The following is a 144,179-nucleotide window of genomic DNA, read 5'->3' on the forward strand; positions in this document are numbered from 1 at the left end:
AGATTGTAAGCCATTTGGCAAACTCAGTGTTATCTTAACAAGTACTAGCTTCGCCCACCCACCCTTTATTTTCTGAGAGGTATGTTATTTGGCAATATTAGTCTTATGTTGAATGAATGGTAAGAGATGTGTTCCAACTCTATGTTTTAACCCCAGAAGCAGTAGATATTACTGAGAAACAAAATTATCCATCAACTTTCAGGTTTCAGTTACTTTTAGTGGTAAATCGCTACGAAAATCATTTATGAGGAAGTTTTTAGAAAGTTGGAAATAGTAGATGGAAATAATTATGCGGAAATTGTTTATATTATAACTCGCTTTCAAACTAGAGAAATGTTTTGATAATCTGATGAAAATAGGTGAAAATCCAAGGAAAATCTTGAGCTATACAAGAAATCGATGTGCAGAATTTGGAATACGGTATCTCATTAAACATTTACTGAATAAAATATCTGTGGATTAAAAATTAATTTTGTTCTTTTTTTCTAAGTTAGTCACCAGTAATTGCTAAGATAAAACTGATTTTAGCAAATGACATAATCTCTAAGAAGAGAAAGGGTGGGTGGGCGGGGCTAGTAGCCGCTGAGATAAGACTGATTTTGGCAAATAAAATACCATGTAATAAAAGAGAGGGTGGGTGGGCGGGGCTAAAATAAGACTGATTTTGACAAATGACATTTTCCAGACATCCGGTATAGTAGAAGACGCTAGGCAGTAGTGCTTTCTAGGCGTGAAAGCCGTTTCATCATATTCATTTCCATATCATTTAGGTAATTCCGAAAAAATGGTAGGCACTTTCAAAGAAATGAAGCCAAATCACTTTTCTGGAGGTTAAAATGAACAAGACAATGTGATTGGCTAATTTTCGAAGGTGCTCAGGAAAATGCCGGAAATTTCATTGAAAAGATGAAAACATTGACAAAAATGTCAAACAATTTACAAAAAATTCTAAGATATAAATTTTGAAAAACCTAGTTGAAAAATATAGCGTGTTGATAGCCCTAGAGCAAGATTTTCGAGAGACTTGGTTTCAAATTTAAGTTTTTAAATGATCCCAAAAGTTTCCATATTTCATTTAGATAATTCCGAAAAAGCGGTAGGAGCTTTCAAAGAAATAAACCCGAAAAACTTCTGGAATTTAAAATCAACACGAAAATGTCTTTTGCCAAATTGCGAAGGTCCTTAGGAAAACCCGAAAACTTTGTTGAAGAACTTAACTTTTGACAAAAATGCCCAAAAATTCACAAAAAATTTTAACGCTGTATTTTTTTTAATTCAGCTCTGGAACTTTCGAGGAATTGAATCTGAAAAACATTTTTGGAGATTAAAATTAATAAGAGAATGTCTTTTGGTAAATTTTAAAGGTGCTCAGAAAAAGTTTGAAAATTTCATTCCAGAACTTGCATTTTTGAGAAAAATTCACAAAAAATTCTAAGATATAAATTTCGCCGGGCTAAACTGCAAAAATATAGCGTGTCCCGGACTTAGATTTTCCAAATACATATTAGGTTTCAAACTGAAATTATCAAATTATCACAAACATTTCCATATGTCTTTTATTTAGGTAATTCCACTTTTCTGGAGGCTAAAACGAAGAGACAATGTGTGGCTAATTTTCGAAAGTGCTCAGGAAAATGCCGGAAATTTCATTCGAAAGCTTAAACCATTGACGAAAATGTCAAAAATTTCTAAGATATAAATTTCGAAGAACCGAATTGAAAAATATAGAGTGTTGATAGCCCCACAGCAAGATTTTCGAAATATTTGGTTTCAAATTTAAGCTTTTAAATGATCCCAAAAATTTCCATCTTTCATTTAGGTAATTCCGAAAAAGCGATAGGAGCTTTCGAAGAAATGAAGCAAAAAAAACTTCTGGAGTTTAAAATCAAAAATCTCTTTTGCCAAATTTCAAAGGTGCTTAGGAAAACCCGAAAACTTTTTTAAAGGAGTTAACTTTTGACAAAAATGCCCAAAGATTCACAACAAAATTCTAAGATATAAATTTCGGAGAGCTGAATTAAAAAATAACGCTATATTTTATAATTCAGCTCTGGTAGGAACTTTTGAAGAACCGAATCTGATAAACATTTTTGGAGATTAAAATCAATAAGAGAATGTCTTTTGGTAAATTTCAAAGGTGCTTAGAAAAAGGCCGAAAATTTCATTCCAGAACCTGAATTTTTGAGAAAAATTCACAAAAAATTCGACGATATAAATTTCGGCGGGCCAAACTGAAAAATATAGCGTGTCCCGGACTTAGATTTTCCAAATACATATTAGGTTTTAAATTGAAATGATCAAATTATCCCAAAAATTTCCATGTCTTTCGTTTAAGTAATTCCGAGAAAATGGTAGGAACTTTCCAAGAAATAAAGCCGAAACACTTTTCTGGAGACTAAAACGAACGGACAATGTGTGGCTAATGAAGGTGCTCAGGAAAATGCCGGAAATTTCATTCGAAAGCTTAAACCATTGACAAAAATGTCAAAAATTTCTAAGATATAAATTTCGAAGAGCCGAATTGAAAAATATAGTGTGTTCATAGCCCCAAAGCAAGATTTTTGAAATATTTGGTTTCAAATTTAAGTTTTAAAATGATTCCAAAAAGGTCCATATTTCATTTAGGTAATTCCAAAAAAGCGGTAGGAGTTTTCGAAGAAATGAAGCAAATAAAATTTATGGAGTTTAAAATCAACAATCTCTTTTGCCAAATTTCGAAGGTGCTTAGGAAAACCCGAAAACTTTGTTGAAGAAGTTAACTTTTGACAAAAATGCCCAAAGATTCACAACAAAATTCTAAAATATAAATTTCGGAGAGCTGAATTAAAAAATAACGCTATATTTTTTAATTCAGCTCTGGTAGGAACTTTCGAAGAACTGAATCTGATTTTTGAAGATTAAAATCAATAAGAGAATGTCTTCTGGTAAATTTCAAAAGTGCTTAGAAAAAGGCCGAAAATTTCATTCCAGAAGTTGAATTTTTGAGAAAAATTCACAAAAAATTCTACGATATAAATTTCGGCGGGCTAAACTGAAAACTATGGCGTGTCCCGGACTTAGATTTTCTAAATACATATTAGATTTCAAATTGAAATTCTCAAATTATCCCAAAAATTTCCATGTGTCTTTTATTTAGGTAATTCCGAGAAAATGGTAGGAACTTTCGAAGAAATAAAGCCGAAACATTTTTCTGGAGGCTAAAACGAATAGACAATGTGTGACTAATTTTCGAAAGTGCTTAGGAAAATACCGGAAATTTCATTGGAAAGCTTAAACCATTGACAAAAATGTCAAAAATTTCGAAGATATAAATTTCGAAGAACCGAATTTGAAAAATATAGCGTGTTGATAGCCCCAGAGCAAGAGTTTCGAAATATTTGGTTTCAAATTTAAGTTTTTAAATGATCCCAAAAATTTCTATATTTCATTTAGGTAATTCCGAGAAAGCGGTCAGAGCTTTTGAAGAAATGAAGCCGAAAACCTTCTGGAGTTCAAAATCAACAATCTCTTTTACCAAATTTCAAATGTGCTTAGGAAAACCCGAAAACTTTGTTACAGAAGTTAACTTTTGACAAAAATGTCCAAAAATTCACAACAAAATTCTAAGATATAAATTTCGGAGAGCTGAATTAAAAAATGACGCTATATTTTTTAATTCAGCTCTGGTAGGAACTTTTAAAGAACTGAATCTGATAAACTTTTTTGGAGATTAAAATCAATAAGAGAAAGTCTTTTGGTAAATTTCAAAGGTGCTTAGAAAAAGGGCGAAAATTTCATTCCAGAACCTGAATTTTTGAAAAAAATTCACAAAAAATTCTACGATATAAATATCGACGGGCTAAACTAAAAAATATAGCGTGTCCCGGACTTAAATTTTCCAAATACATACATATTGGGTTTCAAATTGAAATTTTCAAATTATCCCAAAAATTTCCATATGTCTTTCATTTAGATAATTGCGAGAAAATGGTAGGAACTTTCGAAGAAATAAAGCCGAAACACTTTTCTGGAGGCTAAAACGCACAGACAATGTGTGGCTAATTTTCGAAGGTGCTCAGGAAAATGCCGGAAATTTCATTCGAAAGCTTAAACCATTGACAAAAATGTCAAAAATTTCTAAGATATAAATTTCGAAGAACCAAATTGAAAAATATAGCGTACTGATAGCCCTAGAACAAGATTTTCGAAATAATTGGTTTCAAATTTAAGGTTTTAAATGATCCCAAAAATTTCCATATTTCATTTAGGTAATTCCGAAAAAGCGGTAGGAGCTTTCGATGAAATGAAACCGAAAAAATTTCTGGAGTTTAAAATCAGCAATCTCTTTTGCCAAATTTCGAAGGTGCTTAGGAAAACCCGAAAACTTTGTTACAGAAGTTAACTTTTGACAAAAATGCCCAAAAATTCACAACAAAATTCTAAGATATAATTTTCGGAGCGCTGAATTAAAAAATGACGCTATATTTTTTAATTCAGCTCTGGGAGGAGCTTTTGAAGAACAGAATCTGATGAACATTTTTGGAGATTGAAATCAATAAGAGAATGTCTTTTGGTAAATTTCAAAGGTGTTTAGAGAAAGGCCGAAAATTTCATTCCAGAACCTGAATTTTTGAAAAAAATTCACAAAAATTTCTACGATATAAATTTCGGCAGGCTAAACTGAAAAATATAGCGTGTCCCGGACAAAGTATCCCAAAAATTTCCATATGTCTTTCATTTAGGTCATTCCGAGAAAAAATGGTAGGAACTTTCGAAGAAATGGAGCCGAAAAATATTTCTAGAGGTAAAAGAACTAAATTTTTTACAAAATTGCCTAAAAATTTACAAAAAATGGTAAGATTTAGATCTCGACGACCTGAATTGTAAAATATAGCGCGTTGATGGTTCCAGACCAAGATTTTCGAAATATTAGGTTTCAAATTCGGTCCAAAAGTTCCCATGTGATTCGAGAAAATGGTAGGAATTATGGAAGAAATCAAACTAAAAAACACTTCCGGAACTCAAAATCAACAAAAAAATGCTGCCAAAATTGTCAAGAATATAAAATTCAAGAATTTTTGACATTTCCATTGGTCCATTAAAAAATTGAATCATATCTTCGAGAGTCTAAAACGAGTGACGAGCAAAATATTCTTCATTATAATATTAGATAGCAAATTTTTGTTTCAATCTTTCACAAAATTCAAAAATTCCATTTTCGATATTTTTCATAATCTTTAAAAATTTTAACAGTGAAAATTACATAAAAAAAAAAATTTCGTGTAATATACCTGGGTAGAATTTTATATGCTTTATTTTCCAACGTAATGTATGTAAAGATGAACATGGTGGGAGCTTCCAAGACTCTTTTAAATTATCTTAAACATAGAACACACCAAAAGTCCCCAAATTTCATTGAAACTCTTTCAAAAACAAAACTCTCCAAGATTTTTTATAGTTCTTTCAAAAAACTACACTAGGAATCTCAAGTGTCGTAATTTTTTTTAGAAATGAATTATTATTTTTGTTTTTAAACTCTCAAAACGAAACACCGGAAATCGCCAAAATTCTTTTAATTTCTGTCAAAAACAAAACACCATAGGCTATCAAGATCTTTCAATTTTTTTCACAATGAAAACAAAAGATTTTCCATGACTCTTTCAAATTTTTTCAAGGATAAAATACCAAAGGCTTCAAATGTTATTTAATGTTTTTTAAAAACAAGACTTGTCCAGCAGGGGCCTCCAAGACTTTTTAAGTTCTTTCAAAAATGAAGCACCAGAGACATCCAGAGTTTTTTCAATCTGTTTCAAAAATAAAACACCAGAGATTCTCAAAATTTTTTAAATCTTTTTCACTATGAAAACAATAGGAGACTCTAAGATTCTAACACCCAAGGCCCCTAACACCCCATGAATCTTTTTCAAAACCAAAAGATGAAGTATTTCTAATATTTTGTCAAAAAAAACACTAGAGAGTTCTATTTTTTTCCTAATGAAAACTTCAAGGGTATACAAAAATTTTTCAAAATTTTTCAAAAATGAAACGATGGAGACGTAAAAAACACTTTCGAAAACAAAACACCAAATATTTTCAAGATTATTTCACTTTTTTCATAATAAAACGACAGAAGGTGCCAGACTCTCAAATTATTTCCGAAATCTCTTAACTTTTTTCGAAAACTGAGCAACAGAGACTTTCTTTTTGAATGAAAAAATCAGTGGCCTCAAACATGTTTTCAAAGTCTTTCAAAAACGAAAAAAATGTTGACGGTTACTTGCCAAAATAGATTTCATAGTTCAAAACCTGCGGATCTATTTCCACAATTTTTAACCTAACCTCGTCTGATCTGACCTGATCTGAAATTTTTTTATTAAGTATAAATTTCAATCTCTAGAAGTGATTTCGTTTTCACTTTTTCGAAAACCCTTACCACTTTGCTAAATTCACCAATGAGATAAAACGAGTCAGAAACAAAGAAACTCTATAGGGAAAAGATCACTTAAATTTAAAAATTCGAAATCTATAATTATTGTCCACCCCTCCAACGAATCTTTGACGTCACCTCGAAACCTTGTCGACTAAATCCACTCAATTATTAAAAGCGTCGATACATGAGTGACAGTGAGCCGACACCTGGAAAGGTAACCCATCCTGAGATAAGCCTGCCGGTGCTGTCTGAGGGTGCTTCGAAGGCCGAAAGTGTTAATTAAATAGATCTTGGGCCATCACTTTGGAAGCAGCAAGCTGCGATATGATGTAAATTTGGCATCTGACTAATTGCGCTTAATGATAAGTGATAGCAGCTAATTAACTCGTCACTAAGCGCTTTAATGAATTCATCAATCAGACATTAGGTAATCCCCGGGCCACCGATACTCACCGCTCGGCGTGCACAAGCTTCTCGGGTTTCAGACAAACCGGACCGGCAACAACCCGCTGCTGATGGGCCAATTTGGGTCATTAAGTATCCAGGCGAATCGACCAAGCCAGCAAGTGCAAGGCGTCGGAGCTTGAAAAAATCGCCAACGCCTTCGAAGTTTCGAAAAAATTATTAAAATTTCGGCGTAGTCCTCAAATCGGTTTTCGTTGTTAACACCACTAACGAACGGTTGTTTCCTCGCAAATTCCTCCGGGTCTGGAATGCGGCCCGGAGCCGTCGATCCCCCCGGACAGAAATTTGTTCGGGCGTGTGAACGGTCCGGCCGTTCGCCTAACGTTTCATCAAAATGCGCCCGGCATTGTTTAAATAATTCGTATTAATTGTGAAGTATGGCCGCTGTCAGAACCGGGGAACTACACGAGTTTTCTGGTTCGGGAATTATTCTAGTTATGCTACGAATGCCCACGGCTGAAAAATCCTGAATGGAATAGACGTGTTTGCGCGATTTATGGCGGCGAGAGAGAAGTTTCCTTAATTGTCCGCATTTTCAGGGGCTATTAATGACTTTTGTGCAAGCTTTAGTATTTTTAGGAATGCTGTAGTAGCGCTGGCTGCGGGGAATTTTTCATTCAGAGAAAAAATTCGGCGCTAAATGCTTAGTAGGTACTAGAGTGCATTGACGTATTATGGTGTTTTTAAGAGTGTGGGCACGAAATGGCAGTTGCAATAGAATGTATAGAAACGGTTAAGTATCTTGAGAACCATATTTGAATAGAGCTTTTTTTAATTCATTGATATAGCACAATCATAGAGAAATTTTCTTACCGTTTCCATTTTAAAATTCATTGAAAGAATTTAAAATAATCTGGAGACCCCTAAATCTGAACGAGTTCTGAAGGTCTCTGATAGTTTGTTATTGAAGTTGAGTTTGAAAAAAATTTGAAGGCTCCTGATCTTCCCATTTAAAAGAACACTAAAGATTCCTAGTGTCTTTTTTCAAAAGTCCTATGAAATTCTGTGTTTTGTTTCTGAAAGAGAATGAAAGAACCTCGGAGGTCTCTGGTGTTTCGTTTTTGAAAAAACTTGAAAAAATTTTGGAGATCCCTGATGCTTTTATTTATTTTATTTTTTTCAATTTTACAAAAATCTTGAAATCCCCTGTGTCTTTTTTTTAAGAATTAAAAAGAATTTTGGAGACGCCTGGTGTTTTGTTTTTAAAAAAATTTCAAAGATCTCGGGGGCTTTTGATGTTGTATAACTGAAAGAATTTGAAGGAGTTGTGAAATCTCTAAACGTTCCTAAAAGTTGTTTTTGAAAAAGTTTGAAAACATTTTGGAGACCACTGATTTTTTCATTAAAAAAAATTTAAACAGTACAGGGATTCCTACTGTCTTTTTAGGAAAGAATTTAATTGAATCTTGGAGAGCCTTGGTGTTTTATTTTTGAAAAAGATTTAATGAACCGTGGGGGTGTTTTATCTCTGAACAAATTTGAAAGAGTCTTGGAGTCCATCGTCGTTTTCGTGTCAAAAATGTTTTTTGGTGTTTTGTTTTAAAAGACATCGAGGGATCTGGTGTTTCATTTTTGAAACAGTTAGGAAACATTTTAAAGGTGCCTGATGTTTTCACTAAAAAAATTTAAAACATCAGATATTTATGGTGTTTTTTCTAAGAATATTGGAGTTCCTTGGTTGTTGCTTTTGAAAAGTATTTAACAAGAGTTGAGGGCGTGTTTTATTTCTGAAAGAATTTGAAACAGTTTTAGAGTTTCTTATTATTTTCACTGTGAAAATAATTGAAAGAATTTGGGGGTTTTGTTTTTGAAAGTGTTTGAAAAAATTTTAGGAGCTCCTGTTCTTTTGACTTGTGCAAAAATTACAACAGTCTCAAAGTTTCTAGTGCCTTTTTATGAAGGAATTTAAAAGAACCTTGAGGGCTCTGGTGTTTTAGTTTTCAAAAAAATTTAAAGAATCTTGGGAGTGTTTTATCTGTGAAAGGATTTGAAAAAGTCTTGTAGTCTACCATCGTTTTCGTTCCAAAAAAGTTCAAAGAATCTTAGAAGCCTTTGGTATTTTGTTTTTTAAAAGCTATTAAAAGACATTGAGAGCTCTGGTGTTCTGTTTTTGAAAAAGTTTGAAAAAATATTCGAAGCTCCTGCTCTTTGGACATGTAAAAAATTTCGACACTCTTGAAATTTCTAGTGTCTTTTTATAAAAGAATTTAAAAGAATCTTGGAGGGCTCTGGTGTTTCAGTTTTCAAAAAAATTTAAAGAATTTTAGGAGTGTTTTATCTGTAAAAGGATTTGAAAGAGTCTTGGAGTCTACCATCGTTTTCGTTCCAAAAAAGTTCAAAGGATCTTAGAGGCCTTTGGTGTTTTGTTTTTAAAAAGATATTAAAAGACAGTGAGGGCTCTGATGTTTCGTTTTTTAAACAGTGTGGAAACATTTTGGAGCTCTTTGATGTTTTCAAAAAAAAAAAATCAAACACCAGAAATTCATAGTGTTTTTTTTTTAAGAATCTTACAGATCCTCAGTTTTTGTTTTTGAAATGTATTTAACAAACGTTGACGGCGTGTTTAATTTCTGAAAGAACCATAACGAGTTTTAGAATTTCCTATCATTTTCACAGTGAAAATACTTGAAAGGATTTCGGAGCCTCTGGTGTTCTGTTTTTGAAAGAGTTTGAAAAAATATTAGGAGCTCTTGCTCTTTGGACTTGTAAAAAATTACGACATTCCTGAAATTTCTACTGTCTTTTTATGAAAGAATTTGAAAGAATCTTGGAGGGCTCTTGTGTTTTAGTTTAAAAAAAAATTAAAGAAACTTGGGAGTGTTTTATCTGTGAAAGGATTTGCAAGAGTCTTGAAGTCTACCATCGCTTTCGTTCCAAAAAAGTTCAAAGGATCTTAGAGGCCTTTGGTGTTTTGTTTTTAAAAAGATATTAAAAGACAGTGAGGGCTCTGATATTTCGTTTTTTAAACAGTTTGGAAACATTTTGGAACTCTCTGATGTTTTCATTTTTAAAAAATTTTAAACACCAGAAATTCATAGTGTTTTTTTTAAGAATCTTCGAGATCCTTAGTTTTTGTTTTTGAAATGTATTTAACAAACGTTGACGGCGTGTTTTATTTCTGAAAGAACCTTAACTAGTTTTAGAATTTCCTATCATTTTCACAGTGAAATTAATTGAAAGGATTTCGGAGCCTCTGGTGTTTTGTTTTTGAAAGAGTTTGAAAAAATATTAGGAGCTCCTGCTCTTTGGACATGTAAAAAACTACGACACTCTTAAAATTTCTAGTGTCTTTTTATGAAAGAATTTAAAAGAATCTTGGGGGCTCTGGTGTTGTAGTTTTCAAAAAAATTTAATGAATCTTAGGAGTGTTTTATCTGTAAAAGGATTTGAAAGAGTCTTGGAGTCTACCATCATTTTCGTTCCAAAAAAGTTCAAAGGATCTTAGAGACCTTTGGTGTTTTGTTTTTAAAAAGATATTAAAAGACAGTGAGGGCTCTGATATTTCGTTTTTTAAACAGTGTGGAAATATTTTGGAGCTCTTTGATGTTTTCAAAAAAAGAAAAATTAAACACCAGAAATTCATAGTGTTTTTTTTAAGAATCTTAGAGATCCTCAGTTTTTGTTTTTGAAATGTATTTAACAAACGTTGACGGCGTGTTTAATTTCTGAAAGAACCTTAACGAGTTTTAGAATTTCCTATCATTTTCACAATGAAAATAATTGAAAGGATTTCGGAGCCTCTGGTGTTCTGTTTTTGAAAGAGTTCGAAAAAATATTAGGAGCTCCTGCTCTTTGGACTCTTGCGATTTCTGTGGTGTTTTATATCTGAAAGAATTTGTAAGAGTCTTAGAGTCTCCATTGTTTCCACTGTGAAGAAAGTTGAAAGAATCTTGGAAACCTTTGGTATTTTGTTGTTGAAAGAGTTTCAGTGAATCTTGGACACCGCTGTGGTTTTGTTTTTGAAAGAGATTATGAGGGAGGGAGAGGTTGGTGTTCTATTTCTGAATTTCTGAAAGAATTTGAAAGAACCTTGGGATTTCTTATCCTTTTATTAAAAATTGAAAGATCTCTTTGGAGTTCTTGGTGTTTTGTTTTTAAAAGAAATTAAAAGATATTGAGGACTCTGGTGTTTCATTTTTGCAATAGTTTGAAAACATTTTGGAGGCTTCTGCTGTTTTCATTAAAATAAAATTAAAACACCACAAATTCATACTGTTTTTTTTTTTAATCTTAGAGTTCCTTGGTTTTTGTTTTGAAAAGTATTTAACAAGCTCTGAGAGCGTGTTTTATAACTTGAAAGAGTTTTCTTATCATTTTCACAGTAAAAATAATGGAAAGAATTTGGAAGGCTCTGGTGTTTTGTTTTGGAAAGAGTTTGAAAAAATATTAGAGGCTCCTGTTCTTTTCACTTCTAAAAAACTTATGACACTCGTGAGATTTCTAGTACCTTTTTTGGAAGAATTTAAAAAAAAATTGGAAAGCCCTGATGTTTTATTTTTCAAAAATTGTTTATGACCCTTGGGAGTCTTATCTGTGAAAGAATTTGAAAAAATCTTGGAGACTCTCATCGTTTTCGTTACAAAAACACTTCAAGAAAATCGTAGAAGTCTTTGGTGTTTTGTTTTTAAAAAGATATTAAAAGACATTGGGGGCTCTGATATTTCGTTTTTTAAACAGTTTGGAAACATTTTGCACGTCTCTGATGTTTTCATTTAAAAAAATTTTGAACACCATACATTCAATGGTTTTTTTTAAGAATCTTCGAAATCCTTAAAGATCCACAGTGAAAATAATTGAAATAATTTGGGAAACTCTGGTGCTTTGTTTTTGAAAGAACTTGAAAAAATATTAGGAGCTCCTGCTCTTTGGACTTGTAAAAAAAATTAGGGCACTCTTGAAATTTCTAGTATGTCTAGAATTTAAATAAATCTTGGAGAGCGTCGGTGTTTTATTTTTGAAAAATATTTAATGAATCCTGGGAGTGTTTTATCTCTGCAAGAATTTGAAAGATTCTTGGAGTCCCCAAGAAAGAATTTAAAAGATTCTTGGAGAGCTCTGGTGTTTTGTTTTAACAAAAGATTTAATGAATGTTGGGGCCCTGTGGTGTTTTATATTTGAAAAAATTTGTAAGAGTCTTGGAGTTTCCCATTGTTTCCACAGTGAAAAAAATTGAAAGAATCTTTGAAACCTTTGGTATTTTGTTGTTGAAAGAGTTTCAATGAATCTTGTAAACTGTCGTGATTCTGTTTTTGAAAGATATTATGACGGAAGGGAAGGTTGATGTTCTATTTCTGAATTTCTGAAAGAATTTGAAAGAGTCTTGGGGTCTCTTATCGTTTTATTAAAAAATGAAAGAATCCTGGAAGCTTTTGCTGTTTTGGTTTTAAAAGCAGTTAAAAGACATTTAGGATTCTGGTGTTTCATTTTTGAAATAGTTTTTAAACATATTGGAAGCTGCTGCTGTTTTCATTTTTAAAAAATTTAAAACACCAGAAATACGCAGCATTTTTTTTTAAGAATCTTGGAAATCTTGGGTTTTTGTTTTTGAAAAGTATTTAACAAATCTTGAAGGGTGTTTTATTTCTGAAAGAACTGAGAACAGTTTTCAGAGTCTCCTGTCATTTTAACAGTGAAAATAAGTGAAAGAATTTGGGGAACCTCTGGTGTTTTATTTTTGAAAGAGTTTGAAAAAATATTAGGAGCTCCTGCTCTTTTCACTTAAAAAAAAATACGACACTCTTGAGTGTCTCTAGTGTCTTTTTTTGAAAAACTTTAAAAGAATCTTGGAGGGTTATGGTGTTTTGTTTTTACAAAAGATTTCATGAACCTGGGGGCCCGTGATGTTTTATTTCTGAAAGAATTTGTAAGAGTCTTGGAGTCTCTCAATGTTTTCACTGTGAAAAGAATTGGAATAGAAACCTTTGGTATTTTGTTTTTGACGGAGTTTGAAAATTTTTGAAGGGCCTTGCTCTATTCATTTTCCAAAATCTTAACAAAAACTCGAAATGCTTTTCTGAAAGAATTTAAAAGAATCTTGCAGTCTCCCTTTTTTATTAAAAGTTGAAATAGTCTGGGGAGCCTGTGGTATTATATTTTTAAAAGAGGTTAAAAGAACTTTGAGGTCTCTGGTGTTTGGTTTTTGAAGATATATTATGAAAAAAACTTGGAAGCTCTTGATGTTTTCATTTAAAATACTTTAAAGTTTTTAGTGCCTTTTTTGAAAGAATTTTGAAGAAACTTTGTTTTTGTTTTTGAAAATGATTTAAGGAGTGTTGGGGGCCGTTGATGTTTTATTTCTGAAACCACTCGAAAGAGTCTACTATCTTTTTCATAGTGAACAAAATTTAAAGAAGAAGAAGACATTTTGGGGACACCTGCTATTTTTATTTTTTAAAAATTTGACAAACATTTTGAGATCCCTAGAGTTTTTTTTTATTTAAAAGAATCTTGGGGACCCCAGCTGTTTTCTCTTTAAAAAAGATTTAGGAACCATGGAGGCCTTTCGTGCTGAAAAAATTTTAGAGGTCCCTGATGTTTAAAAACATTAAAAGAATTTAAATTAAAATAAAAGAATCTTGACATCTCTGGTGTTTTCCTTTTGAAAGAACCTGCAAAAATTTTGAAAGTCCCTGCTGATTTTATTTTTTTTTAATTTTACAAAATTCGTGAAAGAATCTTAGAACCCTTGGTGTCTTTAGTTTCTAAGAAGATGAAAGAATCTTAAGTGCTCCTCTTGCTTTATATTTTAAAGGTTTTAAACGTATCTTAGAAAACCCAAGTATCGATTTTTTAAAAATGTGAAAGAAATTTCGGATTCCTAGTGTTTCCTAATGTTAGCAAAATTTTAAAATGACGTCACGAAATTTGCGGTTAGCATGAAAAAACCAATTCTGTGGTCGTTTTAGGGTCAGAGCGATAATTTTAAAGTACAACTTTAGCCATAAATTTCGCGCCGCAATTCATCATTCCCACAAAAGCCGTATTTCTGTAGGATTCTAAATGGATTTTTAAATTATGCTAATAAGTCAGCGCTCGTTTTGATAAAAGATCATGTAAACCACGAGCCTCTGCATTTAATGCATCCTTCCATTACGTTATCGCCACATACCGCACAAAACTCATCATTATTGCTCAAAGGCACTCTAATCAATCAAGCCCAGCACATTCGCTTTGAAGATAAATGCACATAAATTGTAAATCTGTTTTCTTTACTATTCAGACACGTTTAAATCTATTGCCTCCAAAGAACAAATTCCCATTCAGTCCATATCTCCTAGTCATAATTAATACCTACCTGGTAATGATTTAGTAGCCACACATTAAAATATTGACCACGAAGCCATATAAATCCCGTCCATTTTCAGTAAATCATCCGAGCTTTTGAATCTGTAACTTAATTCCTGTCGATACACTCGTTCTTTGAAAGGAACCTGTTGCTGAACATGCTTCTGAGTCCGACTAATTAATTTCATTGGCATGAGACCATCCTGGGAATTTAATAAATTTTAAATTGTACAAAACGACAGTGGAGCTGAGTTATGAATAATGGATGGGGCGACCCGAACCGACAATTAATTACGTAATTATTTATTAATAATTTTAGCGTAATTGAGACATTTACAAGTGCGCTTAATTATTAATTGGCAATTGCAAAAATACGGAGTGTCAATACATATTTACGATGCTAATGTATGCGCAGAGACAATAAATTAATGCGCAACGGACGAATAATGTGTATAAATTATAGTAACAAATACACTACGTGCTGATTTTTCCATATTTACCATACATTCGATAAATAAATATAAGATTACGAGAACTCGCGGGTCGTTCTTCTCGGAAATATCTTTTCCTTTCGGAGATAACTTTCGAGCGAGTTTTTTCGTTAAGCGTTATTTTGGAAATTTCTAATTGTTGCGTCGAACATTAAACAGAAAATTTTCTCACTCTCACGAGAACCCTGGAACCGAATTAGGTGCGAGTGCATGAGAACGCACAGATAGCCCGAGTATTTATTCTGTGAAATTATATTAGCCTTCTACAAAGGCGATAAAAGCGAGAACTCAACCATTAAATAATGGTTTAACACGATTCGTTATTGACGCATTCTTGTATTGTAAAGTGAAGAGCTTTCTTAGCGCGTGTTATGCAGGAACGATTCTGTAAACTAATTGACCGCATTCACGTCTAACGCTTTTTCAGGCTAGATTTCCAGCTCGAAAGCTCGCAGCTCTGATTTAATTACCGCCGATTTGTTTACCAACAAATTAGCCGAATTTACATGTAAAATGGTGCTTTCATCATCCGGTTAATTTATAACCCGGAAAATGCAGGAGAAGGAACCCGGCTAATTTACGAGTATAAATTTAAGCGGGAATGTCACTGCGAGAGCCATGACATTAAAAAATATCACTAATGAGCCAGCTCTGGCAACTGACTGCTCCATAAATTACAAATTACAATGACCCATATAACTTCTGAAGCTGGCTCAGCTATTTAACTAAAATCAATTACGCAGCTTTGTTTCACCTATCTAAATCATTTTATTTATGGGATGTGATTGCCGCTCTTGACGGTTATGTCTAACAAACTCTCGGATTTACAGCCGGACAGGATACGGCTTAAACAGAGGAAACAGTAATTTCTGAGCCTTACAAGTGCAAGCCGGAGTAATTAATGCTTTTTGCATTTTCAGCAGGAAAGCAGATTAAATTAACGCTCGGATTTATTGCGCAAAGTCTCAAAATCCGATGCCAATTAGCCGATGCAAAAAGACTTTGTATATAACAAAGTGCAGCACCTGGATTTCTCTATTTGGAACTAGCAGCTTTGATTTTGCCCATCTGATAATTGTACTAAGTGTGGCACAAACTTTGCAAAAAAATTGGTCAAACACTTGTGAGTAAGAACGAACCCAATCCACGACTTAAGCGAGAAAAACGGTCCTTGAATATCAAAATTTACAAAACATTCGAATAAAAAGTATGCTTTTGGACATAATAGCCTAAATTTATTAAAATTAGTTTTAAAACACTTTCAAACTCTTTTAAAAACGAAATACCAGAAACCTCTGAGGTTTTCAAAAACCAAACACCGAAATTCCAAGACTATCTCAAATTCTTTCAGAGATAAAACACTAAAGGCCTCCAAGGTTCCTTAACTCTTTTTTCAAGAGAAAACAATAGAGATCTCCAAGATTTTTTCAAGTTCTTTTAAAAATCAAGACCTCCAAGAAACATCAAAGGCCCCAACCCTCCTTAATTTTTTTTCAAAAACCAAAAATCAAATATAAATCTATAGTGTTCTAAGATTTTTTTAAATGAAAACACTAGGGCCCTTCAAAATTTTTTCAAACTCTTCCAATAACAAACACTAAAGGCTTCCAATATGGTTTCAATTTTTTTCACAATAAAAATGACTCTTTCAAATTCTCTTAGAGATAAAACACACCAAAGGCCTACAAGGTTCATTAAAGCTTTTTCAAAAACAAAACTCTTCAAGATTTCTTTTAATTCTTTTAAAAAATACACTAGGAATTTCAATTTTTTTAGAAACGAATGATTTTTTTTAACTTAAAAAAAAACACCAGAAACCTCCAAGATTCTTTTCATTTCTTTCAAAAGCAAAACACCGTAAGCTATCAACATTCTCTCAGTTTTTTTCAGACTGAAAACGAAAGATATTCCATGACTTTCAAATTTTTTCAGGAATAAAATACCAAAAGCATTCAAAGTTCTTTAGTCTTTTTTAAAAACAAAAGACCAGGACTGACCAAAATTCTTTTAATTTTTTTTTTTTATAAAAACAGCAGAGGCCTCCAAGATTTTTCACATTCTAAGAAAAACGTCACCAAGAACCCTGAAGAATCCTACAACTTCTTTAAAAAATAAAAAATCAAGAGACAATCAAGATATTTTCAAATTGTTTCAAAAACAAAACACAAGAGGCTTCCAAGACACTTTCTTTTAAAAAAATTATCCGGAGCCTCCAAATTTTTTTCAAAGCGTATTAAAACCAAAACGCTTTAGGTCCTTAAGATTCTTTCACATTCATTGAAAATAAAAACACCAAAACCTTAAGATTTTTACAAATTCTTAAAAAGAAGACACTAGGAATTTCTAAGACTCTTTCAAACACTTTTAGACACAAAATACTAGGATTTATCACGATCTTGAAAATACATATTTTCTAAAAGTGAACTTCAAGAGACTGCCAAGATTTTTTCACATTCTTAAAGAAACAACCAGATCCTCCAATATTCTTTTCAGCCTAAGAATTCCTATCAATCTTTCAAACCCTTTCAAAATCCAAACACCCGAAGGACCTAAAAAATATATAAAAACTAGAAATCTCTAAAACTCTTTCAAACTTTTTATAAATACAAAACACCCGAGGACTCCAAGATTTTTTCAATTTTTTTGAGTAGGGGAACCAGGGGCTTGTTGTAACAGGGGTAAGTTGTAACACTAAATTTTTACCCAGAATTTAAACTTTTTAACGTCAGGTTTTTTACTGAATTTAATTCTTCCACCATAAGACATCATGTCATCACAACCACTGTTCCTTCAGCCAACGCAATGAGTGGATGTGTGCACGTGTCTCGTTTTGGCCAAGTAATGTAAAATATTGCTTTAGTAAAATTTGATTTTTCGTATCAATTATTAATTAATTTAAAACGTTTAGTTTTGCATGTAGCTCAAAAATTACTCAGCTTTAATATTCCTTACACATTTTAACGCTAAGCCACATAATTTTGTCGAAATGTAATTAAATGTAGAAAATTGTACTACGGGGCATGTTGTAACAATACGCTTGGGGCAAGTTGTAACATGTTACAACTTATCCCAAATTCACTTCTACAAATCTCTTACCTAGCATACGAAAAGCGAGCCAAAATTTTGACCTATGCCATATATTGCTTTCCAGATATATTAAGAAAAAGGAAGACAAAACTCAAATCTTTAATGTTGACTCTTCTTCTAAAAGTTTAGTTAAGTTTTATTGAAAAAAAATTGTATATAATGAAGTGTTGTGTTGATTTTTGAAAAATAAAGTCTAAATATGTATCAACATCAGCTTTATTTTTACTGTTACTACTTGTCTTATGGCTGTTACAACTAGCCCCAACCACGGGGCAAGTTGTAACACTGCACTTTTTTTAAAAAAATGCCTGGTGTGAAGTGAAGATGAACAATTTTGACCTTTTGCCTGTTCAGTCCAATAGGGGAATAGTGAGACTACCGATAGATACTTTTATAATGGTCAAACAGCTAATAGATACCAAATTATATTCGTTTTCCTAAAAACTGTTACAACAAGCCCCTCGTTCCCCTACTGGGCGGCTAAGATTCATTAAATTTCTTAAAAAAAAGTTACTAGTGGTCACCAAAGGCCACCAAAATTCTTTCACATTCCTAAATAATAAAGACACCAAGGATTCCAAGGATTCCAAGATTCTTTCACATTCTTAAAAAAAGGCACTAGGGATCCATTCTAAAGATTCTGTCAAACTCTTAAAAATACAGAAACTAGAAGTCCTCAAGTTTTTATCAAATTTTTCAAAAATAAAACTTAAGGAGCCTTCAAGATTTTTGCACATTTTTAAAAAACAACCCTAAGAATTCTTATCAATCTTTCAAACTCTTTAAAAACAAAACACCAAATGCCCCCAGTCTTTTATTTTTTTTTTTCAGAAAGAACTATCAATACTCTTTCACATTCTATCAAAAAAGATACGAGGGGCTTTCAAGTTTCTTTCAAACTTTTTCAAAATCCAAACCCGAGGGACCTAAGATCTCCTCACTTCCTTCCTAAAAAATAAAGACCCTAGGAATCCCTTAAACTCTTTCAAACTCTTTAAAAATACAAACCACCAGAGGACCCCAAGATTTTTTCAAATTTTTTGAGTATTGGGCGCCTAAGATTTATTTAAATTCTTAAAAAAAGTTACTAGTGGTCCCCAAAATTTTTTCAAACTCTACTAAAATCAAAATATCAATAGCCACCAAAATTCTTTCACATTCCTGAATAATAAAGACACCAAGGATCCCAAGGATCGCAAGATTCTTTGTCATTCTTAAAAAAGGCACTAGGGATCCATTCCAAAGACTCTTTCAAACTCTTAAAAATACAGAAACTAGAAGCCCCCAAGCTTTTATCAAATTTTTCAAATATAAAACTCCAGGAGCCCTCAAGATTTTTGCACATTTTTTAAAAAACCACCCTAAGAATTCTTATCTATCTTTCAAACTCTTTAAAAAATAAAAGACTAAATGCATTTAATCTTTTATTTTTTGTTTCAGAAAGAAGTACCAATATTCTTTCACATTCTATAAAAAAAAGATACGAGAGGCTTTCAAATTTCTTTCAAAGTCTTTCAAAATCCAAATACCCGAGGGACGTAAGATTCTTTTACATTCCTAAAAAATAAAGACCCTAGGAATCTCTAAAACCCTTTCAAATTCTTTAAAAATACAAAACACCAGAGGACTCCAAGATCTTTTCAATTTTTTTGAGTATTGGGGGGCTAAGATTTATTCAAATTCTTAAAAAAAGTTACTAGTGGTCCCCAAGATTTTGTTCAAACTATACCAAAATCAAAATACCAAAGGCCACCAAAATTCTTTTACATTCCTATATAATAAAGACACCAAAGATGCCAAGGATTGCAAGATTCTTTCTATTCTTAAAAAAGGCACTAGGGATCCATTCCAAACACTCTTTCAAACTCTTAAAAATACAGAAACTAGAAGCAACCAAGCTTTTATCGAATTTTTCAAATATAAAACTCCAGGAGCCCTCAAGATTTTTGCACATTTTTACAAAACTACCCTAAGAATTCTTATCTATCTTTCAAACTCTTTAAAAAATAAAAGACTAAATGCCTTTAATCTTTTTTTTTTCAGAAAGAAGTACCAATATTCTTTCACACTCTATAAAAAAAAAATACGAGAGGCTTTCGAGTTTCTTTCAAAGTCTTTCAAAATCCAAATACCCGAGGGACGTAAGATTCTTTCACATTCCTAAAAAATAAAGCCCCTAGGAATCTCTAAAACCCTTTCAAACATTTCAAAAATACAAAACACCAGAGGACTCCAAGATCTTTTCAATTTTTTTTGAGTATTGAGCGGCTAAGATTCGTTCAATTTCTTAAAAAAAAGTTACTAGTGGTCTCCAAGATTTTTTTCAAACTCTACCAAAATCAAAATATCAAAGGCCACCAAAATTCTTTCACATTCCTATATAATAAAGACACTAAAGATCCCAAGGATCGCAAGATTCTTTCTATTCTTAAAAAAGGCACTAGGGATCCATTCCAAACACTCTTTCAAACTCTTAAAAATACAGAAACTAGAAGCAACCAAGCTTTTATCAAATTTTTCAAATATAAAACTCCAGGAGCCCTCAAGATTTTTGCACATTTTTACAAAACCACCCTAAGAATTCTTATCTATCTTTCAAACTCTTGAAAAAACAAAACACTAAATGCCTCCAATCTTTTACTTTTTTTTTCAGAAAGAACTATCAATATTCCTTCAGATTCTATAAAAAAAAGATACGAGGGGCTTTCAAGTTTCTTTCAAAAACACCCGAGGGACCTAAAATCCCGTCACTCCATTCCTAAAAAATAAAGACCCTAGGAATCCCTTAAACTCTTTCAAACTCTTTAAAAATACAAACCACCAGAGAACCCCAAGATTTTTTAAATTTTTTCAGAATTAGGTGGCTAAGATTCATTCAATTTCTTAAAAATAAGTTACCGGTGGCCTCCAAGATTCTTTCAAACTCTTCTTTCACATTCCTAAACTACAAAAACACCAAGGGTCTCAAGATTTTTTCACATTTTTAAAAAAATGAATGCACTAGCGATCCATCTCAAATCTAGAAGGCCTAAAGATTTTTCGAAATATTTTCAAAAATAAAACTCAAAGAGCCCTCAAGATTTTTCCACGTTTTTAAATTTAAAAAACGATATTAAAAATCCCTAAAACTCTTTCAAACTCTAAAAAAAATGCAACACCAGAAGCCCCAAAATTTTTCACATTCTTAGAGAAAAGTCACCAGGATCTCTAAATAACCCTACAACCTCTTTAAAAAACAAAGAGTCAAGACACAAGATATTTTCAAATTGTTTCAGAAACGAAACACAAGAAACTTTCAAGATCCTTTCACATTCTTTAAAAAAGTTCACCTGGAACCTTCAAGTTTTTTCAAATCGCATTAACTCTTTTAGACACAAAACACAAATATTTTTTAAAAATGAACTTCAAGAGGCTCCCAAGATTCTTTCACATACTTAAAAAAACAAACAGTTGCTTCCACATTTTTTAAAAATTAAAACCCCAAAGACCTCCAGGATTCTTTAATATTAAAAAAAAAAAAAACGATACCAGCAATTTCTTTAACTCTTTCAAACACTTCAAAAATATAACACCAGAAGTCCCCAAAATTTTTCACATTCATAATCAAGACACAATCTAGATCTTTTCAAATTGTTTCAGAAACAAAACACAAGAAATTTCCAAGATACTTTCACCAGGAGCCTCCAAGATTTTTTTAAATCATATTAAAACCAAGATGTTTTTTACATTCTTTTTAAATAAAAAACCAAGTACCTTAAGATTTCTTAAATTTCTCATTCTTAAAAAAACGCCAAGAGCCCCCAAGATCCTTCAAATTTTTTCCAAAAAATAAATAAAACACAAGAGATCCCCAAGATTTCTTAAAATTCTTAAAACAACGCCACTAAGAGCTCCTAAGACACTTCCTATCAAATTTTAGAAAACAAAACTTCAGAGGCTTTAAATATCTTTCAAAATTATTCCAAAAACAAAATACAGGTGTTCTCAAGATTCTTTGACATCCTTACAAAATGAAGACACCAAGAGCCGTAACATTCTTTCACATTTAAAAATCTTTACAAAACAGTTAAAAAAAGCACAACAAACCTCTTGGACCCTTTCAAACTCTTTAAAAAGAACACCAAGAGTCACCAAGTGTTTTCACATTCTTAGAAAACCACTAGGAACCCTTAGGACTTCTACAAATTGCTAAAACTATATCAAGACCCGCTCAAGATCTTTTCAAATAGTTTGAAAACAAAAGGCCTTCAAGATTCTTTCACATTCTTTAAAAAGACACCAGAACCTCCGAGATTCTTTCAAATTCACATTCTTTGAAAATAAAGACACCAAGGCTCCTAAGATTCCTTGACGTTTTCAAAAATTACTCATCTAATTTTTCTGAAATTCTGGAATCATAGTACTTGAATTTTTAGTCTTACATTGAATGCAGCAGTGTTTTATTTTATTTTTTATCATTGCAAAATCCTAGACAATTATTGAAAAATCTACCGTAGGTCGATTGTAAATCGTAAAAATCGGCTATCTGGGTTCGATACCACCACAGCATTCAATTATTCCCTAGTTTAATGGCTACGGGCTCGTTTTCACCTCACCCTGTTAAAAAACCTCTTTTATGCCCATTATGCACCCAATATCGCACTCGCAGCCGCATTATCGAGCCCACGATTTTTTCGTCTGGACACTGGGCAAGCCCATGCGGGCAGCGAGTTCCCATGGCGTTGGCGAGCGTCAGCCCCATTACCATTAATGAATATTTCGGTCGTATTTTATTGAAATGCGCGTATGCAGGCTCAGAAATGATGGACCTGTTTTGCTCCATAAGGCCAGCCGTACATATCAAGCTCGAGCTGTCAATCAAATCCGCGTTCCCGTAATACGTCCTCGTTTGACTGCCCAACCGGTAAAATTAAAACGGCAAAAACTGCACGTATTTGTTTTACTAATTTCGGCCGTTTTTATTGTTTCAATTAAAATATAATTTCATTTTTGCGGTCGTTCGTGACGGCTGCGATTTGCATTTTTTAAACTTTAATCGGGTTTTTAGAGGCGCGAGAGGGTGTGGTGGAGGATATGGGAAAATCCGGGCGAGCGGATGGATGGGGATCGCGCCGCGGAATTTAATAATGTCGATCAGTGTGTGGTCACCCCATCCGGCTACATCTGCGCATAACTTATCATATTGATGCTTTGTGCTGGAATAACTGGGGTATTATGAAGTTTTCGGAGCCGTTGGCGGCTCTTAGAACTCCCCCGAGTTATATTGGAGGCAGAGAGCGTGAGTAATTGATGCTCATTCATACGCGTTCATTAAATCAACACTGAGCTGGACGGAATTAATAAAACTTGACGGATGGTGTTACATTTTAAAGTATAGCAGGATTTACCCAGCAAAATTTTGAAATGACGGCACGAAATTCTTAGTGGGGATCAATAAACAAGTTTGGTTAACGTTCCACCATCTGAATTTTGGTCTTAAAGCACCCTCAAAATTGCACCGCAGTTGCTCCAGTAGTTTCGGAAATTTCGTGGCTAATAAAATTGCAAAAGACACAGACGACACAGACAGTCCGACGGAAAGTCAAATCAACCATTCGTCAAAATGGTCCCACATTTCTAAAAAACAGGCTTCACTAAGAGTTTTACAAACTTTTTAAAAACACAAAACACAAGGAACCCCCAAGATCTTTTCAATTTTTTTGAGAATTGGACTCCTGAGATTCTTTCACATCCTTAAAAAAAAGAAAGATATCAGGAGTCTTCAAGATTATTTCACACCATTAAATCAAAATACCAAAGGGACCTAAAATTCTTTCATATAAATGAAAAATAGGTAAAGTGACCACGGATGCCAAGATTCTTTCACACTCTTAAAAAAAACACAAAAATTCAACCTGAAAGCTCATTCATACTCTTTAAAAATTCAAAACACTAGAAACCTCCAAGATTTTTAAATTTTTTTCAAAAATAAAACTCCAGGAGCCCTCAAGATTCTGTCACATTTTTAAAAACGACGCTAGGGATTCCCATCAATCTCTCAAACTCTTTAAAAAACAAAACACCAAATGCCCCAATCTTCCAATTTTTTTCAGAAAGAACTACAAGATTCTTTTGCAATCTTAAAAAAAGAAAGATGTTTTGAAATTCTTCCAAACATTCTTTCAAAATAGACACTAGAGGTTCTTAAGATTCCCTCAAACTCTTTTTTAAGACGAAATATCAGGTTTTTCTAAAGCAAAATATCAGAATTCACGATCTTTCCAAACTCTTTCAAAAACAAAACATCAAGGACTACCGAGATTATTTCAAGTTCTTTCAAAAATAAAACCATCAAGAACATTGACGGGTCTTTGACGTAAAAAAATACCATGTGATCGTTTCACATTCTTAAAAGAAGACTCTTTCGATAACAAAACACCTGATGTCCTAAAAAAACATTAAGAAACTTCTCTCTTCCAAAAGAATTAAATATCAAGAGCTCACGAAACTTTCAAATTCTTGCAAAAATAGAACACTCGCAATCCACAAGATTCTTTTACATTCTAGAAAAAAAAATGAAGCAAAAGGAGCCTCCAAAATCTTTTCAAATTTTTTTCAAAAACAAAACATAAGGATCTCGAAGATTGTTCGATTTAAAAAAAAACACCCGTTGCCAAAATCAGTTGTACTTTAGGAACTACTAACCCCGCCCACCCACCCTGTATTTTCTTAAAAAGTATATGATTTGCGAAAATCAGTCTTATCTTAACAAGTACTTGTGATTTATCATTGCATTAATATTTTTTAGATTTTCTTATACAGTTGGCTCAAAAAAAATTAATGAATGGGTCAATTTACTTCATTGATTAAATCAGGAACGGCTCACTTCATTTTCCCAGAAGATTTTGGGAATACAATACTGTTATTTTTAGTATTACACTGCACCAATCCAAGTTTTTTTTAAAACGCTTTCAAAATCTGAGAAACCTAAGATTCCTTGACATTTCTAAAAATTAAAGATCCTAGGAATCTCTTTTAAACTCTTTAAAAATACAAAACACGAGAGGACTCCATGATATTTTCAATTTTTTCCAAAATCAATATACCAAAAGCCACCAAAATTCTTTCACATTCCTAAACCATGAAGACACCAAGGATCCCATGATTCTTCCACATTCTTGAAAAAGGCACTAGGGATTCATCCCAAAGACCCTTTCAAACCCTTAAAACTACAAAAACTAGAAGCCCCTAAACTTTTTTCAAGTTTTTTCTTTCACATTTTTAAAAACCATCCTAAGAATTCCTGTAAATCTTTCCAACTCTTTAAAAAACAAAACACTAAAAATGTCTCCAATCTTTTAATTTTTTTCATAAAGAACTATCAATATACTTTCACATTCTATAATCCATCTCAAATACAAAAACTAGAAGGCCTAAAGATTTTTTGAAATATTTTCAAAAATAAAACTCAAGGAGCCCTCAAGATTTTTTCACGTTTTTAAATTTAAGAAACAACACTAAAAATCCCTAAAACTCTTTCAAACTCTAAAAAAAATTAAACACCAGAAGCCGCCAAAATTCTTTCACATTCTTAAAAAAACACCAAAGACCTCCAAAAATTCTTCCACATTCTTAAAAATAACACTAGGAATCCATCTCAAATTCTCTCACAAACTCTTAAAAATACAACATACTAGAAGGCCCAAAGATTTTTTCAAATTTTTTCAAAAATAAAACTCAAAGAATCCTCAAGATTCTTTAAAAAAAAACTACACTAAGAATCTCTAAAACTCTTTCAGACTCTTTAAAAATGAAACACCAGGAACTGTCAAAATTGACATTCTTAAAAAAATGCACCACAGACCTCCAACATTCTTTCAAATTCTTAAAAAACGACACTAGGAATCCTTTACTCTTTCAAACTCTTTAAAAAAAAACACCAAAAGCCCCCAAAGTTCTTCCACATTCTAAAAATATAGGTATATGTACTAGGAACCCCTAAGATTCCTACAAGCTGTTTAAAAAATACTAAGAGACCCCAAGATCTGTTCAAGTTTTTTCAGAAAGACTTTTCAATTCTTTATAAAAATAGAGAAGATACTTTCATTTTTTTTAAAAACCACATTATTAATCCCTATGACTCTTTCGAACTCTTTAAACAACAAAACATCAAAGGTTACCAAATTTTTTTTTTCAGAATTGGGCTCCTAAGATTCTTTCACATTTTTAAAAAAAGGAAGATATCAGGACTCTTCAAGATTATTTCAAACCACTAAATCAAAGTGCCAAGAGCCCACATTCCTGAAAAATAAGAAGACAAAGGACCCCAAGATTCTTTCATATTCTTAAAAAACGACACTAAAAATTAATCTCTTTCAAACTCTTTGAAAATACAAAACCCCAGAAGTCCCTAAGATTTTTAAAATTTGTTCAAAAATAAAACTCCAGGAGCCCTCAAGTTTTTGCACATTTTTAAAAAACGACAGTAAGAATTCCTAAGACTTTTTCCAACTGTATAAAAAATAAAACACCAAATGCCCCCAGGATCCATTCACTTTTTTTTTTTCAGAAAGGACTTGCAAGATTTTTTCAGATTCTTAAAAAAAGAAAGATACCAGGAGCCTTCAAGTTTTTTTTCTCTTTAAAAATACAAATCACCGGAAGACTTCAAGATCCTTTCAGCTTCTAAAAATATATACTAAAAACTTCTAAGACTTCGACAAGCTCTTTAAAAAACAAAACATCAAGAAAACCCCAAGATCTTTTTAAACATTTTCAGAAAGGTTTTTCACATTCTTTCTAAAAACAAGACCAGAGGCCTCCAAAATTCTTTCGAACTTTTTAAAAAACGAAACACCAAATGCCCTCAAGCTTTTTCATTTTTTTCAGAATTGGTCTATTGGTCTATCAAGGGCCTCCAAGATTATTTCAAACCACTAAATTAAAGAACCAACAATTCCCAAATTTCTTCCACATTCCTGAAAAATAAGGAGACCAAGAATCCCAAGATTCCTCCACATTCTTAAAAAAAAGGACACTAGAAATCCATCCCTTTCAAACTTTTTAAAAATACAAGACCCTAGAAACCCTCCAGGATTTTTTCAAATTTGTCAAAAATAAAACTCCAGGAACTCTCAAGATACTTTCATGTTTCTAAAAAACGATAGTAAGAATCCTTAAGACTCTTTCCAATTCTTCAAAGAAATAAAACACCAGGAGTTTCCAAAATTCTTTCACATTCTTTAAAACGACGCTAAAAATTCCTGTTTCAAACACAAAACACCAAATTCCCCCAAGATTTTTTTTTTTTTTTTTCAAAAAGGACCCTCAAGATTCTTTCACATTCTTAAAAAATGAAAGATACCAAGTTTTGAAGTTTCTCTCAAAATCTAAATGGGGCTCAAAATTTCTTCACATTCCTAAAAAATGAAGACCCTAGGAATCCTTAAAACTCAAAACAAAGTCAAAAACTTCATGAAGGATGGGTACCGAAAAATTGAGTTTTTGGATAAGTAGCCTAAAAATCCACAAAGAAAAATATTGAAATAAAATAATTCGACGAACTGATTTAAAAAAAATTAGGATTTACGAATACTTATGGTCGCACATCAAAATTTTCGAAATTTTGGGTTTAAAAGTAAAATTTTTTGAAAATGAAATCGAAATCCAGAAAAGAAATCTCGTTGGACAATTTTCAAAATATTCAAAAAAAGTCAAAAATTTTAATTGAAAATTTGAGTTTTTGGCAAAGTGGCCTAAAAATCCACAAGAAAAATATTGATATAGATCTCGATGAGTTGATTTGAAAAAAATTAGGTGTTTCTGGTCACGGATCAGGATTTTCAAAATATTCGCTTTGATACTCAAATTTTTTGTACATTTTAAAAACTGCTACAATTCATTTTGGCGATTCTGGGGAAAAACTAAATTTTCAAAGAAATGAATACGAAAATAACTTCATGAGGCCGAAAAAATGCAAAAAAATCTAAATGTGTAATTTTTGAGAATCTTCGATAGATGTCAGAAATTTAACTGAAAAACTGAATTTTTGAAAACAATGGTCTAAAAATCCACAAGAAAAGTACTGATCTGGATTTCGATGAGCTTAGTAGAAAAAAAATAGGTGTTTATGGTTTCAGATCAAGATTTTCAAAATATTCGGTTTGATACCCAAATTTTTTGTAAATTTAAAAAATCTCCACAATTCATTTTGGCGATTCTGGGAAAAAACTGAATTTTCAAAGAAATGAATCCGAAAATAACTTCATGAGCCCGAAAAAATGCAAAAAAATTCTCTGGGTAATTTTCGAGTATGTTCGAAAGATGTCAAAAATTTAACTGAAAAATTGAATTTTTGAAAACAGTACCTAAAAATCCACAAGAAAAATACTGGTTTAGATCTCGATGAGCTGACTTGAAAAAAATCGGTGTTTATGGTCTCGGATCAACATTTTCAAAATATTCGGTTTGATACTCAAATTTTTTGAAAATTTTAAAAACTTCCACAATTTCTTTTTGGTGATTCTGGGGAAAAACTAATTTTTAAGGAAATGAATCCAAAAATAGCTTCATGAGGCCGAAAAAATGCAAAAAAATCTCTTTGGGTAATTTTCGAGAATATTCGAAAGATGTCAAAAATTTAACTGAAAAATTGAATTTTTGAAAACTTGACCTAAAAATCCGAAAAGTACTGGTCTGGATCTCGATGAGCTGACTTGAAAAAAATCGGTGTTTATGGTCTCGGATCAACATTTTCAAAATATTCGGTTTGATACTCAAATTTTTTGAAAATTTTAAAAACTTCCACAATTTCTTTTTGGCGATTCTGGGGAAAAACTAATTTTTAAGGAAATGAATCCAAAAATAGCTTCATGAGGCCGAAAAAATTCAAAAAAAATCTCTTTGGGTAATTTTCGAGAATGTTCGAAAGATGTCAAAAATTTTACTGAAAAATTGAATTTTTGATAACAATGGCCTAAAAATCCACAAGAAAAGTACTGATCTGGATTTCGATGAGCTGAGTTGAAAAAAAAATAGGTGTTTATGGTTTCGGCTCAAGATTTTCAAAATATTCGGTTTGATACTCAAATTTTTTGAAAATTTTAAAAATGTTCACAATTCATTTTGGCGATTCTGGGAAAAAACTGAATTTTCAAAGAAATGAATCCGAAAATAACTTCATGAGGCCGAAAGAATGAAAAAAAAATCTCTTTGGGTAATTTTCGAAAATGTTCGAAAGATGTCAAATTGAATTTTTGAAAACATGACCTAAAAGTCCACAAGAAAAATACTGGTCTGGATCTCGATGTGCTGACTTGAAAAAATCGGCGTTTATGGTCACGGATCAAAATTTTCGAAATATTCATTCGGTTTGTAATTCAAGTGATTTTTTGAAAATTCTAAAAATTGCCACATTTTATTTTGGCGATTCTGGGAAAAATCAAGAATTTTCAACGAAATGAATTCGACAATAAATTCAAAAGTCAAAAACTTTATTCAAAAATTGAGTTTTTGGAAAAGTAGCCTAAAAATACATAAAAATCACGGACATAGATAAGGAAAAGAGTTAATGTGAAAAAAATTAGTTGTTCTTTATGGTAGCGAATTAAAATTTTCTGAATATTCGATTGAAAGTCAATTTCTTGAAAATTCTAAAAAATAGCTTCATTAGGTCGAAATAAGAAAAATCAAAACACCAAAAGCCCCCAAGATTCTTTCACATTATTAAAAAACGACGCTAGGAATCCCTGGAATTTCTACGAACTCTTTAGGTCAGTTAGGTTGTTATCTTCTCGGACTAACCTACAGTTACACCAGACGATCTAACGAAAAAGTCGTCTAGTAACCTCTGATATTTAATGTTAATAAAAATAGGTTGGCAAGACATGTTCCTTGTCCAGTTGACAGTTACGGTCAAAGAATTGTCCAATAGCCGTAATGCCAACATCATTATTTTAAAAATAAATTTCATGGCCTACTAGACAACTTTTTTCAATTATACAGCCTACCAAAAAAATATGAAAATCACGGAAAATTTATTTTTTTTTTTTTTTGACAAAAAACAAATAATGATCAAGAACTTATTTTAAAAAATGGGAAAATTGTGTTTATGTGAATTTTGAAATTTCTTGATTTTTTTGCAAACACAATATTACTTTACTCTACCAAAAATGTGTTTTTAAGCAAAAAAATTACTTTTCTCATTTTTTCATTCTCATTGGTATGGTAATTTTATTAGGGAATTATTCTAATCTTGGTTTTTTTTGTAGTTTTATTTTTTTTTTCGTTCATTTTTGACGTATAAGTTCAAAAATATTAAAGTTTTTTTGTTGTATGGGTTACGGTTTTTTTCTTTCATACACTGGACACATATTTACCACGAAAAAAAAATCCAAATTCTCCTTCTTTAGCACAAAATGCATAATTTAGTTTTTTAGTGCAGTTAGAAATAAAACTTTTTTTGTAGTCGATTAATTAATTTCTCCGGTAATGACAGGTTAATAAAACGGCCGCCAATTATATAATTATTTATTAATAATTTTACAGTAACTGGGACATTTACAAGTACGTTTAATTATAAATAGGTAATTGTAAAAATACGATAGTATCTACATAAGCTACATGAATATTTACAAATGCTAATGTACACTTAGAGTCAATAAATTAATGCGCAACATAGAAAAGATCTGTATAAATTATAGGTACATATACACGATTTGAGATACACTACATGCTGATTTTTCCATATTTACAATCGATAAATAAATATAAAATAACGACCCTCGCTGGTCCCCCAGCAGCATCCAATCCACTCCTCTCCAACTTCAAAAGTATAAGTTAGTATATGTACAAAAATGACTCAAAAATTCCGATCAGTCTTACATTTCCGTCACAATCTCTAATACTGATAATAAGCGTCGACCACCCCCGCCCTACACGCACGTATGGATGGTCTTTTTCGTTCTGCAAACGTCACACTTCACCTCGCAGCACCAGTGGAACGTACAGTTACACCGCTCGAAAACCACCACTTCCTGGGTGCGGTAGCCCCGACCGCAGCACATGATGTCGCAGCCGTCCACCCCCATGGAGGTGTCGTTGCACAGCCGCCCGTGCGTGCCCTGGATGCCCAGCTTGGGGTTCTTCTCGCAGAAGCCCGGACTCATCTCGTAGTACACCAGGTCCTTGGCCCCGGGCGGCTTGTGCTCGGGGTTGAACGGCTTCAGCTGGAAGCCGTACTTGTGCTTGCGCCGGTTGTCGCGCTTGCTGTGGATGCTGTTGCCGTTGAGGTTGTTGGACTTGGGGCTCTTCGGCGGCCGGTTGCGGTGCGCGTTGTTGCTGTTGCGGTGGTGGCCCGAGCTGGCGGCGGTGATGTGCGAGGCGCCGTCGAAGCGGTCCTTGAGCAGGTCGCCGATCACGCGGAAGGGAGGCAGCCGCATCCAGCAGGTCTTCACGGTGCAGGAGCCGGACATGCCGTGGCACTTGCACTCCTGGCGCATCTGGGCCTGCACGTGCTGGAAAAAAAAAAGTTTTTGAGAAAAGCTGGCTAACTCATGTTTTTAAAAAATAGACCAGAGAAGGCTTTACATTTTCAAAAAAACAGTTGGGAAATCAGAGAAGGTTTAACATTAAAACAAAAGACAATTAGAGACCCCGAGAAGGTTTAACATTTTCAAAAAAGACAGTTGGGACGCCCGAGAAGGTTTCGCATTAAAACAAAAGACATTTAGAGCTCCGGAGAAGGTTTTACGTTTTCAAAAAAAAAAAAACACTTGGGAGCCCCGAGAAGGTTTCATATATAAATAAAAGACATTTAGAGCCTTCCAGAAGGTTTTACATTTTCAAAACAAAAACATCTGGGAGCCCCGAGAAGGTTTCATAATAAAGCAAAAGACCTTTAGAGCCCCCGAGAAGGTTTTACATTTTCAAAAAAAAAAACAGTTTGGAGCCCCGAGAAGGTTTCACATTAAAACATAAGACCTTTGGAGCCCCCGAGAACGTTTTTCATTTTCAAAAAAAAAACCAGTTGGGAGCCCCGGGAAGGTTTTTCATTTTCAAAAAAAAAAAAAAAAACAGTCGGGGGCCCCGAAAAGGTTTCACACTAAAACAAAAGACTTTTGGAGCTCCCGAGAAGTTTTTACATTTTCAAAAAAAAAAAAAACAGTTTGGAGCCCCGAGAAGGTATCACATTAAAACAAAAGACATTTGGAGCCTCCCAGAAAGTTTTACATTTTCCAGAAAAAAACCAGTTGGGAGCCCCGAAAAGGTTTTTCATTTTCAAAAAAAAAACACTTGGGAGCCCCGAGAAGGTTTCACATTAAAACATAAAACCTTTGGAGCCCCCAAGAAGGTTTTACATTTTCAAAAAAAAAACACTTGGGAGCCCTGAAAAGGTTTCACATTAAAACAAAAGACATTTGGAGCCTCCCAGAAGGTTTTACATTTTCAAAAAAAAAACAGTCGGGGGCCCCGAAAAGGTTTCACACCAAAACAAAAGACTTTTGGAACTCCCGACAAGGTTTTACATTTTCAAAAAAAAAAAAAAAAAACCGCAGTTGGGAGCCCCGATAAGGTTTCACATTCAAACAAAAGGCATTTGGACCTCAGGAGAAGGATTTATAATTTCATAAAAGACGGTTGGGATCCCCGAGAAGGTTTCACATTAAAGCCAAGGACATTTGAAGCCCCCGAAAAGGTTTTACATTTTCAAAAAAAAACACATGGGAGCCCGAGAAGGTTTCACATTAAATCAAAAGACATTTGGAGCCTCCCAGAAGGTTTTATATTTTCAAAAAAAAAAAAACAGTTGCGAGCCCCGAGAAGGTTTTCCATTTTCAAAAAAAAAACACGTGGGGGGCCCGAAAAGATTTCACACTAAAACAAAAGACCTTTGGAGCCCCCGAGAAGGTTTTACATTACCAAAAAAAAAAAAAACAGTTTGGAGCCCCGAGAAGGTATCACATTAAAACAAAAGACATTTGGAGCCTCCCAGAAGGTTTTACATTTTCCAGAAAAAAACCAGTTGGGAGCCCTGAGAAGGTTTTTCATTTTCAAAAAAAAAAAACACTTGGGAGCCCCGAGAAGGTTTCACATTAAAACAAAAGACATTTGGAGCCTCCAAGAAGGTTTTACATTTTCAAAAAAAACACTTGGGTGCCCTGAGAAGGTTTCACATTAAAACAAAAGACATTTGGAGCCTCCCAGAAGGTTTTACATTTTCAAAAAAAAAACAGTTGGGAGCCCCGAGAAGGTTTTACATTAAAACATAAGACCTTTGGAGCCATCGAGAAGGTTTTTCATTTAAAAAAGAAAAAACAGTTTAGAGCCCCGAGAAGGTATCACATTAAAACAAAAGACATTTGGAGCCTCCCAGAAGGTTTTACATTTTCCAGAAAAAAACCAGTTGGGAGCCCCGAGAAGGTTTTTCATTTTCAAAAAAAAAAACACTTGGGAGCCCCGAGAAGGTTTTACATTAAAAGATAAGACCTTTGGAGCCATCGAGAAGGTTTTTCATTTAAAAAAAAAAAAACAGTTGGGAGCCCCGAGAAGGTTTTCATTTTCAAAAAAAAAAAAAAGTCGGGGGCCCCGAAAAGGTTTCACACGAAAACAAAAGACTTTTGGAGCTCCCGAGAAGGTTTTACATTTTCAAAAAAAAAACACTTGGGAGCCCTGAGAAGGTTTCACATTAAAACAAAAGACATTTGGAGCCTCCCTGAAGGTTTTACATTTTCCAGAAAAAAACCAGTTGGGAGCCCCGCGAAGGTTTTTCATTTTCAAAAAAAAAAACACTTGGGAGCCCCGAGAAGGTTTCACATTAAAACATAAAACCTTTGGAGCCCCCAAGAAGGTTTTACATTTAAAAAAAAAAACACTTTGGAGCCCTGAGAAGGTTTCACATTAAAACAAGAGATACTTGGAGCCTCCCAGAAGGTTTTACATTTTCAAAAAAAAAACAGTTGGGAGCCCCGAGAAGGTTTTACATTCAAACAGAAGGCATTTGGACCCCAGGAGAAGGATTTATAATTTCATAAAAGACGGTTGGGATCCTCGAGAAGGTTTCACATCAAAACCAATTACATTTGGAGCCCCCGAGAAGGTTTTACATTTTCAAAAAAAGACACATGGGAGCGCGAGAAGGTTTCACATTAAAACAAAAGACATTTGGAGCCTCCCAGAAGGTTTTATTATAAAACCTTCTCGGAGGCTCCAAAGGCCTTATGTTTTAATGTGATACCTCGTCGGGGTTCCAAACTGTTTTTTTTTTTTTGAAAATGTAAAACATTCTCGGGGGCTCCAAAGGTCTTTTGTTTTAGTGTGAAACCTTTTCGGGGCCCCCAACTGTTTTTTTTTTGTTTAATGAAAAACCTTCTCGGGGCTCGCAACTGGTTTTTTTTTTTTGAAAATATAAAAGTTTTATATTTTCAAAAAAAAAAACAGTTGGGGGGCCCGAAAAGGTTTCCCACTGAAACAAAAGACCTTTGGAGCCCCCGAGAAGGTTTTACGTTTTCAAAAAAAAAAAAACAGTTTGGAGCCCCGACGAGGTATCACATTAAAACATAAGACCTTTGGAGCCTCCGAGAAGGTTTTAAATCTTCAAAAAAACAGTTGAGATGCCCGAGAAGGTTTCACATTAAAACAAAAGACATTTGGAGCCTCCGAGAAGGTTTTACATTTTCAACAAAGACTATTGGGACTCCCGAGAAGGTTTTACATTAAATCAAAAGACATTTGGACCCGCCGAGAAGGTTTTACGTTTTCAAAAAAGACAATTAGGGCTCCGAAGAAGGTTTCACATTAAAACATTCAAACAAAGGACATTTAGAGTCCCTGAGAAGGTTTTACATTTTCAAAAAAGACAGTTGGGACTCCCGAGAAGGTTTCACACTAAAACAAAAGACATTTGGAGCCTCCGAGAAGGTTTAACGTTTTCAAAAAAAACAATTAGGACTCCAAAGAAGGATTCACATAAAAACATTCAAACAAAGGACATTTGGAGTCCCTGAGAAGGTTTTACATTTTCGAAAAACACAGTTGGGACCCCCGAGAAAGTTTCACATTAAAACAAAAGACATTTGGGGCCCCCGAGAAGATTATACACTTTCAAAAAGACAGTTGGGATCCCCGAGAAGGTTTCACATTAAATCAAAGGAAATTTGGAGCCCCCGAGACGGTTTTACGTTTTCAAAAAAGTCAATTAGGACTCCCGAAAGGTTTTACATCTTCAAAAAAGACAATTGGGACTCCCGAGAAGGTTTCACATTAAAACTAAGGACAATTGGAGCTCCCGAGAACGTTTTACATCTTCACAAAAGACAGTTGGGACTCCGGAGAAGCTTTTACATTAAAACAAAAAATATTTGGAGCCCCCGAGAAGGCGTTACATTTTCAAAAAAGACATTTGGGACCAACGAGAAGATTGATTTCACATTAAAACGAAGGACTATTGGAGCCCCCGAGAAGGTTTTACATCTTCAAAAAAGACAGTTGGGACTCCCGAGAAGGTTTCACATTAAAACAAAGGACAATTGGTGCCCCCGAGAAGGTTTTAAGTCTTTAAAAAAGACAGTAGGGATCCCGGAAAAGGTATCATGTTCTAAAAAAGTTGTTAACTCAACGATCTCGTGCAAAACAGTCTTTAAACAATTTGCCATTCTCACTTTATCCTGTCTTTATATGCATAAACTGATTATTTATGTAAAACAACATCTCTCACATTTTACAAGAAGGTGTAACATTCGTAATTAAATGAGCAGAAGTGCTAACGATATCCATCTTCCATTCTCCAGACTGTCTGTAACTAGCGTCACCAACCGTCCTTTATTTCAAAGGACTGTCCTCTTTTTGCAAAAGTTGTACTTTGAACTTTGACCTATTATCAAAAGACGCCATATGTCCTTTATTTCATTTTTCTAAAAATTGTTATATATACCTATTTCATTCGATAGCATTTTTAAAATTGTTTTTTTTTTATCTAAGCATAAGTGGCGCAAGGGAAAGAAACAGATGTTCTGTAGACTTAATAAAAAATGAACTCCTAATCTTTTTTAACATTGAGAGAACTCGTCAGCAATTTTATGAAATAATAAAACAAAAAAATTCCAAAAATGAGAAAAAATATAGTTTCAAGGTTTAAAATTCATTAAACGAAACCTGAGTTGTGATTTACAATGTTACTTATGGATTGTTTATAAATTTATCTATGTTTATTGTTTACAGAAATTACTTTATTTATTTTGAGTTTATTTACAGCTGATTTAAAAAAAAAAAAAACGGGACAAGATGAGCAAATCACGTTCTCATTGATCAATGAAAAACAATGGGATAATGACGTTCATGTCACTGTCATTTGTCCTTTTTTTTTTGAAACCAGCTGTACATTTATTAATATTTAAGAATTTGTTTTTCTTTGTGTTCTTTGTTGTCGAAGTCTCTATTAATTTTTTTACTTAATATACCTTAATAAGTTTTTAAAATGACATTTGTTAGGTAGTTTTAATGCTATTTTGGCAGTTTGGGCTTTGGGAGGAGTCTAATCCAAACCAATGCAGTTCTTTATTTGTGTGAAAAAAAGTTGGCAACCCTATCTGTAACTCAAACACATCCAAAATTTAAAGGTATAGCCCTATTCAATAAAGTGAACAGTGACTTAGTTTATTTAAATCCTGGCTTCGTCAATTTCTGCCAGATGTATGTTTCTACAAACTTACCATTTTAAATATGTTTTAAGTTTTATGTTGTGAAAAGAAGTCTACATATAATAAAACAAAAAGATAAAACGTAAGCCCGCCCACCCGCCCTGTCTCAATTGTGATGATATTCTTTATTTGCCGTGAACCAAGGAGGCGGAGCTTAACTCCAGGAAACTTATTTCTTTACAAGAAATTAAAAACATTGAGTATCGTGTTGTTCAAACAATACTATGTATCTTAAGAAAAAAGCCAGAACATAAACCCCGCCCGCCCACCCTGTCTCAATTGTGATTATTGTTTTATTCTTAAAAACTTAAAACACGTTTAAAATGGTAAATTTTTGTAAGGAAATACGAATTTTGCAATTAGGCTTCGCTCGTAGATCTGCCATCGAATGAAATGTTCATTACTATTTACATCAGGGCAGGTATGGATGGAGTTTAATATTTGGGTTTGATTTTGTCTTAATACACACAGTATTCTTAGAATAACACTATATTCAGAAACATGTCTTACATGGTAATTTTTTGTAGAGAAATAATGACGATTTTGCAATTAAATTTCTCTGTTTTGGCTCTCGACGATTATAGAAAAAATCATTACAATTGAGATAGGGCGGGTGGGCGGGGCTTATATTTTGCTTTTTTTCTTAATATGTTATAATCTGTTGTGTCTAAGACGACATTAAGGGCATTTTCATCATTTGTAGCAGTTTTGGCCTGCCAGGTTTTGGACGTGCTTTAACACTTCCACTTTCATTAAATCTTCGTAGGGTTTTTGAAACCGATAATAATTCTATGCGCTCAGTTTCACATAGATATACCATTTTTGCAAGAAACACCTTATATATCAAATTCAAATTATTTTCAAAAGTAACTATGTCATCTTCGATTTATTGTTATTTAAAACAAATGGATTAAGAATTAGAGTTACCACTGGTAGAAGTAGATATCGGAAACGAAGACCTGACAAATCAAACTTTATCCCTCACCCAAAACCACCCCCGACCCCCTCACACAACTTCCCTCGCCCGGTCTCTCCGTCCACAGCCTCCGTCGCCGACCGCCGAGCGCATGCATTCCATCAAAGCGCAGAGTAGCCGCTTCGGCTTAATTGGTCATTTACTACGTGCTTAAGAGTACTTGCCGAGCGTAATGTGGGTAATTTTCTCCATAGTCCACCGTTTCCGAGAACTAATTGCATAACGTCCTTCCTCAATTAGGCGACACCGCGGCCCTTCGTCGCGTCGGGACCACAACCCGCGCCCGGGGGCGGCCGCGCTCCGTCTCCGCCGGCGCCCCGCCGGCCTTTTTGCGCGCAGAAGGCAATTAACGCGGGGCGCGGTGCCGATCCCTGGAAAGCTGAAAAACTGGCTCGGCTTAGCCGGGCCGCAATTTTCTTAGATCCGCGTACCGACAGCAGCTAGAACACATGTTCGGCGGCGGCATTGCCGTGTAACACGGTGTTCGCGGCGGGACGTCCCTTGCACATCTATGGGACATCTGCGCCCGGCGGGGCGCCGCATTACACGGTATCGCACGCTTTGTGGGGCCGGCGAGAGGAAGGGGCCGAAGCGAGGCCGATGAAGGAAGCTGGCGGGTTTTTAATAACAATAATAAATTATCAATGTGTATCAGACGAAATATTTTTATTTGAACCCTACTTGTTTTTGTCTATTTGCCAATTTTTGATCATGAGTGGAGTTTTTTCCGCCTATTTTACTTATTGCTGTGTATTTTGTTCTAAAGTTCTGAAGAGCTTTGATGTGTTAAATACAGCAAGCCCTCCTACAACTTTCTTTTCGAGTTCTCTTCCTGTAACAATTAGTTCGTCTTGGGTTTTCGTAAAGTGAAGTTCAAAAGTGCAAATGTCAAAGACAAATCGTCTTTAAAAGAAGAAGTTAATGGAATGGACGAAAACAAAGATGTTTTTTAAATAGAAAACGGCGAATTGTTCTGTAAAGCCTGTGGGAAAATTGTAAGTATAATTTATTATTAATGTTGCACAATTCAAATGGAAAAACTAGTTGTGAAATTAATTCCATAAATTTGCATAGTAATACATCAATTTTTGAATCATAAATAAATAAAAAACATGTGTTGTTGTAGATTTCATGCCAAAAGAAATGTCATGTTCTTCAACCTGAAAATACTAAAGTAGGGAAAGAATATTCTTATCCTCTCAAAACTAAAACAAGATATCCAAAAAAAAAAAAACTATACGAAAATATTTCTGTAAATTTGCAGCGTAAATCGGTAGATCTGGCAACTCTGATAACGCAGCTGGATATAATTCTAACCTTAAATTCGGATTATTTTTCGAAAAAGTAAAATTTGCAATTATGTTCCGCCCCTGGTCTCACAGCGAATAAAAACTTTATTGCAATTAAAATCGGGGCGGGTGGGTGGGGCATATATTTATGCTTCTTTTTCTAATTATATATAGTTTTCTTTCGACAACACGATACTTAAAACATGTTTCACGTAATTTCTTATAGAGAAATATAAACTTTTGAATTAAGCTCCGCCTCCCGTCAGACGACGAATAAAAAAATTAGTCACAATTGAGATGAGGGTGGGTGGGTGGTTGGGGCTTAACCTTTAATTTTCTTAGTACATATACATAGCCTTCTTTCGACAATAAAATACTTAAAAGACAATAATTAAGCCCCACCCACCCACCCTTGTCTCAGTTGTGATCAATTTTTGCTTCGTTGTCAGATAGAAGGGGCGGAGTCTAATTGCAAAGTTGATATTGCTGTACAAGAAATTACCAAGGCAAACATGTGTGTGGTATTATGGTATTTTTTAAAACTTTTCCATAAAAGTGGCGAAAGAATATCTTATTCCCTCAACAGTGAAATTTGCAATTAAGTTCCGCCCCCAGGTCTCACATCGAATAAAAAATTTATTGCAATTGAAATCAGGGCAGGTGGGTGGGGCGTATTCTTCGGCTTCTTTTTCTAACTATATATATTTTTTTTCAACAACACGATACTTAAAACATGCTTCAATTGGTCATTTTTTATAGAGAAATATATATTTTGAATTAAGCTCCGCCTCTCGTCAGACGACGAATAAAAAAATTAGTCACAATTGAGCTGGGGTGAGTGGGTGGGGTCTAACCTTTGATTTTATTAGTAAGTATAGGTATATACATAGTCTTCTTTCGAGAATAAGATATTTAAAATATCAAATGGTAAATCTGAGGTAAGAATCATGTTTTAAATGTCGTGTGGTTGAAAATAGGTATACTTTAAAGACAAAGAAGCCAATAATTAAGCCCCACCCACCCACCCTTGTCTCAGTTGTGATCAATTTTTTATTCGTTGTCAGATAGAAGGGCGGAGTTTAATTGCAAAGTTGACATTACTGAACAAGAAATTAGCAAGAGAAACATGTTTGTGGAATAATGGTATTGTGCAAAACGGACTATTTACCGAAAAACTAGCGGAAGAATATTCTTATTACCTCAAAAGTAAAATATGCAATTAAGTTCCGCCCTCTGGCCTCACAACTAATAAAAAAATTAGTCACAATTGAGATGGGGTGGGTGGGTGGGGCTTAACGTTTTATTTTCTTAGTACATATGCATAGCCTTTTTTCAACAATCAGATACTTAAAATATCAAATAGTAAATTGGAGGTAAGAATTATGTTTAAAATGTCGTGTGGTTGAATATAGATATACCTACTTTAAGACATAGAAGCCAATAATTAAGCCCCGCCCACTCACCCTTGTCTCAGTTGTGATCAATTTTTTATTCGTTGTCAGACTAGAGGGCGGAGCTTAACTGCAAAGTTTATATTGATGTACAAAAAATTACCAAGAGAAACATGTGTGTGGTATTATGGTATTTTTGAAAACGTACTATTTTCCGAAAAAGTAGCGAAAAAATATTCTTATTCTCTCAAAAGTAAAATTTGCTATTAAGTTCCGCCCTCTGGCCTCACAACGAATAAAAAAATTAGTTACAATTGAGATGGGGTGGGTGGGTGGGGCTTATGCTTTGGTTTTCTTAGTACATATACATAGCCTTCTTTTAAAACTAAAATACTTAAAATATCGAATGGTAAATTTGAGGTAAGAATTATGTTGTAAATGTCTTGTGGTTGAAAATAGGTATACTTTAAGACAATGGAACCAATAATTAGGCCCCACCCACCCACCCTTGTCTCAGTTGTGTTCAATGTTTTATTCGTTGTCAGATAGAAGGGCGGAGTTTAATTCCAAAGTTGATATTGCTGTACAAGAAATTACCAAGAGAAACATGTTTGTGGAATTATGGTATTGTGCAAAAAGACTATTTTCCGAAAAACTAGCGGAAGAATATTCTTAATCCCTCAAAAGTAAATTTTGCAATTAAGTTCCGCCCTCTGGCCTCACAACGAATAAAAAAATTAGCCACAATTGAGATCGGGTGGGCGGGTGGGGCTTAACCTTTGGTTTTCTTAGTACACATACATAGCCTTCTTTCAAAACTAAGATATTTAAAATATCAAATGGTAAATTTGAAGTAAGAATTATGTTTTAAATGTCGTGTGGTTAAAAATAGGGATACCTACTTTGAGACATTGAAGCCAATAATTAAGCCCCGCCCACCCACCCTTCTCTGTTGTGATCAATTTTTTATTCGTTGTCAGACTAGAGGGCGGAGCCTAACTGCAAAGTTTATATTGATGTACAAGAAATCACCAAGAGGCACATGTTTGTGGAATTATAGTATTGTGCAAAACGTTCTATTTTCCAAAAAACTAGAGGAAGAATATTCTTATTTCCTCAAAAGTAAAATTTGCAAGTAAGTTCTGCCCTCTGGCCTCACGACGAATAAAAAAATTAGCCACAATTGAGATTGGGTGGGTGGGTGGGGCTTATCCTTTGGTTTTCTTAGTGCACATACATAGCCTTCTTTCAAAACTAAGATACTTAAAATATCAAATGGTAAATTTGAAGTAAGAATTATGTTTTAAATGTCGTGTGGTTGAAAATAGGTATATTTTAAGACAAAGGAGCCCATAATTAATCCCCATCCACCCACCCTTGTCTCAGTTGTGATAAATGTTTTATTCGTTGTCAGTTAGAGGGGCGGAGTTTAATTGCAAAGTTGATATAGCGTTACAAGAAATTACCAAGACAAGAAAATATGTGTGGTATTATGGTATTTTTGAAAACGTACTATTTTCGGAAAAAGTAGCGAAAGAATATTCTTATTTCCTCAAAAGTGAAATTTGCAATTAAGTTCCGCCCTCTGGTCTCACAACGAATACAAAATTGATTGCAATTGGAATCGGGGTGGATGGGTGGGAGTAGTAAGGTAGGGGCCCTACCTTACTACTGGTGGGGCATATTCTCCATTTTCTTTGTCTAAATTTATATAGGTTTTGTTAACAACACGATACTTAAAACATGTTTCATGTGGTAATTTCTTTTAAAATATAAACTTTTGAATTAAGCTTCGCCTCTCGTCAGACGACGAATAAAAACATTAGTCACAATTGAGATGAGGGTGGGTGGGTGGGGCTTAACCTTTGATTTTCTTAGTACATATGCATAGTCTTCTTTCAACAATCAGATACTTAAAATATCAGATGGTAAATTTGAGGTAAGAAATATGTTTTAAATGTCTAATGGTTTTAAGTAGGTATAATTTAAGACAAAGGAGACGATAATTAAGCCCCACCCACCCACCTTTGTCTCAGTTGTGATCAATTTTTTATTCGTTGTCAGATAGAAGGGCGGAGTTTAACTGCAAAATTTATATTGCTGTACAAGAAATTACCAAGAGAAACATGTTTGTAGTATTGTTGAAACCGGACTATTTTCCGAAAAAGTAGAGGAAGAATATTCTTATTCTCTCAAAAGTAAAATTTGCAAATAAGTTCCGCCCTCTGGCCTCACAACGAATAAAAAAATTAGTCACGATTGAGATGGGGTGGGTGGGTGGGGCTTAATCTTTGGTTTTCTTAGTACATATACATAGCCTTCTTTCAAGACTAAGATACTTAAAATATCAAATAGTAAATTTGACGTAAGAATTATGTTTTAAACGTCTTGTGGTTGAAAATAGGTATAATTTAAGACAAAGAGCCATAATTAAGCCCCACCCATCCACCCTTGTCTCAGTTGTGATCAATTTTTTATTCGTTGTCAGCTAGAAGGGCAGAGTTTAACTGTAAAGTTGATATTGCTGTACAAGAAATTACCAAGAGAAACATGTTTGTGGAATTATGGTATTGTGCAAAATGGACTATTTTCCGAAAAACTAGCGGAAGAAAATTCTTATTTCCTCAAAAGTAAAATTTGCAGTTAAGTTTCGCCCTATAGTCTCACAACGAATAAAAAATATATTGCAATTGGAATTGGGGCGGGTGGGTGGGGCTTAGTCGTCAGCTTCTTTTTCGAGATATATGTAGTTTTCTTTCAATAACACGATACATATATAAAACATGTTTCACGTGATAATTTCTTACAGAGAAATATAAACTTTTGAATTAAGCTCCGCCTCTCGTCAGACAACGAATAAAAAAATGTATTGCAACTGGAATCAGGGTGGGTGGGTGGGGCATATTATTCGGCTTCTTTTTCTAAATATATTTAGTTTTTTTTTTCAACAACACGATACTTAAAACATGTTTCACGTGGTAATTTCTTATAAAATATAAATTTTTGAATTAAGCTCCGCCTTTCGTCAGACGACGAATAACAAAATTAATCACAATTGAGATGAGGGTGGGTGGGTGGGGCTTATCCATTGGCTTTCTTTTCGTAAGATGCATATTTCTCTTTTAACAACAAAATAGCTAAAATGATATAAAAAAGGTACATTTAATGCTATTCATAATTTTGATGTATAATTTTAAATTAAATGAAACAATTTAGGTTACTATGAAATTTCATTCCAGTGTCGAAATGCATCGCCGATTGTCAATACTTTTTCCAACCAAAGCATCTCAAACATAATTTGACTTATATAAAAACCCATTTTACCATCTTAAAAACAAGAATAACTAGATTAGAGACCAGTGGGCTGACCTTAAGTCGGTTTGTGGATATAGTAGATCATCCTCCTCTAGGTATAAAAATGTCCTAACCCACAAAAGAAAAAATTTTCTGCCGAAAAATATCTAATTTGTTATTTTAATAGTAATTCTGAAATGTTCCATTTGATACTACCTCTGGCAACAGGACAAATTTCCGCGTCTCGTCCTCGCCGAGGACCGTCGTCCTGACAAATCGCGCGCCGCCGTCATTTCTCAACGTGACAGCTGCAGGATCACGTTCCTCTGTTTATGTTGGTGATTGCACGAATTCTGGCCGAGATACTGCTTTGAAGTCGATAGCACTAATGAGAGGCGATATTGCCGCCGGTTATCGTCTTCAATTAATTTCAACGATAGGGAAAGTACCAGAGGTGACTTACGAGCGACTAATTTTACTTTATTAACATGTGCGAGCTATGTCGTGATAAATGGGGCTATTCTAAGTGCCGTCCAGACGTGTCGTGTACGCTCGCCGCAAGCGAGGGATTATTAATTAGGGGGAGAGTTATTATCGGCGTTTGGGACAAATTGAGATGTCTGCAAAGAAGAAACTCAGAAACTCTGACACCAGAGGAATATATCTTTTGAGTATATGTAAGTACACTCGAAAGTTGCGGGTTTTTGCAGGCATCGGCCTTGATCTCCGGTTGACATCTCCGGGAGTGTTTCGGCTGAGTCCGACCCTCGTCTCGCAATCAGCTCGCCTTTAATTAGTCACTTTTTGGAGGAATCGTAGAAGAGTCAGAACGGGTTGTCGTTGAATATAAATAATATTTATGCGCGATTAAAACGTTCTAATGATGACTGGTGTGAGAAAAAGGTTTGATTTATGCAGAAAGTGGTCATTACTACCGGGTGGTCGTATCGAGTTTTATTAAAATGCATATTAACTTGTTACTGGCCGCGAAGACCGCCCATTACTAATAAAGTGACATTCGCTCAAGGCGCTCCGATGGGCTTTATTAAGTCGCTCGACAGTACATGCAACCAACATGGTGTTGCGACACCTGTACGCCCCACCACTTTATGGAAAGAACAGTTTCCGGCAATTAAGCGTATTTTGGGATAGACTTTCCCAAAGACATGAGATGGGCCGCGAGCCAATCGCAAATTGGCGCTATTACTTAGCGGAAGGCACTTAAGTCGAGATATACGAGAGTGGAAAGAGATTTACGGCGAGGATCTGGAAAGTGGAGCAAATGAGGCTCATAATGCACTTCGTGTTAAAAAAATGGGGCTATATTTTATTTAAGAAAGTCTCAAAACGCTCGATAATTAATACACGGTGTCTCGTGGTACGCGCAATGCTAATGGCAAGTCATTACAAAAAAATATTACATCGACAGCCTCTCCCACGTATTTTCGTTTCATTAATTACGACAGCCGAAGTTCAAGGATTTAATAGACACCCACTCCACGATTCTTTATTAGTTGTTATTAGTGATCATCAACAGATAATTTACTGTGGAAATTATATAGCACGGAGGATTGAATACGTAAGCGATCGCTCTAAAAATAACTCCAATTTTTCAGGTAAACCCCTCGACAACAAAATTCAAATTTTGCACCTCACTGACCTGTCTGCACCATAATTGCACAGATTCTTTTATTTATTTATTTTTTTTTTTTAATTTTACAAAATTGTACATTCGTCAAATAATTATTATAATTAAGTCCCCTAACATCAAGACAATAACACGTTATTCAGTTTGCACTTAAATCTATACTTGTCATTATCAAATAAGTAAATTTAGATTTAAAATTTATTTGGTACTGTTTCCAACAATTCAGTGGCGATTTTAAAATATGGTGAACAATATGTGAGCTGACAGCGCACCAAGAAGATAAACAGAATTTTGAGAGTCCCAACAGAAAAACTTTGACAGTGTCTAGAGATTAGACCTAACACTCTATTAATTTTTTTTAAAATACGGTCATAATGGGTTTTAAAAGTCAGTTTTGAATCTAAAATAACACCCAAATCCTTAATTTCACTAACAGAATTATTAATGTTTAAAGGTAATAGATTTCTGAAGGTCGATTCGAATAAAATGTTCAGATCATGATCAAAATGGGTCCACAATCCGACCCTTGAGGAACTTCAGATAATACAAATAAGGAGATGATAAGTGAGAACCAATTCATACTTGTGGTCTATCTTCTAAGGATGCTTTGAATAATAAGAACAAATGCTATTTCAAAAGAATGTTTGGAACACCATCAGACCCTACATAATTTGACGGTTTCAGATGAAAAATAGATTCAAAGATATCAGAAACACTAACTTTTAAACCTGAATCATTAACCATACATTTTGCCTTCTTTTCTTAACATGTCATCTTTTCACAATAAGAAACTTTAAACATGTCTAAAATGGTAAATTTGTATAGGGAAATATCGATTTTGCAATTATGCCCTGCCCCTTGGTCTGACAACGAATGAAAAATTCATCACGACTGAGATCGAGGCGGATGGGTGGGGATTTTCTTTTGGTTTTCTTTTTTAATTAACACATTTAGTTTTCTTTGAATAACACGATTACTTAAGAACATAATTCACACTAACGACGAATATAAAAAATGATCAGAATTAAGATAGGGCGGGTGGGCGCGGCTTATATTTTGCTTTTTTCTTTAATATACATGGCCATCTTTTCACAAGAAACTTAAAACATGACTAAAATGGTACATTTTTGCAAGGAAATATGGATTTTGCAATTATGAGGCGGAGCCTATTTGTGCAATCGATATTTCCTTATACAAATTTGCCATTTCAAACATGTTTTAAGTTTTATGTTGTGAAAAGAAGTCTACGTATATTAAAATAAATAGACAAAATGTAAACCCGCCCACCCACCCTCTCTCAATTGTGACAATTTTTTGCTTCACCGTGAACCAAGGAGGCGCAGTTTAACTGCATATTTTTGAGTATCGTGTTGTTCAAAGAATACTATGTATAAATATTTTTAAAAAAAGAGAAAATATAAACCCCGCCCACCCACCCCATCGCAATTGTAATCATTTTTTTCATTCTTAGAAATTTAAAACATGTTTAAAATGGTGAATTTTTATAGGAAAATATAAATCTTGCAATTAGACGCCGCCCCTCGGTCTAGCAACGAATGAAAACTCCATTACTATTTAGATCAGGGCAGGTATGCGTATAGCATAGTATTCTTTGAATAACAAGGTACTCAAAAAATGTTACAAGAAACTTAAGACATGTTTATATTGGTAACTTTTTTAGACAAATATGGATTTTGCAGTTAAGCTCTGCCCCTCGGGTTACAACGAATAAAAAAAAATAGTCAGAATTGAGATAGGGTGGGTGGGCGGGGCTTATACTTTGCCTTTTTTTCTTAATATACATGGCCATCTTTTCACGACAAGAAACTTAAAACATGGTTAAAATGGTACATTTTTACAAGGAAATATTGATTTTGCAATTATAGGGCGGCTCTTAATTGCAAAAGAGATATTTCCTTATACAAATTTTCCATTTTAAACATGTTTTAAGTTTCATATTGTGAAAAGAAGTGTAAACATAATAAATCAAACAGGCAAAGTGTAAGCCCGCCCACCCGCCCTGTCTCTATTGTGATGATATATTTTTATTCGCTGTGAACCAAGGAGGCGGAGCTTAACTGCAAGATACTTATTTCTTTACAAAAAATTAAAAACATGTTTTTGAGAATCGTGTTGTTCAAAGAATACTATGTGCAAGTATTAAGAAAAAAAGGGAAAGTATAAACCCCACCCACCCACCCCATCTCAATTGTGATATTTTTTTTTATTCTTAGAAACTTAAAACATGTTTAAAGTGGTAAATTTTTTAGACAATTCTGGATTTTGCAGTTAAGCTCTGCCCCTCGGGTTACGACGAATAAAAAAAAATAATCAGAATTGAGATAGGGTGGGTGGGCGGGGTTTATATTTTGCCTTTTTTCTATAACATACATGACTATCTTTTCACAACAAGAAACTTAAAACATGGTTAAAATGGTATATTTTTGTAAGAAAATATAGATTTCGTAATTATGGGGCGGAGCCTTATTGCAAAATCGATATTTCCTTATACAATTTACCATTTTAAACATACTTTAAATTTCATGTTGTGAAAAGAAGTCTACATATAATAAAACAAAAAGACAAAATGTAAGCCCCCCCCACCCGCCCTCTCTCTATTGTGATGATTATTTTTATTCGCTGTGAATCAAGAAGGTGGAGCTTAACTGCAATATATTTATTTCTTTATAAAAAATTAAAAACATGTTTTTGGGTGTCGTGTTGTTCAAAGAATAGTACGTATATTAAGAAAAAAAGGGCAAATATAAACCCCGCCCACCCACCCCATCTCAATTGTGATGATTTTTTTATTCTTAGAAACTTAAAACATGATTAAAATGGTAAATTTTTTAGAAAATTATGGATTTTGCAGTTAAGCTCCGCCCCTCGGGTTACGACGAAAAAAAAATCCTCACAATTTAGATAGGGTGGGTGGGCGGGGCTTATATTTTGCATTTTTTCCTTAATACACATGGCCATCTTTTCACGACAAGAAACTTAAAACATGGTTAAAATGGTACATTTTTACAAGGAATATAGATTTTGCAATTATAGAGCGGCTCTTAATTGCAAAATAGATATTTCCTTATACAAATTTACCATTTTAAACATGTTTTAAATTTCATATTGTGAAAAGAAGTGTAAACATAATAAAACAAACAGGCAAAGTGTAAGCCCGCCCACCCGCCCTGTCTCTTTTGTGATGATTTATTTTTATTCGCCGTGAACCAAGGAGGCGGAGCTTAACTGCAAGATATTTATTTCTTTACAAAAAATTAAAAACACGTTTTTGGTGTCGTGTTGTTCAAAGAATAATATGTATATTTGGAAAAAAAAGAGAAAATATTCTTTGAAAAACAGGATACTCAAAAACATCTTACAAGAAATTTAAGACATGTTTAAAATGGTAAATTTTTTAGACAATTATGGATTTTGCAGTTAAGCTCTGCCGCTCGGGTTACGACGAATAAAAAAAAAATCATCCGAATTGAGATAGGGTGGGTGGGCGGGGCTTATATTTTGCCTTTTTTTCTTTAATATATATGGCCATCTTTTCACAACAAGAAACTAAAAACATGGTTAAAATGGTACATTTTTGTAAGGAAATATGGATTTTGTAATTATGGGGCGGAGCCTAATTGCAAAATCGATATTTACTTATACAACTTACCATTTTAAACATACTTTAAATTTCATGTTGTGAAATGAAGTCTTCACATATTAAAAGAAAAAGGCAAAATATAACCCCGCCCACCCACCCTTTCTCAGTTGTGATGATTTTTTTATTCGCCGTGAATCAAGGAGGTGGAGTTTAATTTGAAGTCACTTATTTCTTTACAAAAAATTAAAAGCGTGTTTTTGAGAATCGTGTTGTTTTTAAGAATACCTACTATGTATAGGTATTAAAAAAAAGGGAAAATATAAATGCCGCCCACCCACCCCATCTCAATTGTGATGACTTCTGTTATTCTTAGAATCTAAAAATATGTTTAAAATAGTAAATTTTTTATAGAAAAATATGGATTTTGCAGTTAGGTGATGCCCCTTGATCTGGAAACGAACGAAAACTTCATTACTATTTAGATCAAAGCAGTCGTCATAAAAAAGTTAAAACTAAAAGTTACAGGTATGGATATAGCATAATATTCTTTGAATAACAGGAAACTCATAAACATGTCTTACAAGAAACTTAAAACATGTTTAAAATGATATTTTTTTTAGATAAATATGGATTTTGCAATTAAGCTCCGCCTCCTGGCTTACGACGAATAAAAAAAAATCATCAGAATTGAGACAGGGCGGGTGGGCGGGGCTTATATTTCGCCTTGTTTTCTTAAAATACATGGCCATCTTTTCACAACAAGAAACTTAAAACATGATTAGAATGGTACATTTTTGCAAGGAAATGTAGATTCTGCAATTATGGGGCGGAGCCTTTGTAAAAAGAAGTTCACACATTTTGCCCTTTTTGCGGGTGCCCTCTCTCACTGGTGATGATTTTTTTTATTTGCCATGAACCAAGGAGGAAGACCTTAACTGCAAGATATTTATTTCTTTACAAAAAGTGAAAAACATGTTTGTCGTGTTGTTCAAAGGATAATATGTACCTATATTAAGAAAACTAGGGAAAATATAAATATAATTGTAACGATTTTTTTTCCTAGAAACTTAAAACGCGTTTAAAATGGTGAATTTTTGTAAGAAAATATGGATTTTGCATTAGGCGCCGCCCCTCGGCCTGGCAATCAATGAAAACTTCATTATTACTTAGATCAGGGCAGATATAGGTATAGCGTAGTATTCTTTGAAAAACACGATACTCAAAAACACATCTTACAAGAAACTTTTCTTTTATTATTAATTTATTTCCAGAAATATTTCGGATTATCTAATAAACCATTATTAACATTATTAATATGTGAATTATAAAGTTTAGTACTGGCATATTTGCACTGAGATCTTAAATCTTTAAAAGATAGGTAGTCCTTAAAATTACTTGATTTTTCGAAACGAGAATGGTAAGCTTTTTTCATTTTGGACAATTTAATTAAATCCTTATTAAACCAATGAGGGTATATTTTCATTCAAGTCAAGATCAGACAACTCAATATCTCAATTAATCGACCCAAGATAATTATTATTCAGCATATAGTAATTACCATTATCAAAATCTACTACTTCACCCTCTGATGTACCTGTCTCTGATATAGAAAAACAAGTAGAGGGCCATAAATAGGGAATGTGATGAAAACTGCCGTCAAAAATCATTATTGACTTGCTTCAGATTTAAAAATGAGTACCTAAGTATCATTAATAGCTTGATACTGTTCTTGAGGATAACCCATTGACAAGAATTTTACCTTGTTATTCCAAGATAAGTGTGAAATTAAAATCTCCAGCAATTAAATAATCAAAATCAGGAAACAAATGAAAAATATTTTCTAAATCAGAACAATGATTTTGATAGGTAATAATATCTGTTAGTAGATATTAAGATTACGATTATATCAGCGTTTTGATAATAACAATGGTAACGTTTTTTGTCTTCGGGGTTTCGGAGTTCTGCAGGGCTCCATTGGCACCGCTGTGTTATTTTCCGTGAACTGACCTACATATCAAAATCTTTTCGACCGACAGCAACCACTATCTACTAAAAACTGGCGAACGCCAAACCGCGCCAAACCAACCCGTTCCAGGTCCAAATCAACCGCCAACTCTGTGTTTGGGCGGTTTGCGGAATGCCCGTTTTTCGATTTGTGAATTCCCTTTTTGAGGGGATTCGTTGCGGTCGTAATAGTTCCTACTCACCCATCTGCCGGCCTCATTGTTGTGCAAATTCATCTTCTCCCTTATCGTCTTCCCCCTTTCTCCCGTGTCGACGAATTCGCGGCTGACGGCAAATCCGAAGCCGATGTTGTCGGAGCAACCGCCCCATTCGAAATCCCGAACTCCTGCCACCGCTGCATTCCCCGTAACCTGCGGCCGCCCCTTGTAGTGGGTCTCGCAGTTGCACGTGTCGATGGAGCCCTCGCTGCAGGCCCTCGCGATGGCGTGGGTGACGGCGGCGCTGGTTATGGCGTAGATGAAGGCGGTTTCTCGACAGCCTGAAAAAGAAAAATTTTTTATTTGGGTTTGATGAATAGTGGTTGGGTTGTGGGGATGTGGAATTGAGTGGGAGTGGAACAGGGGTCTGCACTTGGGCGTGGAGTTTTAATTTTTTCTGTAAGCTATGTACCTAGGTACATTTATGCAAAAAATTTGAGGTTATTTTTTTTTCTAAAGAGGTTTAAAGGATTGACAACAGTGTTTTTGTACTAAGAGGATAAATTAAATTTTAAATTTTGATAATGAAATAACTACGGTTTATCACGACAAAATCGATGACGTCATTTAAAAAAATATATTAAATTAATTTTTAGTGAAAACTTGCTTTGGACCTAACTGAGGTGTTTGGAATACACCACAGGAAAAGAAAGTTCCGTGCCAACAATTTGAAATCGGCCGAATTTACCGAAAAAATTTGAAAATTTTAGAAAAAAAAGTGAGTTTTCGGAGAAAATATATAATATAAAATTTGCCTTTATTTCATGTTTGAAATAAAAAAAGAGACAAAAAAGCGCTAAAAACCTGATAACAAAAGAATGATAAAAAAAAACGTGACAAAAAAATCACAGAAAATATGACAAAAAAAATGAGACGAAAAGAGACATAAAAATCCGAAAAAAAAACTGACAACAGAAAAAGTGACTGAAAAAGGACTACAAAAAAAAAAGTGCAACATGAAATACCAAAAAAAAGGCGACAAAAAAGTTTTCAAATGCACGAAAAAAAAGGTTCAAAAATGGGAATCAAAAAACGCTAAAAAGATGAAAAAACAAGACGACAAAAATGTTACTCAGAAAAAAACGAGAAAAAAACGACAAAAAAATCACAAAAATCTAACAAAAAGAACAAAAAAAAGGAATAAAAAAGCTGACCAAAAACAGGACAAAAAGGGCCACAACAATCCCAAAAAAAACTGATAACACAAAAAGTGGCAAAAAAATGCCGACAAAAACACGCTAAAAGAACTACCAAAAGGGCTCAAAAATGTGACAAATTACCAAAACAGCCACAAAAAAAAACAGTAAAAAAAATTAATAAGGAAAAACCGAAGAAAAGCGACAAAAAAGGGACAAAAAAGTTGTGCAAAACGGGTTAAAAAGAACCATAAAAATCCGAAAAAAACTTGTAACATAAAAGCTAGAGAAAAATGTCGCCAAAGAAAACGAGCCAAAAAAGCTCTAAAATAAAGAGCTACAAAAAAAAACAAAAAAAAAAGGGCGACACAAAAGTCTCGAAAATGCGCCACAACAAACGGTTAAAAAATAGGAGTCTAAGAAAAGCTAAAAAGAAGACTGAGAAAAAACGACAAAAAAACTTAAGCAAAAAAAAAACGAGAAAAAAACAACAAAAATCTCAAAAATCTTAAAAAAAGAACAAAAGGGGCTATAAAAATCCAAAAAAACACTAATAACACAAAAAGCGGCAGAAAAAAGCCGACGAAAAAAGCGCAACGAAAGAAGTACCAAAAAGGGCTCTAAAAAATGTGGCAAAAAGACCAAAAAAAGCCAACAAAAAATTCCGCAAAATAGTCACACAAAAAAGGTTAAAAAAACGTTAATAAGAAAAAAATCGGCAAACACGTCAAAAAAACGGACAAAAATCGCGTCAAAAAGGGTCATAAAAATCCGAAAAAAAAACTTCTAACATAAAAGCGGCACAAAAATGATATTTTTATTTTTTGAGTTTTTCGATTTTTTATTTTTGTATTTTTCAGTTTCTGATTTTTTGTTTTTTCGATTTTTGGTTTCTTCAAATTCTCGATATTTCAACATTTGAATATTTCAATTTTCCGATTTTTTCATTATTTGCTTATTTAATTTTAAAATTTTGTCATTTTCGAAATACAAAAAATTCAAAAATTTAAAATTCGAGAAACTGAAAAATACGAAAATTCAAAAAACGAAAAATTGTAGATTCAAAAAATTGCAATAGCAAAAAGAGAAGTGGAAAAATTAAAAATTAATAAATAGAAAAATTAAATGTTGGATAAAAGGAAAAATAAACATATCTAAATACTGAAAAATTCCAAACTCAAAAATTCAAAATTTTAGAACTGTTAATTAATGAAAAAATGATAATATTTTTTTAATAACTGTTTACAGTGTACTCCGATTTTTTACTTTTTTAAGAGACACACGACTGATCTCTTGAACAAACTGAAATATCGATATTTGAAAAATGTAACGTTTGAGAACACTCTGTATATTAAAATTTTATTTAATTGGTACCACAGCAAGCCTACTTTTATTCATCTTTCCACCCACAAAATATTGGAATACAAATTTTAATAACCTTATTGTGATTTTTTTTGTGAATTCTGTCATTACCAAAAAATTTCAAATTGAAGAAAATTAGAATAACGTGGCAACGTTGCATGGTCGTTTCAAAAATAAACTTTGGGTACGTAAAAATATATAGGTGGCGCCAAAAAAACGAGGTAAGAAAAAACTCCTCAAAAATGTGTCGAAAAAAACGGTTAAAAATGGTACTCAAAAAACACCAAAAAATGATGAACGACTATAAAAAGGTATACTAAAAAAAACGTCAAGAAAATGTTACAAACAAAAGAGTTGCCAAAAAATTGAGGAAAAAAAGAGGGGACCAAAAAAGACCTTTTATCTTTTGTTTTGATAAAAACGGTAACAACACAATAAAAAACGGCACAAAAGCTCCACAAAAATTAAAAAAAAAAGAACCAAAAAAGTCAAAGACAAAGGTGACTTAAACGCTTTAAAAAAACAACAAACAAAGCGACAAAGCAAAAATTCAAAAAATGCGACAAAAAGTTCATCAAAAATCCGACAAAACAGAAAAAGGCAAGACAAAACGGGAACAAAAAAGGACGGCAATAAAAACAAAAAAAAGTTACAAAAATTCAGGTAAAAAAATGGTTGTCAAAAAATTGCTAAAAAGATGGAAACAATACACAAAATAAGGCGACTAAAAAGGCAATGTTTATTTCTTACTTACATCGGTTGCATGAAATACAAAAAATTACACTTTTCCATGTGAACCAAATTTTACAGAAAATCAGTTCGAAAATAGTTAATTATTCACAGTGTCAGGAATGATCTTCTTTACTCACGAGAATAAATATTGCCACATGAATCCAACCGAGTGCCGCAAATCAATCGAACCAAAACATTTAAGTAGTAGCAAATTATTTTGATATTTAAAGTAAAATTTGAAACTAATGTGATGTTAAAAAAACAGTGTTCAAACAGCCACAAGCCATGTAAAACTTGTCGCATTATTCCAACTAGTCCCTTACGTTCAAATTCAAATTAGCCCATCACATCCGCATCGCCCAGAGGGCGAAGGTAATACCGTGCCCCGCGATTTGCATGACAAAACGGGGTTAAGAGACGCAACATCCATTGACAATACCTCCGGCTCTCCTCGTTTCCAGTTTATTTAGGGCCCGACACATGTTTGCTTATCAGCAGATGGGTTACGGTCGAGTAAAAGCTCATTGTCAATATTGGTCGTTGTCAACTAAAATAATGCCGGCCTCTCCTCGATCTCGTCCAAATTTCTCAATTCAATTAAGGCCGGATGGTCCGGTGTATCGCACTTGCGTGTAAATCATAAAGTTATGCTTTTTATGGGCTCGGAACGGGTTTGGGGGCCTTTTAATTAATTTAGGCAGGAGGAAGGAGGCGACTAATAAAAATAGTTGTGTCAGTTATTAAATAACGTAGATTATTACGAAAATCCGACGCGAGGCGACCGGGAAACCGATGAGCATTGATTGAATACTCAAATTACCGATCAATTGGGACTAATAGAGCGAGTTTATCGGTTTAAATAACAAATAGCGGGTCGGGTTCGGTGTAGATCGAACGATAAAGGACTACCCGAAATACCACTTTATTTTTTTCGGTCGCCACCGGCTCGTACCTGGGTTTGTATCTAAATTGGACCAATTTTGTGCTGTCTTTCGAATTATTTTAATTAAATGCCTGACAAATTGCTGCCTTCGGGAGGGGATTAATAGGGCATTAGCCAAATTAGGATAAGCGGCGGCGGACTCGGCCGACTCCGACATTCCCATATTTTGATTTTTAATAAATATATTTTTTTATAGATCGCCATCACAAGACCGCGAAGGGAACAAATGTCTGAAAATTTTCGTAAAAATACATTGTTTCAAAAAAATATTTGGTGTTCATCAAGCCCAAAAGAATTAGGAAATTTTGAAAAATATCACAGAATTTTTTAAACTTGAATCATTAACCATACATTTTGCCTTGTTTTTTCTTAATATGTGTAGTCTTCTTTTCTCAACAAGAAACTTAAAAAAAATATGCCTAAAATGGTAAATTTGTGTAGACAAACAAGGATTTTACGATTAATCTCCGCCCCCGGCTTACGACGAATAAAAAATATCATCACAATTGAGATAGGGCGACTGGGCCGGGCTTATATTTTGCCTTTTTTTTTTTAATATGCATAGTCACAAGAAACTTAAAACATGTTTAAAATGGTAAATTTGTATAGGGAAACATCGATTTTACAATTAAGCCCCGCCTCTGGGTTTACGACGAATAAAAACAAATCATCAGAATTGAGATAGGGCGGGTGGGCGGGGCTTATATTTTGCCTTCTTTCTTTAATATACATAGCCATCTTTTCACCACAACAAATTTAAAACATAGTTAAAATGGTACATTTTTGTAAGGAAATATGGATTTTGTAATTATGGGGCGGAGCCTAATTGCAAAATCGATATTTCTTTACACAAATTTACCATTTTAAACATGTTTCAAGTTTCATGTTATGAAAAGATGACTACATGTATTAAAACAAAAAGGCAAAACGTAAGCCCGCCCACCCGCCCTGTCTCAATTGTGGTGATTTTTTTTATTCGCCGTGAGCTAAAGGGGCGGAGCGTAACTGCAAGATACTTATTTTTTTTACAAAAAATTAAAAACATTTTTTTTATTATCGGGTTGTACAAAGAATACTATGGATGTTAGGATAAAATAAAAAATATTAACCCCGCCCACCCACCCCAACTCAATTGTGATGATTTTTTTTATACCACGTGAACCAAGGAGGCGGAGTTTAACTGCAAGATACTTAATTTTTTACAAAAAAATAAAAACATGTTTTTGAGTATCGTACTGTTCAAAGAATACTATTGATAATAAGAGAAAAAGGGAAAATATTTACCCCACCCGCCCACCCTATCTCAATTGTGATGATTTTGTTTATTCTTAGACACTTGCATATTTAAAATGGTAAACTTATACAGGGAAGTATCGATTTTGCAATTACGCTCCGCCCCTCGGTCTGACGACGAATGAAAAGTTCATCACAACGAATGAGTAGGGCTTTTCTTTTAGTTTTTACCAGTAAAGAACATATTTCACATGGTAATTTCTCGCATAAAAATAATAATTTTACAATTAAGCTCCGCCCTCCGGCTAAAAACACATTTTAGGGCGGAGCCTAATTGCAAAATCGATATTTCCTTATGCAAATTTACCGTTTTAAACATGTTTTAAATTTTATGTTGTGAAAAGAACTCTACACATATTAAAACAAAAAGGCAAAATGTCACCCTAAGGAGGCGGAGCTTAATTGCAACATAATTATTCTTTTACAAATATCAATCTTAACTCCTACTGCTTGTCAAATCAGAATTTAATACTTATTTTTCAATAAATAAAATCAAATCAGAATTTAATACTTATTTTTCAATAAATAAAATCAGTCACTCAAATTCAGAAAGAAAGTGGGCGCAGCTAAGTTTATCTTTTTTCTACAAAGTCTTATAAGCAAGTAATAGCCCCGCCCACCCGCCCCAGTCTTCATTCTAGTGACTACTCTTAATAGTAGTAATATGTACTAGTTTTGACTTTTCCAGTAATTGACATAAGTCAATGGAATTAAAAAAGGACATGGTTGGAACCACGTATAGGTTTCATTTACAGTCTTATAAGCAAACAAGCTCCTCCTACTCACTCAAGCTCCACTTTAATAAATCGTTTCATTGGTTCGGAGAAAAAGGCGGTGTTTGAAATTGTACTACATTGTGTCTACTTTATATGATTTTTTTATATTTATATGTAAACGTTGACGGCAAGATCGTTTTTCGAATGTGTTGAATTTTATTAAAAAAAAAAAATAGTTCTACATAGATTCTATTATTTGTCAATTTAAATTTAACTTTCATCTCAGAATCAATAAAAAGTTTCACCAAAAAGGAATAAGGGTGGGTGGGTGGGGCTACAATTTTATAAGGAAACAACAGCCCCGCCCACCCGCCCACTTCCTGATTCTAGTGACTAATCTTAATACTGTTAATTAAAGGAAAATTATGATCTTATTAGAATCTTGAGCAAATATGTTATACCGTTGGCACAAAACAATCATAAATCATAACCAAAGTACCTAGAAAGTATTAAGCTAGTATTAGATAAAAATACCAAATGTGAGAATTACAATTAAAAAGCTTTATTGATGCTCCTCCCACTCACTCAAGCTCCACCTTAAAATATCGTTTCATTGGCGAGGAGACAAGGGCGGCGCTAAATTGTACTAAATTGTGTCTACTTCATAAGACTTTTTTAATATTCCTCTGTAAATGTTGACGGCAAGGTCGTTTTTCGAATGTGTTAAAATTTTATTAAAAAAAAATAGTTCTATGTAGCTTCTATTAATTGTCAATTTAAATCCAACTTTCATTTCAGAGCCAATAAAAAGGGTCACCAAAACGAAATAAGGGTGGGTGGGTGGGGCTACAGTTTTATAAGCAAGTAATAGCCCCGCCCACTCGCCCACCTCTTGATTCCAGTGACTAATCTTAATACTGTTAATTAATGGAAACATTATTATTTTATGAGGATAAAAAAATATGTTATACTGTTCACCAAAAAAAATTGATAAATCGTAAACAAGATATCTAGAAAGTATTAAGCTGGTATTAAACAAAAATATCAAATTTGAGAATTACATTTAAAAAGCAATATTACTGATGTTCCTCCCACTCACTAAAGCTCCACCTTAAAATATCGTTTCATTGGTGCGGAGACAAGATTGGTGCTAAATTGCCCAATATTGTGTCTACTTTATGATTTTTTTTAATATTTCTATGTAAACGTTAACGTCAAAGTGGTTTTTCGAATATGTGTTAAATTTTATTTAAACAAATAGTTCTATGTAGATTCTGTTATTTGTCAATTTAAATCCAACTTTCATTTCAGAGCCAATAAAAAGGGTCACCAAAACGGAATGAGGGTGGGTGGGTGGGGCTACAGTTTTATAAGCAGATAATAGCCCCGTCCACTCGCCCACCTCTTGATTCTAGTGACTAATCTTAATACTGTTAATTAATGGAAACATTATTATCTTATGAGGATGGAAAATATGTTATACTGTTGACCAAAAAAAAATGATAAATCGTAAACAAGATATCTAGAAAGTATTAAGCTGGTATTAAACAAAAATATCAAATCTGAGAATTACATTTAAAAAGCAATATTACTGATGTTCCTCCCACTCACTAAAGCTCCACCTTAAAATGTCATTTCATTGGTGCGGAGACAAGGGCGGTGCTAGTTTGTACTACATTGTGTCTACTTTATGATTTTTTTTTAATATTTCTATGTAAACGTTGGTGGCAAAGTCGTTTTTCGTATGTGTTAAAATGCTATTAAAAAAAAATTGTAATGGATTCTATTATTTGTCAATTTAAATCCAACTTTCATCTCAGAGCCAATAAAAAGGGTCATGAAAATGGAATAAGGGTGGGTGGGTGGGGATAGAGTTTTATAAGCAAGCAATAACCCCTATTACACTCTTTCCTCGGGACATATTCGTAAATGTATAAATAAGTATTTATTAAAAATAAAAATTTCAATATTATTGTATATTATTATTTTCCTCCAAAAATAAAATTTCTTTCTGATTGAAATTACAAAATAAAATATGAAAAGATGCTCCATTTACTTCCTGGCAGTAAAAAAGACGGTGAATAAAATTTTGTATTGAGTTAGTAAGAATTTATGGACGACGGTGATCTCGCAGGCCACTTCCAGTTTTATTAAATCTTCGTAGGGCTTTTGAAACCTTTGAAACCGTCGACTTAGAAATGGGTTCTTGCTCAGGATGAATTTCATTGAAAAGTGTTACTACTTGAGCAAAACTCCGTCTTTTGTCACCGTAATAACCGATAATCACTAATGATTCTATGCGCTCAGTTTCATTTAGATGCACCATTTTTGCAAAAACACCTTACATATTAAAACTAACAAAAATTTAACAAATCGTAGGAGACTCAATACTCTAGAACCTCGATTTTGCGTTGTTATTGACAACAAGCGCAACTTCGGTCTTCGTTTAATTCGAGCATTCCTTAAAAATACCACTTTTTATCCGACAATCAAATCGAGCTCGTCCGGGCGCCCGAAACCCCACAACCCATAAACCTCTCGGTCCTGATTAGGCGATAAACCTCGTCCTCCCAGAATACCAAACCTGGTAACTTTAATGCTCATGTTTTGTGGTTTTGGTCGGCTGACAAATGCCGTTTAATAGTTTCGGTGATGGCTTTATGGTCCATTAAAGATTTTATCATTTTATTTTTGACACATATAATTTTATGTGTAGCCCTGTTTGTCGAAATTTTTAAAACATGTTAATTAACTGTTTTATGAACAGCATTTGAATCACACACCGCTTCCTTTGTGTTTTTGTTGGAAACCACAAATAAGCGTCCCGTCGAAAGATCCCCGCCCATTGCTAAGGAAAAAGTGCAGATGGTGAATTTCGATACCGGAAAGAGTCGTCGTAGGTAGCAATTTATCCCCAGGGAGTCATCCTTCACCTATTCCGACCGGCTCGAATAAGACAATCCCCATGATTAAAGCCCTCGTCGATCTACATGTTTTGATCTTTTTGATGTAGTACCCTCAACATTCATTAGCTTGTTCGGACGACATTTTACGGCGTATTAAAATTTGTCAAAGGGTTGCATACAAAGAGAGCATGTCCAGATGTTTGCTTCCAGCCCTCGCTTTTGTTCGCCCTGTGGAGAGGTGGACATCAAAAAAATCGAGTGCACCAATTATGGCGAGGAGAGCTTATTTATCGTGATTGATTGATGACGTCATCGAATTTTTCGAAAGACTGGATTAGAGTGAGATTATTTAACGACGAACATTTCGTTTTACGCAAGCTAATAAACCTGCAGCCTTCTGCAAGATCGTTTTGGAAAGTGCCTTCATAACCGCAGGAAGAGTCCGGTCGATTGAATTAATGCCATAAAAAGGTTGTTTATTGACAATATGTCGTGTATCGGCCGAGCTTGCGATAATAAACCCGGCGATTACCGAGAGAAGCTAATTAGTATAATAAATAAATCCGGTGTGTTTATTTATGGAGGATTTAATGATCTAAATCTGACTAATACTCGATCGAGATCTTGTAGTGATAAACAACAGTGTTTGTAACAATACCTGAGCATGTAGTCCGGGTACTTATATATCATGGCTCGCAGCGTGCAGTCTCGATGATGACGTAATTACCCGGTCTTCCCCCAGGGGGGCACAGATTAACGAAACAACGATAATTCATAACTTCCAGGCCGGACCTACAGGAAGCAAGTGCGGATTGGGGTTTTAACACGAGGAGATGGAAACAAAGGGTGATGATCACGTTTGAACCACTTTTAATGACTTAATTTCGGTATTATGAATATTATTATGTTTTTTTCTTACCTGTATTTTTAATACCTTGGTGGTCAAATTTGAAATGTGCTTTTTGACTATGGATTTAAGAAGAATTTCGTCTAAAATAATAAAAATATTCACCAACTGACGCCGGAAATGGCTCAGCGATGCAAAATTAGTTTAGAAACTGAATGTTTCTTTTGACGGATTTTTTTGAACCCACCTATATTGCCAAATACATAAAAAGTATCACTTCAACGAAACTCGATTTGTGTAAAAATTGCTACATCTACTATTTCGAGCCTTCTGAACAAGGCTTTGGCATCAAAAGGTCTCTAGACACCCTCATGATTTTGTTTTAATTTTTTAACATCGACACTCTCGAAAAGTGGCACCGTCCTATATTTTTGTCCGTAGATGCCAAACGGAAGTAGATTGCGCCTTAAAATTCAACCACCGCAACTAGAAAACTCCAAGAAATCGAATGGTGAAAACCGGAATTTGAAGTGTAATACCGTTCCGGAGTTATCGTCCATCAAATTCTAAATTTGATTTTTGACTATAGACTTAAGAAGGATTTCGTCTAACACAATGAAAATATTCAACAACTAATACGAGAAACGCAGTCAGCGGTGCAAAATTAGTCCAGAAACTGAATTTCAGTCAAATTGGAATATGTTTTTTTTGACCCATTTTTTTGAAACCATTCTATAGCCAAATATTTTGGATTTACATAACTCGCTTAAACGGACCCCGATTTGTATGAAAATCACCACTTTTACTAATTTGGCACCCCTGAATAAGAATTTGGCTTCAGAAGCAGTCTCCGTTGCACTCCGATTTTTTTTTAATTTTCTAACCATCGACATTTCTAAAAAATGATAACGCCCTACATTTTTGTCCGTCGATTCCAAACGGACGTAGTTTTTGTCCTCAAAATTAACCAACACTAGTAGAAAACTTCAAGAAGTCGACCGGTGAAAACCGGAAGTCGAAGTTTAATGCCGTTTCGGAATTATCGTCCATCAAATTCGAAATTTGATTTTTGACTATAGACTTAAGAAGGATTTCGTCAAACACAATGAAAATATTCAACAACTAGTACGAGAAACGCAGTCAGCGGTGCAAAATTAGTCTAGAAACTGAATTTCAGTCAGATGGGAATATGTTTCTTTTTACCCATTTTTTGAAACCATCCTATAGCCAGATATTTTGGATTTAAATAATATCAAGATAACTCGCTTAAACGGCCCCGATTTGTATGAAAATCACCATTTTTACTAATTTGGCACCCCTGAATAAGAATTTGGCTTCAGAAGCAGTCCCCGTTGCACTCCGATTTTTTTTTAATTTTCTAACCATCGACATTTCTAAAAAATGATAACGCCCTAGATTTTTGTCCGTCGATTCCAAACGGACGTAGTTTTTGTCCTCAAAATTAACCAACACGAGTAGAAAACTTCAAGAAGTCGACTGGTGAAAACCGGAGCTCCAAGTTTAATGCCGTTCCGGAGTTATCGTCCGTCAAATTCGAAATTTGCTTTTGGACTATAGATTTAAGACTAATTTCGTCTAAAATAAATGGGAAAAAGTTTACGATTAAGTTGCCCCCCCCCCCCTTTCTATTATCCCAATTGAGATAGGGTGGGTGGGCGGGGCTTATATTTTGCCTTTGTTTCTTAAAATGTGTAGTCATCTTTTCATAATAAGAAATTTAAAACATGTCTAAAATGGTAAATTTGTATAGCGAAATATCGATTTTGCGATTACGCTCCGCCTCCCCGGCTGACAACGAATGAAAAATTCATCACGACTGAGATCTAGACGGATGGGTGGGGCTTTTCTTTTGGTTTTCTTTTTAAATTAATACATTTCGTTTCCTTTGAATAACACGATTACTTAAAAACATATTTCACATGGTAATCTCTCACAGAAAAATAAGGATTTTACGATTAAGCTTACGACGAATAAAAAAAATCATCAGAATAGAGATAGGGCGGGTGGGCGGGGCATATACTTTGTCTTTTTTCATTTATATATACGGCCGTCTTTTCACAACAATAAACTGGTCAAAATGGTACAGTTTTGCAAGGAAATATGCATTTTGTAATTAGGGGCGGAGCCTAATTGCAAAATCGATATTTCCCTATACCAATTTACCATTTTAAACATGTTTTAAGTTTCATGTTGTGAAGAGAAATCTACACATATTAAAAGAAAAAACCGAAATGTAAGCCCGCCCACCCGCCCTGTCTCAATTGTGATGATTTTTTTTATTCGCCGTTAACTAAGGAGGCGGAGCTTAACTGCAAGATACTTTTTCTTTACAAAAAAAAAATAAAAACATGTTTTTGAGTATCGTGTTGTTCAAAGAATACTATGTTTGTTAAGTAAAAAAAGAAAAATATTTACCCGCCCACCCACCCAGTCTCAATTGTAGTGATTTTTTGTATTCTTAGAAACCTAAAATACGTTTAAAATGGTAAACTTTTGTAGGAAAATATGGATTTTACAATGAAACCCCGCCCCTCGATCTGACAACGAATGAAAAATTTATCAAAATTGAGATCGGGGCAAGTATGGGTGGGGTTTAATATTTGGCTTTATTTTTTCCTTAATATACATATTCTTTGAACAACACTCAAAAACATGATTTTAATTTCTTCCAGGGAAATGAGGATAATTAAACTCCGCCCTTCAGCTTACGACGAATAAAAAAATATATTCACAATTGCGATAGGGCGGGTGGGCGGGGCTTATCTTTTGCCTTTTTTTTCTTTATATGTGTAGTCGTCTTTTCACAATAAGAAACTTAAAACATTTTTAAAACGGTAAATTTGTATAGGGAAATATCTATTTTGCAATTACGCTCCGCCCCTCCGTCTGATGGCGGAGATTGAGACGGATGGGTAGGGCTTTTCTTTTGGTTTTTTTTTTAATTAATTCATTTAGTTTTCTTTGAATCTTACTATAACTTAAGAACATATTTCACATAGTAATTTCTTGTAGAAAAATAAGCATTTTGCAATTAAGCTCCACCTCCCGGGTGACGACGAATAAAAAAAATCATCAGAATTGAGACAGGGTGGGTGGGCGGGGCTTTTATTTTGCCTTCTTTCTTTAATGTATATGGCCATGTTTTCACGACAAAAAACTTAAAACATGGTCAAAATGGTACATGGACAAGGAAATATGGATTTTGCAATAAGGGGCGGAGCCTAATGGCAAAATCGATATTTCCTTATGAAAATTTACCATTTTAAATATGTTTTAAGTTTCATGTTGTGGAAAGAAGTCTACACATATTAAAACAAAACGGCAAAATATAAACCCGCCCACCCACCCTGTCTCGATTGTGATGATTTTTTTATTCGCCGTGAACTAAAGAGGCGGAGCTTAACTGCAAGATACTTATTCTTCACAAAAAATTAAAAACCCCGCCCACCCACCCCGTCTCAATTGTGATTATTTTTTTATACTTAGTAACTTAAAACATGTTTAAAATGGTAAATTTTTGTGTAGGGAAATATGGATTTTCAATTAGGCTCCGAAAACCGGAACTCGATATTTAATGCTGTTCTGGAGTTATCGTCAGTCTAATTCGAAATTTGCTTTTTGACTGACGTCTGAAATGGACTCACTGGAGCATAATTTGTCCAAAAACTAAATTTGAGTCTGTTCGGAAAACTTTTTTTTTTTAAACCAAATATTTTGGATTTATATAATATCAAGGTAACTCGGTTAAACGACCCCAATTTGTGTGAAACTCACCATCTTTACTAATTTGAGACTCCCGAATAAGAATCCGACTTCAAAAGTAGTCTCCAGAGCACTCCCGATTTTTTTTTTTAATTTTCTAACCATCGACATTCCTGAAAAGTTACAACGTCCTACATTTTTAGCCGTCGATTCTGAACGGACGCAGATTTCGTCCTCAAAATTAACCAACGCGACTAAAAAGCTTCAATAAATCAAATGGTGAAAACGGGAACTCGAAGTCTAATGCCGTTCCGAAGTTATCGTCCGTCAAATTCGAAATTTGCTTTTTGACTATGGATTTAACAAGAATTTCGTCTAAAAAAGTGGAAATATTCAACAACTGACGCCAGAAACGGACTCAGTGATGCAGAATTAGTCCAGAAACTAAATTTGAGTCCGATTGGAAAATATTTTTTGGCCCATTTTTTCAAATGATGGCCAAATATTTTGGATTTACATAATATAACTTTTTCAAAAATACAACAGAGGAACCCCCGAAATCCTTTCAAATTCTTTAAAAAATAAAACAAACGAAGCCCCCGAGATTCTTTCAAACTCTACTCTTTAAAAAATAAAACAGGAGATTGTTTCAAATTCTTAAAAATACTAGCAGCCCCCAGGATTCTTTTAAACTCTTAAAAATAAAACAAATCTGTAGCCCCCGAGATTCTTTCAAACTCTTTAAACAATAAAATAGGAGCCCCCGAGATTCTTTCACATTCCAAAAAAAAAACTAGCAGCCCCCGGGATTCTTTTAAACTCTTAAAAATAAAACAAATCTGCAGCCCCCGAGATTCTTTCAAACTCCTTAAAAAATAAAATAGGAGCCCCCGAGATTCTTTCCAATTTTTTAAAAAATAAAACAGGAGCCACCGATATTTTTTTAAACTCTTTAAAAATAAGACAACAGGCGCCCTTGAGATTCTTTCAAACTCTTTTAAAAATACAACAACAGGAACCCCCGAGATTCTTTCAAATTCTTTAAAAAAAAGTACTAGCAGCCCCCGGGATTCTTTCAAACTCTTAAAAATAAAACAAATCTGCAACCCACGAGATCTTTCAAATTCTTTTAAAAATGAAATGACAGGAACCCCCGAGATTCTTTCAAACTCCTTAAAAATAAAATAGGAGGCCCCGAGATTCTTTCAAATTCTTTAAAAAATAAAACAAGGGCCACCGTGATTTTTTTAAACTCTTTAAAAATAAAACCACAGGATCCCCCCGATTCTTTCAAACGTTTTTAAAAATAAGACAACAGGTGCCCTTGAGATTCTTTCAAACTCTTTTAAAAATACAACAACAGGAACCCCCCGAGATTCTTGTAATCCTTTAAAAAATAAAATAGGAATCCCCGAGATTCTTTCAAATTCTTTAAAAAAATACTAGCAGCCACCAGGATTCTTTTAAACTCTTAAAAATAAAATAAATCTGCAACCCACGAGGTTCTATCAAATTCCTTTAAAAATGAAATGACAGGAACCCTGACCTGACCTGACCTGACCTAACCTGACCTGACTTATTTTGTTGGTCGGAAAAACCTTCAAAGGCTCCCCAAACCTAACCTGACTTGACCTGATCTTACTTGACCTGACCGTGTAATTTTAATTGGGTGGGGAGGACCTGACCTGACTTGACTTGACCTGACCTAACCTTTTTTTGTTGTAAAATTCTTCCTGGACGTGACCTGACCTTGAATAATATGGACAGCGGTTTATTAAAAACAGATGTACATTATCCAAGAAGAAATTTTTTACGTTTAGAAATGCCCGTGACAGGGATGAACAGCCTCTGGTAAAGGTGTGCATAATTTCACGGAAATCGAATTGGTGGCTCGAGTGAAACTGTAAACACGTTAGAGATTCCAATCGGTGAATGACAACACACCTAACTCCAATTTTTTGCCCTCCTTTTACGACCTGTCATCAAATTTACGACTTTTCATTGATTTCTAAAGCCAAATGGCCTCCGTTTGCTCCCTGTCAGTTCCAATAAGCAGTAATCGATAGCCATTCCAAACGATAAATCATCATTTGTCCACCCGAAGATTCTGTAAAGCTGTTGTGGCTTAGAAAGCACGAATTGCGCTATGGTTTAATTTAAGGTGATGTTTTTATTGGCAAGCAGTGAAAAACGCACCCACTCATCCATCATTATGGATTTATGGACAGTAGCAGCATCGGAATTGAAACGAATGTTACAGGTACTTCATGGTACTTAAACACTCTTTCAAAATCGTCATTGTACTCGCACTCAAAAAAAAAAAAAAATCTTCACACAGAGTTGACTTTTTGAAAAAATTTTTACTGAAATATTCAAGCTTGTCTCGATATAAAACGCGCTCAGACGCAGTAAATCTCGGCCGGTATGAGAAATGAAGATGTATTTTGTACGAGAACATCTACCTGCCACCCGGCTAGAGCACAATGCCGGACACCTGTAGCGTTTGGCCCACGCGATCTTTATACGTAGTGTCAGTCGTGGTTGTGGATGCTCCATTATCGAGCGATTCCGAGCAAAAATTAAACAATAGCACCGACATTGAAATAAAGACGCGCCGGACATCGCCTTGAGTCACGCAATGTCGAATATGACAACCTACTTGTTTATGGCCGTGTTGAAGAAAGGAATCCGTTGTCACGCGTCGTGAAATGCCAGCTATTGATCGTACATCGATTTTTTACACGGACACTTATCGAACCGGATAAATCATAATCGATGACTTAAGCACAGGACGATACAGAGGGGAGAACTGGAAAATCGTGGTGGAAAGGAACTTAGTAATAGAGCCTTTTACATAATTTGGTGGTATTATTATTTTTCTATATGCTCAAAATCGTCAAAATTGAGATAAATAGGAATTAATTAATTTTGGTAAAATTTAATATGTAACGTCAGGTCAGGTCAGAATACTTCGACTTTCAGTTTTCACCAATTAACAATAATCCAGTCAAGTCAGGTACATTGAGTTCCCAAAAACTTGGATAACAACTTCCGGGGTTCTTCAAGGATAACTTAGGTTCATTACTTTTCATACATTTTATTAATCAAAGATTTTTAAATTCAAATGAAACCATTTTTATTTTTATTATTTTTTTTTTTGGAAACATTTTGAAGTTGAATTTCCTATGTGTATCCGTTATTTGAGAGATATTACAAAAGTGTCTTTGGAATCTTAATCTAGAAAAAATTGTTTTTTTATTAAAATAGAGTTTCAATTTCCTCATTTGAAGAGGATTCTCGTATAAGCTAGTCTTCGTTTGAAAATTATTTTTACGTTTTTTGGAATGTCTTGGAATTTTTTCGATTTTTTTGGAATTGTTTGGAAATTTTTGGAATTTATTGGTATTTTTTGGATTGTTTTACTTTTTTTTCTAATTTTTTGCAAACTATTTTTATTTAACTAAATAATTAATCACTATTAATTGAACCATTAAGTCTGGCTACGTTTCTTCTACTAACTAGAGATTTTTCATTCAGAATATTTAGGAAAAATTTTTGATTATTATTATTATTCGGGATTATTTGAAAAGTACAAATCTATGCAAAATCCGACCAATTTTGAACGAAATTTTCTAAATTTCACTAAATACATTTTTTCGGGCCGCTGAAGTCGCTACCGCTATCATTTCTTCGATAACTCCAATGGTTTTTCTAGAATCGTCTTTTGAAACATTAAAAAATATACAAAATACCCCAATTTTCGACCAATTTTTAATAAAATTTTTGAAATAATACTAAGAATATTTTATTGTGGATTTCGGGCCGCAGAAGTCATATCCGCTTTCAATGGTTCTTCAGAATCGTCCTTTGAAATATCTAAAAATTTACAAAATCCGCCCAATTTTCGACCAATGTTCAACAAAATTTTCGAAATTTCACTAAGTATATTTTCTTGTAGATTTCGGGCCGCAGAAGTCATATCCGCTTTCATTTCTTCGATAACTGCAATGGTTTTTCCAGATTCGTCCTTTGAAATATATAAAAATATGCAAAATACCCCAATTTTCGACCAATTTTCAACAAAATTTTCGAAATTTCACTAAATATATTTTCTTGTAGATTTCGGGTCGCAGAAGCCATTTCCCCTTTCATTTTTTCGATAACTCCTATGGTTTTTCCAGAATCGTCCTTTGAAACATTCAAAAATATGCAAAATTTTCGGCCAATTTTCAACAAAATTTTCGAAATTTCACTAAATACAATTTCTTGTAGATTTCGGGCCGCAGAAGTCATATCCGCTTTCATTTCTTCGATAACTCCGATGGTTTTTCCAGAAACGTACTTTGAAACTTTCAAAAATATGCAAAATCCGCCAAATTTTCTACCAATTTTTAACAAAATTTTCGAAATTTCACTAAATACATTTTCTTGTAGATTTGGGGTCGCAGAAGTCATTTCCGCTTTCATTTCTTCGATAACTCCAATAGTTTTTCCAGACTCGTACTTAGAAACTTTCAAAAATATGCAAAATACCCCAATTTTCCACCAATTTTCAACACAATTTTCGAAATTTCACGAAGTACATTTTCTTGTAGATTTAAGGCCGCAGAAGTCATATCCGCTTTCTTTTCTTCGATAACTCTAATAGTTTTTCCAGAATCGTCCTTTGAAACGTTCAAAAATATGCAAAATACCACAATTTTCCACCAATTTTCAACAAAATTTTCGAAATTTCACTAAATACATTTTCTAGTAGATTTCGGGTCGCAGAAGCCATATCCGCTTTCATTTCTTCGATAACTCCAATGGTTTTTCCGGAATCGTCCTTTGAAACATTAAAAAATATGCAGAATACCCCAATTTTCGACCAATTTTCAACAAAATTTTCGAAATTTTACTAAATACATTTTCTTGTGGATTCCGGTCCGCAGAAGTCATATCCGCTTTCATTTCTTCGATAACTCCTATAGTTTTTCCAGAATCGTCCTTTGAAACTTTCAAAAATATGCAAAATACCCCAATTTTCGACCAATATTCAACAAAATTTTCAAAATTTTACTAAATACATTTTCTTGTAGATTTCGGGCCACAGAAGTCATATCCATTTTCATTTCTTCGACAACTCCAATAGTTTTTCCAGAATCGTCCCTTGAAACTTTCAAAAATATGCAAAATACCCCAATTTTCGACCAATATTCAACAAAATTTTCAAAATTTTACTAAATATATTTTCTTGTAGACTTCGGGCCGCAGAAGTCATATCCGCTTTCATTTCTTCGGTAAATCCAATGGTTTTTCCAGAATCGTACTTTGAAACATTCAAAAATATGCAAAATACCACAATTTTCCACCAATTTTCAACAAAATTTTCGAAATTTCACTAAATACATTTTCCAGTAGATTTCGGGTCGCAGAAGCCATATCCGCTTTCACTTCTTCGATAACTGCAATGGTTTTTCCAGATTCGTCCTTTGAAATATCTAAAAATTTGCAAAATCCGCCCAATTTTCTACCAATTTTCAACAAAATTTTCGAAATTTTACTAAATACATTTTCTTGTAGATTTCGGGCCGCAGAAGTCATATCCATTTTCATTTCTTCGATAACTCCAATGGTTTTTCCAGAATCGTCCTTTGAAATATGTAAAAATATGCAAAATCCGCCCAATTTTCGGCCAATTTTCAACAGAATTTTCGAAATTTCACTAAATACATTTTCTTGTAGATTTCGGGCCGCCGAAGTCATATCCGCTTTCATTTCTTCAATAACTCCAATGGTTCTTCCAGAAATCTTTCTTTGAAATATCTAAATATTTGCAAAATCCGCCCAATTTTCGACCAATTTTCAACAAAATTTTCGAAATTTCACTAAGTACATTTTCTTGTAGATTTCTGGCCGCAGAATCTAACATTGCAAATCGAAAAATTGAAAAATGAAACATCGAAAAATTGCAAATCAAAAAATTAAAGAAACGGAAAATCTAAAAATTGAAAAATTTAAGATTCGAAATTCAAAAAATAGCCGATGGGAAAATGCTAAAATCTAAAATTGCCAATCGAAAAACTGAAAAATCAAAAAATTAAGAATTGAGATACTTTAAAATTGAAAGACTGAGATAATTAAAAATGGAAACATCTAACAGATAAAAAATTGAAAAATTGTAGAATTGAAAAAATGAATTAAAATCGAGAAACTGAAAAATCGAAAAATCGTAAATCAAAAAATTATAGAAACGGAAAATCGAAAAATTGCAAATTTAAGACTACAAGGTCAAAAAATAGCATATGGGAAAATAGTAAAGTCTCAAAATTCAAATCGAAAAATGAAAAAATCAAAAAATAAAAAATTGAAAAACTGAAAAATCGAAAATCAACAAAATTAAAAATGAAAATATCTAAAGGATGAAAAATCGCAAGATTGAAAATTTTAAGACTGAAAACTCAAAAAACAGCAGATGGAAAATTGGTAAAATCTAAAAATTGAAAAATTAAAAATTAAGAATTGGAAATAATTTCGGAGGCTTCCATGGTAGGAATCAATAAAAATATAAAATTGAAAAGTTGAAATAAAAAAATTAATTTTACCTATTTCGAAATATTTGTTTTGAAATTCACATTTTTTTTTCAAAACTTCTACATTTCGTATTGGCAATTCTGGAAAAATGCAAGAGATTTTCAAAGAAATGAAACTTTGGCAAACTTCTAAAATTTGCATTTTTATATTAGGTTGTTCTTTCTTAAAATATATTCTAACCCGAAATATAGAAAACATTTTTTAAATTTTTTATTTAATATTATGACAATTTGGTGATCAAGTTTAAGCAATAAATTTTAGTACTACTTTCCTAAACATTCGATTTGCGCTAATAGTTGTTTTCAGTGGATACTAAATTTTGAATCTTGGTAATTTTTTCATTAATCGTTTCTTCAGGATTGATAATTTTAAGTGGAGCTTTATCTTTAATTTGTAGACGAAATCTTCTTGATCAAAGTGTACCTTAAAATATAATTTTAAAAATACATAAGAATCGACTTTACAGAAGTAAATAAAAGTTATATCCGCTTTCATTTCTTCGATAACTTCCAATAGTTTTTCCAGAATCGTCCTTTGAAATATATAAAAATATGCAAAATGCGCCCAATTTTCGACCAATTTTCAACAAAATTTTCGAAATTTCACCAAATACATTTTCTTGTAGATTTCGGGTCGCAGAAGTCATATCCGCTTTCATTTCTTCGATAACTACAATGGTTTTTCCAGAATCGTCATTTGAAACTTTCAAAAATATGTAAAATACCCCAGTTTTCAACCAATTTTCAACAAAATTTTCAAAATTTCACTAAATACATTTTCTTGTGGATTTCGGGACGCGGAAGTCGTATTCGCTTTCATTTCTTCGATAACTCCAATGGTTCTTTCACAATCGTCCTTTGAAATATCTAAAAATTTGCAAAATTCGCCCAATTTTCGACCAATTTTCAACAAAATTTTCGAAATTTCGCTAAATATATTTTCTTGTAGATTTCGGGCCGCAGAAGTCAAATCCGCTTTGATCTCTTCGATAACTTCAATGGTTTTTCCAGAATCGTCCTTTGAAACATTCAAAAATAGGCAAAATACCCCAATTTTCGACCAATTTTCAACAAAATTTTCGAAATTTCTCTAAATATATTTTCTTGTAGGTTTCGGGCCACAGAAGTCATATCCCCTTTCATTTCTTCGATAGCTCCAATAATCTTTCCAGAATCGTCCTTTAAAACTTTAAAAAAATGCAAAATACCCCAATTTTCGACCAATTTTCAACAAAATTTTCGAAATTTCGCTAAATATATTTTCTGGTAGATTTCGGGCCGCAGAAGTCAAATCCGCTTTCATTTCTTCGATAACTCCAATGGTTTTTCCAGAATCGTCCTTTGAAACATTCAAAAATATGCAATATACCCCAATTTTCGACCAATTTTCAGCAAAATTTTCGAAATTTCACTAAATCCATTTTCTTGTAGATTTCAGGCCGCAGAAGTCATATCCGCTTTAATTTTTTCGATAACTCTAATGGTTCTTCCAGACTCGTGCTTTGAGATTTTCAAAAATATGCAAAATACCCCAATTTTCGACTAATTTTCAACAAAATTTTCAAAATTTCTCTAAATATATTTTCTTGTAGATTTCGGGCCGCAGAACTCATATCCCCTTTCATTTCTTCGATAGCTCCAATAATCTTTCCAGAATCGTCCTTTAAAACTTTAAAAAAATGCAAAATACCCCAATTTTCGACCAATTTTCAACAAAATTTTCGAAATTTCACTTAGTACATTTTCTTGTAGATTTCGGGTCGCAGAAGCCATATAAGCTTTCTTTCTTCGACAACTAAAATGGTTTTTCCAGATTCGTCCTTTGAAATATTTAAAAATATGCAAAATCCGCCCAATTTTCGACCAATTTTCAACAAAATTTTCGATATTTCACTAAATACATTTTCTTGTAGATTTCGGGCCTCAGAAGTCATATCCGCTTTCATTTCTTCGATAACTCCAATGGTTTTTTCAGGATCGTCCATTGAAACATTCAAAAATATGCAAAATACTCCAATTTTCGATCAATTTTCAACAAAATTTTCAAAATTTTACTAAATCCGTCTTCTTGTAGATTTAGGGCCGCAGAAGTCATATCCGCTTTCATTTCTTCGATAACTCCAATGGTTTTTCCAAAATCGTCCTTTGAAACTTTCAAAAATATGCAAAATACCCCAATTTTTGACCAATTTTTAACGAAATTTTGGAAATTTCACTAAATACATTTTCTTGTAGATTTCGGGCCACAGAAGTCATATCCGCTTTCATTTCTTCGATAACTCCAATGGTTCTTCCAGAATCGTCCTTCGAAAGATCTAAAAATTTGCAAAATCCGCCCAATTTTCAACTAATTTTCAACAAAATTTTCTAAATTTCACTAAGTACATTTTCTTGTAGATTTCGGGTCGCAGAAGTCATATCCGCTTTCATTTCTTCGATAACTCCAATAGTTTTTCCAGAATCGTCCTTCGAAACTTTCAAAAATATGCAAAATACCCCAATTTTCGACCAATTTTCAACAAAATTTTCGAAATTTTACTAAATACGTTTTCTTATGGATTTCAGGTCTCAGAAGTCATATCCGCTTTCATTTCTTCGAAAACTCCAATGGTTTTTCCAAAATCGTCCTTTGAAACATTCAAAAATATGCAAAATACCCCAATTTTCGACCTATTTTCAACATAATTTTCAAAATTTCACTAATCGAACAGACAAATCATAATCGATGACTTAAGCACAGGACGATACAGAGGGGAGAACTGGGAAATCTTGGTGGAAAGGAACTTGGTAATGGAGGGTTTTGCATTATTTGGTGGTATTATTTTTCTCTATGGTCAAAATCGTCAAAAAATGAGATAAGTAGAAGTTAATAAAATTTAGTAAAATTTAATGTCAGGTCCGATCAGCTCAAGTCAGGTCAGGTCGGAATCCTTCGACTTTCAGTTTTCACCAATTAACAATAATCAACTCAAGTCAGGTAGATTGAGTTCCAAAAAACTTTGATAACAACTTTCGGGGTTCTTCAAGGATAATTTAGGTTCTTTACTTTTCGTACTTTTTTTTAATGATATCGTGACTGTAATATCAACAAATTAATTTATGTAGATGATCTTAAAATTTTCTGTGAAATATGCTCACTTCATACTCGTATGTTTGCGCTTTCAAAACTGGCCCTTTTCCTCGACTCCGCCCCCTTACGCAATCCCTTTCCCCTTAATTACACAAAAACGCCAAACAAAACGGACCTAAAACCGAGCGGAGTGAAAGCCGCAACGCATAAATCTCGAAGAAAGTAGGTTAAGACGTTTTATCAATCAAAGATCTGCGTACGCTGTAAGCTGTCAATCCGCGCCGCAATAAACCACTTAAACGTGATCGTGCCGTAAAAGTCCCCACACACTTTCAAAATTATGTACCAACCTTTGTCGACGATTTTTCCGAACAAGTTCTTTCCTCGCAGGAAATTTCTCGTGGAGCAGTTCCAGCGCTGGTTGCGAAACTGGTGCTGGCACTCGTGGATGGCGGCGTTGGCGCCCTTGGCCAGGGCCACCAGGAGCCCGGGGTTGTCCCTGGCCAGGCGCCGCTGCTTCCGCCTGAGGGTGCCGTGGACCGAGGAGTCCATGTAGAGCACCCCGGGGGATATGGGGGAGAGGTTGTTGGGCTCGCCGGCCTTGGCGATCCCCCTGGAAGAAAAATTTCGCTATTGTAAATTTAATAACTCAGGCGCACTTTTTGGTTTTAATGTGGTCAGTACTCAAGGCCTTTATGCTGTCGCTGTAATTAATACGGTCTGTGTGCCATATTTCATGGTATAAACTTAGTTCGTACTTAAACGGTTATTAAGTTTAATGCGATCGTAAATTACAACTAGCGTACTAACACTATACTTGTTGCACTACTCGAAACAATTTGTATTAAAGGGCACAATTTATGTGGATTAGGTTGGGAGAGGAATTGTGTAAATATGTATGGATACGGGCGAATAAACAATAAAAATTTAAATGGGCGCTTTACGGCCTCGTAAATTTAATGGGGCTTTTTTATACGAGGAGCTAAAATATGCAACCAGTAAATGCGAATTTATTAATTGAATCATTTGTCTTTGGAGATTAAATAATAAAATTAAGTGTAAATTAAAAGGTAGGTGGTCGCGTTTACGAGTTGGGACCTTGGAGGTGAATAAAGTGTGTTTGTGTTGCATTGGCCATTTCATAGCATGAAACGATAAACAGATTCGACGTTTTGTCTACAACAAATTTAACACTCGGTATATTATCCGGAACTTAACAAAAGATGGGTTCCTGTAAGTCGACGTGAATTGGTCTATTGATATAAACGCGATTTTTCAAATTATGACTTTTATATATTTAAAATAAAAAGTAGAAATATCTATAATAAAAAAAAAAATTAGAAAATCCAAAGTCTGAAAATTGAAAACCGCAAAGTTGTAAATTGAAAAAAAATTGCAACATCGCACAGTCAAAAAATCAACCAGAAAGTCGAAAGGCCGAAAAATCGAAAAATTGAAAAGTCGCAACATCGAAGATTTCGAAAAATCGAAGTCGAAATCTCGATCAGAAAGTCAAAAAATCGGAAACTTAGTTGGATCGAAAAGTCGGAAAATCAGGAAATGAAAAAGTCGAAAAGGCGAAAAATCGAAAAGCGCAAAATTGAGAAAGTCGTAAAATCGAAACGTCGGAAAGTAAAATTGAAAAATTAAATATTTAATTAAAATTTCATGTTAAAAAAAAAAATAAAATCACAACATTAACAAACCGAAAAATTGAAAAAATAAAAAAAAATAAATTGCGAAATGAAAAATCGCAAAATCTACAAATTAAAACAAATTAAATTTTCAGTTTTTCGAGTTTCCTACTGGTTTTTCGACTTTTCGATGTTTCCATTTTACGATTTCTTCGACTTTCCGATTCATTTTTCTATTTTTCAATGTTTCCATTTTTCGATTTTTCAGTCTCTCAATTTTTAATTTTTCAGTTTTTCGTTTCCTCAATTTTTCAAGTTCGTAATTTTTATTTTTCATTTTCTCGATTTTGTAAGTTTCATTTTCTCGACTTTAAGAGTTTTTTGTTTTTCATATCCTTTATTTTTTCAATGTATCTTTGTATTTAGTAATTTTTCCTTTACTCAGTTTTTAAAATTTTCAAACTTTCGATTTTTCAATTTTTCATTTCTCCAATTTTTCAATTTTTTAACAAATTATGATTTTTATATATTTAAAATAAAAAGTAGAAAAACCTAAAATAAAAAAAAAACAAAAATTAGAAAATCCAAAGTTGATAAAACGGAAAATTGAAAACCGAAAAGTTGTAAATTGAAAAACTGCAAAATTTCGCATTGAATAAAAAAATTATAAAATTGGAACCTCGAAAAAAAACGAATGCCCGAAACAAAAAATTGCACAATCTAAAAATTGAAACATGGCATAGTCAAAAAATTAACCGGAAAGTCGGAAAGCCGAAAAATTGAAAAATTGAAAAGTCGCAAAATCGAAGAATCGAAATCTCGATCAGAAAGTCAAAAAATCGGAAACTTGGTTGAATCGAGAAGTCCGAAAATCAGGAAATGAAAAAGTCGAAAAGACGAAAAATCGAAAAGCGCAAAATTGAGAAAGTAGTAAAATCGAAACGTCGGAAAGTAAAATTGAAAAATTCAATATGTAATTAAAAAATTTTATGTTAAAAAAAATATATAAAATCACAACATTGACAAACCAAAAAATTGAAAAAATAAAAAAATTAAATTCCGAAATGAAACATCGCAAAATCTACAAACTAAAACAAATAAAATTTTCAATTTTCAGAGTTTCCCACTGATTTTTCGACTTTTCGATTTGTCGATTTTTTGATTTCTTGGATTTTTCTTTTGATTTCTTGACTTTTCGACTTGGTCCAAATGGAATTTTCGACTTTTTGGCTGCGATTTTTCACCTTTCCGTTTGATTTTTCGACTTTGCAATATTTCGATTTTACGATTGTTTCAACTTTCCGATTTCTCGGCTTTTTATTTCTCGATCTTTCGACTTTTTCATTGAACTAAATTTACGATTTTTCGACTTTCCCACTGATTTTTCCACTTCGACGTTTCGATTTGACGATTTCTTCGACTTTCCGATTGATTTTTCAATTTTTCGTTTCCTCAATTTTTCAAGTTCTGAATTTTTTTTTTTTCATTTTCTCGATCTTGTAATTTTCATTTTCTCGACTTTAAGAGTTTTTTGTTTTTCATATCCTTTATTTTTTAAATGTATTTTTGTATTTAATAATTTTTTATTTACTCAGTTTTTAAAATTTTCAATCCTTCTATTTTTCTATTTTTCAGTTCTCCAATTTTTAAATTTTTTTAACAAATTATGGTTTTTATATATTTAAAATAAAAAGTAGAAAAACCTAAACTAAAAAAAAAACAAAAATTAGAAAATCCAAAGTTGATAAATCGGAAAATTGAAAACCGAAAAGTTGTAAATTGAAAAACTGCAAAATTTCACATTGAATAAAAAAAAATATATAAAATTGGAACCTCGAAAAAAAAACGAATGCCCGAAACAAAAATTTGCAGAATCTAAAAACTGAAACATCGCACAGTCAAAAAATCAAACGGAAAGTCGAAAAGCCGAAAATCGAAGTAGAAATCTCGATCAGAAAGTCAAAAAATCGGAAACTTGGTTGGACCAAAAAGTCGGAAAATCAGGAAATGAAAATGTCGGAAAGGAGAAAAAATTGAAGAAGTCCTAAAATCGAAACGTCGGAAAGTAAAGAAATGTATTTGATCGAAAACTCGAAAAATCTAAAATTGAAAAATTAAATATGTACTTAAAATTTCATGTTAAAAAAAAAATATAAAATCACAACATTGACAAACCGAAAAGTTGAAAAAATAAAAAAAATAAATTCCGAAATGAAAAATCGCAAAATCTATGAATTATAACAAATTAAATTTTCAATTTTTCGAATTTCCCACTGATTTTTTGACTTTTCTATGGTTCGGTTTGTCGATTTTTTGATTTCTTGGATTTTTCTTTTGATTTCTTGATTTTTCGACTTGGACCAAATGAAATTTTCGACTTTTACGATTTTTTTCGACTTTCCGTTTTCTCGGCTTTTTGATTTCTCGATCTTTCGACTTTTTGATTAAACTAAATCTACGATTTTTCGACTTTCCCACTGATTTTTCCACTTCGACGTTTCGATTTTACGATTCCTTCGACTTTCTGATTGATTTTTCTATTTTTCAATGTTTCCATTTTTCGATTTTTCAGTTGCTCAATTTTTAATTTTTCAATTTTTCGTTTCCTCAATTTTTCAATTTCTTAATTTTTATTTTTCATTTCTTTACAAGAACTATCTCCGCCCACCCTCCCTTTATTTTTCTAGTGAGTAAGTCATCTGCCAAAGTCAGTCTTATTTTGGCAAGTACTAGCCCCCCCCCCATCCGCCCTATATTTTTTTAGAAGGTGTGTCATTTGGCAAAATCAGTCCTATCTTAACAAATACTAGCCCCACCCATCCGCCCTTTATTTTCTTAGAGAGTAAGTCATCTACCAAAATCAGTCTTATTTTGGCAAGTACTAGCCCCGCCCACCCGCCCTTTATTTTTTTAAAGAGTAGGTCATCTGCCAAAATCAGTCTTATTTTGGCAAGCGGTAGCCCGGCCCACCCGCCCTTTATTTTCTTACCGGGTACCCTACACTGATTTTGGCAAATGACCTACTCTCCAACAAAATAACGGGCGGGTGGGCGGGGCTAGTTCTTACTAAGATAAAACTGATATAGCCAAATGGCATATCTTCGAAGAATATAACGGGTGGGTGGGCGGGGCCAATACCTGTTAAGATAAGACTAATTTTGCCAAATGATATACCCTCTACTCTTTATTTTCTGAGAAGGTATGTTATTTGGCCTTATCTTGACAACTATTGGCCACGCCCACCCGCCCTTTATTTTCCTAGGGAGTAAGTCATCTGCCAAAATCAGTCTTATTTTGGCAAGTACCTAGCCCCGCCCACCCGCCCTTTATTTTTTCAAAGAGTAGGTCATCTGCCAAAATCAGTCTTATCTTGTCAAATACTAGCCCCGCCCACCCGCCCTTTATTTTCCTAGTGACTAAGTCATCTGCCAAAATCAGTCTTATTTTGGCAAGTACTAGCCCCGCCCACCCGCCCTTTATTTTTTTAAAGAGTAGGTCATCTGCTAAAATCAGTCTTATCAAGTCTTGGCAAGTACTAATTCGGCCCACCCGCCCTTTATTTTCTTAGAGGGTATGCCATTTGACGTACCCTAGACTGATTTTGGCAAATGGTCTATTCTCTAACAAACTAATGGGCGGGTGGGCGGGGCTAGTTCTTACTAAGATAAAACTGGTATTGCCAATGCCATATCTTCGAATAAAATAACGGGGGGGTGGGTGGGGCCAATACCTGTCAAGATAAGACTAATTTTGCTAAATGATATACCCTCTACTCTTTGTTTTCTGAGAAGGTATGTTATTTGGTAATATCGGCCTTATTCTGACGACTATTGATCCCGCCCACCCACCCTTCTTTTCTTTGAGAGTAGGTCATTTGCTAAAATCAATCTTATTTTGACAAGTACTAGCCCGCCCACCCACCCTTTATTTTCTTATAACTAGGTCATTTGCTAAAATCACTCTTATTTTGACAAGTACTAGCCTTCTAGGAAAATAAAGGGCGGGCTAGTACTTCCCAAAATAAAACTGATTTTGGCAAATGGCCTACTTTCTAAGAAAATGAAAGGCGGGTGGGCGGGGCTAATACTAAGGTAAAACTGTAATTGCCAAATGGCATATCTTCGAAGGAAATAAAGGGTGGGTGGGCGGGGGCCAATACTTGTCAAGATAAGACTGATTTTCCCCAAAGATATACCCTCTACCCTTCATTTTCTTAGAGAGTAGGTCATTTGAGAAAATCAGTCATCATAAGTGAAAAATTGCTAAGCCATTCCTATTAATATACTTAATAAATCTCCTGAAACAGGTGATACCTGATGTCATCTTTGTACAATGAAGTTTTTGACGATGTTGACATATTTCATCTAGTAGGTATACTAGTTATTTAAAAAATATATCTTGAATATTTTCAACTGTTTTATTATTAATTTTTGGCTGATGATGATAATAATAATAATTGGATTTTTTTCCTGTGTCCGCCACTCCCGCTATTTACCGACAATTCTCGCCCATTTGCCCAAATATTTGTCCACACGGACGTTACGTTTCCGAGCTGGTCGGACATAAAACCGTGGAATGTCCCAATAAATCTGCCCGTGCTCGTCCTAATGTAAAAGCGATGCCTCTTCATTAGGAATTTGAGAAATATTCGTGGCCGATTCCGATTCCTCGCACGGTTCCACGGCAGCCTCGACATAACCAGAGGAATCTTTATATTAGTCCAGTGGCGTGTTTTTTGTCGGTCTTGGTGACATACCTTTGGCGGAGGAATCTGGAGATAAGGGGTTAACGTATGGCCGAGACAGCAGCTCTAGATAACAGTGGATGATCGCCGTTCTCACGCTCCGCTCTTATTCCTCCTGGTTCGTCATTTTTAGAATTGTGCGTTTTGCAATTAAGATTCAGATAGTGTTAAATCTTCACATTCCGAACCATAAAAGTTCATATCGCGGTGAAGAAATTTACAAGCGCATAAAAGCGGGAAGAGGCAATTAAGCTTTTTTCAGGAGGCGCACAAAGTCCGGGGAGCATACGCTGATTGTGGATCTTTGAAACAAAGTCTTTTATTGCTGTCGCTCCAACTCGATATTTCAGGCGCTTTTAAATTGTTGAATACGGCCACGTTTGACAAACGGCTACTTCGATCTGTGAAATTAAAAAATCAAACGATGAAAGAGACACTTTTTCAAAAGTAGGTTGTTAATCAGCTTATTCCTGTTTTGCCCAACTTGCAACGAAAATGTGTGGTGGTAATGGACAATGCACCATACCGTTCGGTGCACTGGACAAACCACTCACATTTTCTAGCAGAAAAAGTCAAACAGAATATAAAGAAGTCTTAAGGAATGTTCTGAATTTATTTAGCTCTTGAAGTAGAACCAATGTCGCCTATTTTTGAACAAATACTTATTTACAAAATTTTCTGCAACAATGTGGACCTATTTATTCTAAAATTTTCCCAAAATTGAAGTCATCAATTTGTTGTAGTGGACAGGCAGACAAATTTTATTAGTATGTTACCATCTACATGATAATCTTTAATTAGGTATACTTGAAATTATCAGTCTAATAAAATCGCTAAGGGACAAACAAACGGAAATCGCCAAAGGACAGGCTGATAGAAGGCGGACAGATATACGGACACAGGACATTGATATTTTCTTATTCTGTACAATGGCTTTATTTGTTTCAAATTAGCCGAGAGTTATGAGGATCCTGTAACATGGAATTTCTTTACGGACCACTACAAATTTGACGTTAAAAAAATAGTTTCGATAGAAATTTTTCGAATATATTATAAACACAATAATTAAAATCAATTTCAAAGTAATGAAGTTTATAGAACTTGTAAAAAGAAGTAGTTTCTAAAGAACAAAAAACAATGAGCTGCGATGACTTAAAAGTTCCTATATTTAGAAATTTGTGACGGAATTTTAAAAATTTTCTAAATTTACTGAAACCTGACATTAAGTAATTAGGTAATATGATCTATTTAGTAATTTTTCTATCACAATGTTCGTTTTCAAAAATTTCAGGAAAAATTAATTAATTAGAAAAGTGTAAAATAAAAAAAAAGTCATTGTACATTAAGACTAACTCAGCAAAATTTTGAAATGATGTCATCAAAATCTTCTAGTGGACAGGCAGACAAATTTTTATATTATTTTACCACCCACACGATCTTTTTTAAGTATACCTGAAATTATTAGTCTAATACAATCGCTAACAGACAAACAGACGGAAATCGCTAACGGACAGACGGGTAGAAGACAGACATACGGACACCGTACATCGCCATTTTCGTATTCTGTAGATTTATTACTTAAAAAAAACCTTCCCAATGCGGGCGTAAGAGTAGTCACTGGAAGGAAGAAGGGGTGGGTGGGCGGTTTAACTGCTTGCTCAAAAACTAGAAAAAAGCTAAACTTAATTCGTCGGCCGACGCACCACTTTTACGTTTTTTCTACCTTTCATGACCCCTAGGGTTTGAAGAAATAGGTCTCCTGTTTCTGTCTGTCTGTCTGCCGTCTGTCCGAATTTTTATTAGACAGATAATAACCTCCGAAACTGCTGAACCGATTGTTGTCAAATTTTATATGTGTATTAGGAGAATCATGTAGATGGTGAAACGTTAACCAAAATTTGGATAATCATCTCCAGCAACAATTTGATGACCTCCGTTCATAATATTACACAATTAACATTACCGAATTTTAATATTCACAAAGATTTTCAATATTCACTTTTTTACACATCAAACAATTCTCTGAATATTATCTATTATTTCTAATTAAGCTTTCCAGGGACACCGACGAATAATTTTGAACAACACCTAACTGTGCTCGCTGCACTCGCATTCTGAATGTTATTTGCTTAATTAATTTAGTGTCACAGAGGGGACCCTGAGATTCTTTTAGCTTCTCGCAAAAATAACACAGAAAGGGTCCCCGAGATTCTTTTGGCTTTTTGCAAAAAACAACTCAAAAATGGCCCCCGAAATTCTTTTAGCTTCTTGCAAAAAACAACACAGAAATGACTCCCGAGATTTTTCTAGCTTCTCGTAAAAACAACATAGAAATGGCTACCAAGATTTTTAGCTTCTCACGAAAACAACACAGAAAGAGCCCCCGAGATTCTTTTAGCTTCTCACAAACACAACACAGAAATGGGTACACATGATTTTTTTAGCTTCTCACGAAAACAACAGAGCGCGCAAAATTCTTTTAGCTTGTCACTTAAACAACACAGAAAGGGCTCTCAAGATACTTTTAGCTTCTCACGAAAATAACATAGAAACAGCTCCCGAGATTCTTTTAGCTTCTTGCAAAAAACAACACAGAAATGGCTACACACGATTTTTTTAGCTTCTCACCAAAACAATACAGAAATAGCCCCCGAAATTCTTTTAGCTTATTGAAAAAATAACATAGAAAATGTCGCAGAAATTCTTTTAGCTTCTCACAAAAACAACACAGAAATGGCTACCAAGATTTTTTAGCTTCTCACAAAAACAACACAGAAACAGCCCCCGAGATGCTTTTACTTTCTCACAAAAACAATAATAATTTTGGTTTCTCGCAAAAACAACACAAAAAATGCCCCTGAGATTCTTTTAGCTTCTTGTAAAAAACAACACAGAAAGGACTCCAGAGATACTTTTAGCTTCTCGTAAAACAACACAGAAATGGAGACCAAGATTTTTTAGCTTCTCACGAAAACAACACAGAAAGAGCCCCCGAGATTCTTTTAAATCCTCACAAAAACAACACAGAAATGGGTACCAAGAATTTTTTAGCTTCTGACGAAAACAACAGAGTCCCCGAGATTCTTTTAGCTTGTCACTAAAACAACACAGAAAAGGCTCCCGAGATAAGTACTTTTAACTTCTCACGAAAACAACACAGAAAGAGCCCCCGAGATTCTTTTAGCTTGTCACTTAAACAACACAGAAAAAGCTCCCGAGATAAGTACTTTTAGCTTCTCACGAAAATAACATAGAAAAGCCCCCGAGATTCTTTTAGCTTCTTGCAAAAATAACACAGAAATAATCTTTTTAGCTTCTCACGAAAACAACACAGAAAGAGCCCCCGAGATTCTTTTCTCTTCTTACGAAAACGATATAGAAAGGTTGCAGAGATTCTTTTAGCTTCTCACAAAAACAACACAGAAATGGATACCAAAATTTGTTTAGCTTCTCACGGAAACAACAGAGCCGCGAGATTCTTTTAGCTTGTCACTTAAACAACACAGAAAGGGCTTTCAAGATATTTTTAGCTTCTCACGAAAATAACATAGAAACAGCCCCCGAGAATCCTTTAGCTTCTTGCAAAAATCAACACAGAAATGGCTACACATGATTTTTTTAGCTTCTCGCAGAAACAACACAGAAAGGGCCCCTGAGGTTCTTTTAACATTTTGCAAAAAAAACATTGAAAGGGTCCCAAAGGTTCTTTTAGCTTCTTGCAAAAACAACACATGAAGGGCCTCCGAGATTCTTTTAGCTTCTCACAAAAATAACACAGAAATGGCTACCAAGATTTTTTAGCTTCTCACAAAAACAACATAGAAACAGTCCCCGAGATGTTTTTACCTTCTCACAAAAACAACACAGGAAGGGCCCCCGAGATTCTTTTAGCTTCTCGCAAATACCACACAGAAATGGCTACCAAGATTTTTTTAGCTTCTCACGAAAACAACACAGAAAGAGCCCCCGAGATGTTTAACCTTCTCACAAAAACAACCACGAAAGGGCCCCCGAGATTCTTTTAGCTTCTCGCAGAAACAACACAGAAAGGGCCCCTGAGGTTCTTTTAACATTTTGCAAAAAAAAACATTGACAGGATCCCCCAGATTCTTTTAGCTTCTTGCAAAAACAACACATGAAGGGCCTCCGAGATTCTTTTAGCTTCTCGCAAAAACAACACAGAAATGGCTACCAAGATTTTTTTAGCTTCTCACGAAAACAACACAGAAACAGCGCCGAGATATTTTAGCTTCTCACAAAAACAACACAGGAAGGGCCCCCAGATACTTTTAGCTTCTCACAAAACCAACAACGAAAGGGCCCCCGAGATTCTTTTAGCTTGTCGCAGAAACAACACAGAAAGGGCTCCTGAAGTGCTTTTAACATCTTGCAAAAATAAAACATTGAAAGGGTCGCCGAGATTGTTTTAACTTCTTGCAAAAACAACACATGAAGGGCCCCCGAGATTGTTTTAGGGTCTGGCAAAAACAACACAGAAATGGCCACTAAGATTTTTTAGCTTCTCACAAAAACAACACAGAAAGGCCCCCGAGATTCTTTTAGCGTCTCACCACAACAACACAGAAAGATCCCCCGAGATTCTTTTAGCTTCTCACAAAAACAACACATGAAGGGCCCCCAGATACTTTTAGCTTCTCACAAAAACAACAACCAAAGGGCCCCCGAGATTGTTTTAGCTTCTCGCAGAAACAACGCAAAAAGGGTTCCTGAGGTTCTTTTAACTTCTTGCAAGAACAACACAAAAAAGACTCCCGAGGTTATTTTAGCTTCTTGCAAAAACAACACAGAAAGGGCCCTTGAGATTCTTTTAGCTTCTTGCGAAAACAACACAGAAAGGGCCCCCGAGGTTGTTTTAGCTTCTCACAAAAACAACACAGAAAGGGCTCCTAAAGTTCTTTTAACATCTTGCAAAAATAAAACATTGAAAGGGTCGCCGAGATTGTTTTAGCTTCTTGCAAAAACAACACATGAAGGGCCTCCGAGATTGTTTTAGCGTCTAGCAAAAACAACACAGAAATGGCTACCAAGATTTTTTAGCTTCTCACAAAAACAACACAGAAAGGGCCTCCGAGATACTTTTAGCGTCTCGCCATAAGAACACAGAAAGATCCCTCGAGATTCTTTTAGCTTCTTGCGAAAACAACACATGAAGGGCCTCCGAGATTCTTTTAGCTTCTCACAAAAACAACACAGAAAGGGCTCCTGAAGTTCTTTTAACATCTTGCAAAAATAAAACATTGAAAGGGTCGCCGAAATTGTTTTAGCTTCTTGGAAAAACAACACATGAAGGGCCTCCGAGATTATTTTAGCGTCTAGCAAAAACAACACAGAAATGGCTACGAAGATTTTTTAGCTTCTCACAAAAACAACACAGAAAGATCCCAGGATATTCTTTTAGCTTCTCACAAAAACAACACAGAAAGGGCTCCTGAAGTTCTTTTAACATCTTACGAAACTAAAACATTAAAAGGGTCGCCAAGATTGTTTTAGGTTCTTGCAAAAACAACACATGAAGGGCCTCCGAGATCCTTTTAACTTCTTCCAAAAACAACACAAAAAGGACCCCCGAGGGTATTTTAGCTTCTCGCAAAAACAACACAAAAAGAGTCCCCGAGAATTTTTTAGCTTTTCACAAAAACAACACAGAAACGGCCCCCGAGATTATTTTAGCTTCTCGTGAAAACAACACAGAAAGGGCCCCCGAGATTCTTTTAATTTCTCGCAAAAACAACACAGAAATGGCTACGAAGATTTTTTTAGCTTCTCACAAAAACAACACAAAAAAGGTCCCCGAGACTCTTTAAACTCACTTTTTACTTGATAATTTAGCTTCTCAGGTATACCAGGGAATATTTTTTTAAATTACACCTGAACGTGCTCGCTGCGCTCGCATTTTAAACATTTTTTTTTCGATTTTATTCGCAGAGAAATATGCAGAAAAGAGTTATAGCAAACTTGCTTTGGTTCGACTTAAAAAAACGCCCTTAAGGGTGGCGTCTGGTTCGGTTTCGCCCAATACTAAATACATTGAAAACATCGTCGTAGTTTCCGGAATTGCATTTTTAAAATACTGAAATCTCCAACCAAGTCAGAATCTAAGTAAACCTGCATTCTGCTACCGCATCACAGCTCGTTTAATGCCGATTTCTCGTTTCAATAGATTTTGATTTTCGCGAGTTATTTACCTCAGTCGTGGATTTTTTAATATTATAAATGGTATCAAAAGAAAGCTGACACTTTTCCCCAGGGGACCTCCTATCTCAGAATGCAAAAAACTTCAGCACTTCGTCAAAAAATGCATCAATGTGCCGGTTAAAATGTGATGTAAAAGTTGTTCAAATTTATAATTTTTTTTTGTAAAAACTGCATACTAGATATGAATATAAATATGGAGGTCCCCTGTACTGAAGTTTGTTAATTCGAAATATAATTTTTTTAAAGCGATATATCTCATATTTTTAAAATGCAACTCCGGAAACCGCGACGATGTTTTCAATGTATTTAGTATAGGGCTAAACCGAACCAGACGCCAGCCTTAAAATACGAGCGCAGCGAGCACGTTTTGATTATTAGATTCTCCGCAACTTTGGCAGATCATCACAAACATTTTTAGGATTCACTTTTTAGACAATAAAAAATTCTCTTATTTCATAATTTACCTTCCTAGGACACAGAAGAGTAATTTTTAATAGCACCTAAACGTGCTCGCTGCGCTCGCATTGTAATACTTGTTTTTCACAGTAGCACGGTCTCATAAGAACGTTTATCTGCTTTTTAATTGTCTTATACATAGAATTTTTTTACAACATAAAAAAATAATAATAATGAATCAGTCAACTTTATATTTTTATAAAAATAAGAAAAAGGTTATTTCCACGGGACTTCCCTCGCCCTTTAAGTATCTACAGTTCAACAAATCCCGTTTGTTTGAAAAAGCAAAAAAAGCTAAATGATGTCCTATAAATGTATTTTGACCATCGATATTTTTTTTTAATTGCGGGAACCTACCAAGATAAGAATAAAAATAATTTCTCAGATATTTTTAAAAAATTGATATATTTGAAAAAACGAAGGAAGCCCTGATCAAATGTCACGACGAATTAAAAGTTTTGGGCCCAGATTCAAGCAACGGACAAATTCATGAAAAATAAAATTGTATGGATTAGGTTATGGGTGCAACAATTTTATCAATTTTAATATGGCGCCAGTCAACAGCTGACTTCTATAACCCGAGGAAGCCGTAAAATATTAAATTTTTTTGAGGATTACTATTTTCACGAGGTGCTAAAGCATAAATTGTCCTCTAACTCAGTTTTTAAACGAATCAAAACCCATCAGTCAACCAAACCTCACTAATCAAACCGCAATCTCACCCGACTTTATCAAACCGCAGATCGCCACCAATTCCGCCATCCGAATTCACACTCCATAAACCCCGTCCTAACATTTCTCAAAACGCCAATCAAACCGTCCTCTCCGCTCCATAAATCATTCCCCGGCCAAAACTAATGTTCCTGTCATTCCCGAATCTCGATCAACCCTTTTCCGTGCTGTATCGACTGCACCGACAGCTGAAAAATTACAGCTCCCCTTTAGACAAATGATGTGACTGGAAACGCATTTATCCGGCGTGTTCCGATAGCGCGGCTAATTTCTCCTTGTTGCTAGTTTGCTCGAAATGACGACATTTCCATCACAATGCTGTTGATTCGAATATAAACAACAGCACTATGGTTAAAATGTCAGCAATTCAAACACTGATCCGCGCCGCGCCGGAGACTTCGACGCGAGCGCAAGCACGCAACCGTCGCTCGCGACGGATTTTTTAATAAACCGCTGGGTACAAGTTCTAGAACCACGGACAGCGTTTATTGTGTATAAATCGCGCTAGATACAATCTGGCGATCTAGCGTTGCGTTAAGCGTGAATAATTATCCATAATTTATGTATGTGTTCGAATGGACGTGTTTTAGCGAGGAGACAGTTGTGCGTATATCTACATTGTAACTATATGCAAAGCAGTTGTAAATGGCTTGGTAAATACCTCTGGCTTTGTAAGGACTCGGCCACAACAGAGAGCTCCTCACCACTTGCACGCTGCCTCGGAGAAATTAATAGATTCCCGAGAAACGCATTTGTGTGATTAATTATGCGTATTACTGGGGGAATTTAAATGTTAGCTTCGGACGGCGTCTCGACAATTCGTCCAATAAGAGTAACAAGATCTGGAAATCGCGGGGAATATTTTAGCGTGAAGGATGAGGGACGACGCGGAGGTTTAACAAGTTGCTGAAATTCTTGCGGAAGGTAAACGATGCTGAAACCGGGGAGATTTTTCACGATAAGTGGGACGTGGGGTCGGTTAAATCTTATCAAATCTGATTTACTGGTTGCATAGATTCGGAGTTATCACGGGCCAAACAAAATGTTACATACTAATATCGCTTTCGTATTAGGTATTCACTATTAATAATTATAAAAATTCTTCTTATATTCAATTCCTTATAGAATTTGTTCGTTTCGCAGCGCTGCATCGACAAACTAGTTTGTAAATTTCCATCAATCGTTCTTACTGACTCATTACTGTCTAAGCTAGAATTATTTCTGATAAATCACTCCCATGTCGCAATAAACGAGCACATTTTGTCGTGAAACGCTAATAAGAGCTTTGATTGGGCTTCAAGGATCAAAGATTGGACCCTCACATTTTTATTTAGTCATGAACGACGTTAAAATTAAAAAAATGGATGTTAGCATCATTTATAAAAATCCTGTATATGAAATTGTAAAAAAATATTGAAACATCCCTTGTAACGTAAATTATTTAAACCATTTTGATCTAATGATGGATGTTGGATTAATTTTATTTACAATATACAGGGTGATTACAATGGTGCTCTAATTCAACGAAACATTGTTAACTTCACAAATACAAGTTCAAGAAAAATCATTAAAAAATTGCTTGCAAAAATAAAATATCGATTTAGATCGATGGATTAAAAAAGGTGAAAAATAAGCCAATGTTGTGAGATTCATTCAGAACAATTTTTAAGTTTTATAATTATTATCAAACGAAGAAAATTACTTTGAATAATGAAAGTCAAATATTCAACAGAAAAATTAAACTTTGAAGGCCTATATGTCTTTTATATTTGGGTCCAAGGATTTTTAAAATTATTTTTTCTTTGCACAATAAACAGTCCTTAATAATGTGGCACAGAGTTGGTGCGTCATTTTTTAATCACCCTGTAAATAATGTTATCAATGGAACTTGCAAAATGTTAGATTTCGGGGAACGTTTATTATGCTACTGATTTTAAAACAAAAATTGCTACATTTTTTAAATCTGATGAACTTTTAAGCATTAAATTTTACAAAAAAAAGCTTTGACAGTTTTACATAGGAAATATCTTTTGAAAATAGGCACCCTAAAATTGCGAAAAATGTTTTTCTTATTATTATTTTGTCATAATACAAAATACAACTGAAAATAATGACACCTTGTAATTGAAAATATGTTTTTTTTTTCATTAAAAAAAATGTTACAAATATCTCTTTGGAAAGATGCAGAACAATTTTTTTTTAAATAATTATTAATTTAGTTGTTTTCTTATTTTGGATTTCTTGGTTTTATTACTGAAAATTCTACACGAAATTTGGTAGTTTTTTTGTTCTGTCTCAAAATATAAATATTGGGGTTGCTATTAAAAAAAATCGTTGACGTCATAACTTTGAGATGGCTGGTTATTGGCCCCCAAAAAACTTCTTTCTCTAGAATTAAATTCATCCAAATCAGCAAAAAGTTGTACCTGAAAAAATATTTTGGCTTTCGTTCCATTAAAAAAAAAGTTGAAAAAGTCTGAAGATGCAGAGCGAAACTTCTCGAAATATTTATTACTTTAGCGTTTTTCTGCTTTGGATTCTTGGTTTCGCTGGCAATACTGAATGTTGCACACGATATTTCGTGGTTTTCTTATTCTATATCAAAATATAAATATTAGGATTGCTATTAAAAAAAATATCGATGACGTCATAACTTCGATATCACTGCTTATTAGCCCCAAAAAACTTCTTTTTTCTCGAATTAAATTCCTGAGTATTTCATCCAAAACAGCAAAAAGCACGCAATATTTTTGAAACAAAACTTTGAAGACAGAGATGTTTTGTTTTGCAAAAAAATGTCGTGTTTTGATAAAATTTTCAGAGGATTACGTGACATTTTTTTAATTATTATTTTAAAATAATACATACTACCAAAAATCATGTCACGTTGTCCCTGAAAAAATATTTTGGCTTTCGTTCCATTAAAAAAAAAGTTGAAAAAGTCTGAAGATGCAGAGCGAAACTTCTCGAAATATTTATTATTTTAGCGTTTTTCTGCTTTGGATTCTTGGTTTCGCTGGTAATACTGAATGTTGTACACGATATTTAGTGGTTTTCTTATTGTATCTCAAAATATAAATATTAGGATTGCTATTAAAAAAAAATTGATGACGTCATAACTTTGAAACGGTCAGTTGTTAGCGCCAAAAAGGTATTTTTTCTCGAATTAATTTCCTGAGTATTTTATCTAAAATATGGCACAGAGTATTTTTTGAATAAAACTTTGAAAGCAACGATGTTTTAATAAAATTTCCAGAGAATTACATTATTTATTTAAAATTATAAATCAATAGAAGGTTACGAAAAAAATTAAAAAAATTTGCTGACAAAAATTTTGGAAATTTAGTCAATAATATTTATTTAGAAACCGCAATGTAATTAGCAGGTAATTAAAACAAATTATCGATTTCTTCCTAGATACCACAATTACTTATTACTTCACCAATTTTCTTCTCAATAATAAAATTTCCTAGATTGCGGATTTGCTGACCAAGAACTCGCAAAATTATTTTTACTTCTGTGTTTAGCAATGACCCTGCTTTTAATAAATGTACCTCCGGGATTCAAATAATTCTTTAGTAGAAATAATTATACCTATTATAAGTAAAATAGAAACATAAGTGGTAAAAGTTGAAAAAATTAACAAAATCTGCAACCAAAAGTTGCGCTTTTTTACATCAAAAACAAACATTTTCACAAGAAAAATCACTAAAAAATATAACAAGGGCTCAAAATAATTTTTCCCATATTTTCTTGGCTATTTTCTAAGAACTTTTTTAATATGTAGAAACATTAAAAATTGCTTAAATAACAATAAAATGATGTTAAGAATGGTAAAAAATTGGAAAAAATTTTACAATGTTTAACAAACGTCAGCGAAAAAAAGGAACCCAAGAAATCGTACTTATACAGGGTGATAAATTTTATTTTTCGTTAGCAGGGAATTTCGGTTGTGAAAAACGGTGTTAATTTAGAAATCAACAAAAAGTCGCTTTATTGTAATACAGTTTACAAATTTTTTATAACTATATATTCTTCTTAAATTGATGAAGATTTGAAAACAAATTTTTGTATGAATTGAATTTAAAAATGAAAGTATATTTTCACTGCTTTTTTATTAATTTATGTATGGTTCTGGAAACTGTTTCTAGAAAAAAGAACGAAGAAAATAAAAAGAAAATTTGTTTGTTTTTGACAATGTGTTTATTTTTTCAGCATTTCTAAAGTTGTTAGTTCTTCTACTTTTGCTATTCCTAGTAAAATTTGTGAATTAATTTTCAGATTTATGATAGTAACAATAATAATAATAAATTTAGTCCAGAAACAGGTAATACAAATAGTTACAAGTAAATAGTCAAAAATAAGGAAAAAATGTTATATAAATAATTTATGTATCAATTTGAGATGCATTAAAAACATATAGATGCCTTTGAAATAATATATAAACGAAACTTTCCTCACTTATAATAACAATGGGTATCAAGGTCTACTCGAGATGAAGATTTCTCTAATGACATAATATAATAATGGAATAAGATCATCGGGGATAAATTAATTGATAAATTGACAGATAGAATAATTCTGTTCATAGAACCATTTTAAGACAAATTTCACATAAATCCAAAACAAAAAGAAAAATAATTTAATTGGAACCCAAATAATACAGACTGTCAGGGCATTTTTTCAATAAAGACTAATTCAAATTAAATTTAAATTAACGCGATCAATAAATAAACGTGTTCACATTTTATACTAAAATCCATATTAAACTTAAACTTAAAAAATAGGAAAAAAAAGATGAATGAAAGGAAGATACATATAAATTTGTACCAAAAATTTTGAAAAAAAAAAGGATACTACAAATGGTATGTAAGTATAGGTATACAACGAAAAATAAAATTTCCATTAAATTATAGAAACAAAGTTGAAAGTTCCTCAGTAACTAAGTAGATATATAAAAATCACCAACAAACACCACCCTGTATAGCACAAAAACAACTTTATTTTGGAACAGTAAAGCATCGATTTTGATTTAAAATTTAAAAATAAAACTTTAAGACAAATTCTTCTCGTTCGTTGTAACTTTTCCTTAAGGAACTTTGACACTTTTTTTTCTAAATACGACAATTAATTAACGTTATTAATTAAGCTAATAAAATTATTTAAATGTTTTAAGTTACTTAATTAACACTTTATTTTCTAATTTACTTTAGATAGGTACATGTGAACAATTTATTCTTATTGTTATGAAAATCTCACTATTAATTAAAAATAATTAATTACCCTCCTGACACGTCAATTCTGTCATGTGAATATTAATTAATTAATCTCAATTTCAACAAGTCATTAACGAATTAATTTTTGCGACTTCAAAACAACAATAAATCGAAAATTTTGACAATCCTGTTCTTGTTCTTGACCCTCTACCTAATCTAAAACCCGGACTTTTTTCCTCCAAGTCGTCTCAAACCCCAGCCAAATCTCTCAAGCCTCATTAAAACCCAGCTCACATCCCATCTCCTGCCATCCAAGATTTACGCAACCCACTCTCCGTGCACATAAACCATGTCCATCAACCCATCCACCGCGCTCCTCGCGACCGCCACCCTCCGCTACCTACCACCACATCGATCCCTTGCCCCTGTTCTTGTTCCTGGCGGCGACCTCCCCCAGGGCGGTGAGCACAAAGAGGTTCATCACGAAAATCACTGTCACCTTCATCGCGTCCACCCGCGCACACAACCACAAACGCAAAAAATAAACAATATCACCTGGACCTCACTATTTACTCAGCTCGGGGGTAGAGTAGGGGTGGTTCCAGCTCGAACATGACCGAGCGAGTACGACGGGTCGCGCAGGAGGAGCCAACCTGTGTCCCGACCACCCACAGCAGAGTCCTTTGTGGCACTGAGCTTGCGGCCACCTGCACGTGTGGTCCTGGACACGTGGCCGCCGGCCCCGCCCGCTTTGGCGGCCAGGGCCAATGGGACGGCGCCGACACGCCCGAGGACGGCCCCGGAGACGCGCTCACCGCCATTGCGCCTGGGAAAAATGCGGGAGCGGGCTCCGGAGACGGAGATGCCGGGGATGGGCCGGCTGGAGGAGGACGGGAACTGGGGCGGGGTGGAATGGGTACCGGGACTTTCCGGAATGCAAGCAGGAAATTTAATAATAAAGAGAAAAACGGAAAAATAACGGTTTTATTACTATAAGTAGATATACGTTGATAGTAATATTCGTTAATGGAACTGTACCTACACGCCAAATTTGTTGTTTTACTAGAGTTTCAATAAAATGATTCTTCGTTATTTTGGTTCTATGAAGACAATTATTCTATGTATCAATTTGTCAATTATTTATCAATTTATTTATCCCCACCAAAATACCGATGATGTCATTCCATTATTATCATTATGTTATTAAACAAATCTTCATCTCGAGTGGACCTTGACACACATTGTTTTAATAAGTGAGGAAAGTTTCGTTTAAATAGTTTGATGACTTTATTATTTCACATTTTTTTTATATATATTTTACTTATATGTAGTTCTAAAAGTGTCTGGAAACTGAGAGACATTAAATATTTTTCCAAAAACTGTTTAAAATTTTAAAATATTAGATGTGTTACAAAATTTGAAAATTAATTTTTAAAGTTCTTAATGAAAATTTAAAAATGAATAAAAAGAAAAAGACATCGTTGAAAATTTAAAAATGAACAAAAAGAAAAAGACATTGTTGAAAACACTAAAAAAGAAATATTTACATTTCCCTGTAACTACTTAGGTATATTTCCTCTTGGTAATAGATTTATACTTATTATTATTATTATTATCATAAATCTGAAAATTAATTCACAATCTTTAATAGAAATATCAAAACTAGAAAAACGAATAATTTAGAGATGTTGAAAAAATAAACTAAATGTTTGAATTAATAGGAAGAAAAAAATAAAAGGAAGAAAAATTGAAAACAAATATAATTATTCCCTGTATCATCGTGTTAAGTCCTAACTTTATTTAGCACTAAAACAACTTTTAAAATTACAAGGAAAGACAAAAAGAATACAAATTTGACAGAATTTCAAAAACCAAATTTTCTGTTTCCACATCAATAATCTTAAAATTTTATATGTAATTTTGAATATTTCATATATGTAATAATATTCAGAAGTACATAAATTAATACTGAAGGTAATTAAAATATATTTTCATTTTTAAATTTAATTAATAGAAAAATGTATTTTCAAAGCCTCACAAACTGAAAAAATATATATCTAGAAAATTTGTATAAACTGTATTACAATAATGCATGCGACATTTTGTTAATTTCAGGATTAAAACCGTCGTTCAGAACCGAAATTCCCTACTAACGAAAAATAAAATTTACCACCCTGTATAACAATGATAAAATAATAAAAACGAGAGGTATGAACATGTTTATTTATTTATTTTTTTCTTTTTTAGATTAGAAAAACTATTTGGATGTAAGATTTCTATAAATTTAATACCAAAGTTAGCAAGCAACACTATAAAAATAAACCTTTATTTTCAAATACAAACCTATATACGTTTAAAACAAAAAACACCCTTTAAAAAAGTAAGTTTTATCTAGGTATATAGGTAATTACAATAAAATATTTAATGTTTTATCAAGTATACAGGGTGAATCACTAAACGTGCGTTCCTCGATATCCGCTTTTGAAGCGCAACATTCAACTTAGTATTTTTAAGTAGAACACGCTATATATTTTTACATATTTTGTTTGGCCGACAACTAATAGGTATATTTTCGAATTTTTGAAATTACCATGCGACGTTGCCATGTTATTATTAATTATTCTTGAAACTTTTAAGAAATAATAAAGGTACCGTGTTGTCATATAAAGAATTAAATCTTCCTATACAGAGTGTTTATAAACATTTTTTTAATTTATAAATTTTCGAAGACGATATTTCAGTTTTTTTCCATAACAGAACACCCTGTATTTTATTAGTGCATTTTATTAAATTTTTTGATCGATTTCTTGTTTGGTAAGTATTTTCCATGTTTGTTGTTGATTGTTACTGCGATTTTTTAATTTTTTAAGAAACAAATATATACAGGGTGTTTCTTTTATTTGATACAACCCCTGTAACTTTTTTATTCTTAAAGATAAACCTGTAATTCTTGAAGCAAATTTCATCATTTTAAAAGATCCATGTGACGGCAACTTCACATTTTTATTATGACTTCCGGTAGAACCTGAAATGCCTTCAACTTTATTTTTTTTTATGGAACACTAGGTATATTTTGTCATAAATGGAAAGATTGATTTTTTTCTAAAAAATCAAAAGCAACCAATATTCTAAAGTCAATACTTAAAAAGCTATTCAATAAAATAGACGAAAATTAAATTTATTGATGATAATCTAGTAGCTTGAAAAATTGACACTCATGTCTTTCATTCACATGAGTCATCTTTTAAAATGATATAAAATTGCTCAAAGAACTATGTTTATTTTTAAAAATAAAAAAATTACAGGGGTTGTATCAAATAAAAGAAATTACTGGTATATACTGGAAGAAAAAAAAACATAATAAAACTATATTTGAAAACATTAAAATATCGATATTTGAAAATTGTGAAGTTTTAGCATTTTCTTATAAGCACCCTGTATATTAAAATTTGATTTAATTGGTACCACAACAAAACGCGTTTCTTCCACAAAATATTGTAACAGAGATTTTAAAAATAACCCTATTGCGATTTTTTGTGAACTCTTCCGTTGTCAAAAAATTTTAAGAACATTTTAACAACTTGGCAACGTCGTGTCGGAATTTTCAAAATCAACTGTGGTTATAAAGTTTAGGACGAGGATAATGAGTATAAGTATGTAAAATTATATATAGGGTATTTCATCAAAGAAACTAAATTGTGTATTACGCCTTAAAAACGGAACACTCTGTATATTTAAAAATAGTTTTAGAGTATTGTCCTTAAAAAAAATACAATTTTGGTTCCTGACTTTTCTCTGTTTCTAATAATTAATGAAATGGGGACCATATACAGGGTGAATCACTAAACGGGCTGTTCTCGATAATTAATAAAATGGAATTATCTTAAACTACACAGGAGCTTTTACTTTTGAGACACAACTTAGTTTTTTTAAGTACAATTTTGAAATTTTTATTTTTTTTAGAAATATCTCTGTTACAATATTTTATGGAAAGATAAACAAAAATACGCACTTTGTTTTGGTATCAATTAAATCAAATTTTAATATGCAGAATGTTTATAAAAAATTATAAATGATTATTATTTTTAAATATCGACATTTTAAAAATTGTAGATATAATTTAAAAAAAATACAAACACTCTGTATATTAAACTCAATTTTAATTATACCACAACAAAGTGCGTACCAATAAAATCAAACAAAATATTGTAACACAGATTTTAAAAATAGCCCTATAACGATTTTTTGTGAAAAAATTCAGGAAAATTGTGATAACGCGGCAACGTTGCATCTGGATTTCAAAAATAAACTGTAACGATAAAGCAAGAGAAAAATGTTCCATTTGAACAAACAAGTTACTCACCCTGTATATGAAAACGACGGTAAATAAATAAAACAAACAAAATCATAAATACAAAAATTATGTTAGCTTGTGTTAACCTAAATTTAAAAGATTCTTTAAAAATAGTACGTCAAAAAAATTCCAGATATGAAAAATACAGGGTGTTTCATCTCAAGTGGTTTACCAGAAAGCATCAAACACGTGAACATATATTTATATAAACAAGACGGGAATAAAATTTGTAAGAAAGATTAAGTCGGAACATGGCCACAGTATGTATGTACTTCTAGTTTCGCCGGAAATAAAAGCAACTTCTTTTGAAAATAACACTTTTTAATATTTTTGGGAAAGTTTGATTCTTTAATTGCTTTAAAAAAAATCTTACATGAATTAAGTATTTTTTTTAGAATTTCTCCAGAATTTTGGAAGTTAGAATCACTTGCTTGTGTAATTTACACAAGCTTGCGGAACAACGCAACGAACCACCCTGTAATTTACATAAATTGTAATTCACGCAATTAATCACCACAAGTAAATTATCTGTTATATGTAACAAAAAAGCTGACACGCCTAGAGTTTAAAACCAACATTATAACATCATGTTGTATAATGTAGCGTGTAATTAATAATTGCTTACCATTTTCTATGAAACAGAAATTTCCTAAAGCTGCGGGAACGCCAATTTACGTAAAAGTTAAAAATAAATCAATACAAACACTAGACATTTTATTTCGCAAGTGTAATAAAAACTAAGTTTAATGATAAGTTGCGTACACGTAGATATAAAAATCGTACTTGAAATAATCTCAGAGTTAATGAACTGTCTAGGTCCAAAATTTCACCTTGGTAGTACCAATAGTCATCCAGTGAGTGTTCTCGTTACAAGAGAAACACTTCGTCAGGCGTCCTCGTTCAGGTAATTGGTAGTAATTGCCAGCGTACAACATCAGGTTAGAGATTGTCACCCGAGGTACTAATGGTACTGAATGAGCTGAAGGCTCCATTGAAGAAGAATCCCGTGTAGTAAATAACACGGCCTTCTTGGTCGCGTTAATTGTTAAAAATGAAGAAAGACCTTCTACAGTGATGGGTAATGTGAAAGTAATTATTTTATAAATAACTACCGAAGTAGGTACTTACATAGCTCGAGCATTAATGTCCGTATAAATTACACCACACTATAATTTTCTCTAATGGGTCAAGTTAATACTGAAATTAATGCAGGAATAGCACTAGCAGGTATTTGCAGCCTTTGCAGAATAACTTATTATTTCCTTATTCCGCTAATGCGCTCCCAGGTACAAACATCCTGCGTACGATTAATAATGGAAAAGGCCAGAATCCGATCTGGGTTATTGGCTAAGTACCGTGAGAATTGTCAATCACGTCGGGCGCTATTAAAATTTAACGCCTAATGCACCAATCGGGTCCTTCCATCAGGATAAAAACGCACCAATTACAGTTCCCAGCAGATCCTGCGATAGCCAACAACAAAGCCAGCTATCATTACTGAATTAACACCGTCACTAATAGACAACTTAAATACGGTTGCTATCAATTACGCGCCGATAAGATCGGGGGCTAAGTGACTCGACGAAGAGGCTATTAAGAGCGGCTAGATGGCGCTGCGCTCGATTCGCACGCTTTACGTCAAACGTGGAAGCGCAATTTCGTCCACTTAGAGGAAACGAGCCGCTCACACATGATCAAAGTGCCGGACTTAGTACCACTGGCGACAATCAGATCTCATTACATGCTTTATTGTGTGCGAAATCTGCAACGTCTTGATCGTCGCGTGGTTTGACGAGCTGAGATTGAGAGAAATAATCTGAATTGAGTATTAATTGTTTCCATTTTCTTACGACTCTTCGTCGGCAGCGCAGTCAATGAGGAGGAATTGCTGAAACGGTGGAAAGTGTGACACTTGAATGGAGCTGGGACAGATGAAGAGGTGACGTCTTGGAGGAGATAGCAGCGATCAATCATACTGTCCTCTCAACGCGTGATCTCCATGACGTTCGGATGTGGAAATAGAAACGTCGTGTTGGGGAGCTTCAGGGGCATTTGTCAACTGGGTAAATGCGATTCGTATCGCTCACATGTGGGAAGAGATGTTTGATGGTGGTGTCAGCGAGGAGATGGCTTAATCGGACGAAAATATGTAAATAGAGATTGTGTGGCATACAAACTTTTTTTTTTTTTGCAATATACGTTAAAGTCCGTTTTAAAATAATTAACCAAGCCCTCCTACAACTTTCTTTTCGAGTTTTCTTCCTGTATCAATTAATTAAGTAGTTCGTGTTGGGTTTCGTAACTTCAATTAAGCTCCGCCTCTCGTCAGACAACGAATAAAAAAATTAATCACAATTGAGACGAGGGTGGGTGGGTGGGGCTTAACCTTTGATTTTCTTAGTACATATACATCATTTTCTTTCAACAATAAGATACTTAAAATATCAAATGGCAAATTTGAGGTGAAGCTAATAATTAAGCCCCACCCACCCACCCTTGTCTCAGTTGTAATTAATTTTTTATTCGTTGTCAGATAGAAGGGCGGAGTTTAATTGCAAAGTTAATATTGCTGTACAAGAAATTACAAAAAAAAAAACATGTTTGTGGTATTATGGCATTGTTGAAAACACTAATTTCCGAAAAAGTAGCGAAAGAATACTCTTATTCTCTCAAAAGTAAAATTTGCAATATTAAGTTCCGCCCCCTAGTCTCACAACGAATAAAAAATTTATTGCAATAGGAACCCGGGTGGGTGGGTGGGGCATATTCTTCGGCTTCTTTTTCTAAATATGTGTAGTTTTCTTTCAACAACACGATACTTAAAACATGCTTCACTTATTTCTTATAGAGAAATATATATTTTGAATTAGAGCTCCGCCTCTCGTCAGACGACCAATAAAAAAATTAGTCACAATTGAGATGAGGTGGGTGGGTGGGCTTTATCCAATGACTTTCTTTTCGTAAGATGCATACACCTCTTTTAACAATAAAATACTTAAAATGTCAAATGAGATTAAACTTGTCAGCAAAGTATTACAAGGCGAAAATGTAGAAAAAGATTTAAAAATGAAACCCATAGTGAAATTTCTAATTTTAAACATTCTCTTTTAACATCGTGTGATGTTGAGAGATCCTTCTCGAGGTACAAAAGAAGAAATTTTTCTGCCGAAAATTTAGAAAAATATCTAAATTGTTATGCAAATTTCAACGAAGATTAGGATCGCTAATTATGTAAAATAATAAAATAATTGTAGATCTTAAAGAACCAGAAGTTGCGTAAAATTTATTTGCCTCAAGCGCCTATTTTGCTGTTTTTCGGGCCAAAGTCTCTCGTTTTTACTTCATAGAATCGAGTCCATTGGATGAATAGCCACTTTTCTATTTTCTCGACGTTTCAAGACCCCTAGAGTACGAAAAAAGTAGTCTCCCGTTTCCGTCTGCGTGTCTGTCTAGTGTCTGTCTAGTATGAGTGTGGTGAACGAATTCCTTAATCGTCCAAATTTTTGCCTAGTAATTACAAGTCATGAATGCGGACCTGACATTGCGCGTTTGATTTCGTACTTAGCTTTTCTTCTTTTTCCTTTTTTTTTTCTCTTTTTCTCTAGCATTATGTATTATCTATGTTGATGACGTCATTACAAATTTTTATTGATGAAATTAGGGTAAATGTGTACAAGAGTACGCACTTAGTGTAAAACTTTCAACAACTTTTTAATTTTTTTGGATAGACAAATTTTATGATATGGGTTCGTTATATACATGTTTAGAGATCAGATATATTTAATTGTACGTCCCAAGACCACTATATTTTAAGAGTAATTTCAATTTTTGTCAAGATATGTAAATGCGCACTCTTAGACAGTTCATTGCACAAGAGTGCGCATTTGAACGCTTATGAGTACGCATTACATTTTATGAAAAAATATTTGTTTCTAAGGTGAAAATAAATGGGAATAAGTGACTACAGACTACACATAAAACGGGAGACCTATTTCTTCGTACTTTAGGGGTCTTGAAAAGACGAGAAAACGTAAAAATAGAGAGTCGGTCGACGGCCTCGATTACAACACGCTCAGGAAGTAAAAATAAAAAAAAAATCACCATAACCACCACCACACAACTTGAGAAGCAGCACAAAGTAGTAGAGTTAAATAATTCATTATCGTATGATATGTATCTCCAAGACTATTAGACTACGTATTGCAAGCAATGCTCACTCTTATACAATACCTCGCTGCGCACTCTTGTACATTTGTACATAACCTAATGTTTTCAAAGTTAAAAGCTTTTGATGGACAGAAAGTGTAAAACTGTTAGTGTATAACGACACGTTAAAAGTTACAACTAATGAAAATTATTACTGTAAAATAAAAGAACTGGTACGTACCTTACAAAAAACTAAAACTATGAGCGGTAAAAATTACATCCGCACAACGTGTGAACATAAAATCGTCAGTACGACCAAACTATAAACTATATTCAGGTCACTTTTGCACCTTTATCTCAGGTTTAGCATTAAATTCTGAATGGTATAACTACATCTCACCCAGATGGCACTAATAACCAGAAATCATCAGTGCGTACTCTTATACATATGCGCACTCTTGTACACATTTACCCTACCCCATTTTCTCGAAAAGGTGAGAATACGCTCCTCTTTATTTGAAAATGTAAAACCTTCTCAGGGGCGCCAAATGTCTTTTTTTTAATTTGAAACTTTCTCGAATGTCCCAAATGTTTTTAATGTAAAATCTTTTCGAGGCCCCAAATGTATTGTTTTAAAAATGTCAAATCTTCTCGGGGGCGCCAAGTGTCTTTCTTTTTAATGTGAAACCTTCTCGAGGGTCCCAACTAGTTTTCTTTTTATGTATTTTTTTAAGCGAAACCTTCTCGGAGGTCCCAATTGACTTTTTAAAAAGGTAAAACCTTCTCGGGGGCAACAAATGTATTTTTTTAAGAATGTGACACCTTCTCGGGGGTCCCAACTGCCCTTTTTTATAGAAGGCAAACCTTCTCAAGGGCACCAAATGTCTTTTTTTAATGTGAAACCTTTTCCGAAGTCCCAACTGTTTTTTTTATAATGTAAAACTTTCTCGGGAGCCCCAAATATATTTTTTTAAGAATGTGAAACCTTCTCGGAGGTCCCAACTGCCCTTTTTTAAAGAAAGCAAACCTTCTCAAAGGCGCCAAATGTCATTTTTTTAATGTGAAACCTTCTCGGAGGTCTCAAATGTTTGTTTAATGTAAAACCTTCTCGGGGGTCCCAGCTGTCCTTTTAACTGTTTTTTTTAATTTGAAACCTTCTCGGGAACCCAAATGTATTTTTTTAAGAATATGAAACCTTCTCGAGGGTCCCAACTGTCCCTTTTTAAAGAAGACAAAACCTTCTCAGGGGCGCCAAATGTTTTTTTTTTAATTGAAACCTTCTCGAGGATCCCAACTGTATTTTTTTTAAAGGAAGCAAAACTTTCTCAGGGGCACCAAATGTATTTTTTCAAGAATGTGAGACCTTCTCGGGGTCCCAACTGTCTTTTTTTAAAGAAGGCAAAACCTTCTCAGGGGAGCCAAATGTATTTTTTCAAGAATGTGAAACCTTCTCGGGGCTCCCAAATGTCTTTTTTTAAAGAAGGCAAAACCTTCTCAGGGGCGCCAAATGTATTTTTTCAAGAATGTGAAACCTTCTCGCAGACCCCAAATGTTTTTTTTTAATTGAAACCTTCTCGAGGATTCCAACTGTCGTTTTTTAAAGGAAGCAAAACGTTCTCAGGGGTGCCAAATATTTTTTTTTCAAGAATGTGAAACCTTCTCGGGTTCCCAACTGTCTTTTTTTAAACAAGGCAAAACCTTCTCAGGGGAGCCAAATGTATTTTTTCAAGAATGTGAAACCTTCTCGGGGGTCCCAACTGTCTTTTTTTAAAGAAGGCAAACCTTCTCAAAGGTCCCAACTGCTTTTTTTTTTAATTTAAAACCTTCTCGGGAACCCCAAATGTATTTTTTTAAGAATGTGAAACCTACTCGAGGGTCCCAAATGTCCCTTTTCCAAGAAGACAAAACCTTCTCAGGGGCGCCAAATGTATTTTTTCAAGAATATGAAACCTTCTCGTGGGCCCAATTGTCTTTTTTTAAAGGAGGCAAAACCTTCTCAGGGGCGCCAAATGTATTTTTTCAAGAATATGAAACCTTCTCGGGGGTCCCAACTGTCTTTTTTTTAAAAGAAGCAAAACCTTCTCAGAAGCGCCAAATGTATTTTTTCAAGAATGTGAAACCTTCTCGGGGGTCCCAACTGTCTCTTTTTAAAGGAGGCAAAACCTTCTCAGAGGCACCAAATGTATTTTTTCAAGAATGTGAAACCTTCTCGGGGGTCCCAACTGTCTTTTTTTAAAGGAGGCAAAACCTTCTCAGGGGCGCCAAATGTATTTTTTCAAGAATATGAAACCTTCCCGGGGGTCCCAACTGTCTTTTTTTAAAGGAGGCAAAACCTTCTCAGGGGCGTCAAATGTATTTTTTCAAAAATGTGAGACCTTCTCGGGGTCCCAACTGTCTTTTTTTAAAGAAGGCAAAACCTTCTCAGGGGAGCCAAATGTATTTTTTCAAGAATGTGAAACCTTCTCGGGGCTCCCAACTGTCTTTTTTTAAAGAAGGCAAAACCTTCTCAGGGCCGCTAAATGTATTTTTTGAAGAATGTGAAACCTTCTCGCGGACCCCAAATGTTTTTTTTCTCGAGGATTCCAACTGTCTTTTTTTAAATAAAGCACAACCTTCTCAGGGGCGCCAAATGTTTTTTTTTCAAGAATGTGAAACCTTCTCGGGGTCCCAACTGTCTTTTTTTAAAGGAGGCAAAACCTTCTCAGGGGTCCCAAATGTATTTTTTCAAGAATATGAAACCTTCTCGGGGGTCCAAACTGTCTTTTTTTAAAACAGGCAAAACGTTCTCAGGGGCGCCAAATGTTTTTTTTCAAGAATGTGAAACCTTCTCGGGTTCCCAACTATCTTTTTTTAAACAAGGCAAAACCTTCTCAGGGGAGCCAAATGTATTTTTTCAAGAATGTGAAACCTTCTCGGGGGTCCCAACTGTCTTTTTTTAAATAAAGCAAAACCTTCTCAGGGGCGCCAAATGTTTTTTTTTTCAAGAATGTAAAACCTTCTCGGGGTCCCAACTGTCTTTTTTTAAAGGAGGCAAAACCTTCTCAGGGGTCCCAAATGTATTTTTTCAAGAATATGAAACCTTCTCGGGGGTCCAAACTGTCTTTTTTTAAAAGAGGCAAAACGTTCTCAGGGGCGCCAAATGTTTTTTTTCAAGAATGTGAAACCTTCTCGGGTTCCCAACTGTCTTTTTTTAAACAAGGCAAAACCTTCTCAGGGGAGCCAAATGTATTTTTTCAAGAATGTGAAACCTTCTCGGGGGTCCCAACTGTCTTTTTTTAAAGAAGGCAAACCTTCTCAAAGGTCCCAACTGCTTTTTTTTTTTAATTTAAAACCTTCTCGGGAGCCCCAAATGTATTTTTTTAAGAATGTGAAACCTACTCGAGGGTCTCAAATGTCCCTTTTCCAAGAAGACAAAACCTTCTCAGGGGCGCCAAATGTATTTTTTCAAGAATATGAAACCTTCTCGGGGGCCCAATTGTCTTTTTTTAAAGGAGGCAAAACCTTCTCAGGGGCGCCAAATGTATTTTTTCAAGAATATGAAACCTTCTCGGGGGTCCCAACTGTCTTTTTTTAAAAGAAGCAAAACCTTCTCAGAAGCGCAAAATGTATTTTTTCAAGAATGTGAAACCTTCTCGGGGGTCCCAACTGTCTCTTTTTAAAGGAGGCAAAACCTTCTCAGAGGCACCAAATGTATTTTTTCAAGAATGTGAAACCTTCTCGGGGGTCCCAACTGTCTTTTTTTAGAGGAGGCAAAACCTTCTCAGGGGCGCCAAATGTATTTTTTCAAGAATATGAAACCTTCCCGGGGGTCCCAACTGTGTTTTTTTAAAGGAGGCAAAACCTTCTCAGGGGCGTCAAATGTATTTTTTCAAAAATGTGAGGCCTTCTCGGGGTCCCAACTCTCTTTTTTTAAAGAAGGCAAAACCTTCTCATGGGAGCCAAATGTATTTTTTCAAGAATGTGAAACCTTCTCGGGGCTCCCAACTGTCTTTTTTTAAATAAAGCAAAACCTTCTCAGGGGCGCCAAATGTTTTTTTTTCAAGGATGTGAAACCTTCTCGGGGTCCCAACTGTCTTTTTTTAAAGGAGGCAAAACCTTCTCAGGGGTCCCAAATGTATTTTTTCAAGAATATGAAACCTTCTCGGGGGTCCAAACTGTCTTTTTTTAAAAGAGGCAAAACCTTCTCAGGGGCGGCAAATGTATTTTTTCAAGAATGTGAAACCTTGTCGGGGGTCCCAACTCTCTTTTTTTAAAGAAGGCAAAACCTTCTCAGGGGCGCCAAATGTCTTTTTTTTAATGTGAAACCTTCTCGGAGGTCCTAACTATTTTTTTTTTAAGAATATGAAACCTTCTCGCGGACTCCAAATGTATTTTTTCAAGAATGTGAAACTTTCTCAGGGGTCCCAACTGTCCTTTTTTAAAGGAGGCAAAACCTTTTCAGGGGCGCCGAATGCATTATTTCAAGAATGTTAAACCTTCTCGAGGGTCCCAACTGTCTTTTATTAAAGGAGCCAAAACCTTCTCATGGGCGCCAAATGTCTTCTTTTTTAATGTGAAACTTTCTCAGAGGTCCTAACTATTTTTTTTAAGAATGTGAAACCTTCTCGCGGACCCCAAATGTATTTTTTCAAGAATGTGAAACCTTCTCAGGGGTCCCAACTATCTTTTTTTAAAGAAGGCAAAACCTTTTCAGGGACGCCAAATGTATTTTTTCAAGAATGTGAAACCTTCTCGGGGGTCCCAACTGTCTTTTATTAAAGGAAGCAAAACCTGCTCAGGGGCGCCAAATGTATTTTTTCAAGAATGTTAAACCTTCTCGGGGGTCCCAACTGTCTTTTTTTAAAGGAGGCAAAATCTTCTCATGGGCGCCAAATGTCTTCTTTTTTAATGTGAAACACTCTCAGAGGTTCAAACTGTTTTTTTTTTCTTAATTTAAAACCTTCTCGAGGGTCCCAACTGTCCTTTTTTAAAGAAGACAAAACCTTCTCAGGGGCGCCAAATGTCTTTTTTTTAATGTGAAACCTTCTCGTGGACCCCAAATGTATTTTTTCAAGAGTGTGAAACCTTCTCAGAGGTCCCAACTGTCCTTTTTTAAAGGAGGCAAAACTTTCTCAGGAGCGTCAAATGTATTTTTTCAAGAATGTGAAACCCTCTTTTTTTTAGTGTGAAACCTTCTCGAAGGTCCCAAATGTTTTTTTAACGTAAAACCTCCTCGGGGGCCCCAACTGTCTTTTTTAAAAATGTAAAACATTCTCGGAGCGCCAAATGTCTTTTTTTAATGTAAACCTTCTCGGAGGTCCCAACTGTCCTTTTTTAAAGCAGGCGAAACCTTCTCGGGGGCCCCAACTGTCTTTTTTTTAAAGGTGATATTTTATTTTTTTTCTAGTACACTGTGACTAGTACCTTATATATTGTTTTTACTCCATAGAGGTTATCACGAAAAAGTAAAATTCCGAACAATCCATTTTTTTTTATTTTTCAGAGAAGCAATATTTGTTGGACTATACTTCAGCAACGAGGGAAGTTCTGCCAAAATAACTTATGATCAATTTTTATCGCTTATTTTAGGGTCTATTTTGGCTTTTCTTTTAACCTAAAATCTTCTCTTTAGTAATAACCCTTATAACCTTTGCAAATTTTAGATCATCGTGCATAAATAAGTAAATGTCTAGGAGTTCAAATGTTTCACAGCGTTATTGTAAAATATATTGAACAGCAGTGGACCAAGGTTTGACCCTTGTTCCACACCACTATAACACTACCTATTTAATGTAAATCCACCACAAATTACAAATTGTTGCCTGTTTTCTAATAAAGATTTAATGACAAATATTTTCTGATCATACACAGGGTGATTTCTAAATATATATGCTTTGGAACCTCTAGTGACTATTTTATGATAATTTAATTTAATTTGTTAGAGGATACGTCATTTACTAAAATCAGTCTTATCTTAGCAAGTACTAGCCCCGCCCACCCACCCTCTCCTTTTTAGAAAGTATCTCATTAGCCAAAATCAGTCTTATCTTAGCAGCTACTAATAGCAATATATCCAAAAACTGTAGCCACGATATCACGTACCGTAGCAATGTGGAAATATAGAAAAAACAATTTAAAAGTCAAATGGGGTAAAACCCCCATAAAACACCACACCAGTAGGTACATGGTATTTTGTCGGATGCGAACAGATGCTGGAGAACTTCACAATAAGTATATAGCTTTGGTGTTGACTTTACTGCCAGAGAAATGGTGGTTCGGAGTTCATTGTCAGTACGGCATAAGAAAATTTCTTGTATGTTGGAAGGGTCCCTAGATCTGTGCACACCAAATTTGACAATTGTTTTTGCAACTTTTCAATAAGCGGGAAAAGTACAGGAAATTAAAGCCAGTTTCGTCTGTGTGAAAAAATCCCGTTTTGCTCAGTGGCCGGTCGATTCGTTCTTCGTCTTGGTCACAAAAAATAAAAAGCGCCGTAATCGCAAACCGAAGAATTTAGTTGTATTAATTCAATTGATGATTAATGTTCACAAAATCCTGCCGAGTAGCCCGAGTTTGACAAAGGAGCAAAGCTCATGAGTCACGTCGCACAATTTCCCATCGAATTCATTCATTATCTGTGGTAATGGTAAAAAGCGCGGCCACCGGTGATTTTACTAATATAATAAACTCTGGATGGGTAGTTAAGTTTCCATATAATTTTACCACATTTGTTTCGTCGAATTCCGTTCAGTAAGTGAAGTAAGAGTTTCGAACGAGTCACCGCATGACGCGCAACTTTATAATTGTAAAACTGTTGATGATATATTAATGTTTCTTTCAGCTCTCGCTAGGAGTGCATATTGTTAATAAATCCATTTATAATTGCCTGTGAGAAGCTGCTCCAGCATTAAATGATTGAATAGAAGCAGACATCTCGATTAGCTCTTGCCCCATTCAACGAATTTCGGAGCGAAAAAATGGTGAAGCGTTAATGGGAATTTTCTCACTGCTTGTCACACACGAGTAATGACCAAAACAAACGCGAGAATGGTACAGATGTGCCTCCTTACCGTTTCGGCTACTCTTTAAGTAGAGATACGTGTAAACGATTCAAACTCTCAGCGGTTAAGTGCATCCGATGGCCCAAATAAACACTTCGAGATGGGCGCTGACGAAACCGAAAACAAACTACAGTTCGATAGCTCCAAATTGAACCAAGTTCATTCATACTTTCTCTTCCACCATGGGTTTTCACAACGAAAATTCGTTCAAGACAAGACATTTTTTTTTGTTTTTTTGGACTGTCGTAGTCCCACTTGGAGTAAGTAAAATTTTCGAGCTTTTTTTGGCTGGTACGAGTTCTGGTCCCATTGAGCGGCATTGGTCACGGCGCGAGCGCCACCCAAGCAGCACCCAAGACACCTTCCATCATGAGCGTGAATGGGTCTTTTTCGGCGCCAGAGATATTAGCCGTGCGGCGGCTTTGATCCCTGTTCGCACCCTGCACGCCAGCACAGGTAGGAATATGGGGTGAATGGGGGCAATCGGAAGGTTGGATTGGGGCAATTAACCTGATTACCATTGTGTTTGGCAAATACTTCGCAAATAGGTGCCCATAAACCGGTAGTCCGGAAAGAACAAATACCATAAAGTTGCTGGATTACAGGAATTCCCACCTAGATGGGCTAGGTGGGAGGTGCCGCCCGCTTTGATGAATGCGAGGCGGACTTGGCCGGACCCGTTCGGGTTATGTAATTCCGACAAGTTTCATTCAAGGTTTTTGGAAGATTTCGGGCATTAAAAAAACAAATTAATGACATAAAATGAGGAATTTTTACAAAATATCCAAGACACACTCACATTGTGACGTCATGAAGATGAGCCGCCGATTCGGGATGTAAAACGCATATTTGGTTAAAAAATCGTGATTGATTGATTATAGTTCGCTGGATCCATAAAAAATCGGAAACAATTTTTTTTTTTATTTTTAGTCTCAGAGATATTTCTGATTTTTACGTACAAAACAAAATTGGTCTAAAAAATTTATGTGGTACTTCTCTCACACTCAGAGCGAATCAGGTCAGATTTGGTGATGTCAGATTTCTTTGGTGATAATTTTTATCAAAAATAAATCAACAAAGTTAACTGATTCAGTATTTTTTAACTTATATAAAAAATTCTACGTGTAAAATAATTTAAAAAAGCACCACCTTATACCTACCTAAGTAGCCTCACTGCCGCTTCATGCGTTAACATTCTTATGAGATCGTGCTATTCTAAAAAAGAATATTTAGAATGCGAGCGCAGAGAGCACGTTTAGGTTTTATTAAAGATTGCTCGTCAGTGACCCTGAGAAGCTAAATTATTAAGGAAAGAATTTTTTATTTGTGTGTTTTCTGAGACTCTTTCCTGGACACAATGAGGATAAGGCAGAAAAAAGAACGTTAAAATGCGAGCGCAGCGAGCACGTTCAGGTGAAATTTAAAAAAATGTTCACTGGTATCCCCGACAAGCTAAACTAACAAGAAAAATTTTGTTATTTAAAAATGTGTGTTCAAAGATTGTTTGTGATCGCTGAAACATCCTGAACGTGCTCGCTGCGCTCGCATTTTAGAGGTTATTTTTTTAGAGTAATTTACCTTCACAGAGAGATCTGGAGAATTATTAAGTATAATAAAAACTATGTAGCCTTGTTCATTCTTAAATGTTTCTAGGACATTAAATTGGTAAAAATAGAACAGTGAAAATGCGAGTGCAACGAGCAGATTTAGGTGTTGTTCAAAATTATTCGTCCGTGTCCCTTAAAACTTAATTGTTATTATTAATGACAGGATTTTTTTAGATTAAAAAAAGTGAATCCTGATAATGTTTGTGAATGCTAAAATCGGAAAGACCCCAGCAACCTGAACGTGCTCGGTGCACTCGCATTCTAAAAGAAACTAAATTATTTACAAAAAATATATTTATCGTCTACAAAGAAGTGAATTTTAAAAACAGTTGTCACTATTAAATGTGGGAAGACCTGAATATGCTCGCTGCGCTCGTATTCCAGGTGTGTGTTTTCTTTGCAATAGAATAAAAGCAACTTCGATGAGACTCTTTCCTGTACATATGAAAATAAAGCTGCCAAAAAGAACTGTAAAATGCGAGCGCAGCGAGCACGTTCAGGTGAAATTTAAGAAATTGTTCACTTAGAAGCTAAATTATCAAGAAAAATTTTGTTATTTAAAAATGTGTGTTCAAAGATTCTTTGTGATCGCTGAAACATCCTGAACGTGCTCGCTGCGCTCGCATTTTAGAGGTTATATCATATCTAGTAATTTACCTTCACAGAGAGATCTGGAGAATTATTAAGTATAATAAAAACCAAGTAGCCTTGGTGATCGTTCATTCTTAAATGTTTCTAGGTCACTAAATTAGTAAAAATGGAACAGTGAAAATGCGAGTGCAGCGAGCACATTTAGGTGTTCAAAATTATTCGTCCGTGTCCCTAAAACTTCATTGTTATTATTAATGACAGGATTTTTTTAGATGAAAATGGTGAATCGTGAAAATGTTTGTGAATATTAAAATCGGAAAGACTCTAGCAACCTGAACGTGCTCACTGCGCTCGCATTCTGAAGATTTATTTTTTAAAGTAATAAATCGAAAGATTTGTTATTACAACAAAACCTAGGCAGCTTCACTGAGATTGGGAAGACCTAAATATGCTCGCTGCGCTCGCATTCCAAGCGTGTGTTTTCTTTACAATAGAATCAAAACAACTTCACTCTTTCCTGTACACTTCTATGAAAATAAAGCTGAAAAAAAAAACCGTAAAATGCGAGCGCAGCGAGCACGTTTAGGTAAAATTTAAAAAAATGTTACCTAGAACATAGTTAAAATGGTACATTTTTGCAAGGAAATAAGGATTTTGCAATTATGGGGCGGATTAATTACAAAATAGATATTTCCTTATACAAATTTTCCATTTTAAACATGTTTTAAGTTTCATGTTGTGAAAAGAAGTCTACACGTATTAAAACATAAAGACAAAATATAAGTCCCGCCCACCCGCCCTATCTCCATTCTGATGATTTTTTATTCGCCATGAACCGAGACGAATGAAAGAGCTTAACTGCAAAATACTTATTTTTTTACATGAAATTAAAAACATGTTTTTCAGTATCGTGTTGTTCAAAGAATTAGAAATTGCCCTTTTTTTCTTAATATACAACTATGTATAACCCCACCCACCCACCCCATCTCAGTTGTGATAATTTTTTAATTTTAAAAACTGAAAACATGTTTAAAATGGTATATTTTTGTAAGGAAATACGGATTTTGCAATCAGACTCCGTCCCTCGGTCTTGAGATAGGGTGGGTGGGCGGAGGCTTTATTTTGCCTTTTTTCTTAATATACGTAGTCGTTTTTTCAGAACCAGAAACTTAAAACTTAACTTAAAAAAATTGGTCTAAAGGATTTATGCACGTAGTGCTTCCCTTACACTCAGAGCGATTCAGGTCAGATTTCTTTGGTGAGAATTTTTATCAAAAATTGAACAATAAAGTTAAAAGTACATTTAGTTTGCGAGCGCAGCGAGCACGTTTAGGTGTTATTAAAAATTACTCATCAGTGTCACTGAGAAGCTAAATTATTAATAAAAGAATTTTTTGTTCTTCAAAAAAGTGAACCCTAAAAATGTTTGTGATTATTTGTTAATGTTGCAGATACTCTAACAAACTAAATGTGCTCGCTGCGCTCGTATTCAAATGGTGTGTTTTCTTTACAATAGAATCAAAACAGGTTCATTAGGAGTCTCTTTTCTGCACACTTCTAATGAGAATAAAGCCGAAAAAAAGAACTCTAAAATGCGAGCGTAGCGAGCACGTTTAGGTGAAATTTAAAAAATTGTTCACTGGCATCCCTGAGAAGCTAAATTTACTGCTGTTCCTGTGAAGCTAAATTATTAACAAAAAATGTATTTATCGTCTACACAAAAATGAATCTGAAAAACAATGGTGACTACTAAAGTTTGGCAGATTTGAACATGCTCGCTCCGCTCGTATTCCAAGTGTGTGTTTTTTAAAATCTAGAGATTTATGATTATAAAAATAATACAACTGAACACAAACAACTTCGCTAAGACCTTTCTTGAATACTCCTAGCGACTAAAACTCGAAAAAGTACGCTTAGATTACGAGCGCAGCGAGCACGTTCAAGTGTATATTTTGCCATTCTTTTTCTTAATATACATAGCCATCTTTTCACAACAAGAAACTTAAAACATAGTTAAAATGGTACATTTTTGCAAAAAATATGGATTTTGCAATTACAGGGCTGAGCCCAATTGCAAAATCGATATTTTCTTATACAAATTTACTATTCTAAACATGTTTTAAGTTTCATGTTATGCAAAGAGGTCTACACATATTAAAACAAAAACGCAAAATATCAGCCCGCCCACCCGCCCTATCTCAATTGTGATGATTTTTGTTATTCTTTCGAACTTAAAACACGTTTAAAATGGAAAATTTTTGTAAGAAAATATGGATTTTGAAATTAGGCTCCGCCCCTAGGTCTGCCGACGAATGAAAACTTCATTACTATTTAGACTTGGGCAAGTGTGGATGGGGCTTTCATTTTTTCTTAATATACATAGTATTCTTTGAACAACACTCAAAAACATGGTTTTAATTTCATGTAAAAAAATAAGTTCAGCTCCGCCTTCTTGGCTCAAAACGAATAAAAAAAAAATCATCACAATCGAGATAGGGTGGGTGGGCGGGGCTATATTTTGCCTTTTTTTCTTAATACGTGTAGACTTATTTCGACAACAAGAAACTTAAAACATGTCTAAAATGGTAAATTTTTGTAGTAATCAACTTAAATCCTCCACTTTTCTACTACAACCCTTTAAATATGGCAAAAGTTGCACATCAAAGTTACTATCAGCGGTAACTTGGCAACGGAGTTTATAATTGACAATGAAAACAAGTCTACACATATTAACACAAAAAGAAAAAATGTAAGCCCGCCCACCCGCCCTACCTCAATTGTGATGATTTTTTTTATTCGCCGTAAACCAAGGGGGTGGAGCTTAACTGCAAAATACTGATTTCTTTACAAGACACTAAAAGTATGTTTTTGAGAATCGGGTTGTGCAAAGATACGATATATATTTAGAAAAAAAAGGAAAATATAAAACCCACCCACCCCCCCAATTTCAATTGTGATGATCTTTTTTATTCTTAGAAACTTAAAACACGTTTAAAATGGTCAATTTTTTTGAGAAAATAGGGATTTTGCAATTAGGCTCCGCCTCTAGGTCTGTCAACAAATGAAAACTTTATTACTATTTAGATCAGGGCAGGTATAGGTGGGGCTTAATCTTTGGCTTTAATTTGTTCTTAATATACATAGTATTCTTTGAATAACACGATACTCAATAACATGTCTTATCTGGTAATTTCTTGTAGAGAAATAATAACGATTTTACAATGAAATTCCGCTCCTTTGGCTCTCGACGATAAGAATTTGCGTTTAAGCTCCGCCCTCTTGGCTCACGACGAATAAAAAAATGATCACAATTGAGATAGGGTGGGTGGGCGGGGCTCCATTTTGCCTTTTTTTCTTAATATGTGTAGACTTATTTCGACAGCAAGAAACTTAACTATAAGTCCTTTAAATATGGCAAAAGTTGAACATCAAAATTTTTATCGACGGCAACTTGGCAACGGACAATTTTCAGCTTTGAAAGCAACGTCAGCAGGAACTTCAACGTCAAGAACAAGTTTATAAATCCCACCGTAGCCCCAAAAAGTATTAAGTTCAACAGTAACTTTTTCTAAAAAAACATAGATAAAGTTCTCTCGTCCTTTAATTTCAATTTTTTCGAAGAATTTTAAAATTAGATTTTTAGTTTATTTTTTAATGATAACCCTTGAAACCTTAGAATGTTTGCAAGACTTTAGAGCATGCGGTTTTGTAGTCTCAAAGTAATTTGTTTTTTTTAATCTGGATGTTTAGAATAATGAATAAAAGATCAAGACGGATTCATAAACCATAATTACTAATAATTATTCTAAAATATTAGGTACAATCCGAACTAAATTCCATCAGGGTTCACATTCCAGCCACTTACTTCTATAATTATAAAGCACGCACGTCTGTGACGTCATAGCGGCATTCAACCGATTCGGGATATACACTGCGCTACGAAATGTTCAAACTGTGATTATTTTTGCAAATTTTCTCTTAAACCGTTCAGCTGGTTTTCGACACTGAATTAAATTAGAAAATTTTCAAATAAATATAGAGATTGTAGTTGTTTCGCCGCCAGAAAAACCCACTTGAGGACTATACGCAATAAAAAAATTAAAACTTTTCAAAAAAATCCAATAATTTAATTTTAATATAAACCGTCTGCGGCTCTAGCCACGCCGATCCGGTGGGTTTAATCTACCAACAAGTTTCTCGATGGGTTTACCTGGGCACTAATAGAGTCATTACGGTGAGAGAGGTAGAATGCATCTGCATACGAATCGCCTCCGAGGGCCATAAACTCTCCCTTTGTCAACACCTGGACCAGAGAATTCGGCGCTCGTAAAACGTTTTGTTTATTGTGTTTGTCCGATTTATTGTCTTCACCTTCTTCCTCGGTGGCGAGAATTTTTTCATTATTTCTAAGAACTGGGCCGCCGGGAATTCATTCATGCACAGAAATAATGGACACATTTTTTACGGATGGGGCGGTATTAATGGAAAAATAAATCATCGAAAGCTGACCCGAAAATGATGTTCTTTATCGCGAAAATCTAAAAGCCGTCGACTAATTTAATTAAACATAAGAATCCGTAAAAGGAAGTGATGGAAGGATATCCATTATAAAGCTATTAGCGCCCTCTTGAGGAATTTATGAAGATGCGACAGCTGCTCACATGGAGCTAGGCCGGCACTTGAACGAGTCATGAAGGATGTCTTCCTGTGGCACTTAGGGTGGCCTGGAATACATTGTCACCTTTTGTCAGGATATATGTTGAACTATGTTTAGAGGGTTTTACTCGATACTTTCGCACAATAGTCAAAGGAACTACACTGATTTGTGGTTATTCACTCAGCAGCTTGTATTGTCTGCGTGTCTTTAAAGGAGAAAAATGACTCCGGTATTGTATTCTCAAAGGCCGGGAGGATAAGCTGGGTAGCAGTTAAGACATCTAAAGCTTCAATTTTAAACAAAACTCTCCACCGAATTTATTTATTCATGAATTGCGCCGAATAATAAACACCAGAAAAGTCCAGACATAACAATTTTATTTGTAGGCTAGGTCAGTTAAATTGCAGACGCTCTGGTTGTCTATAATAGTTAGCTCTGGTCACGTCTTTTGTATAGTCGGCCGCAAAAGCGTGGAACGTTTCAAGTATACCAAAACAAAACTTACCCAGATATTTGTTTTCTCTCTAATTATTATTATTCGAATGTTATGTAAGTCCGCAGACATTAAATATACAACCTCGAAATGGTGAAAAAAACTAGAAAAATAAATCCCGTCGGACGTATAACCTTGCCCAGCGTAGGTCAGTTCTGGTGTTTTTTGCTTTATTGAAATGCATTCGACGCATTTGTTGACATTTTCCTTCGACAGCTCCGAAAAAATTAGATATATTAAATTACTTAGTTGCATAAGACGTCTGATTTTTGGCCTTGACCTTGAATTAAAAGCATGTAAATTAAACTTTGAAAAGACTGTATTTTTTGTCGTTTCTAGTTTTATATTTTGTCTGATTCCGACAAACAACGCAGTGCGCACATAAATATGAAAATAAATTCCTTTGTTATAAGAAGGAACGTTGTTTGTGGCGGGATATTTGAATTTGAATTTTTTGCTCATGCGTCTGTGGCCGTTTTTTATTGGTTAGGAATGGAATGGGGATTTGAGTTTCCCGCCACACGAACTCGCGCCGAAAGTGAATCGAAAGTGTTCCATTCTCGGGGCATCGAGCGAAAAGGCTACCTCCGAACATTGCCGTTTCCAAATCGTTCATTAATCATATTACTAATCATTCCGGATGCCAGACAATAAAAATTCCATCGATCTAAGAATCTCGTGACTATTCAAATTTGCCCCCGCAATTCGTGTCTACTTTTCCCATGGCTGGCAAAAAAGGACCATCTCCCATACAATAAATCTCGTAAAAGCCTGCAATTTTCGAGCGTATCATCCTAAAAGCATTCGTGTGACCGGTCGGAATCTGCCAATTACGCAGGAACAATGGCCGAAATGACAGGGTACAACCCTGCGATTAGTAACGGCGTAAGTTATGATTAGCAACAGCGCAAGTGAGGAATATCACTCCTTGTTCCACTGACCGCAAGTTTGGGTGGCCGGCAAGGCCGTTCGTTTTTTATGCGACTCGCAAATAATGTTGCTAATTTAGAAGAGGAACCGTTGAAAATGAAATGGATTTTCGGCAGTTTTTGTCCGCTAAGAGGATAAAAATGTTGTTTGGCCGAAGGATGAAAGGTATTCTTGGAGCAACAAGTGTGTCTAACTAAATCGCTTTGTGCGCTTCTAAATTGAGGCAATTTGGAGATTTACAAAAAGATTCAATGATGCTAATGATCTCTAAGATGGGGGAATTTATACGCTTGATTTCGCACATAATGCCGACGTTCGGAAGGGTTCACAGTGGAGCGAGCGCCCGGAAAGAAATCGCACTTGACGGCACAAGAGGATGCACCCAAAGAGACTGTTTGCTTTATGAATGGATTCAAAATCGAAATTCCGTCACACTGAGCGGGAAATGGATTCACGTGTTTGCAGCAACCCCTAACTGTTTTGCTGCAGCAGCGTCAACATTTATCGAAATCGAGGCTACGATTGGTGACCTTAAAAGTATCCAAAAAAATTGGAAAGTTTTTTTACATCCATACCACGTTTAAAAAGCATCCTAATTTGCTAATAAGAAATTAGAGTAGGTATCTGAAACAAGGCGTTAAATCATGTATAAATAATAAGAACAAAATAGGTCCACAATGAGAGCCTTGTGGCACACATGACAAACATGATAAGAAGAATGACGATAAGCACCAAAGTTTTATTGCAAATAAATTTTTAATTGAAATAAAAGATAAATAGGTAACAGTATATAATGAAAACACAATTTCTTAAGAAAAAACTTGGACGTAGACGCATGAAAAAAATTTGGAGAATAAATTAGAAATTTCTTGACCACCCTTTGCACATTCTTTTTGAAATTGCATTTCATACGGAATGCTGTTATTCTGTTTTCTGTCATTGACAAATTTCCAGAAGAACTTCGGACGATTTGTTATACTATTGCTAACATTCTCGACGTATACATTATAAAGACTTTGATTAAGTTCTTTGCTGCGACCACGTACAGTTTTGAAATATTGGTAATCTCTGTTGAACTGTGGCCGCACAATAATAGGTTGGTAAGCGGAGAAAGATAAGCCGCTCTGGAGTCTAGTGGTCAGGGCAACCGCCCGGTAAGCAGGAAACGTGTGGTTCGATTCCCACGGGGGCAGCAACATTTTTCTGTGCTTACCTTCAGAACCATCTAGGAAAGGAAGATCTATTAACTTGAATATCTACGTTTTTTTGGAATATACAAATCCATGTCTATAAAAATAACGTTATAAAAATTCGAGACTTTCTTATCTAGACTAAGACTATTGAAAAGATTCTCTCAATTGATAGAAGCACAAAAATCATTATGTAATATAATTACCATTTGGAAAATCATAAATTAAATAGTACCTCGAGTTTTTAAACAATCTGTCGGATGAGCAGCTAGATGTGGAAGTGGCTTTAGGTGAACGAGTTAGCATGTACCTACTTTTAGTACTTGCATGATAGAGCACCACCGTATTTTGCTAGGCCAGTAACTGAATGGTTAAATAACCATTTTTCTGATCAATAGCTTGGCCCCCGCGTTCACCCGATCTCAATCCCGTGATTTTTGTCTGTGAGTTTGGATGAAACAGTTGGTCTATGGAAATCAACAGGGTCCAGACACTATCGAAAAGCTTCAACAACGAGTGGAAGTGGCAACCGCTACAGTTCCTGGAATTTCCGCAGTTTTTTTAGGTATCAGTGCAAACATGTTGGGACATGCTGAAGCCTGTATTGTTAGTCAAGAACAACATTTTCAACACTTATTGTGATTCTGAGTTGATCTACCAAACATCTGTCGATCACCATGAAGCATTACCAAAAATCGGTCCTTCTCAGGACCACCATTTGTAGAAACAACTAATAATCTTTAGCATTGTCCTTTAGCGATGAATGAATAGGTACGTGAATGAACGAACGATAACCAGGTTTTATTTTGAGTTGAGTGTTTACATTGTTTTTATTCGAAGGTTTTTCCACCTAGTCTTAGAAGGTGGATCAGTGGCATTACATCATTGTTCGTTATAACGATATCTTTCTTTAACGAAATTTCCATGGTGACCCTTTCAAACAGGACGTGTTTTGGATTAACATCCACTTCGATTTCACACCTGTAGCACGATACAATGATCCACTCAATCTTCGGATTGTTCTTATTGATTGAAAGAATCAATTTATCGTCATAGAGTTGTTCTTTAGAAGGTGATGCCACCACTGTTACTTCTTGCCTAGCTTTAGGTTCGATAATGTGTGAGTCTGGTTGGAAATGAAATGCCGGATAATCTCTCTGTATGGAAAAATTAACATCGCAAGTAATACGACTTATGTTGTTAAGATAGAAGCAAGCCCGCGATTCAAAGAACTGCAAAAGATGAAGTTAGAACAATCGAAGAAGGAAAAAAAAAACCTGTTTGTTGCTTCATTTGGGAGCAAAATTCCGCCGAATTCGAATCTGTTCCTGTGTTGTACGAAAACGCCACGGGTGTATTTAGTTTTTTCGGTCGTGTATTCTAAGACTCTATCGAAGAGCGAATATGAATCCATATCAATTTTAGGAATGTCGCAGCAGGCAACGCAACTAATTCTGAATTTCAAGGGAGATCCAAAAACTCCAATGTCGAATTGGTGCTTATAGTTTCCTACGGCTTTTGGGTAGAACCTAATTTTGTATTTGATCGTCTCCCCAGGTTCTAGAATTCCTCAATTTGTGAACCCTTCTTGACCTGGTTCACCCAGATTTTTAATTACTTGAGAAAAGTTTTTGCCTTTGGTGGACTTTCTCCTTTTCGTTAAACTTACTTTAGAGTCGACTTTAGTGTTTATGTCGCTTGGGTTTAATTTTACTTTGCTATAGAACAACGTTATGAGAATTTTTAAATAGACGGAATAGACTTACCTGATTCTCCTCATCTTCTACATAATCTGTTAAGACAAAAACTTCGGTTCTCTTGACCGCTCTGGGTTTTGGTTTCGGTAGAACGGACTGTAATAAAAGTGGCTCTATGTAATCGCTTCTGGCTCGTTGTTCGTCAGAAATTTCCATGTCTACAGTCGCTTTGATAAGAACTGGCAGGAAGCCTCCGACTATGTGTTCAAGATTGTTATTGGTCATAATCCAGCAAGAAATTCCAATGTCGGAAGATATCGTTGTAGCAGGTGCTGCTGCTGCTAATGAAGATTCTGTGGAGGTAGGAATAGTGACGGTAGTTTTTGGAGATTTTAGAGTTATTTTTTTCCGAGGGCATCGTCTGACTTACGAAATTGTTTGTTTTGTCCCAAAATTCCAGAGTGTGCAAGATTTCTTGAAAAGTTTCTTCAAAAGTGTCAAGGGATTCTTTGATTCCTGTCTCTTGTTTTGTGAGTTTATCCACAAAGGAGGAGTTAAGTACAATAAAGATAATAAATAATTTACGATGGTCACTTTTTTGTCTGTTTTTTAGCTTCTCCAATTTCTTGGAAGATCTTTCATTTCCTTTAGATTTCTTGAAACTTTTAGATTTCTTGGAAGTCTTTGACTTTTTGAACGTTGCTTTTAGATCTGAAAATTGTCATCTATAAACTCCATTGATGGTAAATAGTAATTGATGTTCAACTTTCGCTGTATTTAAAGGGGTTGTAAAAGAAAAATGGAGGATTTAAGTTGATTACTACAAAATTTAGCATTTTAAACATGTTTTAAGTTTCTTCTTGTCGTAATAAGCCTACACATACTAAGAAAGAAAGGCAAAATGTAGCCCCGCCCACCCACCCTATCTCAATTGTGATGATTTATTTTATTCGTCGTCGAGAGCCAAAAGAACGGAATTTAATTTACAAAATCGTTATTATTTCTGTACAAAACGTTAACATGTATAAGACATGTTTGGGGTGGATGGGCGGATTTATATTTTGTAGAGATGTACCGACTGTAGGTCTGGCCGACTAACCGACTAGCCGATTGTTCGGCCAGTAAAAACCGACTAGTCGGCCGACTGTTCGGCTTTGCTAAAACCGGTTTGTAAATCCGACAGACAGTGTGTTTTTTTTTTCTGTTTCTATGACTACCGTAAAAATTTGTTTTATTTTAATAAAAGGAATAACTAAAGTTCCTTTGTTTTCCAAAAAATGTGTTAAATTTGTTTGGATAATTCTAACATTTAATTTTTTTGTAGTAACTCAGTACAAAAATAAAGAATAACACAATTTAGGGTCAGCTTAAACAATATTTTAACTGAGATTAAGTTGATCGCGCATTTAACAAGGCCATTAGCGACGTCTGATTGGCGTAGAGTCGATCACATGGTACTTTGACGCGGTGTTAAAAATTAAATCGCAATTAAATATTTAATTGAGGTTCTGTAAACCGGGTTTAATTGATTTATATACTATTTCAATCTTAATAAAAAAAAAGCCGACCGATCGGCTGTTTAGCCGACCAGTCGCCGACTGCCAGCCGACGATGAAAAACGGCCGAATAGTCGGCTTATCCGACCGGTCGGCCACTAGTCGGTACATCCCTAATATTTTGGTTTTTTACTTAATAGATATATATATATATATAATATTCTTTAAACAACAAGAGCGTGAGAAACATGTTTTTAATTTCTTGTAAAAAATAAGTGTTTTGCAGTTAAGCTCTTTTTATTCGCCTTGGTTCACGACGAATAAAAAAAATCATCATAATTAAGATAGGGTGCGTGGGCGGGCTTACATTTTGCTTTTTTGCTGTAATATGTGTAGATTTCTTTTCACAACATAAAAATTAAATTACCTCTGAAATTCGAGCGCAGTGAGCACGTTCGGAATGTTTCAGCGACCACAAACAATCTTTGAACACACATTTTTAAATAACAAAATTTTTCTTGATAATTTAGCTTCTCTCAGTGAACAATTTTTTAAATTTCACCTGAACGTGCTCGCTGCGCTCGCATTCCAGATACACTTTTAACTTTATTGTTATAAAAATTGTAAGGAAAGTACTAAGTACATAAATCCTTTAGACCAATTTTTTTTTAGTTAAGTTTTAAGTTTCTGGTTCTGAAAAAACGACTACGTATATTAAGAAAAAAGGCAAAATAAAAGCCCCGCCCACCCGCCCTGTCTCAAACCCGAGGGGGTTACTATTTTAAACATGTTTTTAGTTTCTAAGAATAAAAAAATAATCACAATTAAGATGGGGTGGGTGGGCGGGGTTTATATTTTGCTATTTTCTTAATATGCATAGTATTCTTTGTACAACACGATATTGAAAAACATGTTTTCAATTCCTTGAAAAAAAAAAATATTTTGCAGTTAACTCTTTCTATTCGTCTCGGTTCATGGCGAATAAAAAAATCATCAGAATGAAGATAGGGTGGGTGGGCGGGGTATATATTTTATCTTTTTGTTTTAATGTGTAGACTTATTTTCACAACATGAAACTTAAAACATGTTTCAAATGGAAAATTTGTATAAGAAAATATCTATTTTGTAATGAATCCCCTCCATAATTGCAAAATCCTGATTTTCTTGCAAAAATGTACCATTTTAACCATGTTCTAAGTTTCTTGTTGTGAAAAGATGGCTGTGTATATTAAAAAAAAGACAAAATATAAGCCCGGCCCACCCACCCTGTCTCAATTGTGATGATTTTTTTTAATCGTCGAGAGCTTAAGCAGCACAATTTAACTGCAAAATCCTTATTTTCTTACAAAAATGTACCATTTTAAACATGTAGTGACCTTCTAAGAAAAAAAAAACATCACAATTGAGATGGGGTGGGTGGGCGGGGTTTATATTTTATATTTTTCTTGAGATACGTAGTATTCCTTGAACAACACGATCCTGAGAAACATGTTTTTAATTTCATGTAAAAAATAAATATTTTGCAGTTAAGCTCTTTTCATTCGTCTCGGTTCATGGCGAATAAAGAATCATCAGAATGGAGATAGGATGGGTGGGCGGGGCTTATATTTTGTATTTTTGTTTTAATATGTGTAGACTTATTTTCATAAAATGAAACTTAAAACATGTTTACAATGAAAAATTTGTATAAGGAAATATCGATTTTGTAATTAATCCGCCCCATAATTGCAAAATCGTTGTTTCCTTGCAAAAATGTACCATTTTAACCATGTTCTAAGTTTCCTGTTGAGAAAAGATGGCTACGTATATTAAGAAAAAAAGGCAAAATATAAACCCCGCCCACCCACCCTGTCTCAATTGCGATGATTTTTTTAATGGTCGAGAGCCAAAGGAGCAGAATTCAATTGCAAAATCCTTATTTTCTTACAAAAATATACCATTTTAAGCACGTATTAAGCTTCTAAGAATAAGAAAATCATCACAATTGAGATGGGGTAGGTGGGCGGGGTTTATATTTTGTCTTTTTTCTAGATATACGTAGTATTCTTTGGAACAACACGATCCTGAAAAACATGTTTTTAATTCCTTGTAAAAAAATAAATATTTTGCAGTTGGCTCTTTTTATTCGTCTCGGTTCATGGCGAATAAAAAAATCATCAGAATGGAGATGGGGTGGGTGGGCGGGGTTTATATTTTCCCTTTTTCTAGATATACGTAGTATTCTTTGAACAATACGATCCCGAAAAACATGTTTTAAATTCCTTGTAAAAAATAAATATTTTGCAGTTAGCTCTTTTTATTCGTCTCGGTTCATGGCGAATAAAAAAATCATCAGAATGGAGATAGGGTGGGTGGGCGGGCCTTATATTTTGCCGTTTTTTTTAATATGTGTAGACTTATTTTCACAACATGAAACTGAAAACATGTTTAAAATGAAAAATTTGTAAAAGGAAATATCGATTTTGTAATTAATCCGCCCCAGAATTGCAAAATCCATATTTCCTTGCAAAAATGTACCATTTTAACCATGTTCTAAGTCTCTTGTTATGAAAAGATGCCTATGTATACTAAAAAAAAAGGCAAAATATATGCTCCACCCACCCACCCTGTCTCAATTGTGATGATTTTTTTAATAGTCGAGAGCCAGAGGAGCAAAATTTAATTGCAAAATCCATATTTTCTTGCAAAAATGTACCATTTTAACCATGTTCTAAGTCTCTTGTTGTGAAAAGATGGCTATGTATATTTAAAAAAAAGGCAAAATATATGCCCCACCCACCCACCCTGTCTCAATTGTGATGATTTTTTTAATTGTCGAGAGCCAGAGGAGCAAAATTTAATTGCAAAATCCTTATTTTCTTACAAAAATGTACCATTTTAAACATGTATTAAGCTTCTAAGAATAAAAAAATCATCACAATTGAGATGGGGTGGGTGGGCGAGGTTTATATTTTGCCTTCTTTCTAGACATACGTAGTATCCTTTGGAACAACACGATCCTGAAAAACATGTTTTTAATTCCTTGTAAAAAAATAAATATTTTGCAGTTAACTCTTTCTATTCGTCTCGGTTCATGGCGAATAAAAAATTCATCAGAATGGAGATAGGGTGGGTGGGCGGGGTATATATTTTATTTTTTTTTTAATACGTCTAGACTTATTTTCACAACATGAAACTTAAAACATGTTTAAAATGAAAAATTTGTATAAGGAAATATCGATTTTCTAATTAATCCACCCCATAATTGCAAAATCCTTATTTCCTTGCAAAAATGTACCATTTTAATCATGTTCTCTTGTTGTGAAAAGATAGCTATATTAAGAAAAAAGGCGAAATATAAACCCCGCCCACCCGCCCAGTCTCAATTTTGATGATTTATTTTATTCATCGTGAGTCCAGAGGAGGGACTGAAGCGTAAAATACTTATTTTTCTACAAGAAATTACCATGTGAAATATGTTTTTAAGCAATCGTGTTATACAAAGAAAACATGTATTAATTAAAAAAAAAAACTTTTTAAAATTTTTTCAGAAACCTTTTTATCTTCATCAGTATTTTCGTCACTCTCTGTTAAATTTGTATCTGACTTTTTGTTTCTTTTTGATGCTTTAGAGCTCCTAGTCGATCCCTTTTTCTTATGTTTCTTCTTAACGCATCTGAATGTTTGCCCAAACTTCGGTCACACTTTTTCGATTTAGACGATATTTTGACTTCGGATATAAATCCTAATTATAAGTGAACTTCGAAAACGATTTACTTACTTTCGCTTTCTTTTCCTTTAGCTCGTCGTAGCACTCGTTCTCGTTCTAGTTTTCGTTGTTTTACTAATTCCTTTCTTCTGGTTATATCGTCTTTTCGTTTTTTGATATATTTTACATAAATACGAGGATATTCCTCTTTCAGCTGTGCAAATTCCTCTGCATCCATTTCGTCTACATTTGCCTCAAGTTCCTCCAAGCGATTAATTTCTTGCTGTATTAGTTTTTGTTCTTTAATTGTTTCAGATTCCATGTATTTCTCAAAAGTCGTCGAGAAGATGACGAAATGAATCTCTTGCACATCTTTCGCAAGTTGTACGAGGCATTTTAGAGCAACCATAGTTTTACGTAAAAAATTACTAGTCAGACTCTCAATAATTAACCCTTGTTTGAAAATTTGCAAACTTTCTTCCAGTAAATCCAACAACAGCTCTTCCGGGATATTTATTAAAGTATCGCTGATAAACTCCTTCTTCTTTTTACCTTTTTTCGAAGACCTTTTTGATTTCTTGGAATATGAACTTTTCGATGATTTTTTATTACTGGATTTAATTTTGCTTGACTTCTTAGATTTCTTACTGCTTTTGGAGCTTTTCGCTGTTCCCTTTTTCTTCTTTTTCTCTGGTTTGGCTATTTTCTGTTTTGTTTGCTTCTTCTTGGGTATTCCTGAGAGCAGAATTAGCACCTTTTTCGTAAGAACGTCGAACGAATCTGAGAAAAGTAATTACTGTGTTAAAAATTTCGTTGTGATAAGTTTTACCTTCAGAAATATAACTTTCCAGTGTAGGATCGTCCTCTGCATCCTTAAAAGCTTGATTTATTATATTATTCACCTCCTGTGCAGCGGGGGAAACATTGTGTACTAGACAGTCAACAATAAGTCAATCGATGTTGCGAACTGGTAAATTAAGAGCTTTTCCAGCTTTGTTAGCAGCTTTTATATATTGGGAGAGCGGTGTGCCGTGAAACACTATCAATATTCCTTTGGCAGGAGGATCTGTCCATAGTTCTTCACTGTCTGGGGTTATTTTCGTTGAAGGTAGCGTATCAATAATATGGTCTTTGCTTATTCTTTTTAGTTTCCGAGTGAAGTAATCTACAATCATTTTTAATTATGTTGTTCCGTGCTTATATTGTCCCGTACTAGTAATGATGTTGTCCTTTTCTTGATCAGTTTTTGTGTTTAAGCTTTTGGTCGCAGAATGTGGAGGCCTAAAGTTTATTTTTGACTTTGCTGAAATACCTGTACAATAACTTTACCATGACGTCATGCTTAATTCCCTGCTTCCATTCGATAGAGGAGAGGCGATTAGTCTCGATTTTCTGTCTCCACTGTTCGATCTACGCCTTTGTAAAGTCGCGTCTTCGATTTCTTGGAGTATATTGTCATAGTAGATCTGAAAGATGGGTGGCAGATCTTCACCTGGAGGTCTATACGGAAAGTAGACTTTGTTGAGCACGTGACCGATGATGTAAGTCCGGACTAGAGATTCTTCCTGTAGAATTTTTCTACAAATAGAAAGATTAACCACTTTTGAGTATTTCAGCTCACGGATCGAAATCTGAGAAGTAATATTCTACTGAAAACTTTGACGCATTTCGTATCGTCACGTATCTTTCATTATCCTGCGAATATGGAATAGTAGGGTCAAAGGTGATTCCTTCTTCGATTATTTCCAAAAAGGGCTCCATGCCGAATCCCTTTAACTGAACAACCGTTTGTCTGTTATTTCCGTCGACAGTGATGATAAGGTCAGCGGTTAAGAAGTTGTCGTAATGAGATTCAAAATAGGTACGCAGATAGAACTTCTTGCCAAGTTCGAGTCAACCCTCTGGGTTTAGAAGAAAGAAGGAAGTTCTTAGTTTTGACTTCGCTCCAATTGACGTTTTTCTCTTGACTATGATTTCTCTCTGATTGTTCATCTTTGTTCTCCTCACTCCATCATCACTCAAAAACCTCATTACAGAATAAGCCATTTCGAAATTTCATATGACAGAAATCGAACAATAGCCTCGCTTTGGGTTTTCATTTCCGCCTCTCCCCGCATTGTTTCACACTCTTAATAATTAAATTAGGGCTCTGGGGCCGCCACACAGCGCGCCGCATCGAATCAGGAATGTGAAAAGAGCGGCAGGTAAGCAGCCACTAATGGTGTAATGACAATTTGTTGGGATTGTCCGGCAATAATAAGAGGGTAGGTTACCGGGGGTGTGAAAACGGCTCTCGCAACGCCAGAAACATCTGTATCAGGTGAGGGCGCCGCCTCCCGGACCACACGCACGTTTACGCCAACACATTAATAAAGCCGTGCCGTTATTAATACTTATATACTTTTTCATACTTCGATCCTGCGGCTACAGAGGCCGCGAAGAGTCGTGGCGGGAGGAAGCAGGACCCGACGGTGACCAACCAGGTGGGCGACTGGATTCCGGACTCGGCTGGGCTTTTTCTGACGTTGATTAATATTTGGGCCGGACTTGCTCGCTCCTGCCTACCGACTACAATAGCGTCAAAACAATGCCCTCTATGGACGCCGGAATGGGAACATCGAGAGGCGAAATTGTTTATTTGGAGGATGGGAGCTGGGGGGCGGGGGACAAAAATTCTTACGAGAGATGTTAACCACAATTTATTTGGTTATCCCCTCCAACAAGTCAATGACGTCAGATTAATAGCATTTCGATATCGATTAACTAAAAAAAAAACTCCAAAAAATATAAATAGCTTGTCTGTGAAATTCCAAGCAGATGTCAGCACCAGCTAGGTAATCCGTTTAACCTTTCAGCAAATCCTAACGATTTAAGCAAACTTATGCTAATTCAGTCCATATATTCACTTAATGATGAATAATAATAGAATTTAATTGGTGAAACATGACAAGTTGTCACTTGGCATGTGTTGGGAGCCATTTACATTATGTAATGATGATGAATATGCGTCAGGGAACTTGTTGCAGCGATGGCCTTCATAAATAATTCAACAATTTATTCTCTCGTTGGCGACGTGAGGGGAAAATGACACGTTATTATTACAGAGTTGGGGTTCGAAGCGCTTTATAATTGACAACGAAATCGTTGTCAGAATTAACGGTTTAACCGTAGTAAAATGACTCTATACATCTCATTGAATTCTCCTTCGATTGAACATATTTTTACAACGAAAAAAAAACTTCCATGTTCTACAGGGCTGTAGAAAATTAATTAAAGACATTTTCTTGTAGAATTCAAATCGTAAAACTTATTTTATGCTTGATTTTTTCGAAAATTCTTGCCAATTTTGCAGAATCACCACTTTGAAATAGGGTAATATTCAGAATTATTACAAAATTTGGATTTCAAACTGAATGTTTCAAAATTCTTGATCTGGGACAATAAAACCTTTATATTTTTCGAATTAGCACGTTGAGGTCTAAAACTCAGAATTTTTTGTGTATTTTTTAGCAACTTTTCCCAAAGCTAAATTTTTCAATATTCCTCCATTGCGAAATTGCTTAAAGTCATGACATGATTTTGTAAATTTCGACCTTCGAAGATATTTTCGGCTCCATTTCTTCGAAAATTATTTCTATTTTACCAGAATTGTCAAACTTTTACTTTCAGACCAAACATAAAATTTAATTTTCCGAATTTTTGGTGCTAATATTGTAAAAAAATATGAATCCATTTGAATGGTCTAAAAATATTTTGCACATTTTGTGTCATCAATTTGAGGGAAGAGAGGTTTCCTTACGATATGGTTTTCCACTTCCTAAGCTAAATTATACAATGTTATTATTCAATTTTGATATTTTTTATAAACATCTGGATATCAACATTCAAGATGGATTTATAAATCACAAGTATGGGAATATGTTATTTCATAAAGTGCCATTTTAACCATGTTCTATGCTTCTTGTTGTGAAAAGATGGCTGTGTATATTAAGAAAAAAAAGACAAAATATAAGCCCCGCCTACCCACCCTGTCTCAATTCTGATGATTTTTTTTATTCGTCGTGAGCCAAGAAGGCGAAGCTTAACTGCAAAATACTTATTTGTCTAGGAGAAATTAAAAACATGTTTTTGAGTATCGTGTTATTCAAAGAATATTATGTACATATATTAAGAAATAATTAACCTATACCTGCCCTGATCTAAATAATAATGAAGGTTTCATTCGTTGTCAGACCATAATAAGTAATTCATATTTTCTTACAAAAATTTACCATTTTGAACATGTTTTGAGTTTCTAAGAATACAAAAAATCATCACGATTGAGACGGGGTGGGTGGGTGGGGTTTATATTTTGCCTTTTTTTTCTTAATGTACATAGTATTCTTTGAACAACACAATACTCAAAAACATGTTATAATTTCTTGTAAAAAAATAAGTATTTTGCAGTTAGACTCCGCCCTCTTGGTTCACGGCGAATTAAAAAAATCATCAGAATTAAGATCGGGCGGGTGGGCGGGCTTACATTTTGTTTTTTGGTTTTAATATGTGTAGATTTCTTTTCACAACATGAAACTTAAAACATATTTAAAATGGAAAATTTGTACAAGGAAATATCGATTTTGCAATTAGGCTCCGCCCCATAATTGCAAAATCCATATTTCCTTACTAAAATTTAAGACACCAAGCCATTTTTGGACCACCTTTGAAGATCGGCGAAAGACATTTTCTTGTAGATCTCGATTTCCATAGGTTATTTTCGGCTTCATTTCGTCGAAAAATCCTATCAATTTTCCAGAATCCCGAACTTTAGAATCTTTAAAAAATTTGACGCGCAAGTGGAATATTTCGAAAAGTTTGGTTCGGGAGCATAAAGGCGCTATATTTTTCGAATCAGCACGTCGAGATCAAACATTCTGTAATTGATTGTGGATTTTTAGCACATTTTTCCACGAGCTCAGTTTTTCAGTAGTTTATGGAATTTTTTATCATTTTTCGACCATCCTTGAAAATTAGCTAAAGACACTTTCTTGCAGAATTCAAACCGTAAAAGTTATTTTATATTTCATTTCTTCGACAATTTCTACCACTTTTGCAGAATCAGCAGTCGAAATATTAAAACATTTGGTTTTCAAACCGAATGTTTCAAAATTCTTGCTCTGGGACAATGAAACCTTTATATTTTTCCAATTAGGACGTTGAGGTCTACAATTTAGAAATATTTGTGGATATTTTAGCAATTTTTCTCAAAGCTAAATTTTTCAATATTCTTCCATTACGAAATTTTTGAAGATTTTTCAAACATCTTCAAAAATTGCCTAAAGACAAGACATGATTTTGTAGATTACCACTTCAGAAGTTACTTTCGGCTTTATTTCGCCGAAAAATCCTACCACTTTTCCAAAATCCCGAACTGAAATGTGGTAAATTTTAGGATCTAAAAACAATTTGACGTGCAAATGGAATATTTCGAAAAGTTTGGTTCGGGAGCATAAACGCACTATATTTTTTAAATCAGTCCGTCGAGATCAAACATCCAAGAATTGTTTGTGGATTTTTAGCACATTTTTCCAAGAGCTCAGTTTTTCAGTAGCTTATTGAATTTTTTGTCATGATTTTTCAATATTCCTCCATTGCGAAATTTTTTAACATTTTTCAAACACCTGCGAAATTTGCCTAACGTCATGAGATGATTTTGTAAATTTCGACCTTCGAAGATATTTTCGGCTCCATTCCTTCGAAAATTATTTCTATTTTACCAGAATTGTCAAACTTTTACTTTCAGACCAAACATAAAATTTAATTTTCCGAATTTTTTGTGCTAATATTGTAAAAAAAAATATGAATGCATGTGAATGGTCTAAAAATATTTTGCACATTTTAGATAGGATGTATCGAAGAAAATTTGGCGATGGTGTCATCAATTTGAGGGGAAGGAGGATTTAGAGTTTTCTTACGATTAGGTTTTCCACTTCCTAAGCTAAATTATACAATGTTGTTATACAATTTTGATATTTTTTATAAACATCTGGATATCAACATTCAAGGTGGATTCATAAATCACAAGTATAGGAACATGTTTTTTATAAAATACCATTTTAACCATGTTCTAAGTTTCTTGTTTTGAAAATATGGCTATGTATATTAAGAAAAAAAGGCATAATATAAGCCCCGCCCGCCCGCCCTATCTCAATTCTGATGATTTTTTTTATTCGTCGTAAACCGAGGGGCGGAGCTTGATTGTAAAATGTGTACTTATTTTTTTACGAGAAATTACCATGTGAAATATGTTCTTAAGTAATCGCGTTATACAAAGAAAATTAAATGTATAATTAAAAATTAAAACCAAAAGTTGAGCCTTCGGTCTCAATCGTGATGAATTTTTCATTCATTGTCAGACCGAGGGCGGAGCGTAATTGTAAAATCGATATTCCCCTATAAAAATTTACCATTTTAAACACGTTTTAAGTCTATTGTTGTCGAAATAAGTATACACACATAAAGAAAAAAACAAGGGGGAAAATGTCCCAATTGTGATGATTTTTTTTTATTCGTCTTGAGCCAAAAAGGCGGAGCTTAACTGCAAAATCCTTATTTGTCTACGAGAAATTAAAAACATGTTATAGAGTATCGTGTTGTTTAAGGATTACTATGAACATATATTAAGAAAAAATTAAAGCCAAAGATTAAACCCCCCCATACCTGCCCTGATCTAAATAGTAATGAAGTTTTCATTCGTTAGTAGACCTAGGGGCAGAGCCTGATTGCAAAATCTATATTTTCTTACAAAAATTTAGCATTTTAAACATGTTTTGGATTTCTAAGAATAAAAAATCATCACAATTGAGATGGGGTGGGTGGGCGGAGTCTATATTTTGCCTTCTTTGTCTTAATATATATAATATTCTTTGAACAACACGATAGTGAAAAACATGTTTTTAAATTCTTGTAAAAAAAATGTATTTTATAGTTAAGCTCCGCCCTCTTGGTTCACGGCGAATAAAAAAAACATCAGAATTAAAATAGGGTGGGTGGGCGGGCTGACATTTTTCTTTTTGTTTTAATATATGTAGACTTCTTTTCGCTACATGAAACCTAAAATATGTTTAAAATGAAAAATTTGAATCAGGAGATATGGATTTCGCAATTAGCTCCGTCTCATAATTGCAAAATCCTTATTTTCTTGCAAAAATGTACCATTTTAACCATATTCTAAGTTTCTTGTTATGAAAAGATGGCTATGTAAATCAAGAAAGAAAAAACTCAAAATATAAACCCCGCCCACCCGCCCTATCTTAATTCTGATGATTTTTTTATCCGTCGTAAGCCGAGGGGCAGAGCCTAATTGCAAAATCGATACCCTCTCCTACAAAAATTTACCATTTTAAACATGTTTTGAATTTCTATGAATAAAGAAATCATTACAATTGTGATGGGGTGGGTGGCCGGGGTCTATATTTTGCCTTTTTTCTTAATATACATAATATTTTTTTAACAACACGAGACTGAAAACATGTTTTTAATTTCTTCTAAAAAAAAAATAAGCATTTTGCAGTTAAGCTCCGCCCTCTTGACTCACGGCGAATAGAAAAAAACATCAGAATGAAGATAGGGTGGGTGGGCGGGCTGACATTTTGCCTTTTTGATTTAATATATGTAGACTTCTGTTCACTACATGAAACTTAAAATATGTTTAAAATGAAAAATTTGAATAAGGAAATATAGATTTTGCAATTAGACTCCGTGCCATAATTGTAAAATCCTTATTTCCTTGCAAAAATGAACCATTTTAACCATGTTCTAAGTTTCTTGTTATGAAAAGATGGCTCAAGAAAAAAAATCCAAAATATAAACCCCGCCCGCCCACCCTGTCTCAATTGTAATGATTTTTTTAATGGTCGAGAGCCAAAGGAGCAGAATTTAATTGCAAAATCTTTATTTTCTTACAAAAATATACCATTTTAAACATGTATTAAGCTTCTAAGAATAAAAAAATCATCACAATTGAGATGGGGTGGATGGGCGGGTTGTATATTTTGCCTTCTTTCTCTTAATATACATAATATTCTTTGAACAACACGATACTGAAAAACATGTTTTTAATTTCTTGGAAAAAATTAAGTATTTTGCAGTTAAGCTCCGCCCTCTTGGCTCACGGCGAAAAAAAAACATCAGAATTGAGATATGGTGGGTGGGCGGGCTGACATTTTGCCTTTTTGTTTTAATATGTGTAGACTTCTTTTTACTACATGAAACTTAAAATATGTTTAAAATGAAAAATTGGAATCAGGGAATATGGATTTTGCAATTATTACCTCCGTCTCATAATTGCAAAATTCTTATTTTCTTGCAAAAGTGAACCCTTTTAACCATGTTCTAAATTTCTAAGATGTTTTTAAGATCGCTATGTAAATCAAGAAAGAAAAAACTCAAAATATAAACCCCGCCCACCCGCCCTCTCTTAATTCTGATGATTTTTTTTATTCGTCGTAAGCCGAGGGGCAGAGCCTAATTGCAAAATCGATACCCCCTCCTACAAAAATTTACCATTTTAAACAGGTTTTGAATTTCTAAAAATAAAAAAGTCATCACAATTGAGATGGGGGTGTGGTCGGGATCTATACTTTGTCTTCTTTTTCTTAATATGCATAATATTCTTTGATCAACACGATACTGAAAAACATGTTTTTAATTTCTTGTAAAAAAATAAGTATTTTGCAGTTAAGCTCCGCCCTCTTGGTTCACAACGAATTAAAAAAAAACATCGAAATTAAGATTGGGTAGGTGGGCGGGCTGACATTTTGCCTTTTTGTTTTAATATGTGTAGACTTCTTTTCACTACATGAAACTTAAAATATGTTTAAAATGAAAAATTGGAATCAGGAAATATGGATTTTGCAATCAGGCTCCGTCCCATAATTGCAAAATCCTTATTTCCTTGCAAAAATGTACCACTTTAACCATGTTCTAAGTTTCTTGTTATGAAAAGATGGCTAGGTAAATCAAGAAAGAAAAAACTCAAAATATAAACCCCGCCCACCCGCCCGAACTCAATTTTGATGATCTCTTTATTCGTCGTAAGCCGAGGGGCGGAGCCTAATTGCAAAATTGATACCCTTTCCTACAAAAATTTACCATTTTAAACATGTTTTGAACTTCTAAGAATAAAAAATTATCATAATTGAGATGGGGGGGGGGGTCTATATTTTGCCATTTTTCTTAACATACATATTTTTGAACAACACGACACTGAAAACATGTTTTTAATTTCTTGCGAAAAAATAAGTATTTTGCAGTTAAGCTCCGCCCTCTTGGCTCACGGCGAATAAAAAAAACATCAGAATTAAGATAGGGTGGGTGGGCGGGCTGACATTTTGCTTTTTTGTTTTAATATGTGTAGACTTCTTTTCACTACATGAAACTTAAAATATGTTTAAAATGAAACATTTGAATCAGGAAATATGGATTTTGCAATTAGTTCCGTCTCATAATTGCAAAATCCTTATTTCCTTGCAAAAATGAACCATTTTAACCATGTTCTACGTTTCTTGTTGTGAAAAGATGGCCATGTAAATCAAGAAAAAAAAATCAAAATTTAAACCCCGCCCGCCCACCCTATCTCAATTCTAATGATTTTTTTTTATTCGTCGTAAACAAGGGTTGGAGCCTAATTGCAAAATCGATACTTTCCTAAAAAATGTACCATATTAAACATGTTATACCTTTCTTGTTGCGAAAAGAAGACTACACATACCTATTAAGAAAAAGGGCAAAATCTTAAGCCCTTGTAGTTATAATATCTAATCTGTTTTTGAGACGAATAGCAATAAATATTGTTGATTTAAAGGTCGAGAACTATCTTTAACAATGCATAAGTACTCACAGAAAGCTAGAGTGTAGAAAATGATGGCAGCTATTTAAAATATGAGTGGACCTCATTATCTCTATCAAAATTTGATTTTCGTGGAATGTGAATGATGTGGCTGTTGAAAACAGCATTGCGCGTGAATCCTGCGTCATACGTAAACAAAATGCAATTTAAAAAGTTAGGGGGTTCACGACATCAGCGGGCTCCAAAGCTTGCACTTTTTGAACGTGGTACGGATATATTCCTTGTTCTTTACTGAATATAATATTAGAGAAAATGTCGAAATTGTTCGAATGTGGAAGCTAATTAAGTACCACTTGCACACTTTGACCCCGTCCAGCCTTTGCGTCGCTTCCCGTTGTTCTGATTGATTTATAAATCACATTTCCCATTTGTTCTCATCTCTGTGAGCATTAACGCCCGATGTACCCCACAACTCAGCCATTAGACCTCATTACGTATGCTCGCATACATGTTTATTATCTTAACACAACAACGTCTTTGTAGTTGGCGTGAGCCGCATTATTACGGCTAATTGAAGTCGTGATTAATTTATAAGCCGGCACTGCCATAAACCCGGTAAGTGCGTTTTTGTGGTGCGATTCCGAAAAATTCTGTTCGTGTGTGGCATGAGTCTAATCCGGGCCGAGCACATAATACGAATCTAATACCTCCGACCTGCCACGATTTCAACGTATATATGACAGACAATTTTTCACGCACTCTGTCAAACACCGCATGGTGTTCTGGAAGAAGCGCCCGAGCCAAATTAATCAAAGTTTGATCGACGCTCTCTACCCTCTTCATCTGTCAGTGGCGGCAGAGGAGAGCACGGAATGGTAGGAAATAATTATAAAAATTAACCGGTAATTTAATCAGGTCTAATCGGATCTGGATCTTCACACGTCGATGGAGAGGGCTTGACGGGAACGAGGTTTCTGAAAGTGCGTATAAATTGTAGTTTTTTTTGATATACAAAGGATATATTGATTTCCGCACACGTCATATTCAAACTGGTACAAATTCGATTTTTCAAATTTTGAATTTTCTATTTGTTATCCAAAATTCTGTGCAAAGTTTATGGAAAAATTGGAAAATTAAAAATCCCGAAAATGAAAAATTGAAGATGGAGAAATTCAGAAATTAAAAATTGGAAAAAGTTGATTTTGTGATTTTTGTGATGTTTTCTATAAAGTAGAAAAAATATGAAAGCATTGATTTTATATTCCATTCTTTATTTTCTCATTTCTTCAAATTTTCGACTTGAAATTTTTCTATTTTTCAATACTCCGTTTTGATAATTAATTGTTGTTTCAATTTCAAATTTTTTTTCACTTTGTAATTTTTCGTTTCGATTTTTTATTTTGTTTATTTTTTCAGTTTTTCGGTTTTCTAATGTTCCAATTTTGTCATTTTTCCTTTTTTCAATGTGAAATTTCACAAATCGAAAAATTAAAAATGTTAAAAAACCAGTCGAAATTTTGAAAAATAGAAGAAAAATTGAAGAACCGAAAACTGGAAAATCGAGAAATCGAAAAACGTCAAAAAAATTCGAAAACCCAAAGTTTAAATATTGAAAAATTAAAAAATCAAAAAATCAAGGAATTGAGAAACTAAAAAATCGAAAAATCGAGAAATCGAAAAGTCGAAATACCAAAAAAAAAACGGTTTATCTAGAAATTGAGAAATGGAAAATAGAATATTTACAAACTTAAAAAATTGAAACATTTAAAAATCTAGAAATTGAAGAATAAAAAAATTGTAAAATCGTAAAACTAAAACATCGAAAAATCGAGTAAAATTTTTCGATTTTTCAGTTTTTCGTGCCTTCAGTTTCAGATTTGCATTTTTTCGTTTCAGTTTTTTATTCTATTTTTTCAGTTTCTTGGTTTTCCAATGTTCTGATTTTGTAATTTTTCCGTTTTTCAATGTGAAATTTTTCACTTTTCCGATTCGCAATTTTTCTGTTTTCAATTTTTCAACTTTTAGATTTTTTAGTTTCATGATTTTTAAAATTTTCATTTCCTTAATTTTTGATTTGCAATTTTTCTAGTGCGTGTTTTATCGCAAAATTGAAAATGTATAATATTTTAAAAACTATAATAACAACTGTAATTTTATATCTAAATTTGTAATTTTTTTGATGCTTTAATTTTTCTTTTCTTCATTTTTTTTTATTTTCTTTAGCTTTACAATTTTTCTATTTTTCGATGTTCCGATTTTATTATTTGTTGAATTTCCATTTTAAAATTTTTCAGATCTTCGAGTTTCCAACTTTTGAATGTTCCGATTTTACGATTTTTGAATTTATCATCTTCTCAATTTTTCGATTTGCAATTTTTTGTTTCAGTTTTTATTTTCTTTATTTTTTTCAATTATTCGGTTTTTCAATGTTCTGATCTAATAATTTTTCGTTTTTTCAATGTGAATTTTTTAAATTTTGAATTTTTCAATTTTAGATCTTTTAATTTTTGCTTTTTTAATTTTAGATTTTTCAGTTACTCTGTTATCAAATTTTCCGTTTCTTCAATTTTTGATTTGTAATTATTCTAATTTTTTTAATCTTTCACTTTCGCTTTTTCAATTTTACGATTTTAAATTTTGTTCATTTTTCAATTTTTCGTTTCGGTTTTTTAATTTGTTTATTTTTTTCTGCTTTTCAGTGTTCCGATTTTATAATTGTTCTTTTTTTAATCGAAACATTAAAAATTTTAAAAAGTGGAAAATTGAAAAACGGAAAAATGAAAAAGTCGAAATATTGAAAAATCGAAGGAAAATGGAAGAACCGAAAAATTGGAAGATAGAGAAATCGAGACGAAAAATTGGAAAACTCAAAGTCTAAACATCGACAAATTGAAAAACCGAAAAATTGAAGAATTGAAAGACTAAAACATCAAAAAATGGAGAAATTAAAAAGTCGAACCCCCCCCCCAAAAAATCGTAAACCTGAAATATGGAAAAATTGAGTAAAATTTTCGAATTTTTTCAATTTTTCGTTCCGGTTTTTTCGGTTTTCCAATGTTTTGATTTTACAATTTTTCTTTTTTTTAATGTAAAATTTGAAAAATCGAAAAATCAAAAGTTTTAAAAATTATAAAACGAAAAAATTGAAAATTCGAAGACAAATTAAAGAACCAAGAAATTCAAAAATCAGAAAATCATAACGCCAAAAAAATTGGAAAACCCAAAGCTTAAACTTCGAACAATGAAAAACTGAGAAACTGAAAAATCGAAAAATCGAGAAATCGAACAGCTAGAACATACAAAAACGATTAATCTAGAAATTGGGAAATCGAAAACAGAAAATTTAGAAACATCAAAAATTAAACCATTAAAAATCTAAAAATTGATGAATCAAAAACGTGAAAAGTCGTAAAATGTAACATCAAAAAATTGCGTCAAATTTTTCGATTTTTCAATTTTCCGTGTCCTTAGTTTTTAGATTTGCATTTTTCCGTTTCGGTTTTTATTTTGTTTATTTTTTCAGTTTTTCATTTTTCCAATGTTCTAATTTTGTAATTTTTCTTTTCTTCAATGTGAAAAATCCAAAATTTTCAAAATTGGAATTTCGAAATATTGAAAATTTCCATAACTAAATTATCGAAAAATAGAAAAAACAAAAAAAAAATTTAACAACTGAAAAATTGAAAAATCGAGAAATCGAAACGTCAAAAATAAGAGAAAAATGTGCAGTTTAAAAATCGAAAAATTGAAGAAGTGAGAAACTGAAAAATTTAAAAATCTAGAAATCGAAAAGTCGAAAAACCAAAAAAAAAAAACGGTTAACCCAGAAATTGAGAAATCGAAAGTTTAGAAACGTCAAAAACTGAAAAATGTAAAAATCTAAAAAATGAAGAATCAAAAAACTGAAATATCGAAAGTTTTCGGTTCGTTTTTTTATTTTGTTTATTTTTTCAGGTTTTTCTGTTTTTCAACGTTCCGATTTTATAACTTTTCTTTATTTATTCTAAAATTTGAAAAATCGAAAAATCAAAAATTTTAAAAATTGGAAAATTGAAAAACGGAAAAATTGAAGAATCGAAATATTGAAAAATCGAAGACGAATTGAAGAACTGAAAAATTGGAAAATCGATAAAGCAAAAAGTTGAAAAACCCCAAAAACAACGACTAATCCAGACATTGAAAAATCGAAAATCGAAAATTTGGAAACGTCAAAAATTAAAAAATTTCAAATTCCAAAAATTGAAGAATCGAAAAACCAAAAAAATTTGAAAACGTCAAAAATTGAAAAATTTAAAAATTCAAAAATTTAGGAATCGAAAAACTGATTTATGATGAAATTTTTAGATTTTTTTTCAATTTTTCGTTTCTGTTCTTATTTTTTTATTTTTTCAGGTTTTCTGTTTTTCAATGCTTTGATTTTCTAATTTTTCTTTTTTTGTGTGAAATTTGATAAATCGAAAGATCAAAAATTTTAAACGTTTGAAAATTGAAAAACGGAAAAATTGGAGAGTCGAGGTACCCAAAACAATTAATCTGGAAATAAAACAGGAAATTTAGCAACGTCAAAACATTTAAAAATCAAAAAATTGAAAAATCATGAATCTAAAAAATCGAAGAATTGAGTAAAATGAGTGTTTTGATTTGAAATTTTTCCAGTACTTGTTTTAAATATGTAATAATAAAAAACGAATAAAAAAAAACTGTTCGAAGTTTTTAGTTTTTTCGATTTTTCAATTTTTCCAGTCAAAAAAATGGAAAAATTGCAAAACTGTACAAATTAATAAATCAAAAATGAAAAAACAAAAAAGTTTAAAATGAAAACTTCGAAAAATCTAAAAATTGGAAATTAAGAATTTGAAAAATCCAAGAAACGAAAAATTGAACTATAGAAAGATTGAAAATTGAGAAATTAAAAATAGCAAAAGGGCAAAATTAAAGAAATAGAAAAATCGTATAATTAAAAATCCCAAAAATTGCAAAACTGGAAATTTCAAAAATTGAATGAACGAAAAATTATAAAATCGAAAGAAACATTGAAAAAATAAAAGAAATGGAAAAACGAAAAATCAAAGGTTGTAATATCTAAAAATAACAAAGTTTAACAATTCCAAATTGACAAATTGAAGAAACGAAAAACTGAAAAATTTGGAAGTCGAGAAATTGAAAAATCGAAAAAAAAGAAAATAAAAAACCGAAACCTAAAATTGCAAATCCAAAAATTGTTGTTGTGGTTTATGAATCCGTGTAGAGTTTTTACCCTAGACATTGGGATTTTTGGAACAAAAATTTTCGTTTTTGTCGATTTTATTCTATCTAAACGTTTATAGGATTATGGGAAGGAGGCGGAGAACACTAATACTTCTCGGATTCATAACCTACAAATGCAGGAGAATGTTGCTTTATGATATGTAAATAATTCGGAGAAATTTTAAAAAGAAGTCTTCATTTTTGGGAGGCATGGACCTAAATGAAATGTAGCAAATAAATGTTGTTACCTATTTAAGGTTATAAAAAGGGACAGAAACCTAACCATTGTTGCCAGCTTAATTACCATCCAGAAACATTATTATTAAACTAATTACATAATTAGAAATAATAATAGAAATTATAGAAATTTTTTTTTAAGTGAAGAGAGGTATCTCAAGAATGGTATGGTGCATTGTCCATTAGCACCACACATATCTACTCGTTAAAACTTGTTTGAAGCAGGGATAAGCTGATTAACCACTCAATTTGTAAAAAGTGTCCCATCTATCCGGCAACAATGCTGGGATTACTTTTCAAATCTGAGTCTTACACCCAACGACGAAAGAAAGAACCGTTTTGGTAAGCCCATGGTTCGTCAAGGTACACAAACACAAATATTACAGCTTTACTAAAATTTAGAAACTTTCTTTAAAAAAAATAATCCCTAAACTTTTTACAATTTTACTTTAATCCTAACCGTACTTATTAATTATGCGTACAGACCGGACCCTATCACCTCTCCTCGCCTCCGTAAAAATCCGCGTCGTCCGACCCTGGACCCGTATCATGGTCGACTTGGCTGTCGGTATTCGGCCGGTCGTTTTGTTATAATCTCTCGCATGTATCGCAGTGTGATGCTTGTCTTTTCTTTGTCCTGTCCTCAGCTGCCGGTTATCTTACTTAAAATGCACCAAAAGTGCCTCAAATTGTTACTTTATCGTTGTCACTTTATTTACAACCCCGGCCCATTCTCGGCCCGATAATTCGGCCGATATTTCCCACAGTCGTAGTCATCGAGAGCGCCCAGAAAGGCCCACGAAATTACGGAAATGTCCGCTCAGGTGTTGCGGGCTTTATTACCGGAAAACGTTGTTCTGTCGTAAAACGGTTCTCGGAAGATGTGGTGACCCACCGCACGCGATAAGATAGGGCTTTGTAAAAATATAATTAGCCCAAATTCGGGAGCTTGTGGTTAGGCCATCAATTTTTTCAAAGGCGGAATGGGTAATTGATCTAATCGCGGTTATCTGGCCGATGGGTTATTTCATTAGAGGTTTATCGGAATGGATGGGGAACCGCCCAGGTTGGAAATGGGAGAGGAAATGTGATTCATTTGGGATATTTCCGCTGTGAAATGTTAGGAGGTATTTGGATTAGTCATGATCGAACCAGATCTTCAGGTGTATTAGATCTAAATATATATTTTTACTTCGTGATTGTAAGCTAAGGAAGTATTGTAATCGAATCCCCTAAAACTGTTGTGTTTTCTCGACTTTCATGACTTCTCGAATCTGAAGAAATAGGTGTCCCGTTTCCGCCTATCTGTCTGTCTGCCGTCTGCCCGGATTTTTATTAGGCAGATAATCTTCGAAACTACTATTTGTTGTCAAATTTTGTATATAGGAAATAGGATTTATTTACCTTCGTTCAATTTTTTTATGTAACAATTTTTCGTTTTTTCTTTGATTTTACAATTTTTTGATATCACAATTTGTCGTTTTTTCATAATCGTTTATTGTCCAATTTTCCCATTTTTCAATGTTTTGGGTTCATAATTTTTCGTTTTTTCAATTCTGCAATTTTTCGATACTATTTATATTTTTATATATTATTTTACGTTTTTCAATTTCTCAATTTTTAAGTTTTCGATTTTTCAATTTTTCGTCTCCTCAATTTTTCAACTTCTTGATTTTGTTTTTATTGTCAAATTTTATATCACAATTTTTCGTTTTTCCATTTCTTTTATTTTTTCGATGTTTCATTTGATTTTATAATTTCTCGTTTTATCTGTTAAAATTTATCAAGTTTTCAGTCTTTGATTTTTCAATTCCAAAAAGTCGGAAAAAACTGAAAAATCGAAAAATAGAAGAAATGAAAAGTGAAAACATTGAAAGACTAAAAATCTAGAAACTTAAAAATAGAAAAAAATTATGAATCGAAAAATCATAGAATCGTCAAAACTGTAAGGTCGAAAAACTTTAACATTGCAAGATCAAAATATTGAGAAATTAAATATGGGGAAATTGAAAAATTAAAAACCAAAATTCAATTTTTGACGCTACTAAATTTTCGATTTTTCGATTTCTCATTTCTAGATAATAATTTGTCTGTTTTTCTCCATTTTTTCATTTACCGAAGTTTCAGTTTTGCGATTTTAAATTTTTTTGATTTTTTGATTTTTCGATTTCTTACTAGATTTTTCAATTTTTCCATGTTTTTAAATTTTAGTTTTTTCGTCTGAGATCTTTCCACTTTTCAATTCTCGATTTTTCCCTTTTTCGATTTCTTCGTTTACCGATATTTCAGTTTTGGAATTTTCAACTTCGATTTTTCGACTTTTCAATTTCTCGATTTTTTTAATTTTTCAATTTCTCCGTTTACATCTGTTTCAGTTTTGGGATTTTTTAATTTTTCGATTTTCCGATTTCTGGATTTCCCGATTTTTTTGCTTATTCCAATTTTCAATTTTTCAATTTTTCGATTTTTTAAACTTTCGTTTTTTCATCCCAGATCTTTCAACTTTTCAATTTCTCGATTTTTAAATTTTTCGTTTTCTCGGTTTACCGATGTTTCAGTTTTGGCATTTTCCAAATTTTCGATTTTAGAATTTTTCGATTTTTCGATTATCCGATTCCCGAAAATTGAAAAATCGAATAAACGAAAAAGTTTTAAAATCCAGTAATCGAAAAATTCTACAATCGAAACATTGAAAGCCGAAAAATTTAAAATCAAAAATTGAAAAATCCAAAAATTAAAAATGTCACATAGATAAAACGAAAAATGATAAAATCAGAACACTGGAAAATCGAAAAATTGTAAACATAAAGAAAATAAAACCCGAAAAATTTAAGAAACGAAAAACTGAAGCATCGAAAAAATGACAAATTGAAAAGTCGAATAAATGAAAAAGTTTTAAAATCTAGTAATTGAGAAATGGAAAAATTCTAAAATTGCGAATTTGCAAATGTGAAATATTGTAAAAATTGCAATAATATTTAAAACAAGCACTAGAAAAATTGCAAATAAAAAATTGAAAAATTATGAAACTAACAAATGTAAAAGCGAAAAACTGCAAAATTAAAAAATCTAAGTTGAATAATTAAAAAATTTTCAATTTTTGACTTTTCTAAATTTTCGATTTTCGATTTCTAAATTTCTGGATTTATCGTTTTTTTTTTTTGGTTTTTCGCCTTTTCGATTTCTGGATTTTTCGATTTTTCAGTTTCTCAATTCTTGAAATTTTCCATTTTTCAATTATTCCATGTTTAAACTTTAGGTTTTCCAATTTTTCTGACGTTTCAATTTCTCGATTTTCAAATTTTTCGATTCCTCAATTTTTTTCGATTTTTCAATTTTTCGATATTTTAGTTATGGGATTTTTTTAGTATTTCGACTCTTCAATTTTTCGGTTTTTCAGTTTTTTAAATTTTTTATTTTTCAAATTTGTCACAGTGAAAAAAGCAAAACTTATAAAACCAGAACCTGGAAAAATTGCAAAAAAAAAATTAAGACACGAAAAATTGAAAAACTAAAAAATTTAACTCAATTTTTCGATATTAAGTTTTACGGTTTTTCAGTTTTTTATTCTTCAATCTTCTAATTTTTAAATTTTTCGATTTTTGACGTTTCTAAACCTTCGATTTTCAATTTCTCAATGTCTGGATTAATCGTTTTCTTTTTGGTTTTTCGAGTTTTCGATTTTTCGATTTTTAGAATTTTTGATTTTACAGTTTCCCAATTCGTAAATTTTTCGCTTTTTAAACTTTGGGTTTTTCAATTTTTTTTGACCTTTTGGTTTCTCAATTTTCCAATTATTCGAATCTTCAATTCTCCGTTTTTCGATTTTTAAATTTCTGATTTTTCTA

The 144,179-nt window shown here is 33.9% G+C and overlaps 1 protein-coding gene across 1 annotated transcript; it reads right to left on the minus strand.

The window, feature by feature from the left end:
• Nucleotides 1–30,271: 30,271 nt before the first annotated feature.
• On the minus strand, nt 30,272–93,805 carry Wg (wingless). Its single transcript, XM_064062285.1, has 4 exons — nt 93,534–93,805; nt 74,482–74,744; nt 50,817–51,112; nt 30,272–31,229 (listed from the first exon to the last, which is right to left on the minus strand). Exons 1-4 carry the CDS (start codon nt 93,632–93,634, stop codon nt 30,648–30,650), a joined length of 1,242 nt encoding a protein of 413 aa, XP_063918355.1. The 5' UTR covers nt 93,635–93,805; the 3' UTR covers nt 30,272–30,647.
• Nucleotides 93,806–144,179: the final 50,374 nt, after the last annotated feature.

The sequence above is a fragment of the Zophobas morio genome, unplaced genomic scaffold (assembly GCF_036711695.1).
Source record: "Zophobas morio isolate AGI-343-1 ecotype UQ-CSIRO unplaced genomic scaffold, CSIRO_AGI_Zmor_V1 ptg000022l, whole genome shotgun sequence".
NCBI classification, from domain to species: domain Eukaryota; kingdom Metazoa; phylum Arthropoda; class Insecta; order Coleoptera; family Tenebrionidae; genus Zophobas; species Zophobas morio.

Excerpts from the sequence above, each read along its gene's own strand:
- Wg (XM_064062285.1), bottom strand. The coding sequence starts at position 93,634 with ATGAAGGTGACAGTGATTTTCGTGATGAACCTCTTTGTGCTCACCGCC. Across the intron at positions 51,113-74,481 it reads CGGAAAAATCGTCGACAAAG|GCTGTCGAGAAACCGCCTTC; the intron begins GTTGGTACATAA and ends TTTCTTTTTCAG. Across the intron at positions 31,230-50,816 it reads ACAATGAGGCCGGCAGATGG|CACGTGCAGGCCCAGATGCG; the intron begins GTGAGTAGGAAC and ends TTTTTTTTCCAG.